This window comes from Sinohyriopsis cumingii, chromosome 17 (assembly GCF_028554795.1).
Source record: "Sinohyriopsis cumingii isolate HCF-2022 chromosome 17, ASM2855479v2, whole genome shotgun sequence".
NCBI classification, from domain to species: Eukaryota; Metazoa; Mollusca; class Bivalvia; order Unionida; family Unionidae; genus Sinohyriopsis; species Sinohyriopsis cumingii.
Window position 1 is genome coordinate 100,659,579 of NC_142977.1, and position 144,179 is coordinate 100,803,757.

Here is a 144,179-nt window from a genome sequence, read left to right on the forward strand (position 1 = left end):
TCAGGTTATTTTATTAAAAATATTAGGTTATTGTTTAAACGAGGCAATTCCTTTTATGTTAACATTATACTTGCTTATGGCACGTATTGTTACAGCACCCGTTGTTCTTGCATTGAACGCTTTTCGCTCTTTCAAATGCAAAACCGTGTCCATTTTTAGTGAGATCCCATTAATCTTCATATGACCCTGACCTTTCATAAGAGCTGGTCGACCATGTTGTCTATGCAAAATGCAATAAGTAAAGAATGTAGATTGGCTTGTACAGCCTGCCATATACTTTCTTTGGCAAAAGTGGTGAGTGTTGAGGTACGATTACATTGTTTTAACTTCCAATGGGCAATTTTATTCAGGGGATTGCAAATGTTGATAGGAAATCATCGGGTAAGCGGGTGGTAGCTTTTAATTATTATGGTGTAAGGCGTTGGCATATTTACAGATGTTTACAAAATTCCAGATTAGTAGGTGTGATCGTTTATATCCAGTCAGATTGCAGAAAATTCGTTCGGTTCATAAAAGTTGGAATTATACATCTATCAATTTTAAAATAATTTAATTAAAATTAAAAACGTAACAGAGAAAAAGAAAAGTGTGTTTAACATTTTAGTCATTTTTAATACAATATTCGTTTTAAATCTTAAACCGAAATACACTTCGATCAGTCGATATGCGTATGAATATGCAGTTTTATCTGTTAAGCGCGTGTCTGTCATTGTCGGATGCGGGAGGTCGTGGGTTCGATCCCCGGCCGAGTCATACCAAAGACTTACAAAAACGGTACTAACAGCTGCCTCGCTTGGCGCTCAGCATTAAGAGGTTAGTGTTAGGACTGGTCGGCCCGGTGTCATGATAATGTGACTGGGTGGGACATCATGCTACATGTCTGCGGCATGATGCCCCAGTGCTAGACATCACTATAAACTGCCACATTGCAGACATCGTAGCGATATGACTGAAAAATTGTTAAAGCTACGTTAAAAATTCAAATCACATCACATCACACGTCAGTCATTGTCACTAAGATCAGTGTCAATAACATTAATTATTCAGCGCGTATAGGCAGCAGACGCATATATGCGATTTACAGTTATTGAGCAGTTGTCAAATCATGCATCGTGAAACGTTCCAGGCTGACAGCGGTTTAACTATTTCTGCCTCAATATGCTTTTCTATGCTATATTTTGAGACCGAGAGCACTCGTCATAGTCTTAGCCTTTCTATTTGCGAAAAGATATGAATATTCTCCTAAATAACTGTTGAAATGATCCAAACGGTATTTTTAATACTGCGTCTCTAACGTTTGTTGCTGACATTGCCTAATATCACGTTCGTTCGTTTGCTTCTTTGAAAGTATCGTTTCTGACTAAGTTAACTCGTCCACATCGTTCACTTCATCATCTATATTTTCAAATGGACGAAACAGCTGCTTTAGTTCATTCACAAACAAATTTAATCAACCAAATGTTTTAGGCACACATGTTGTGAACGTGCGTGTCGTAAAATACTGCACGATTCTGACCATCTATCAATGTGTGTGTGTGTGTGTGTGTGTGTGTGTGCCTGTGTCGTCAGAAAAGCGATATCTATATTTTATTGGTATTATTTGTTTATTTTTCCTAATGATTATATGTTATATACGTTTGTATTTTGTACTACATCAAGTTAACTATGTACCTGACCACGGACATTTATTTTACAAACAACGAACTACATACCTAATACTTTTCTGCGGTTGTGGATTAAATATTCAGATCATTATTAATGGAGGTAAACATTTTTATTTGAATCTGAGATTAGACGTCGTCTTTCACTTGGAAATTCCTAAACTTGTTCACAACTTTGAATGCTTGAGAGAGTAGGCTGATCAACATCCGGGGCCTATTACTGTGTCTTATATTTTTATATAATGTTGTTTGTTTGAGAAATTACACAGTCTTGCTTTAACATCTTGAAGCAGAATCAGCCTTATTGTTGTGTTCAGTGTTTCATTTCGATAGATTTATTTATTCAAAGTATTATTCGCTGGAAATACAAAGTGCTTATCAATAATATTCTCTGGCAGAGACATAACTTTGGAGTTATAGTGAATTCAAACAAGTACATGTTTGGATTATATTATTGTGATACATCAAAATACTTTTAGCACATCATCACAATCCAGGCCACGGTAAAGTAACACATTGGTGACTAGGGACACATCAACACATTGAATGTCAGAATTTATTTGGTATAACGCTTGAATTAAATTGTAACTGCTTACATTTGGAATTTTGATAGAACTTGTATGACTAACTGGTATTTAATTCACAATACTATAAGTTCTTTGTAAATTTTCACTCTGCATTCTAGGAAAAAAATCTATTTGTTGAACTTTACCAAATTTGTTGGTTTTCGCTCTTTATGTTACTTAATCTAAGACCATAACGTCCAAACAAAAGAGTATTTACAAGGGCTACAAGCACTGGGCAGTTGCGAAGTTTTATTTCAGCAATGCAATAAGCATGCGCCGTTGAATGAGTATCGTTCTATAGTCTATGTTTATCTAGGTGGAACCGTTACCTTCTGGCGTTCTGTCCATTCGTGTTCGGACATTTAGTTTCAGGACCAAAATTAGTCTATGTTAGACTGGTTGCCATCTGTAAGGTGTGTAACTGCTAATGAATACGCCTTTGCAGATATAAACTCGATGGTTATGGTGTGTTGTTGTGATTTGGATTTTTAACGTAGCTTTAACAATCTTTTCAGTCACATCGCTACAATGTATGCAGTGGGGCAGTTTATAGTGATGTCTAGCACTGGGACATAATACCGCAGGCATGTACATGATGTCCCACCCAGTCACATTATCCTGACACCAGGCCTACCAGTCCTAACACTAACCTCTTAATGCTGAGCGCCAAGCGAGTCAGCTGCTATTACCATTTGTATAAGTCTTTGTTATGACTCGGCCAGGGATCGTACCCACGACATCCCACATCCGAGGCGGACGCTCTAACCACTAGGCCACCGGAGCGGTTGAAACTTGTGATTACGGTAATTCCATGCTGAACACAAGACGTTATGTATCGAACGCTAATGCTGCTGAAGCTAACATAGAAAACAGGTGCTTTTAATGTTCGTCCCAAGTAAAGCATTATTCTGTGTATGTGTGTGTGTATTTTCCTGTTTTCAAGTGATCGTTGCAGTGATCAAATCATTTTCTTTTTCTTTTGTTTGAATAGGAAACCGTTACCAACCTAAATCCTCCTTGAAATGAAGAAAGAACAAGTCTCGAAGTTATATGTGGGTGAATTGTTGAATTTTTATGAAATTTGTTCACTCCAGCAACATTCTTACCTGTATTGTATACATTACTGTGGTTGTAATAAATTTATATTGTTACGCAACGAAATATTCAGAGTATCTCTGATTCTTAGATCATTCATTCATTTTACATCTGTATAATGGCAGTGACAAACACTAGGTAGATTTTCAAAAGTTGAATCTTTAATATTTCCATAATTATACTTTTTTTTTATTTCCATACTTTCTTTACGTGTTCCATAAAATGGTGAATTAATGTAATGCAACAATAAAACTGATGATATGACCGTTTAAACTATCAGAAATTTTCAAGCAGTCTCAGTCTCTGTCTGTTTTCTTGTCACGAGGGTGAATCTTTTATGTGATTATTCACGTCAGTTCTGTGCAGACAATTTTTGCATACATACATACATACATACATTCATACATACATACATACATACATACATACATACATACATACATACATATGCAGTAAACAATGAACCATACACAATGTTCCTAAACCTCATATTTAAAAAATTTTAAATCCCTCTTTAAAGACCTGGCTTTCAAGTGAATTGTGTAATTGCTTTATGTATAAATCCATGTAAAGAACAAAAGTTCCTGCTGCATGTGTAGTGATTTAATTCTTAACCATGTCGATTTGTTTTATATTGATTACCTCCCCTTTTTGAGGTGCAATAAAGGTCGATATTTTTGATTATACGACATGTTCGGAGTTTTAGTTTGTAATTCTATTGTTTTGCTGATAACGTTCATTTTTATGTGGTTCCGCTTGTAGCATTTAGTTCTGTAGTTTTATTTATAATATTTAGTTCTATAGTTCTGCTTATAGTTTTAAGTACTCTGGCTTTGCTTATAGCTTTTACGTTCTCTGATTTTGCTTATAGCTTTAAGTACTCTGATTTTGCTTATAGCTTTAAGCACTCTGATTTTGCTTATAGCTTTAAGTACTCTGGTTTTGCTTATAGCTTTACGTTCTCTGGCTTTGCTTATAGCTTGAAGTTCTGTGGCTTTGCTTATAGACTTACGTTCTCTGGTTTTGCTTATAGCGTAACGTTCTCTGGCTTTGCTTATAGCTTAAAGTACTCTGGTTTTGCTTATAGCTTTACGTTCTCTGGCTTTGCTTATAGCGTAACGTTCCCTGGTTTTGCTTATGGCGTAACGTTCTCTGGCTTTGCTTATAGCTTTACGTTCTCTGGCTTTGCTTATAGCTTGAAGTTCTCTGGTTTTGCTTATAGATTTACGTTCTCTGGTTTTGCTTATAGATTTACGTTCTCTGGTTTTGCTTGTAGCTAGAAGTTCTCTGACTTTGCTTATAACTTTACGTTCTCTGATTTTGCTAATAGCTTTAGGTTCTGATGTTTTATTTATAATTTTAATTTCTCTAGTTTTGCTTATAGCTTGAAGTTCTGTGGTTTTCCTTATAGTTTTAACTTCTCTGGTTTTGCTTATAGCTTTGAGTTCTGTGGCTCTGCTTATAGCTTTAAGTTCTATGGTTTTGCTTAGATCTTGAAGTCCTGTATTTTGCTCAGAGCATTTAGTTATGTGATTTTACTCGTAGCTTCCAGTTTTGTGGTTTTGCTTAGAACATTTAGTTTTTTGGTTTGCATATAGCCTTTAGCTTTGTGGGTTTGCATATAGCTTTTAGTTCAGTGCATTTTCTTGTAGCTCGAAGCTGCTTTTGATTTATATTTATTTTCTCACATATGTTTTCCTGTATATATTGACACTTGCTCTTAATTGTCGTGTCTGATGATATATTTTTCTAATGAATTGACCCTAATCAATTGCACGTATATGTATTTTATTTTAAGACATGTCAATGAATATTTAATTTTTACGTATGTAAAACCTTTTTTAATGTGTATTTATTTACCATCACGTGTCTATACGTAACGCGTTACCACATTAATCATATTTGTTTGTATCCTTCCGTCTTGTCAACTGAGCACTCTGGCTGAACAATTTCGCACATTTCAAATATGAACGGTAGGAAGAGTTCTTGCTTCTGGGGGTTTCGGGTTTTGGACATAAACCTGTCTTTAAAATGTTGATCCTCAGTTGTCTATAACTCGACACTAGTTTGTATGAGGTAAATCAGAACGTTGAAGTGCTAGGTTTGATATGTCACTAGTATGTATCGTCAAATGTAATGTTGAATCAGATACCAAACATTTAATTGGAGGGCCGGCAAAGAATTTTCTCATCAACAACTACATTCTGTTTTCTTTTATATCAAGATTTTCTAAGGAAAGTAATGTTTAAAGTTTTTTTCTACAAATTAGGTAAAGAGTATTTTTCGTCATTAAAAAAATTATAATATTTAGTTTAGTCTCCCGAAAATCCGCCCCCACTCCCAGAAAACAAATGGTCGGTCACTAAACCTACTTGGTAAACATTTCACCATATGTTTCACATTTGTATCTTTTTTCACTTGAATGTGTTTTTGCGTGCCTTGTGAAATAGTTCATGGTAAACAATTTAATCACCCATATCACGTTTGCATGGTTTATCATTAGATAATATCGTCCTCTCCATTGTCAAAATAAATTGCACCGTAAACAATGTACTACGTTTCTTTTTTGTATTGTTTGTAACCTAAATGTTTCTTCATGTGTTTTATCGAAATTCAATCTCACCAGTACGACAGATTTGGGGTAATAAATAGGATTATTTTATATATATGACAAATGTTTAAGAGACATAATTGTAAAAGCGACTTTAACTTCAAGACGACATATAACTACAAGGATCACGACGACAATCAAGACGCAAACGTAGGAGTGCCTACTGTCGAGAAGCCAAGCATTCTAACATATCCTCGAATAAGACTAAAGTTTGTTTCATGCGGAACAAAACGAACTTAATGAATCGAGAAGCCAAACAACTATATGTTGACACATCAACACAAAGGATTAGATTTAGCACTATATCTACTAAACATTGATTGTCAGTCTGTACACATTCTATTCCATACCTTCATCACAACGGTTTACATTAATCATTGAAAAAGTGGACCAAGTAGAGCACAATGTATTAGATGAAATAAATTTTAATCAACCAGACGCTTGACGAAGTAAACAATGTTCTCAAAAGCCTCCCTCTTGATAAGGCTTTGGTCCCGATGGTGTAAATAACTATATTGTGCATGACGTGGCCAATAAACTCTCACATCCACTTTGTTCACATTTTGATCAATCTCTTACAGGAATCACCTTTCTAAACTCTTGGAAAGAAGCAATTTATTGACCAATTAAAAGGAAGGGTGACAAATATGTTGTGTCTCATTACAGCCGATAATTCTTTGGTTTTGAAAAACTCGTTTATAAACAAGTATTTATTTATTTCCTAGAAGAAAAAAAAACAGTTATACCGTTCCATTCTGGCTTTATTTTGGGCGATTCTAATAGTAAATAAATTCATATATCTCTCTGTTACGTTTTGCCAAAAGAAGATTACGGCAAGGTAAATGCTGCTGTGTTTTGCAATATAAGTTTAGGGTATATAAATGCATAGCACAAGGGACTCGTCCATTAATTAACATCCATTGGTATCACAGAAAACCCTTTGAAATGGTTTTCTAGTTGTGTAGAAAGAAACAAGAAACAACGAGAAATATTTCAGGGGTGTTTTCAGAGTGAAGATGCATAATAGCTGGTATGCCATAAGGATCCGTTTTGGCCCTTTCTTTTTATAAACATTCATTAAGTCAGACAGGTTATGCACTCCAATATAAGTTTATTTGCAGATGATATAAACCTATTTCTTGTTTCTTATTTCAGGCACCTCCTGCTACCAATAGTTGTCCTTGTAAAACGTCGCACAATGGCAACTCCCTACTGCTGACAAACCTCAGACATCACATACTCTCTGGTATCCACAAGTCGCCCCAACAAGATGACTAAAAAACCTGGCGCACCAACTCACTCCCACACAAAAAACCACCTCGTCGGATCCAGACCATGTCAGGATATACTGCTGCTCACATGTATAAACTCAGGTAATATTACAACTGAAAAGCTTCTTTGAACCTAAGCTCTTCCTCCAGTATTTTCACAATCAACAGTCTTTTGTTACGTGTTTAGGCTCAAATAAACAGTAACACAAGCAAGATTGAAACCAACAAGATTTGAAAAATAAAATAATTTATTTCCCTAGATAAATTTGGTAAAAAAGAAAAAATATGAACTTACGGTTTTAAGAATCAGATTCAAAAATAATCCGTGAATAATCCACGAAGAAAAGTTTAGTAGTCCTAATAATAAAATGTTCTAATGATTTCAAGTTCGTGTCCCGACGAAGAATCCAAGATTGAAGACGATGACGTATGCTATAATCTGTAGTTTTGAAATCTACAGTTCCATGTAGAAACAAGAAATATCACTCCGGTTTTGGAAATCCAAATAAAAAAATTAAAAAGCTGTATTTGCTCAGGAATTTCATATGTGCACATGTATTTTCCAGGAAAAGAGAATTAATCCTTTTTGCATCCATGTAATTTGAAATAACTCCAAACAGCAAAACATACAACTTCCAGTTTAAGAGCCCAACTACTACTGAAAATATCTCTCCAAAACAAAGGTTATATCGTATTCTAAAACGCATAAAGGGTTCACGTGATCATGTTCCAGAACCTCGTCGAAATTATGTACTTGTTAAAGATCACATACACCAGAGTGGCCCTGACGAAAACCAATAATTTTCTCCAAGAAATAAAATTTTTAAACATTGTTTACATCTTAAACACGTATTCCCTTCATGACTTCGACAACAACCAATCCTTATAAAATAAAAATAGAACTTATTTACGTGGTTGCTTCTAATTTTGAATTAAGGTCAGGATCTAGATCAACACCTGGTGTTTACTAAAACAGTCAAGGTCAAACTCTTTTTCTGGAAAATGTGTGTGTGTGACTTAGATTTTTAACGTAGGTTTAACAATTTTTTATCATATCGCTACGATGTCTGCAGTGTGTCAGTTTATAGTGATGTCTAGCACTGGGGTATCATCCCGCAGACACGTATCATGATGTCTCACCCAGTCACATTATCCTGACACCAGGCCTACCAGTCCTAACACTAACTCTTAATGCTGAGCGTCAAGCGAGGCAGCTATTAGTACCATTTTTGTAAGTCTTTGTTATGACTCGGAAGGTGATTGAACCCACGACCTCCCGCATCCTTTTTCTGGAAAAAGTATCATCCTCAGTGAATAAATTTACATTACAATAGCATGTAATGAAAAATTTTAAAAAGATATAGCTGACAAACAAACAATTAAATTGAAATAAATATATATTAAATTAGATATAATTAAATCAAATATACATAACAACAGTCATGATGTTACTACTGAAGGTGATTGCAAAAGAGAGCTTCACGCGCTTGCGGTTATCCAAGCCTAACAATTATGTCGTACTGAGGCGGAACCATGGAGCCTTACGGTAGAGAGCACATTCCTACCGCTCCGGTGGCCTAGTGGTTAGAGCGTCCGCCTCGGATGCGGGAGGTCGTGGGTTCGATCCCCGGCCGAGTCATACCAGAGACTTTAAAAATGGTACTAACAGCTGCCTCGCTTGGCGTTCAGCATTAAGAGGTAAGTGTTAGGACTGGTCGGCCTGGTGTCAGGATAATGTGACTGGGTGGGACATCATGCTACATGTCTGCGGCATGATGCCCCAGTGCTAGACATCACTATAAACTGCCACATTGCAGACATCGTAGCGATATGACTGAAGAATTGTTAAAGCTACGTTAAAAATCAAAATCACATCACATCACACCCTAATATCAAATAGACGATTACAAATCTTGAAGGATATACAGTATCACCTATCCCAAAGCACAAACAAACCAGTTCTAAATACAACATTCCGATGCTCCATCTATTAATGCTTCTAATTAATTTTCGTGTACTTTTAGTATTCTTTAAGAGATTCCCAATAAGCATTGATCTTTGCAAGTTGATTATTCAGTCTAAGCGTAATGAAAACGTAATAGACTATTACAGATGTTATGCAGATACCCAATAATTTTCAAAGTAACCTGTAGGAAAATCTTGGCAACAAGCAGGTCTCAAACAGGTCAAAACGCAGGCTCGCCGTGCTTAACGAATACGAAAACTCACAACAAAATTCGTTCTGGACCCGCGGCGCTCAACACTAAAAAGCGTACAGATCTATTGTCGTTTTCAGAGCACAAAAGCTGACGCTGTATCTTCACATCTACACCACTGCCAAAGCGCTAATTCTACAGCGATATAATGCCGTTGAAAAGCAGTTAAACAGTCACTACTTAAAATGTCACATGTGACCATTACAGCTATCTCTGAAGGCAGAATCTTATGCCGAAAGAATTTTTTGCGAATGATTTCAATCAGGTGTTTAAAAATCCATGGTGTTATTTGGAACTGCTGCTCTGAAAGCACACAAACCGATTCTAATTTAGCAAAATCGTGCTCAAAGCAACAAAACAAACAATTTCCTAAACAATGCTCTTGGAAGTTAACGCTGCACATGATCGATTCCAGGAATTTTCCCAGAAAAAAAAAAAAACACTAAAAGGCATCTGCAATCACGTGCTGATATCAGAAATAGTTAACATAATTTCAAAATGTACAACAACCGTAATGCATAGAGCAGTCAGCATTATCCCTGCAGCTTTATCAATTGTACCCGTTAGACAGCAATGGGCCGTACTGAGCCCAACCATTCAATAGCTCCGTGGATACAGAAGTCGCCCTTACTTGTTGTTTTCTCTATAACCGGTCAGTTAATTTAATAAATAGATAAATAAATAAATAAATAAATAAATAAATAAATAAATAAATAAACCCAAGACTACACTAAAAATAGCGCGGTTTAAATTCAGACAAAAGCCTTGTAGTATCCAACGTTCAGTTTACTAGGTTTTCTAATCAGAGATTGAATAGGCCACGGCTCCTTGTTACACTCATTGCTACAGTTCTCATGTTCTTTACTTTTAAAAAGTGGCGTTCGCTCCCTCGTGCCACAAGCTTTGCTCTTTCAGACTTTCTTTGCTCTTTCACTTCCTCTCCCTTCTTAGTCTTAAAACATCCATCATTTCACTGGTAGTGACTGTTGGTAGGTTCATGTTAACTTTCAGGTCATACCAAGCAGGGTTTCAATTGACTGACGTTAACAATATGAGTTGTCTTATATCATTTGTTGCGATAGGGTTAGTTACGTCCGTTATTTTTGTTAACAATGCGTTATGGTCTAGTTCACTTGGCGTTCAGCTTAGGTGGTTTCCCATTCTTTCTCAGAGTATGGTCTAAGCTAAGATAGATTATATATCTTGAGATAATATTTACCCTTCTGATGCCGAATTGTGGTGCCTCATTTCTTTCGCGCTTCCACGTTGGCAGCTCGCATTGTCTTCCAATATTCTGATGTGAATTGCGACAGATTCTCCTTTGGCAACCAAAATATCCCTAGGAAGATTCACTTCTGGAAACAGCATAAGCCTGTCCTAGGTAAATCCAGAGAAAGCATATTCCGATGCACGATAGACCATGCTATTATGAGGACGGTAATGGTCCCCGTCTTCTGGTATATCTTCAACGTATGCCGCTAGCGCCTTACACAAAGTTCGCTTGCATCGTTCCACCATCTCATTGCATTGCGGATGATATGGAGACGTTTGCGTCTTCTTAATTCCTAACAAAACACAACATTCTTTAAATATAGCTCTTTCAAACTGTCGGTCTTGATCAGACAGTAACATATAAGTCACGCCAAATATGCAAATAAAATTGTCAAGCAAAGCTCTTGCAAGTTCGGTGGCCTCAATGTTAGGTAAAGGCACCGCCTACATCCAAATGGCAAAATGATCTCCAATCACAAATATGTAAGTGTTTCCCTCCTCCGCCTTTGTAAGAGGTCCAAAAATAATGAAGGACATGAATTGCTTCCCCAGGCGCTATTCCCTTAAGTTTCGCTCGGTGCTACTGGTTGGGTCCTTGTGCTGAGCGAAAACGGACCATGTCGAACATCATTCGTCATACCAGGCCAGTAGTAAAGTTGAGTTACTTTATTAAGACTTCCCTCCACCAGATGTACGGTACGACGATGAAAGTTTTAAATGATTTTCGAAAACTCTCAAGAGCATCGCATGGAGCATTTCCAGTTCCGTGTATGACCCTACAAAGCCTTGATTTCACCACTGTCGCTAGATACTTCTTCTCAATGTGGGCCAGGCCTAGCCAAAACACCCTAGACAAAGTAATGTCTGTATCTTGTATCTGCACCTCTACAAAATGAACACCACTGTTCAGCCATATTGCGGTATGTTTGCAACGGCATTTGCAACCTTGGCAGGGCAAGAGTCTTCAGCGATCGGCAATAACATGGCGAGTCCCAGGAAGCTGCTGTACCAGCTAGTCAATTGTCCCTCTGGCTCCTTGCAGTTCACAAACGACCGCAGACTACTGTTACCGGGCACACACTTTTATTTTCTTTCGTAAAAATAGGTCTTGAAATACCGAAAAAGTACGACAGCCAACAACTCACAATGAGTGATACAATACAGACGTTCCGCCTTGTCCAGGCACTGATTAGTGTAATTTACCAGCCTTTTTCCATCAATTTAATGGAAAGATCCACTCCTATTGCTTTGCCACTTGCATTTGTGAAGGACAATTAAAGTCGGATACTGATGTCAGCGCTTTAGCTAACTCTCCGAATGCCACATAATGCTCATTTGGCCAGCGGAAAACGGCATCCTTTTTCGTAAACAGTTTCAAGAAAGCCACATTTTCAGTCATGTGCCCTAAGTATCGCCGAAGATGACTACAAACCCGAGGAATATCCGTATCGCAGCTAAAAATGTATGACCAAGAGCGAACATTTTCTGGGTTTCAGTTTCAAGCCAGTTCTTTGAAGACATGTAAAGACCATTGCTTGTCTCTCAAGCAACTGATCGAAGGTGCGTCCTAAAACTACCACGTTCTCGAGATTGATGAAGCAAAAGGCACGTTGCAGCCAGGTAAGGACAGCTTTCATCTGACTATTAAACGTACCGGGCGCATTGCACAATCCAAACGACATCACTTTGTATTCCTGCACACCTATTCAAATTACCAATGCCATCTTAGGTCGGTCAGCATTCTCGATTCCTATCTGCCAGCACCTAGACATCACATTCAATTTCGAAAGTTAGCTCGCTACAGCGAATTAGACTACCATTAATTCCAGTAAGAGGGTATGAATCTTTGTCGATAACCGAATTCAGTCTTCACAAACTCTTATTCTCAGCTAGTTTGGCTACCTGAGCAGCCTAAGGGATCACTGATGGTTTTATGACTCTCTTCTTCAACACATCATCCAATATGTGTTAGTCTCATGCCGGACATGGGACGGAAATTTTCTGGGTGGGACTCGGATCGGTACGGCATTTCTTGTGTTGACAGAGTTTTCATCAACTTTATTATACCCAGTTCATGATCTTGAGCTAAAACTGTGGATAATTAGCTCATCTGTGTACTGAGGGCAGCTGTTTGATGTCAAATGGCTATGTGATCCCTTAAATAATACAGACACATGTGAAGATTGACTGGAACACTTGACATTTTGTGTCAGTATTGATGCACTGGCTTGAGCGCACCAAACACCAGCCCGCAACTTTGTTGTATCTTTAGTCGGATGCAATGAATATATTTGCACCGTTCACTGTCCTTTTGACTCGCGCGACGACTATTTTCGTTTCATAACGAAACGGTGATAGAGGCTCTAGTAACAACTTTGTTCACAACATCTCACATTCAACATTCGGCATCCATCCTCGCATGATAACTTCCCTCTACCGGGACCATTATATTCTCAGTCAAAATAATACTATGAAAATCGTAAAATTTAGGACAGCTTAAATTTCTAGAACGCCCTACACACTCTCTCTTGAGCTTCATATAGGATTTATAGAAGACAAAACTTTGAACATTTTCAAAGTGGTAATCTAATGTAATATTACGTTCCAATGATGCATAATTATAATACCGCTAAATAATTTAAAACGAATTGCGGCCTACTTTTATTTCTTCTTACTGCACATTGGTAAAAGTATCGGGATATTGAAAATAGTACAGGGATGGTAGTTTTGTTTGAAATAAAGGAGAGTAGGGAAATTACATAGGGTTATTTCACAGTATTTGAGATTTTAGTTACAAGACCATTTTCACTGTGTCATAATTACCTCCCTTGTGAAAGCTATTTGCCATCATTTGGGTCAACCTGAATCTTTGACATTATTTAAAGGAATGGAATTTGTCACATACTGGTAAAACGAGATATAGCTATAAATAAATGGTTTATTTTGCATATAATATTGGTTATTTACCAAATTATTCTCTTTTTTCAATACACAAAGATGTCTTGAAATAATTCAATTTTTAATGGAAATGATGATCCCAATACATCTGGTAAGGAAGATGACCCAAAAGATGGTTACAGTAATTTAAAGGGAAGTCATTATAAAAAGTCTATGACATCATGTCCAAAGTATCTACTTATAATAAGATAATAGGGTAGCAAGGGACTATGTAAGGTGTTTATTATTTATAAGGGTTATAAATTCTATTTGTGTTATAAACCTTCTTTTACACCCACCCTGTGTGAATGAAATGGCAGTGTGTTTAAAATAGGAGGGTATGAGAGGGTAGGGTAGGGAAGGGTATGGGAGGGTAGGGTAGGGTAGGGTAGGGAGACTATACAGAGACTAGAGGCTTGAAATTATTCGCAAGGGGATCCTTGAGCAGTAGTGAAATAGGGAAGGGAATAAAATTATATTTATTATACACCTTTTACATCCATCCCTGTGTGGTCAGTAAATGAATAAACATTTGTCACCCAAAATGCATTTTAAAAGAACGTGTGGTTTTATTATTACATATCTTGTTCTAGACCAGAGAATCGCCTAATCCTCCCTCTTCACCTATTGATGTTTACGTGAGTGGGCCTTATTAAAAAGTGTCGATTTTTGAAAATCAAACTGTTTTACTTGTTTTTTTTAATTAAAAAAAATTTTCAGCTCTCTCTCTCTATCGGTTCTCACTCTCTCGATCGATCGACTGATCGACCGCTTCGGTGGCCTAGTGGTTAGAGCATCCGACTCGGATGCGGTAGGTCTCGGGTTCGAACCCCGGTCGAGTCATACCAAAGACTTACAAAAATGATACTAACAGCTGCCTCGCTGTGCACTCAGGAGTAAGAGGTTAGTGTTAGGACTGGTCGACCTGGTGTCAGGATAATGTGACTGGGTGGGACATCATGATACACGTCTGTCTGCGGCATCATGACCCAGTGCTAAACATCACTATAAAGTGCCACACTGCAGACATCGTAGCGATATGACTGAAAATTTTTGTTTAAAACTACGTTGAAAATTCCAAATCTCTCTCTCTCTCTCTCTCTCAAATCATGTTAAGTAGAAATATTTGTAGTGTGTGTGTGTGTGTGTGTGTGTGTGTGTGTATAGGATGCTGATATATTTACTCAGTGACCGAGGGTAATTTTGTGCCATGTTGTCAAGAAACTGTTTCTCGTATTCTCATTAGTTGCATGCAAATTACGGATATTGATTAATATGTAGAATGTTTTCATTCAAGCTTATTAGACAAGGATAGAATTTTCAATGTAGCACTCTTTAATGAAACAAAAATCCTTATTTTGCCGTCATTAGATGTAAAATTTAATTATAAAGGTTGACCAGGCCCCGGTTTGATGAAATTACTAAAATGTCTCCTCAGATTGATATTTTACGTTGTGTTGCTTATCATACTTCAGGTAACAGCAATAATTGAGAGAGAGAGAGAGAGAGAGAGAGAGAGAGAGCATATGCAACGTTACTTCATCACTCTTCAGTTTTAAAATTGAACACGTGGAAACCTAAATATTCTTGAAACGAGAGTTGAGGAATTCCATACATTACAGGACATGCTCAAAATTCCTGAGAGATAACGCAAGACTGATTCAAGGAAAGTTTAAGATTTATATGAATGCATATTAATCACATCCCTGCTTAATATTGTAGAAAATCACAGTTAATAGCAGCCAAAAAAATCCGAAGGATCTTGAAAAATCTCAATTTGAACAGGAATTTTTTGGAGAAATTTGGTGAGAATTGGGCCAGTTTCTTTTTATGTTCACTTTAGTATGAACCGCAAAAACTCTTTGCAAATGTAAGTATGATTTTACGAATCGTTCGGTTTGCACAGTGGTTTTTCGATTCGTATTTCAATGATAGTACGAAAAATAAACGGTTCGGTCTTTATATTCAATACCTTTTCTCTTAATCATGTAAGAAAACAGGTACAGACCTTTGCTTCTATTAATAATTTACGAGTATTGTTGTTTTTGGGGGGTGGGTTGTAGCTGTTTGTTTTATATATTTTAATTTGGTACTTACAATGAGTTATCAACCCCTTATAAGAATAGTCACCGACGCAAGAGCCAAAATCAAAGTCAGCATTTGTTTTACCTTCGACAGTCGTTTGCCTTAATAACAATGCGACAGGATTTGCTAAATATGTATAAATATATTTATAAAATAGTGTTTTAGATACACAGGATAAGCGCAACAAACGAACGGATTAACTTTAAATTTGGTAGAAGCTTTAGCAAAGACTTCCTGTGGCGATTTAACCAATCAGAACACTGCAAAGTCATATAGCAAGTCTCGGACACACGGTACTAATTGTATGGAAAAATGGGTACCAGTCGGGAAATGGACGAAGATAAAATAGAGTATATATGGGTTAGGCTGACCAGGATTGGTTGATAATGTAAGTTATGTTTTAGGAAAAAGAATCTTTTGAGAGCTTGTCTTAGGTATAAGTGGAAAAAAAATAGAGCCATTGTTTTATTGATGGAATTTCAGTCCTTTAACAGTCTTGAGTTTGGAACACTGAAATTAGTACCTGACAGTTTGGTGCGGAATTGAAAGCACAATGTTTCAAACACATGTAACTCCCTAAAATGCCGCGGCACGTATCTTTTTCTCTACAAAGAAGCTGTCATCAAGGATGTATATAAAACTGATAAATATAGGTTTGATCATGAGCACACAGGAATTTAAAGTTATCGATTTTTTAATATCGTGGTGTTTGCAGAGGTTTACTATGGGAACTAAATTAATACCGTGAGTCCTTTCGTGAACCAGTACACCGATTAACAGGATTCATTCTACCCTCGAGGGAAAAGATATTAACAAAAGCAAAAGCTATTTAATTACCCTTTAATGTTCTAGGCGCGGGCGCAGAACGAAAATAATTCATGAAAACAGCAGAAAATATGATCTTGCCTTGGATCATATCACTCTTCGATTAATTTTTTTATAATTAGTTTTCCACGTGAATCCTGAAAGTTATTAGCGGCTGAACTTTAATGATTAAATATATTAGCAAAATTGTTTAAGTATCGATTTTAATTCTCATTGCAACCATACAACCATAATCAAACCGAAAATAAATGACGATCAAAATTTGGCTGCAGCATTTGTTACCCAGACAAATTACAAGCTTAACAAGGCCACGCAAATGAAATAACGTTTGAATGCAGAAATAAACAAAATTTTGAACCAAAATTCCTTATATTCAAAATTCAAGTCGATATAATATGTTGTTTAATGATGATATGTTCTGAAGTCTGTTGGAGACGATCGTGCTTTCATGTTGTAACAGTATCTCCTACCCAGCAGTGTTCACTATAACAATCCGCGCAAGAAAAGTGTTTAAAAAAATTACAAATCATTTCATTTCCGCATGAAAACGGTCATTAATTTGACAAAATGCAAAATTTGAAGCATTATATATATAATTCTTTAGCGATTGTTTTGCGGGTTGGCTAGAAATCATAGCGTTAACTATACACACATACACAATTTCTGTCTCTGTCTGTCTGTCTGTCTGTCTGTATGTCTCTCTCTCTCTCTCTCTCTCTCTCTCTCTCAGAACGTTGTAAATACAGTTTCCTATATATACAAATGTCGCAATTACAAAACGGTAATTTTTTGGAAGCCTTGCCCTTGGACCCAAAATTGGTAGGCTTCGTTCTTGCCCATCCTGTCCAGAAAGTTTGATAAAGGTATGCGAATGAGTACCCAAATCAGAACGGTTCCTTTTTACTTTCCTAACCCATGTCCAATACATCTGCAGTACATAATGCTTGGTTCCTATATCCTAAGTGGGTGGGGTGGTGTGTATTTTCAAGTAATTATGAAGATTTAAAGTAGTAATTTGCCTTACGGAAACTGAACCTTATCCATTTGCCATTTGCTACTTTGGCAACTGCTGGTGTTGGGTGCTATTTGAGCACCAAACTTGATCCCATTTTATTTATTAATTCATCATTTCTAGATATTACGTAAATAACACAGATTCTTAATTGAAAAAGTTGTATATTGTGTCAAGTTTTACCGATTTGTATTCAAACTGAAAAATTCAAAGAGATTTGGTAAAATTAGAAGTCTTCCAACAAATTTTCGATTCAATTTCTCAACTACAATGAATTGTCAAGCTTTTATAAACCATTTCATGATCCTGACTTTTCACCCCAAAATTGAGAGGCTTCTTGCTAACCCGAAATACAAGTGAACCACAAGGTTTGGGAACTGTAGAAGGTGAATAACTTGTGCAAAAATTACATTTATAACCGACAGATTGATGGATATGATGAAAGAATAATCTCGCTATAGGCACATAAAATCTATTTAGTTACGTGAACAAGCTTAACCTAAGCCAGTAAGATATAAAATGTGGGTCACAGTGACCTTTTATTGAAAGGGTGTAGTACTAATAGAGATGCACAAAAACAGAAAATGAACAACGCGTTAAATACAATAGCTTTATTGAGAATGTACGACCAAGGAACAGGCATGTACACAGTCTAAGCCCCCTTCCCAGGGGGAAGGTGCTGTGAGACCGACTCAGAACTGTTGCCTGGGACCTATGAAGAAATAACAGTGTGGATATATATATATATATATATATATATATATATATATATATATATATATATATATATATATATATATATATGTATGTATGTATGTATGTATGTATGTATGTGTGTGTGTGTGTGGTTTAAAGTGTGGAGACTTGAATGCCAGCGGCAGTACCACATAGAAGACAGAATCGAACTCTAAAATTAGCAAGTCCAGTTCACCAACAATATGGACAATGCGGCCCAGTCATCTCATTATGCGGCCAGCTTCCATGTAGGCAGTCCATTTCAAAATATGCGTTTTAATTAATATGCATAGTTAGTGACAAGGAACTGATCATGCTCACGCAGCCAGCAACTTTAAGCATTTCATCTTGTGGGTACCTAACCCAAAAAGGTTCGATGCCAAGGATGTAGGTCGTTACAAGCACAACATACGTGTTAAGTGTTCTAACTTAAGTTACAACAGTGAATGAATATGTAATGTTTTTTGAATAATATATGTAACATGGTCTAGGAAAGTGAGGTATATGTGAAAGCAGAGAATGACTATATTCAATAAGTATGAAAAGTATGATGTCACTTCCACCAGTATTTGCCTGTGGTATGATTCGGTCAAGGTTCGAACCTGCTACCTCCGCATCCGAGGTGGATGCTGTAACCACTTAGGCCACAAGAACAGTCCAAGGCTTGAGGGTACTTATCTTATGTCAACACACCAACATAAAAGCAGAGTCTTTCATCTTTGACTTGAATGCCTGTGATTAGTACACTTTCCCATTGGTCAGTGGAGAAAATAGGCATAAGCAAATAAATTAAGTGACAGTTGATTTTGTTGGCTACCTTTAGCTAAAGAAATATGGCAAGTAAAAAGAATCAAGCCAATCACAGTTGTTGTTATATACTATATTGGCTTGCAGGGTAATGACCAAACAAAATTCCAATGTAGAGAGTATACATTTACCTTTACAATTTAGACACCGGAATAATAGTATCGGATTAATGATAATATGGACCCATAATGATGCAAACTCAGATAAACATAAAATAAAGACATATTTATGTCAGAGGTTGCCAACTACTTGAAATATGATGGGCAACAAGACACCAAGTCTGGTTACCCAACACTTCTGATGGGCACTTTCCCATTGGTCAGTGGATAAAATAGGCATTAGGACACCAAGACTGATTACCCAACAATACGATGGGAAACAAGACACCAAATCTGGTTACCCAACAATACCATTATAGGCTTGAAGACTGATTTATCAACCTACAAAACACCATCAAAAGAGAAGAGCACGTATCATTACCTTTCTTTGTTGACCTGAAACATTTAATACACGTGTCAACATATGCAACACTTTCATTAGCAGGACTGGGTGAGTTACAATACATGCATGCCAAGTTTGTCTATGTATATGACAAAAGTTCCTGAATAAGTTATCAGGCCACCAGTAAAATCTGCCAGGCAAGCAGTTATTAGAAGCTGGACAAACATAGATTTAACCAAAACAATTCTACCACTACTGCTTTATATATTAGAGTCTGTTGCTACTTGACCTTGAAAAACAGGTCACTGTGATGTACTTTTGCCAACAGTTGCAACCTTGCAGAACATACTGTTTAGAGATAACTTGATTGGACTGGTCTCAGTGGTCACATGGAATTTTGCAAATGTGATACAACACAGTCTCTTGATTCTATGATCACTGGATGAAGCTCAATACAATGAGTTCTGAAAACTAATTGGAGTCGCACCCATTTATGTACTTTTCCCCGACAACTACACTCGTATGGAAATTAAGCACTTGAATTTCTCTAAAGAAAACTATAATAAAACTGACTGGAGCAGCTGCAGGATGTGCATCACACTCACAATCCAAAAATCGTCGGTTTGACAACTGCTCACGATATAACAGGGTGGGCTGCTTCAGTGTGTCTTTGGGAAAGGCACTTAGATCCCATTTCCGCAGGATATGGCCAATAATGTATTGAAAGTGTCATTAAAAACCTTCAACAACCAACATTAATTTTATCTCGAGGGTTTGATACACATTTTAGCATTTTAAACCAATCATTAAACGTGCAGTTTTGCATTCAAACGTTAAAGCGGTGTTTTCCAAACTTAAAACATTTGCGTCCCTTATGGAACATCGGTCTTATCAGCGTAGCCTTTCTCCAAGTGACACAGTGGTTTCTTTTAGTGCAAAATTTTAAGTGACCTGTTTTCTGCCACATACCCCTAAAACCTCTTAACGTACCACTGGTAGTACAAGTGCCACACTACAGAAACACTGCATTACAGTAGCTATAATAATAGGCTACATGTATACAGCATCCAGTACATGTATTGAATGTTTTAATAAAACTAGTTTGTGCCAACAAAAGCATTGCGTGACTCTACTTTAAATAGTGCATAATTCTATTAATCCAATGTCAGGATTCATTTTTTTATTTTAATTCTCCAGCGAGTAGAGAGTAGTAGTAGTTGTAGGGTTTAATTACGTCAGCACAATATGGACTATATGGTGCCAATTCATAGCTCTAGAGACAACACATGGATAAAAACAAGCATACCAATTGTCAACGTGATGTGGGTTTCGCTTATTCCTGCTGACAGTCTTATCAGTTTGGATTGTTATGTGTATTTAATTTGCATTGTGCGATTAACCTTTATCCATACTTGAGGGTAGGAGTTATTACTTGGAGGCAAACATGTTTAAATATGTTGAGTTCAATGTCTATTTCTTTATAGAAATTTAGAATCACGTTCACTTCAAAATGTTTCATTTCATATTTTAACATTAGTCTTTGTGGAATAAATTTTAGTTGTGTTCAGTTCAGGTGATGTATTTATTTAAATTATTCATTGGAATTACAAAGTGTTCATTGATTTAGGACTAAGCAACAACTTTGGGATTATTGTGAATTTATTTGATGACATTTTGGATTATATCATTGCGATGCATCAGTACAATTGGAAAATAACCACATTCAAGACAACTGGCACATCAGCACATTCACTATTGTAATTCATTCAGAAACACTGGAATTCTTGATAGAGTACTCTGTATTTTAAGGCTGTGACAGAACATTTGAGGACCACTCCAGTGACCTAGCGGTTAGGGCATCCGCCCCGGATGCGGGAGGTCGTGGGTTTGAACCCCGGCCAAGTCATACCAAAGACTTCTAAAAATGGTACTAACAGCTGCCTCAGCATTCAGAGATTAGTGTTAGGATTGGTCGGCCTTGTGTCAGGATAATGTGACCAAGGGGGACATCATGCTATATGTCTGTGGCATGATGCCCCAGTGCTAGACATCATTTTAAACTGCCATAATGCAGAAATTGTAGCGATATGACTGGAAAATTGTTAAAGCTACGTTAAAAATTTAAATCACACACACACAGAACATTTGAGGCTATTTGGGATTAAGTTAATTATACAGCAAATCCTTTTAAAATTTTCACTTTGTATTCTAGGGAAAAAACTATCTGCTGAATTTGACAGAACTTGATGTTTTCACCCTTTTCTGTTGCTTAGTTTAAGACAATAGAATTGAAACAGGATTTACAGATACATTTATGGATGAAAAGACCACATGATGAGAATGATGATGATGATGATAGATATCATCAATAAATAAAATCATTACAACCAAGTCAAGATTAAAGTTAAAATACCCTAGATGAACCAGTTTTATTTCAAATACCATATGTACTTTTAAGTCGAGTTCAGCTGCAAATTGCACAGACTAAGATCTGCTGTTGCATGTTGACCAGGCGGATCTGGGTCTTTGCAGCTTATTAGGACTATTCAGTAGAACAAACAAACTCAGACCCTGATTTGCCTGCGCATTATGCAGTAGAGGATCAGGGTCTATGTTGCTTGCAGTTGGATTAAACTTATGAGTACAGATAGTAACAACTTATGAGTGCAGATAGTAACAATGTATGAGTACAGATAGTAACGATGTAACAATGTATGAGTACAGATAGTAAAAACTAATTAGTACAGATAGTAACAACTTATGAGTACAGATAGTAATTATGTATGAGTACAGATAGTAACAACGTATGAGTACAGATAGTAACAACTTATGAGTACTGATAGTAACAACTTATGAGTACAGATAGTAACAATGTACAAGTACAGGTAGTAACAATGCAAGAGTACAGATAGTAACAATGTATGAGTACAGATAGTAACAACTTATGAGTACATAGAGTAACAACTTATGAGTACAGATAGTAACAACTTATGAGCACAGAGAGTAACAACTTTTGAGTACAGATAATAACAACTTATGAGTACTGATAGTAACAACTTAGTACAGATAGTAACAACTTATGAGTACAGATAGTAACAATGTATGAGTACAGATAGTAACAATGTATGAGTACAGATAGTAACAACTTATGAGTACAGACAGTAACAACTGCATAAAACAAATATAATTAATAACTCAAAGATTCAAGAAGACAACAGTTTATACAAAATATTTTTATTCTGAAACATGCTCAAAACTTTTCTCAAAGATTTAAAATCTATAATGAATGATTCAGTCAATAACAAGGTAGAGAACAAACACTGTCTTGGGTATGAGTTAATCATGAGAGGGTAACATTTATCAGGAAAGTAACTGGTCACGTATTGGACATGTATGTTGTATAACATTACATCTCTGATCCTGCAATTAGTACTACAGGCAATCAAGAAGAGCATCTTGCTATTTTCCTGTCACTATAGATGTTTCACACTGGAAAAACGTAGATGATCGTGTGACGTGTTTTCAAATACTTATGAGCTGTATTCTCTGTCACAATTTGTCTTTGAAATCCTAGTGAAATATTCCAGACATTGGTCAGATGTGTTCCTTTTAATTACAAGTACACTGCAAAGGGAACCGAAATAAGAATAACTACAGTACTTCTATTACAAAATTCTTGCATTATATGCTTCTAAATGACATGTAAAAGACAAATTCACTTTTACTTTATTTCTTACCCTCTTTACTTAAGATTATAAATGAGAAGAAGAAAAAAATACATTTTATATGTCAAAAAAAGAAGAGAAAAATCCCTTTAAGTTCTAACCACCTAAATTGTTCAAGGCTTTTATTATTTTATATAAAGTTGATGATCAGAATACTTTTCAGATGATCAAAATAATTTTTCTGAGTTCCATATGCAACCTTTTGTTCTTTTCTTGTAAGTGGGTCACCTCTAAAAGGAGATGCGATATGGATACTCTGGATGCTCAGTCATTCTGTAAAGTTTAAAGAAAGACATGATTAATTGTATTAAAACAATATCGTGTTAATTATAAAAATTATATACACCTGTATCTCTTCAAAACTACTTGCATTTTTTGTGCCATACATACGAGTCAAAAATATTCCATATAAAGTTTTTAAAGTTATGCCTGTGAAACCAACACCACTTTGAAGAAACTATTTGATAAGAAATCTCGTGATTTAGGATATAAAATCCTACACTCTGTAACATATTCTTGCTCACAGGCAGAGAAGTTGTAAGGCCTCCTTTCTCCGTACAAACTACAAAATATGGTACAAATCAAGACTGAAATTTAAAATATTATTGTCTGTATCTAAATAATGTAACAACAATTTTTAAAGGAAATTTCTTGATAGGATTAAAGGCCATTAACAAATAAGATGCACATGCATGTTGCCAAGGGCAACAATATCACCCCATGAAGTCTGCCCAATGCGCTGACTACGTTGCTGTGTGTGTGTGTGTGTGTTGGCAAACATTTGTTTATCTCTTTCCAAAGAAGAAATGACACAAAAAACAATTTCAACTCTTCTTCTGTACTGAAATTTATGTTCCTTTTTTTTTTAAAAACTTGTTCACAGATGACCCTATTTAAAAACATTTCACTCCATTTAATACTTCAGCACACACTGTACAATTTCCATTGCAATTTGGTGCCCAATCCAAATTCCATCCCTTAGTCTTGCCCTACACTTTCAGTATTCTTGCTAAGCCACTGAATTACAAGTACACATTGAAACTATCTGTTGCCGATCCTTTCATATGTAGTGGCAAACATCTTTGTTTTCTGTTTCCGATAATTACACATGCCAAACAAACATATTGTTATCTGTTGTCTGTACTTGCACATGCAATGCAAACATCCTTGTTTTCTGTTGCCTATACTTGGCACATACAAGGCAACATCCCTGCTTTTTGTCGCAAATACTTACACATGCAGGGCAAATATCCTTGTTTTCCATTGCCAATACTTACACATGCAGGGCAAACATCCTTGTTTTCCATTGCCAATACTTACACATGCAGGGCAAACATCCTTGTTTTCCATTGCCAATATGTACACATGCAGGGCAAACATCCTTGTTTTCCATTGCCAATACTTACACATGCAGGGCAAACATCCTTGTTTTCCATTGCCAATACTTACACATGCAGGGCAACATCCTTGCTTTTTGCTGTGAACACTTACAATGCTGTGGGCAAACATCCTTGCTTTCTGTTGTGAATACTTGCACATGCCAGTCAAAAATCCTTGTTTTCTGTTGCTTATTACACATGCAGGGCAAACATCCTTGTTTTCCATTGCCAATACTTACACATACAGGGCAAACATCCTTGTTTTCCATTGCCAATACTTACACATGCAGGGCAAACATCCTTGTTTTCCATTGCCAATACTTACACATGCAGGGCAACATCCTTGCTTTTTGCTGTGAACACTTACAATGCTGTGGGCAAACATCCTTGCTTTCTGTTGTGAATACTTGCACATGCCAGTCAAAAATCCTTGTTTTCTGTTGCTTATTACACATGCAGGGCAAACATCCTTGTTTTCCATTGCCAATACTTACACATGCAGGGCAAACATCCTTGTTTTCCATTGCCAATACTTACACATGCAGGGCAAACATGCTTGTTTTCCATTGCCAGTACTTACACATGCAGGGCAAACATCCTTGTTTTCCATTGCCAATGCTTACACATGCAGGGCAAACATCCTTGTTATCTGCTGTCTCTACTTGCACATGCAACGCAACATCCTTGCTTTTCATTGCAAATACTTACACATGCAGGGCAAACATCCTTGTTTTCTGTTGCCTATACTTGGCACATGCAGGGTAACATCCTTGCTTTTTGTTGCAATACATACACATGCTGGGCAAACGTTGTTGTTTTCTGCTGCTTACGCTTATCATTCCAGGTAAATATCCTTGTTATCTGTTGCCTATACTTGCACATGCAGGGCAGATATCCTTGCTTTCTGTTGTGAATACTTACACATGCCAGTCAAAAATCCTTGTTTTATGTTGCTTATTACACATGCAGGGCAAACATCCTTGTTTTCTGCTACTTAAACTTACACATGCAGGGCAAATATCCTTGTATTTTGCTACTTATACTTACACGTGCAGGGCATATATCCTTGTTTTCCACTGCCAATACTTACACATGAAGGGCAAACATCCTTGTTTTCTGTTGCCAATACTTACACATGCTGGGCAAACATCCTTGCTTTTTGCTGTGAATACTTACAATGCTGTGGGCAAACATCCTTGTTTTCTGCTACTTATACTTACACATGCCAGGCAAATATCCTTGTTATCTGTTGCCTGTACATGCATATGAAGGGCAAACATAATTGCTTTTTATTATGAATACTTACAAAAAAAAGGCAAACATCTTTGTTTTCTGTTGCCAATACTTACACATGCAGGGCAAACATCCTTGTTTTCTGATCAAGAGACACAATTGCCTTCATGTCCTCATCAGTCAGTTGAAAATCAAATATCTGAGACATTTAAGAAATAAAAATAATACAATAAATATGAATCAACAGATATTTCTAGGACATAGGCTGTATTTATACATGACTGAGTCATTCTTAGCAGGTGTAACTGTTTGACAAGTGAAGTTTTGTAACATCAGCTATACAAAAACATTAGAAACTTATATGGGGCTATACTTAGTTGTTATTTTGTAATTTCTTCTAACAAAAAAAATGCTTCAGGGTAATTTGAATTAATACAGTTAGCAGTCAAGTAAGAATGATGACCTAATGCAGGTGCTATCGGGCATACATTTTCCTGAGCACTAAAATGGACTTGGAACTCACACGCTGTCACTTTTCCACCTGTCCAATGTCCAGAGCAAAACTTGTATAATAATTCCTATATTACCTCTACCTCTTGAAATTTAAAGAAGACAGCAGATTACATCTACCTGGTACAACATGTCGGAAGTATATCTACTATATATACTCATGTACAAGTCCAACTGCAAACAACATAGACCCTGGTCTGCCATTGCACAATACACTGTCAAATCAGGGTATATATTGTTTGTAACACTCCTAACAAACTGCAGCAACCCAAATCTGCTTGCACATTATGCAGATCTGGATCTGTGCAGTTTGCAGATGGACTCGACTTTAACGCAAGTATAGACGGTATTTAGAATTGCTTCTAAAATCAGGGTGTAGCATGCATATGTTGATGATAAAAGGTTCATACCTTGAAATTCTCTTCAATTCTTGATGATGTAACACTCTTGGGGATCACAAAGATTCCTCTTTGCACAAGATTACGCAGAAGAACCTGGAGTGAAAACAATCGGTAATAATGGATCAATTCACACATGACCAGTATGCTGGACAAACCTGTACGAAATAATTAGGTGGATTCCACCTGGAACTTAAGCAGACTGCAGGCGGAATCTGCCTAAAATGTTAAAAATCTGGTTAATACAAAGGCGGACATGGAAAATTTGAGAAATCAAAGATGAATCCATCTAGAGTCCGTCTAACTCTAAGATGGACTTCTTTCAAATTCCTGCTATAAATACATCTTTAGGCATAATTTTGGACTTAGTTGATTTTCCACCCACCATCTAGGTGGAATTAGGAACTTAGTCACTGACATCTATTATATGAAAGGAGGAATCTGGACTTAAGTTTATTTTCTAACCAACATCTAGGCGGAATGAAGAACTTAGTCATTTACATCAGTTAAATAAGGCATAATTAGGACTTGGCTTTTGTCTGTCTGTAAAGCTAAATGACTGAAAATATAGTGATATTTTGTGATTGTAATATCTGTGACTGACAGTTCAATAAAAATATCAATAAGATATAATAACATTTATTGTTTCTTTTTACAATTTGAATGATTTTCAGCAGCATTTATATTTCCTGTTTCTGATAGCTGTAATTTTATTGTTTATTTTGGGCACAATATATAACTTCTTTTCACAGCTTTCCATGTTAAATTTCTTTTTCAAATTTGTTGTTGTTGTTGTATTTTTGTTTAACTTCAATTGGATTTAACTGCCCTCAAACAAGTTTTCATCTTGTTTTCTGTTTTAAAACATAATTTCGCTTTTCTCCTGACCTGAATTTCCTCTATATAGACCCATTTTTTAATATCGTCTCCGAAACTTTTTTTTTTAAAAATGCTCCATCCGGTCCCATTCAACAATGAGCTTTCCGTTTATTGTTGAACAGATGATCGTTGTATAAAGCTTTCTGCTTGGTCAAAAAATTTTAACTGACCAATGAATCATCGCATAACAGAAACTGATGGGAAAGAGCATGTTTGCTAAACATGGCGATTCGAATTTTCGAGCGGGACGAGAGATTTAATAACCATTTGAAAAATGTGCGGCAATGAAAATACCCTGAACGCAAATTTGATGGGAACATAATTGATGAATCTGTATGAAAACTGAACGCCAGGACAAGCATTTTGTGCCATAAAGAGCTTTACAGTAGTGGCTAACGTGCTAAATAAGACAAGGAATTGAATCAGGAATCAGGATGATTTCGAAGTTATACAACTCCAAACTGATTAACTTTAAGGAGGGACAACGTGTAGATCACTGGTGGGAATTGTTGCCAGATATCCATGTCTATCAAAGATAGTCATATCTTTGCGGAATTTTCTTGGCTGAAAAGTAGAATCTACTTTCAATCTCGTGAGGCATTATTGTGTATATTATCAAAATATTCTATGTGTGTTAGAATTCAGTGTAAAATAAGAGTAATTATATCATGATAAACGTTTGTCATGGCTGCTTATGAAACAAGGACTAATTCAAGAGACCACAACAGCATCATAGTTTGTGCAGTCAAAAATCCAGTCTACAGTACAAGTGACATAAGGCAGGCTCCTAGCTTTTCTTCTTCTCATAATCAAATTGTCTCAAATGGATGCTTTTCTGTAATTTTGCATTATTTTCACGGCTGAATTTTTCAATGCAGATTAATATTTTATATATGTTTATGTGTTCACAGATGCCTGTGCATATGTTCCAGACTTGATACTTGGATTTTTAAAACCACTTAATTATTTAGTGTCAGATACTTCATATCATGTTGTATATACAGTATATGTTGTACATCACAGATAGAAGGCCTCAAGGTAGATTAGTTCTGTAACTAACTGAATTACCTTCTCTAAATAAAGTCATATATTATTATTATTATTTTTATTTTTATTTTTATTAACTCCCATTTCTCTTGCCTTGGATGTCATATAATTACAACAACAGTATAATTGTTTTCATGCACACTTAAATATCACCTTGGTTAATAAAGTCCTGTTTAATTCATATCCATTATTTCTTTGAAACCTGCTGAAATGTCTGAAACACTAAAAAAAACTTCAGTAAAATACTATATAATGATCAAAATTTTAGTGAAATGTTACAAAAGTTTTAGTCAATATTTTTGTGAAACCGCATACATATTTCAAAGAAATTTGAGTGAGACCTCAACATAATTTCAAAGAAAGTTTTGGTCAAAATATTTGTGAAATCTCACCAAACTTTAAAGTGAAATGAAAAATACTTAAGTGATGCCATGTTGGATTAGATTTTGTATGCAAGAAAGAAAATGGCATTGCCGCTTAGGACAAGAAAAACCTAAATCTTATTTGATAATGTCTGTCAAAATAAAATGATCCATTTTAAAAATTACTGTGAATATTTATCATTGATTCCCAATAATGCCTAAAAATCATTAGGCAGTTTAATATCTGAAGTATATTTTTTATGGTTTAGGCAGAAATTGCTTAAAAAATCCGTCTGAAATCCACCTTGACATTTTCATTATTGGATTGGGTTTCTGCAGGTATTTCCATCTAATTAGGCAGAAGTAAAGATTCCGCCTTGTAACAGTAATTTGCGTATTTCGAGCTATATTCCACCCTGAATCTGCCTAAAAGTGATAATAATGGGAATCTAGGCTAAATGAGCAGAATAAACAGATTCCGCCCAGTAGACGGAATAAACAAATTCCACCTAGTAGATGGAATAAACTAATTCCGTCTAGTAGGCGGAATAAACAAATAGACGGACTAATTTGCATATTTCGGGCTGTATTCCGCCCTGAATCCGCCCTGAACCCACCCAAAATTTATAATAAGTGGAATTTAGGCTTTAAGTGAAATCCGCTTTAAAATTCCACCTGGAATCTGGTTAAAGTCAGGGCGGAAGTTTTCGTACAGGCAGTCATTAAAAAGTGGATCGGTGTCAATCTATGAGCAAAGAAAGTGTGGTAGTGTTTGTGTACTTGCAACTCAAAATGCTTTATGCATAAACAATGTGCATCTTTAGACAAACTGGTATATAACAGAAAATATATTACCATTCCTATCAACAAGATGTATTTTCTGCAAACAATTCAATATTTTTCCTAACAGTGTGTTCTATACATGTCTTAAAATTGTAAAATTGCATCATGTAGAAAATTATTTGTGCATTCAGATTGATGAGGTGATTCATTCTATGCTATGTGTGCTACATCCTTTACTGTCATCATGAAGATCATAGTTCCTTTAACAATGGCATCTTTTAAAATGAGGCTGTATCCAAAGAGAGGCTATGTAAAAAAGAGGCTATATCCAAAGTGAGGCTGTATAAAAATAGAGGCTGTATCCAAAGAAAGGTCATATGGAACTGGGTCACAATTATTACTTCCAGTTCAGTACCCACGAATGTAGTTCTAGTCTATTTTTAGAACATTTTTTCCTCTCTCATTTTGGTGGTGATAGAAGAGTTTTATTTATGCATCTTTTTATAGGAATTTAAAGGTAATTGTTTATTCTTGATAATATGAGATCAGGGTGTTGCTGTCTGCGTGTATTTAAGCGACAGTGCACAGTGAGTAATAAGGTCTTGGTGATGATCCAGAAGTGAAATCTGTGTTCTGTTTACATGCTGCTCTGTTGACAGTCCAGCTCTCAAAAAAGAGCAGGTCAACCTTTGACAAGAACTTCACCGTGAAGTCAGCTTTGAAGGTATTTTAGATTAATATATGATTGTTATTGATTGTCACACAGTGGAAAGGTCAGTACTGAGAAACAAATGTAGAGAACATATAGTAAAATTAATTGTGTTCTATGTCCACATCCAAAATTCAGCTTTATCCAAAAGGAGGTTGTATCCAAAAAGAGGTTGTATCATAAATAGCATTTTAACATTAGGACCAAGATTTTCTGGCATTTGGTTTGAGAAATTCTATCCATTTTATGACATTGGAAAATTTATCAGTTTGGATGAACAAGAAGAAGAGTATACCAGATGTTTTGCAAATCAAAAACAGGTCTCACTCCATGTGTAGCAGTAATGAAAACTCAAATTACTCTCAATTCAGTGTCCCTCACAGCTACAACAACACATAATTTCATGTTTGCTGCAAACAGCAAAATCATCCATATACTGAGAGAATATGACTATCTTGTCCACAAAATTAAATTCCATCTAAAATTTCATTTTATTTTAAAACCATAAACAATATTACCAATGAAACAAAAAAAACGTATATTATTCTCTTTCAGCTTGTAATTCTGATCTAGCTGCATTACCTGTTATATTCACATGAAATTTCAATGGTTCCACATTTTTGGGATAGATTCCACAAAATCATTCATCTGTATCATTTGTGCAATGAGTAAATTTTCTATATCTCAGTAAAATCACAAGCTACGAGGGGTATTTAAAACGTTTTAATTTAAAACGGGTATTTAAAACATTTTGAATATTAGTGCACTATACAACAAAGTTTTTATTAGTTAACAATATGTCATGCATCCCCTCAAATTTATGCTCCATGCACCTCTACATAATTTCTCAGTCCGACTGTCCAATTATTAAATGCCATTTTGCATTTACTTTTTTTCCATGAACTTGCCTCATACACTGTAAAACTGCACATTTTGGCTGCATTACAGATTTCAAATCATCTGCCATTCAGGGAATCTCTGATAATTGGATTCAGCCAAAAATCACCTGGAACCAAATCCAAAAGTATATGCCAAAGTTTGGATGCTGTGCTCCTTCATAATGACAGATTTATGTGATGACGCATTGTCAAGAAATAGATCAATGTTTTGGAGTACAAGTGTGCAGAAGGGTTCTTCAGTAGTGTTTCCACAGCTTCTGGCAAAACTATGAAACTAAAAAATGTTCAGTGAAATGTCATAGACCGGTACGTGGATGACCGAACCTTTCTTACAGCAAAAAATAATGTATATAAAACTCTCTCGACAGTCTGACTACATCCAGTGATTTGTGATCTCTGCTTGTATATTTTTATCCAAACTTCATTACTTCCTCTTGAGCCTGTGACGATTGCATTCAAAACGTATTTGGTCATTCTTTTTGTATCTGGCAAGTAAATGTTTGGCAACCAGTCTGTTTTCGATCAGCCATCAATAAATGCAGGACCCATCTTATGCAAATCTTTCTTAAGCTTCAACAGATTAATAATGAAAATATCCTCCACTTTGTATTGGGCATCTTCATCAACTGACCAATCACAGACACAAGTCTTCCAGAAATATGTGAAATTAAATCCCCCTGAAATTGTTAAATGTTGGGAAACCATAAAATTAAATGACCTTTAAATAAAAGTTTGTAGTTATTTACAGAGAAATATGCATTAAGGCAATATTCCAACAGGCACTCACCTGAGCTGGTGTTTTATTGTATTTTTCAGCAATTTGACAAATGACTGGATCCTCTAACAGTACCTTGTGACTATCATCCTTCCTGTAAAAGTAACATTTTTGATACTGTAAATTGTTATGGAACGAAAAGACAAATTTTAGCTTGAGATTCATTTTACTCAAGCGAATTTTGGAACCCCTTGTATAATTTACTTCTTTTCACAAATGTAATAAAGAGACTCACTCTGTAGGGCTGAATGCGCAAGTTGTCAAAAAGTGGTCCAGAACTTTAAGCTCATTGTCAACACTAGTTACAATGAAAGTTTGATTTTATTTTCATTGAAATTTACATGAGAAATATCTGCATATGGTGGTTGTTGCTTTATTGCAAATGGTGGATATATTCATGATGTGGCAATTACATTCTAATCCCATTCTTTACCTACTGTTAACATTGTCTTCCCTGTTCAAGAAAACAGTGTGGAACTGCCCTACTTACAGGCTTTCTGGTCGCCCTGGAGATCCAAGGGAGGCATACGACGTTATCTTGATTCCCCTACTCTCACAAAATTTCTGCAACTCTTTTTGCTGCATGTAGGCATGGCATTCCACCTTTGGAATTGAAAAGTAGAAATTTTCTTAAAACATTCAACTATAAATTGCTGCTATTTTGTTTTCTCTCTCCAGTCTCGAAAAACATCCTCAGCAACCTGGAGAATTTTCAGCACATGTCAGTTATTGCTATGCTTTTATTGTTTGACATTTACACTTGCAACAAAAACTGCACAACTTCTGTTGGTGAAAAGATCAATATGTCATTGTAAATCTTTCTTTCTTGGATTCCTGAAGATGTCAGTGTACAATGAGAGATGAGTTAAACTCTTTCACCTGGAAGTGAAAGTGTCAAGTCACAACATCGTACAACTTCCAATATAACATACTTCCTTCAAGGAATGAGTTCATATGCATTATAAAATTATAATAAACATATCAAATTTCCTTATTGTCCAACTGAGAGGATGAATCATTGAACAATCTGTTGACACTTTGCTACAGATAGAAGAGTTCAGCCTGGGGTGTCAACAATGTATGGCAACCAAGCCAATTCATGGGCACTATTGATGCGACAACCTTGAAAATACATACCCAATAAATCTACCAGTCATTTATTGTACTGCTTGATTAAATAACTATTTTAATATATTCTACTGCATTATGATTTTTCATATTTCCTGTTAGTGAAAGTAGATAGTGAATGAAATAAAATTTCTTTCCTTGTCTTAAATATTCATTATCAGTAAATAAAGACTTTGATGTTCCTCCTGAATAAATGTCTAACTCTTCATGATCTGAATTTTTTTTGTTTTTTTGCTGTTAATGTGCTGTCATTCTGATTCTTAGCTCTTTTTTAGAATGAGTCATGATTAAGATATCCCATTTCAGTCATGTCAATGTATGTCAATGGCTGTCAATGTGCTGTCATTCTGATTCTTAGCTCTTCTTTAGAATGAGTCATGATTAAGATATCCCATTTCAGTCATGTCAATGTATGTCAATGGCTGTCAGTCATATTAATATAATTACAATCTGTGTCCTGTTAACTTTAAATATCTCACCATTGTCAAGTTTAATTACTTTTCTTCTATTATATCTGAACAAATTTTATACAAACTGTTTAGTTATCTAGATCCTATGTTTCAAAGAAGTAAAACTCTGACAAAGCAAGAAATTATTAAAATTTTTTGACTATCTCTGACAATGAAACCTTTTGTTTCAAAAACATTTCTCATTTTGTCACCACGATGAAGTAAAAGTTCAGATCATTATGTCCATACCATGATCGCGCCAAGAAGCCTTTCTTCAACAAAATCTTGATTGATGAGTAAATTACAGTGTTATTGGTGTGTGAATTATTACATGTAGCCTCATTTTGAAGTCCAAGGAAAAGTATATTTAAACAGAATGCTATGCTATACAAAGCAGTAAGTTAAAACATCGTACAGTCCTGGAAAGCTTTCAAAGACTTCAGCTTAAACATGGTTTGTACAGCCCTGGAGAATTTTCAAGACTTCAAAGACTTTTCAAGGCATATTTCTTATGAAAATTTAACTGACTCTGTCTGTTACTTTATTTTTCAATGCATAAAAAGAAACAATAGGAATAGAAAACATATTATGGTGCCACTTTTTAACAACAAAAGATACTCCACCTGATAATTGCCTGTGTCATGTATTTTGCTTCCTCTAATTAAATCCCATTTTATCTTTGATTCTTAATTTTTGGAAAATAAATCTGTTATTAATTTAAACTTAAAAAGTAATACATTTTCAGACAATTTACACACCCTGATATATGCCTTTTTGCATTTACGAGGTAAATCCTCGAATTCAAGAATTTTTCTTCATTGGTAACCAACCCATTGTAATGAAACATTCATCTACACCTATTTCCTATTTCTTCATATGATGGGGCCCCGAGTGGCCGAGTGGTCCAAAGCGCTCTCCGTTACTGATCACTGCCATCTCACCTCTGTCTGCGTGGGTTCGAGTCTAGGATTCGGCCAATGTGGGTATGTGAGAAAGCTTGCCAGTAGCTTCTCGTGGGTCGGTGGTTCTTCCCGGGGTTTTCTAGGGTTCTTCCTCCACCATTAATACTGGCCGCCATATATAGCCTATCGTGTGCTGAAAAATGGCGTTAAACCCCACAACAACAACAACATCTTCATATGACATGAATTCAAATACGATCAGAAATTGTTAAAATTTTACGAATGTAATGACAAATTTTAATTAAGCTCATTGTTGATTGTGAATGATACAATAAAACCCCACATTATGGTTTTCTTTGTGTGCTTGCAGCTTAAAAAGTTAATGATAAAGAATGCAAGATTCATGATATTAATGAAATGGTAGTCACTTCTTTTGCTCTGTGTGTGTGTGTGTGTGTGTGTATGTGTGTGTGTGTGTTTGTGTGTGCGTGATTTGGATTTTTAATGCAGGTTGAACAATTTGAGTCATATCACTACAGTGTCTGCAGTGTGGCAGTTTATAGTGATTTCTAGCACTGGGGCATCATGCCACAAATATGTAGCATGATGTCCCACCCAGTCACACTATCCTGACACCAGGCCATCCAGTCCTAACACTAACCCCTTAATGCTGAGTGCCTAGCAAGGCAGCTGTTAGTACCATTTTTATAAGTCTTTGGTATGACTCAGCTGGGGTTCAAACCCATGACCTCCCACATCCAGGGTGGATGCTCTAACCATTAGGCTACCGTGAGTGGTCTCTTTTGTTCTAGCATGTTTCAATATTCAGTATTCAATCCAACACACTTTTGTGAAAAAAGTGGTATATTTTTTAAGTATGAAAAAAAAGAATATTTCTAACAAAAAAGTGAAGCAGAATATAAACTCTGTTTCAATTAGTGCAATGTTTTGGGGGGAGGTTTTGTTTGTTTGTGTAAGTTGGAAATAGCAACTGTTAATGGATGATGTATGATGGGCTCAGAATATGCTTACTTAGCCTTATGGCCAGGGGAGTTAAAAATGACATATAAAAGTAGGTATAGTAGGTCTTTGTTTCATATAAGTAGGAAAATAGTCATAAAAAAGTTAGGAAACAGAAGAAGAAAAAAAAGACTGTTGAAAAGTCTAAATATCTTACCTGATTCATTACAGGCTTAATCTGTGAGTTCTCCAATATTCTTTCGATCTGGGCCGAGTTGAAATTTGACAAACCAATTGACCTAGTTTTACCCTGATCTACCAGTGCTTCCATTGCCTAAAAATAAAATAAAAACATTTTCTGGACATTGTCTATTAAAAAGTGAAACTTTTAAAACAGATTTTTAACATCAGGGTGTTCAGGAAATCTTAAAACAAGAAGGCGTTACCCAAACCTTAAAGCACATTTTCTACTAGTTATCTTGATCCCAAGGTCAAAAGGGCAAGTGAACATTACAAAAATGAATTACCTTACATTCGTAAAGGCTGACAAAGGGACAAGCAAGCACGTTGTGAAATTAGCCATCTTAGATTTATAATATTTCATCTAATGATTGAACAAAACCAACAAAACCCATCCAGGAGTTTAGGAAATACAAAGAAATTTTTAACAGCTGAAACCTTAATACAAATTTCCTGTCGCTGGACCTTGACAACAAGGATAAATAATGATTCATCTCAATTATGAATCAAAGAATATATAAATTACATTATTAGATGATTTATACAATAACTGAATCATGCACGTTTTTATTTTATTATGTCATTATATTGTATAGATACATGTACTTAACAGCTGTACATGTACTATATATTCAATAATGGTCGAAATTAATTAATACATCGATTTACTTGTGTTTACTTCTTTTTATAATAACATGCACTTGTACATACACATACTTGCTTGATGGTTTTGCCATAATAATGTAAAAAGTACAATGAATACAAACTGAATTAAATGCATTACAAGCTAATAAAATGCAGTCATTTTCATTAGTCTTCTAATACAACTGTTACAGATGCTAATGAGCCAATAATTGATGTCACTTTTTCAAACAAAATTAATCCCTATACTGTCCAAAGCTTAAATCAATCAATTTTATTTGTACACCCCTAAAGAAACAGTGTTACATGCAACTGGTAAACAACAAAAACACTTAACGACAAACTTAATTTATTAAATCTGTCAAAAGTGTGGATGATTTGACCCCAGCTAGTGTGTTTATTGAATTATTAACACCCTCACTGACGAATAGCAATAACAGACATTATTAATACAATTGCTGGTTACAATATGGTCACACTACTTCAAGTTTCATATGATTAATTTATAACTCTAATGTGCCACAAGAATCTGACCAAGCTTAGACTGATAAATTGACACACCTCCAAACCTGTGTAGGTGAATCTGTGTTTTCCAAATGACTGTATTTTCACACACAATTCTTTGAATTTTCATATTTTTGGTCAGATTATTTTCATATTATCAAGACAAGTTTTATAATTTTACACTTGTGTCCCTAATTTTTATATTCAGATCCAGAACAAGGATTTCTGGATTAAAAGAGCAAATCAACACTTAGGAATGACGCTGAACTATGGATAGCAAGGTTTCAGATCAACGAAGTTCTTCTTTATTAGATTACCAATTCCTGGGTAATTACTAATAGGTTACTAATAAATCCTATACTTCAGAAGCATCATTATATGACAAGGCACCTCAGATGCAGGAGGTTGTGGGTTTGATCCTTGGCTGAGTCATACCAAAGACATAAAAATGGTACTAAACGCTGCCTTGCTAGGCACTCAGGATTAAGAGGTTAATGTTAGGACTGGTTGGCCTGGTGCCAAGATGTGACTGGGTAGGACATCATGCTACATGTCTGCGGCATGATGCTCCAGTGCTGTGCTAGACATCACTATAAACTGCCACACTACATTGTAGTGATGTGACTGAAAAATTGTTAAAGCTACTTTAAAAATCAAAACCACACACACACATATACACACAGATGACTTGGCGTCATACATATGTGCCATGGTAGCTGAAGAAACCTATAAGGATCTGCACTAGGCAGGAAGTCATTTCAAATGGATAAGTCACTTTGATACTCAAAATCATATGATCACACTGTTACATAGGCAATTCTTAACAAAGAAGCACATTAAGTTTCCTTAATTTGTTTGGTTTTGAAAATGAATTCCAGTGCTCAGTTTAGCAAAGTGATGACCATGCAATCTTCAGTTGTATCAAGTGGACATACATACATACATACATACATACATACATACATACATACATACGTACATCACCTACATACATCACCTATATACATACATCACCTACATACATCACCTACATACATACATACATACATACATACATCATGTACATTACATACATCACCTACATACATATGTCACCTACATACACACATACATCACCTACAGACATACATACATCACCTACAGACATCACTTACATACATCACCTACATACATACATATATCATGTACATTACATACATCACCTACATACATACATCACCTACATACATACATACATCACCTACAGATATACATACATCACCTACAGATATACATGCATACATACATATACACAACTTACCGACCACTCGGGTGGTCTAGTGGCTAGAGCATCCGTCTTAGATGCGGGAGGTCATGGGTTCAAACCCCAGCCAAGTCATATCAGTGACTTATAAAAATGTTACTAGCAGCTGCCTTACTTGGTGCTCAGCATTAAGAGGTTAGTGGATGGGACATAATGCTACACGTCTGCAGCATGATGCCCCAGTACTAGACATCACTGCAAACGGTCACACTGCAGACATTGTAGCAATATGACTGAAAAAATTTGAAGCTATTTTAAAAATCCAAAACACACATACATACACAAACACACACATACACACTTTCTTCAAGTCAATGTGATCTTGATTGTTAAAAACCTTTTTAACTCCAAACAAAATATTGTCTAAGTTTACGTGCAAATCATTCGTTACATCTTGCACTGAGCTAATTTAAGTTAATGTGCTTAAATTGTTTTTCCTATGAGCCAGTGCTTTGTAACTATAACTCTCTTCTGTACCTCAAGGGCCCTAAAAGGGCTGAGTGGTCTACAGCAATCACCTTTATGGATCACTCACAACTTGCCTCAGTCTGCAGTTCAATTTTCTGTCAACTATCATGCACATTTGAGAATGCTTGCCAGTAGCTTCCCATGGGTCAATGGTTATTCCTGGGGTGTTACTGGGTTCTTCCTCCACCAAATATACTGGCTGTCATGCATAGTCTATTATGTGCTGAAAAATGGCAGTAAACCCTTTAAAACCACAAAACCAACACCAGCTCCTTCTGCCATTTGCAGGCCATGCACAAAGTCTGGTCAAAGTACAAGGTCTAAAGTTATTTACAGAAAACAAAGACAGAAATGCACATCTATGGATGAATGGATGCATGTACAGTACATGTATTAGAGTATAAAATGCTATACTTTACAGCAGGATTACAGAATGTTACATACACTCCAAGTCTGCACCAAGTCAGCATGCTCCACCTCCAACTTGCCATTTTCATCTCTCGGCAGAAGCTCACCATCTCCTCTGTTCTGTTTGAGAAAAGAAAAAGGTCTTGTAATAACAGACTACAAAAGATGATTTAACAAAAGTAAATCATTAGTAGTTAAACAAGTTATTGTATTTCTAATAAGCTCTAATTGCAAAATATTTCCTTCCACATTTTTCACATTAGAGTGCCTTCTCTAATATTAAATCTAAGGATTTTATGGTTATGTAGGTCCATCATTCAGAAGCCTATTTCAACTTTGGGCTTAGTCCAGATAACCTTGACAAACTTTAATTATCTAGTCCAGATAACCTTGACAAGCTTTAATTATCTAGTCCAGATAACCCTGACAAACTTTAATTATCTAGCCCAGATAACCTTGACAAGTTTTAATTATCTAGTCCATATAACCTTGACAAGCTTTAATTATCTAGTCCAGATAACCTTGACAATCTTTAATTATCTAGTCTAGATAAACCTGACAAACTTTAATTATCTAGCCCAGATAACCTTGACAAGTTTAATTATCTACTCCATATAACCTTGACAAGCTTTAATTATCTAGTCCAGATAACCCTGACAATCTTTAATTATCTAGTCCAGATAAACCTGACAAACTTTAATTATCTAGTCAAGATAACCTTGACAAGCTTTAATTATCTAGTCCAGATAACCTTGACAAGCTTTAATTATCTACTCCAGATAACCTTGACAAGCTTTAATTATCTAGTCCATATAACCTTGACAATCTTTAATTATCTTGTCCATATAACCTTGACAAGTTTTAATTATCAAGTACATATAACCTTGACAAGCTTTAATTATCTAGTCCATATAACCTTGACAAGTTTTAATTATCTAGTCCATATAACCTTGACAAGCTTTAATTATCTAGTCCAGATAACCTTGACAATCTTTAATTATCTAGTCCAGATAAACCTGACAAACTTTAATTATCTAGTCAAGATAACCTTGACAAGCTTTAATTATCTAGTCCTGATAACCTTGACAAGCTTTAATTATCTAGTTCATATAACATTGACAAGCTTTAATTACCTAGTCCAGATAAGGTGGACAAGCCTTAATTATCTAGCAGATCATTTAAAAGAGCAGTTGTGAAACAGCAATAGTACATTTGAAATAAGAGAATGATGACAACAAGGTGCATTAACAAGATTGTAACGGGATCTTTGTGTCATCTTGGCATGAAGATGGTAACAAGCTCTTGGTGTGATCTCAACCTGAACAAGGTGGTAACGGGCTCTTTTCTGGGCATAAACAAAATGCAACTCCAGGCTCTTGGTGTGGTCTCAGCCTGAACAAGGTGGTAACAGGCTCTTGTCTGGGCATGAACAAAATGGCAATCCAGACTCTTTATGTGGTCTCAGCCTGAACAAGGTGGTAACGGGCTCTTTTCTGGACATGAACAAAATGGCAATCCAGACTCTTTATGTGGTCTCAGCCTGAACAAGGTGATAACAGGTTTTTGGTGTGGTCTCAAAATGAATAAGGTGGCAACAGGCTCTTGGTGTGGTCTCAGCATCAAGGTGATAACAGGCATGAACAAGGTGGCAACAGGCTCTTGGTGTGTTCTTGGCATGAACAAAGTGGTAACAGGCTCTTGGCTTGGTCTCAACATGGAGAAGGTTAAAGTGGGGAAATTCTTCTTTTCAACTTGGGATCTTATTTAAATTCTCTCCAAGGATGACTTACAAAAAAAAAGGAGTTAGTAGCATATCTGACAGCTTCTTCAATTACGATTTTACTCTTTGACATGATCAGTTTGATTAACTCAACTCCTTTCCTTTCCTTACATTGTCATTTTCGTCTACTCAGCTATATTCCTTTCAGACTTTTGCTTCCACCCTCTCCAATCCCACTGAACATCCAACTTGATCTTCCCAACATTCTTTTTATAACAAGTAATACTTTATATACAAAATATTTGTTTGTGTAACAGATTTTGGAACAAAAAAAAAAAAATATATATATATATATATATGTATGAATATATATATATATATATATATATATATATATATATATATATATATATATATATATATATATATATATATATATATGTATATATATATATATATATATTCATCTTATGTCTTTCTTCAAGAGGCTTCTTGTACTTATATTTTGAAATATTTATTTGCCTATTTGTCTGGATAATAACTAATATACAAGTCGCATTACATATAAATACATCTGACAAATAACAGATCAGTACTTGAAAAGGCTTAAAAAGAAGATTTAAAAGGTATTTTCTTTTCTATTTGGTCCATATAAATTGTTGCCACTCAGGAAACCAGTCTTGGAAGACTGATGCTATGAGGAACCACCTGTCCTGAGAGATAATCATCTTAATGCAATGATTGATTATATAATGTTATGACCTGTCATGAGAGACCAACTGTCTGAAGTGACCATCTGTCTTTAGAGACCATCCATTTCAGGAGACCACCTGTATTGAGAGCCCATTCATAAATTTCATGTCAAGAGACCATCTGTCTTAAGAGGCCATTCATCTCAAGAGACCATCCTTTTTGAGAAACAATTCATCTCAACAGACCATCTGTCTCAAGAGACCTTGTGTCTTGGGAGACCATCTGTCTTGATAGACCACTACATTTTGGCAGACAGGATAGTCTTTAAAGACAGGCTTCTGCTGTTTCATGAAATTCATGAACATGTATTCATTTTATTCATAATACTTTGTATTCTAGAGAAATAAATTATTTGTTGAATTTTACTAAACTTTACTACAATTAATGATGTCATCCTTTGTACAAATAATCACAGGTCAAGCATGCTAATGGCTTACCTTGAGGCTACATGGTGTATGTATAACCAGCATGCTAATGGCTTACCTTGAGGCTGCACGGTGTATGTATAACCAGCATGCTAATGGCTTACCTTGAGGCTGCATGGTGTATGTATAACCAGCATGCTAATGGCTTACCTTGAGGCTGCACGGTGTATGTATAACCAGCATGCTAATGGCTTACCTTAAGGCTGCACGGTGTATGTATAACCAGCATGCTAATGGCTTACCTTAAGGCTGCATGGTGTATGTATAACCAGCAGGCTAATGGCTTACCATGAGGCTGCATGGTGTATGTATAACCAGCATGCTAATGGCTTACCTTGAGGCTGCATGGTGTACGTATAACCAGCATGCTAATGGCTTACCATGAGGCTACATGGTGTATGTATAACCAGCATGCTAATGGCTTACCTTGAGGCTGCATGGTGTATGTATAACCAGCATGCTAATGGCTTACCATGAGGCTACATGGTGTATGTATAACCAGCATGCTAATGGCTTACCATGAGGCTACATGGTGTATGTATAACCAGCATGCTAATGGCTTACCTTGAGGCTACATGGTGTATGTATAACCAGCATGCTAATGGCTTACCTTGAGGCTACATGGTGTATGTATAACCAGCATGCTAATGGCTTACCTTGAGGCTACATGGTGTATGTATAAGATACAGATCCACATAGTCTAGTCGAAGGTTCTTCAAGCTATCCTCAAGACTGGATTGCACATCTTTAGGATTCATGTGATGCCAAGGCAGCTGAGGAAATATATGTACACACAATTGTCAGTCCATGTTTGTGTGTTTGCCCATTTATTATCTTGTCGCTTTGTATGCGTCTTAGTCCGTTGGTCTATTTAAATAAATGGGTGGACTGATCATTTAAGAACACTTATACTCAAGTGTATCATCATCCATCCATCTATCCAGCGTCAGGTGAAAGACACTAATTTAACAAATATAAGGAGAGTTACATTGATAGATGGATATATAAACTTTGAGAATATTACTAACTTCCCAATTCCAGACTAATTATGGAAAATACTGATGTACTTTTTTGGCATGATACAAAATTAGGTCATCTCCATTATTAACACTAAAGAGGGTAATGATGAAGATTAGGTGAAAAGTCTATTCAAATCGTGAAATATAATACTGTCATGCATTTACTGATGAATAACAGAACTGATGAAATTTATATCCCAAATTTATAATTAGAATGTAATACTTTTAAATCTGATTAATTACTGTGCAACTCATTTTGTGACAACTATTTTTTAACTGTTCAAAGAATCTTCTGTCATTAAAATAACATCTGATTTTTAATAAGTTTCCTTAAATTGAGTATGATTTTCAAAAAGGAGCACACAAGTATGTTGACTGTGACCTAAATAAATACTGGTTGACTGTAACCAAGATATATACTGGTTGACTGACCTAGATAAATAATGGTTTTCTTTCTTTTTGCCTATTTTTATTTTGTATTGTGCATAAAAATGTAAAATTCTTATTTCTTGCTTTCACAATTTGTTCTTGGTAAATCAAAATATGGAGCCATGGTGGATCAGTGGCCAGTATGCTGGACGCGTGATCCAAGATCAGCTTAGGTCAGCTAACATGGTGTGTCCTTAAGCAAAACACTTTACCCCAACTGCCTTAGTATTAAATAAACAACTTGTGGAAACCCCATGTTGATATGGCTTTCCACTTTGGAGAAGTAACAATAACAAAATTTTCAAGATGGCTGCCATAGTGGACATATTGGATATCAGACTGGCACCATTTCCAGTTAGTATCAACTAGACATGTCAAGAAGTCTTCTGGCAAAACCACAATACTGACATGACCAGCCATCGAGGAGAAGTAGCCATTAAAAGACTTTAATAATGGCCTTTAGCAGCCATATTGGATATCAGATCAATAAAAATTTCATTTATAATCAGCAAGACATCAGAAGAAGTCTTTCATTGAAAGCCCCGTACTGATGTGACCATTTATTCAGGAGCAGTGACAAAATTTTCAAGATGGCCACTTGGGCAGCCATATTAGACATATATTTGGCACCATTTTCATTTAAGACCAAGTACACACCATATCTTTTGTGGAAACCCCATGTTGATGTGATCAGGTAGAGTAGTGATAACAAAATTATCAAGCTGTCCAGAAGTGGCAGTCTTATCAGACATTAGATCGACGCCATTTTCAAGTAGGTCTTTTTGCCACCATGTTTCCTTCAAATATAATCAAATTCTATTCACTGGTCTTGGAGAAGTAGCTTTTTTTTTTTTTTTTGAGTTACAGTGGTCAACTTTTGATGGTGGATCAGCAATATCTTTACCCTATTAGGTCTTCATGCCAGGATACTTTCGGTCTAGTCTGGTCAGTTTTGTTCAACAGTTTTAGAGTGAAACAAACATTCAAGTTATTTACCTATTTTTAGCAGTGGCAGCCATATTTGATTATACATTGTCATCACATGTAAAAAAAAAAAAAAAATCTGAAAGGCATCAGCTGTACAAATTGGAAATCCCTCTATACCAGGATGCTTTCTGTAAAATTTGGTTTCAGGCTTTTCAGCGGTATTTTTCAAGACACTTTTTTGTTTTAGTAACTGGAACAATATTTGTACACCGTTAGCGGTCTTCATCGCTGAGTGCTTTCTTATAGCCACTGTTACTTAAAATAGAAAAACCTTTAAACGATTTCTGTCAAACTTTGTATACAATTAGTTTATTAAGAATTCGTCAAACGGTTGATATATTTTCAGATGTGATAGCAATTCAGCATCAACTGTATGAATTGTAAAGGTTATCAACGCCATGTTTCCTATCAAGTTTGGTCAAATTCTATTCTGCGGTTTTGGAGATCAATCCATTTATTTTTATTACTAGAAATATCATTGATGGTGGATGACCAGCAGTTGAATAAATCCTTAAGGCCTTCATACCATGATGTTATCGGTCAGGTTTGATCAAATTACGTTTAACGTTTTGTAGAAGCCGCATAAAGGTTTTTCTGTTTTACGTAACAGTGGCCATATTTACTGGCCAATCAGCATAATCAGTATAAATTTCGACGTTTTTCACGCTAGGATCCTTTCTGTTCAAAATGACCAAATTCTGTACAATCTGAGCAGAATTTGTAAAACAACAAATGCTAATGCATAATGGACGGATTTTTTTTCTCCAGTTTGTAGTAAATGGGATAATTGTTTTAAAACTTGAAAGGTCCTCCTGCCAGAACAATATCCACAAAATATGATCGAATTCTGCCGAGCATTTTTGGAGCGTTTATTTTTTTGTTTGTTTTTTTTTTTTGTTTTGTTTTGTTTTGTTTTGTTGTTTTTTCTGTTTATTAATTTGAACTAATGGTTGCCAGATTTAGATGCTGGATCGGCACAGTTTGTAAAAATATAAACGCCATTAATATCCATACATCTACAAAATTTGGTCAAAATTAGTCAAGTTGTTTCTTATTTATATGTTTCGAACAGCAATTGTTAATGGACGAACGATCCACGATAACGAATGTGGCATACCAGTAGCTCGTACCGCCTTGCGGTTAGGTGAGCTAAGAAAAAATCTCATCGAATGATGACAACAGAAGAGATGAATTAGAGCAAAATAATGAACATTAAAAGCACATGAATTTTCTTCGTCATTACCATCCATTTATTTTCATGCCGACTTTCTTCCTACTGACCGCAAATTAAAAGTAATGATTTTTTTATGCGCAACATGTGTGGACACCCAGACCTAATAATTAACATGAAAATAAGTATTGCTTCTGAGTCACGTGACATAATACGTATTCAGAAACTTTCGACTCAAGAAGTACATTTACCGCTAAGGACAAAATATTATATACAGCTAAATAGTGACACTTTATATAGTTTACAAAAAATATTCATCTCGATTTACTTAGAAACATTAAGCTTCAAAAAGTATTTAAATTTACCAATCTCGCTACATTACAGATAATACGAAGATAGATATATCGATGACAGATACAGAAAAAATCATTACCTTCGTTGTTATGAACACATCTTCTCTTTTCAAATTTCCACTTTCAAAATACTCCTCCAACGCCTCACCTATTGCGGCTTCATTTTTGTAAATCCACGCCGTATCAATAGCACGGTAACCCAAATCTAGAGATATACGAACAGCGTCCTTGACCTTTTCCACCGGACTCTGCACGTATAAAACAAAAACAACACAACAATGCAAATGGCCCATAAATATTTGCATTGTAAACACAGTGAACTTTTCATATTACAAATAAAGTAATACACACATTTCCAGTTGCTGTGCAGTTTTTACTCCGTCTCTGATTAAAAGCCGTATGTGCGAACAAAGGTCAGGATTAACCGTATGTGCGAACAAAGGTCAGGATTAACCGTATGTGCGAACAAAGGTCAGGATTAAAGGTGCAACAATACGTCACAAACCGTATCGCGATATATTGCAATATATATCAAACCCTTACCACAACACAGTAATACTTACTAAAAATGATAAAATAATCACCGGAATATTTACTAGGCCTATTGGAAGAAAAAAAATTTGTAAGTGATGTTACCTTGTAATACTTCAAATGGTAGTCAAATCAACATACACAATTAACATAAAAATGAAGCAAGTCTACTGAAAGCAGTTAAATCATCATCAAATAAAAATCTCACCACGATTTCTAGTCTCTGTTTTAATATAAAATTCACATGATGATTTTTCTAACACTCTCAACGCTTAAACTATCATTTTTTATTTTTAAACAAGACGCTAAAATAAGTCATTGCATAATTTTCTCGAGGAAAATTAAAATATCGACAACGTCCGAACTCAAAGCAGCCCTCTGTGTGGAAACAATGTCTCCAGCTAAAGTAAAGACTCCCCCCGAGGGCACGAACTGCATAGCCTATTCCTGGCCACTTCTGCAAGTACTGCTGAGCTTTCCACAATTTCAAAGAACCCTCACCCAACATCATTAGAAATTTATTCCTGAACAAATCAACCTCAAACTTCATCGTGTGTGTGTGTGTGTGTGATTTGGATCTTTAACGTAGCTTTAACAATTCTGCAGTCATATCGCTGCAGTGTAGCATGATGTCCCACCCAGTCACATTATCCTGACACCAGGCAAACCAGTCCTAACACTATCCACTTCATGCTGAACGCCAAGCAAGGCAGATGTTAGTACCATTTTTTGTAATGCTTTGGTATGACTCGGCCGGAGATCGATCCCACGACCTCCCGCATCCGAGGCGGACTCTCTAGCCACTCGGCCACCGGAGCGGTAAACTTCATCTTGTTGTTGTTGTTGTTGTGGGGTTTAACGCCATTTTTCAGCACACAATAGGCTATACATGGCGGCCAGTATCAATGGTGGAGGAAGAACCCGGGAAAACTCCGAAAGATCCACCGACCCACGAGAAAACTTCATCTTGTGAAGTCGAGTTAGATGGTAGTTTTAATTGTTCGTTCCACCACTATAATGTACGTCAGTATTGCACTTCTTGTATACGGCAATACCTTCTTCAATTTCGCCACTGCTCTTCCTTTTCTTTAAACCGAAAAATTCCCACACAACACTTTTCTGCCTTGTTTTTTTTTTGTTCAGAATTCAAAATCCATTTTTTAAAACAAAAAAATCTGAAAAATAAAATTCAGACAAGCCTGTCAACTATCTCAAAAAATGTGTCAACGTTAATCGACAATTGGAGACAAGAAAAGGAAGTTAACGTGACGTAATTACTTGGCTCTGACCATGTATTTCACGTGGAAAATATCAGATGCGGCCGCTGTTTATTACATGTTTTGCTTTCTTTTCATTATCTGAAGCTAAAATATCACTCATTACAGCAGATATGAGGCCGATAAATCAGACCCACACCTGAAATGATATTTACTAGCGGTTTAGGGGCTGATATCGCATATTCATTAAAACCTGCAAAATTCCGCAGACACTCTTCTCTGCACACATCGATGTACATGTGTTTGGCAACTTGTAAATTCACATGCGATAACACAACCCTCTGTCCTGTGGCCATTTTGAAGTTCGCGCGTTAGAGGAATTTACATACTTTCGAACACGGACTCTTGAACACTGTTCATTTAGTATCATTATGAACAGGACATAAATATCTGAGGCAAAGATGAGTTTATAAATCATATTTATCTGGAAAAATGTCCCTTTGCCTTGACTTCTCACCCTACCCCCAATTAAACGTTATCCCCATAGTGGTATTGTGCATCAAGTTTTTTCATTCTCTTGCAATCTCGTCCTAAGCGTGCATCAAGGAGAAAAAGAAAATATGGTCCTTGACTTAAATTGGAAACATTCTGAGGAATATACATATTTGAAGGACATACTGCGGTACAGAAAATCGTATTGACGTATGTAATGCAAGAACAGGAAACATCAATATTCCACACACATTACACATACTATGGCGTCTTCAGATGAGGAGGGAGGCGGAATTTTGAAAATCCATTGTTTACAGTATCTACAGAACTGGTATTTCTTTTTGCAGCCTCCCCCCCCCCCAAAAAAAAAAAGAAGAAAAGAAACATTCCTACAGACGTACCCCTCTCCCTACTCAATGGTATTCCAACATCACAGCGATAGATTAAACCAGTTAGAACGAAATTTGCTTTACTCGATATAACACTTTAGTTTCTTGTTCCTAAGTCGAGCAAGAAAAAAAAAACACGTTCATTATGGTCACCATCTGGCCAATGTCTTGCGGCATTCTTAGGCCGCCGCTGACCCCCAAAAGATTTTAACTTCTGAGCAAAATTATCAAGATTTTTTTTAAAATTTGTTTTTCCTTGGGAGTGTAGTTTTGAGTAGTCGACTAGAAAATTAAGGCTACGACTTCACAACCGAGGCGAGGGCTTCGTGACATCGCACATTGTTCTATATGCTATCAAGGTACCTAATGTTTTTCCATATACCTCAATTCTAATGTTTTTTTAAATAAATATACTTTATATTCTACCTCAGCATTCATGTCATACACTGTCATAGAGAACTAAGCTAGACTGTCAATTTGACAAGGACAAAACCAGGTACTCCTGTGCATTTAAGAGATAACTCTGCTGGAACTAGACAGGGATAAGAGTTATCTAGTCACTACAGACAGTTTCAGCCATGTGTACCACATTTTAAAAAAAAATCATAAAAAATACATAATGCACCAATCACAGCTAGTGTTGTTCTTTATTTCTGAAAGCAATGTTCACTACACCTAAAGCTCCGCCCACCTGGACTTGCGCAATTGGTACCGTTATACCATATAGTCTCTGCCTATGTTCCTCCTCAGGTTGCATCTATGGGGTCGTCCATTAATTATGTCAACAAAATAGGGGGGAAGGGGTTTTAAGAAGTTTGACAATTGTTGACATGGGGGAGAGGAGAGTTCAAGATAAATTGACGTCAACAATGTTATTTTTTACAACAAATTTAATAAATCAAAAAACGGGAAATTAGTCGGTGCGTTGGTATGGCACACACTCGCTCGCCCGTCAACAGCCCACCAGTTTAATCCTAAACCGGTTGTGCTCTTGCCAAGGAAGTCATAGCCTTGCATCATCATATTTTGTTTTTATTTGCAAAATCTGTCACGTCTATGTTACTTCACAAGTTATGTTGAAGAAGCATGTTCAACAGCACCGACAACGCGATCTTAGGCCTAGGCAATTACCACATGCTCCTCAACCGCAAAGAATTCGGCCAATACGAGTGGCTGCCAAAAAACAGAGAGAGCTGATGGCAATTATTGCTCATGGAGAGATGTTAAGCGCAGAATGGTTAGATGAAGATGATGTTGACTTGTCGGGTGTATCGGTTCCACAAGAAATTAATGAATCAGCCACTATGCCCATTATAACAATTGAGGAACATTTTGGCTTCCCCATGGGAAGATGATAGAAGCTAGAATATAAACTCTCGATTTTTTCATGAATTCAAAGTGTTATAGTCAATTTGAAATCTGTTAAACAAGTAAAAAAATGTATTAAAATTTATTTGTAGACCTTTTTAATTTCCATAATTCTATTTTAGCATAAAAGTCCGCCGTATAAAATATTGTTAGTTTGGGGGGGGGGTAACATTTTATTAGGGGGGTCACTGAAAGTTTGACAGTTGTTGACAAGGGGGGGGGGGGTAAAAAATTGCCTAAAAATTGTTGACATAATTAATGGACGTCCCCTATAGAAAATACATTAAATAATGGATATTTTTACCCGAATAAATAAATATAAGACAAAAACTGAAACTAAAGCTGACGGTATACTACACCGCCAGAAAGAACATTATGAGTCATGCAGTTATCTCCCCTGATTAGTCTTGCCCTTATGTTCTGCAACTATAAATCTATACTGTATTCAATTGTTGCTTTGTCAGAATGATGCTGAATTTAAAATGGATCTTTGTAAATTGATTCTTCTCGTTTCGGAATATAGCTGTCAAACCTAAAATGTTTCAGGTTTCAATGGGTTTCATTAGTATACTACTATTATTATTATTATTCCGCAACCGATCACTTCCATTTGTGTATATGGTATGGAGGATTACTTTCAATAAAACGTATCCTCAGAAATTGACGAGTTTGACAACCGAAGTTCTCCTGTGAGCATGAGCAAATTTAAAAAGGAAATGTTGACACTTTTTTATTTAGTTCAAACTACAAAAAAAAGACATATCAGAACGAATTCAATCACTAGAAAAGAGTAAAGCGGCTGCGTGTTCACAATTATTTTGTTGCACTCTTTAACATAAATATCACAGCGATAGATAATAGTGTCCGCCAAACAGGCGTCAGAGCTTTTGAATAATAAACAAAATTGTACAGTGGATTGGCAGACAACAAAGACAGTTTACTTAGCCTCAATAACGGGCAATAACGCAGAGTGGTATCGCTGCATGTAGTCGAGGTCACTGTCAGCTGGTCATTTAACACATCGTAATTAATTTATTCTATTTTCAATGCACGTAGTCAGCTGAAACAGGGCTATCGCTACATTGTAATTTCATATTTTAACGAAACCAATAAAACTTATCGAGACTGACCTAGAACAAGAGGCCGAAGTGGGTATAAAGTCCATCAAATGTCTGCCGTCTGCCAATGCAAAAGTAGTTTGCGAAGAAATCTGCGTGAGTAAGGAGCTTTATGTATAATATTTCTTTCAATAATGCTGATTGCATATTTTGTGAGATCAATTGTTTCAGAGTTTCTCTAGGTTTGTGTGCTTCATCTATAGTTGATGGTACAACATCATTTGTCCAGTACTAAAGGACCTCGACGCCAGGGCACTTTGCATTAGAGTTGGTCAAATGTGGTCCAGGATTGCTTTCCTTTTCAGACAAGATTGTGTAGATGTTTTCTATTTTTAAATATGGCAACCACTATTGATATCCAATTTCATAACTATGTTCTATTTTTAGTAACTGCACCCATATTTGATGCCTGATTGACATTATATATATATTGTTACACGCACACGGGTATTTACTTGACCGAGCGGTTGTCAAACCCTGGCGCGATTCTCGCTAGAAGTCATAAGTTTCCCCGACTTTCCAAAGACTTCCATACAACCTCAGTTGTAAATCAGAAAGCCCGACGTGTCCATTCTATACCTAAATTTTCCTCTAATTAATGCAAGACCACAGATAAACCAAACTGTCAACTATCCATCAACCGTACATCTGCGTGTTTTGGCTTCATTATGTTTCCGTACCACCAACCGTTCACGCCTTAGAACATATACGAGTACTCCCTAACAATGGGAACTATTTTTAACTCCGCCACCTTAGGCCAGTCAATGTATGCTTTCCAGGCACATTTCGCCGTTATAACTGCACCATATTCGCCCGTATGGCGACATAAACGGTCTCTGCCAAGTCCCTTTTTATTTATGCCCTTGTGTAATTTACCGGTTTAATACCGTAAGTGCTGTCCTTGCAGTCACGCTACCAATGTATACCACTAGATTTTAATATGTACTATTTTACGACAGGGACAGTCATTCGGTTCTGGTCGGAATTCACTACTAGTGAACCAGGACATCATGGAAACACACTAACACTTCACTCCGTGACGTTTGCTCCTATTGATTAGCTCATTAGTTCGGGCCAGGAATATTTCCATGGCGCCAAATTCCAATAATCAAACAAGTAATCACACAAATCTAAGAATTGCTTAAAACGGGGCACTACAACCACGTGCACATACTCTAAATTTACTACAATATATATATATATATATATATATATATATATATATATATATATATATATATATATATATATCTTAAAGGCATTCGCGCGAGAACAATGTGTGCAAAATGTGGTCAAAATCTGTTAAACGTATTGTAAAAGAACTTATTGAAGGCTTTTAATAATAGTAGTCATTTTTTTAAAAGCAGATTCAGACCACTTCAGCTGTTTCTGTGGTTCAAATAAATGCTTTGCATGTATGTCGACGCAGTAATTTACAGAAAAAGCATACATCTAGATTCCCTGAATTGCATTCGCAAAACAGAAACCAAAATAGATTCGGACTACCTCGGCTTTTCCAACGATCGAATTAATGGTATGATTGACAAAGAAATCGTGAATGAAACATTAGTTCAATGCATTTGCAACTTTTCGCTCAATCCTTCGCTAGATAATAGCCGAAATGGACCAAATAACAGCTCCCGACATACATTCGGGTTTTTGGGGGTATACTCAGCGGGTCTGACATCGAATTTGGTTAAAATCTCGTCAGTGGAATTTAAAAGTTGTTACAATATTTTATATGTTATTGTAACAGCGCAATATTGGATGACGGTTCGACATTCATTGAATAAATCTGAAAGGACTTCATAGTAGAATACTATACGTAAATATTACGTGCGTAGTGATCAAGGAGTAAAGCTGTAAATAACAACTGTGAGCAAAGAACACTCGCTGAATTCTGCAAATTACGGAACGGTTTTATGGTCCATACCCGCGCATGGTAAGCCATTGGGGCCAAACAAAAGCTTATCGATCGCTTGACTATGTTACCATAACTCGAGAATTTGCTGTTTAATTACGTTATCGCGGTAACGTAATATAATTCTTCATTACAAGCAATCGAGTTCTGCACTTTGAGAAATCGAAATTCACATTTCGCGTAATCCAGTTAACAGGCTCGCTAACAAAGCCAAACTATGCATGGTTAGGCATTTAGATCTAAAAACTCGGTGACGCGCACTAGCGAGAGTCAACCAGTAGAAACGTTTCAAACACATGAGCGCTATAACTCAAGTAACTGAACTATCCGTTACACGCAATCCAGGACTCCACTTAGCATAATCGAACTAGCTGACGGGCGAACAGGGCTACAAAGTGAGTATATTCCGCGTTTTCGAAATTGAAATGCGAATAATCATAAAATATTTAACAGGAATGCGCGTTCTCGAGGTTTTAGTACGCTGTAGCAACTGCTACTAGTGGTGTGGTATTACGAGGTTGTACCTTCTTACAAGGTGTCCGCTTTTTTTGTTTATCGTTATCTAGAGTTTGATCGCCCTCGGTATTGATGCCCGGATCGAGTAAATTTTAAAATAAAGTGTGAAATTATAGATGGAATAAATAGAGATCTGAGCAGATATATAGAACAGAATAACACGAACCGCCCGTACATGGAAAAACAAAAATTTAATCAATTAAATAAACAACCGGGATAACAAATTACATTAGTAAGATTCATTTCTTTTTTAAATAAATCTTTCACCGAATTTCAAACACAAATATATTTATATAAATAGCCGATCTGTTTTAAATGATAGAATTAGTTTATAATATAATCGGGTGAACGATCGAAGTCATTGTCTTGTACAACTTCATAACCTGCTAATTCCGGTCCGCTCCAACTTCACTATGGTGGTTGTTCCAGGTCCTTTCGCTTTATCAATTTTCCAACCTCCCTACTGTCTCGCCTCTTTTCTGCCCTCAAACTTTGTATGGGTACGTGGATACGTCAGTCAGTGGATACTTCAGTGGATACGTCCGTGAATATGTCCGTGGAGCTATTTCCCCTTACAAAATAAACAGAGACAACCTAAATATTCTGTCAGCTGTCCTACTGGGAACAGATCATTACTCCCCTCTCGTTATGCCAGATATCGTTCTATCGGAATTCCAACAGACCAAAGGTTGTCTGGTCAAGCTAAACATGGCAGACCATAAACAAACCCCGTTTCACAAGATTAATGTACTTCCTAATAGCTATATCATCTCTGATTCCCATTAACAGTACACGAGACATAACGGTTCCGTTCTCGTTTCAGTTACACAAATGAATAAATGAAATTCATTATATGGCTTAACTACGTTTTTTTTTTAAGCGAATACACACATTCAAGTCTTCATCATACGTGAAATCGTCTAAGATCGGTGAATTCACACGGATTCTCGAAACTCATATCAACTAAAGTCATGCATGAAATTCTTCGATTCCTATAACAATCAAGACGACAAATTCAAACAATTCGTCAAACTTATATAAAGAAGACTATTGTTCGAATTCAGATATCTGAACTCACCACAGTTATACGCATATCAAGAATACTGATCTATGGATTTAAACAAATAAATTCATGCAATTATGAAAAATTAAATTCAAGCAAATCATTATATTGCTATCAACGAACTACGTGAAAATGACGCAAGTACCTTGTGCTTTCAAGCTCTGCTCGCTTCTACTGCCAAAATTGTGTCCGTTGATTTTCCAGACATCCGGTCCCTTAAGACCAATGTTTTACGAGAGAATTTCTTCCAATTACGAGAGAATTTCTTCCAAATTCAGTCTCGGAGTCCCTTATGTATTTACTCTTGCAGGAAAATTGCAGACTGACAAGATTTCTGTCGATGAGGCAATTTGACCCCACGAAAATTTCGTGTGGGACCCCGCCCATTTTTTAGCGTAACCAATCAGGATTAAATATGTTTACCGCCTTTTATAATTAGGCGCCAAAACTGAGGTCAGCATAACTTATAGAATTCCAAACAACAGATCTGGAAAATTTCAAATCGTATAGTTCCGATAAAAAATCGATAGTACCCTTGCCTTTTCAAGTCGCCTAACGGTTAAGTAAACGAAGGCTTAATTAAGAATCACTTCCTCTCCCGACACAGACATTAGAGATAATTGCAGTATAGTGATTTAACAAGCACCTGTCTCCATAAATCTAATTAATTGTTCTCTGGCCCAAACTGTTGTTCCCTTCTTAGATCGACAGAAATTTGCATCCTTACATACGCGATCTCGAGACACAAAATATAAAGTTAGTTTTAATCGTAAGATCTCTATATAGATCGTATATTCAACCCTGAAAGATGTGAATCTCTCTTCGTACGGGTGAATGGGTTATGCAAAGCTCAATTTTGCGCATAATGAAGATCAAAATTATCTTCTCACTGACTCTTTCGAGTTCATATAATTGAGACTCGAGTTAGCCGATATGATCTTAATGGCTTGCCATTAACGTGAAAACATTTAGTGTTCTCGAAGATCGAGTATTTGATCTCGCGACAGGCAATCATATACGTGGTTTATGATCATGTATATGAGACATATCAATTAGCATTCTCGAGGCAAAATATGCCATATCGTAACTGCAGATCGCCAAGCAAGTCTTTATTACTATATCTCATATCCGAGACCTGAAATCGATTATTTCTGACAAGAATGGGTCAATCGCTATCTAAGACGCGATCTGGAGATAAATCATTCGATTCAACGAAATAGTTCTCTGACTGGCCCTCTCTCTATCGTGCATTCGAGCTCGAGAACTAACATTATTACTTGATAAGGCGAGTCAAACGACTTTTGATTCACTCGAGATCGCGTACTGGAGCTTCGAATAAATTAATTCAAGCTTCGAAAACGCGAAATGTTGATGGCATACCATGTAGTTCGATTACTCGAAGCAGAATCAGTTCAATCTTGCGCAATCCAGAACTCATTTGCATGTAATGGTGATCTCAGTTTCAAGCATTACAGAAATCACTTCATTAAAAACTATTCTCATTGACTCTCGTAAGTTCACGTAATTAAACCTCGAAGCGTTGCATTCTATGGCCAAAATGGCTTGCCATACCCTCAGTAGTCATGGTGACCACTTCTATAGTTAAATGTCTAATGGGAATTAAAAAGATTTCTCGAATCAAACAGAATGATGCTGAACTACAATACAAATAAAACTTGCATAGCGTATATTCAGGTTCTGACTTTTCCAACAGAAAAACGAATTCCGAAGGGATTAACACAGTGTATTATCGTAAAGAGGGGTGGGGTTATACATATATGACGAAATAAGGTTTCTCTTTGTTATGTTCTGGTAATGCATTTTTTACACTTCATATTGCTGCACACTGGAATACGAGTCTTTAATTAATCTAAAACAGTAACGTAACATAACGTACTTCGTCATATGTCGTCATACGTGTACAACACGAGTCAAAAAGTTTCCGTGAGAGATCAAAATAAAATCCGTATATATCTGGTGATATTTTCACGATCTACATAATCAATAAATTTTAAATGAGCTGCTGGAATATACGCAAAGATCAGTATACAAGCATCATCCAGTTTGCGAGTCGACCACTTAACACAACGTGCTCTCTCTCTCTCTCTCTCTCTCTCTCTCTCTATATATATATATAAAATCTGTCAATCCATCTAAATTGTAATTCGGCACCATATGTGCACAAGTCAAAATCACACCGATAGTCATCAGATATAGTTATTTACCCATGAAGATGTTATCTATACGCGAAGTAAACTCAAGTTTCTAAAAAAAAAAAGGACCTAACTGTCGAAATGTACAAATCCTTCTAAAAAACATTTCGCGTTTTATCGGTGCTGTATACATTTGTTTTGGACAAATAGCTTCATCCAATGATGCATATATATAATTCCATTCATCCTTCTATCTCTATCATCCATCCATGGTTATATAGATAGATATTGACTACATCCCTTGACGAATGAAACTTTAATCGCTCTTTTAAAAGATTTTATATTCTGATATGCTATATCGCTGGGTCGATAGATGTAACACAGAGGGCGTACAATTTTAAATATACATGCAGTCAAAAAAAATTGAAGAAATTATCAATATTTTCTGTATTAAAATAAATGAAGGTCAAAGCCTGCATGCCGAGCTTGTGATTCAAGCCTTGCTTAAATACTAAACAAAATCATAACCAGCTGACGACGACAACGTTGGAAAAGTAACTGCTGTCACGTGCCCTCAACAAAAAATAGGAGTGTGCAAATATTTTACCCACCTGCCATGTACCGAGTCCGATAACAGGCATTTTAACCCCATTGCTGAGTGTGAATGTTGGAGTCTCCATGTCGACCTCACGTGAGTTATCAACTGTTTACAGCGGTTTCCTTCCTGTGTGCGAAGGAAGTCGTGAAACGCTATACTAGGTTATATTTATACATCGACTTGTATGGTGTCTGCAGCAAAATCTTCGTGCAACCCATGACACCCTATGTGGCGAGCTGTATAAAGACGCCAATAGTACTGACAACAGCAATAATAATAATACTATATTAACAATAATAATAATAATAATAATAATAATAATACTGACAACAACAACAACAACAACAACAATAATAATAATAATAATAATAAATAAATAAATAAATAGCAACAGCAAGAACCAGAATGTTAGCTATAGGTGACCATAACCTTTGCTACCCTCTTTTTGACATTACATTCTCTGATTTGCCTCACGTTCATGTACATTGTGATGCGCGGACTTGATATGCGTGACCTCATTATTTCAAGTAGTCATAGAAACCATGACATAAGGTGACAGACGGACATGTAAAGGTGGGTATCGTATAGATCAAATTGAGACAGACAGACCCTACTACCAAAAAATATATTATGATTAGTCTTTAATCAGGTGGCGGTCAACTGTAGCTGTAATCTTCATTATATATATATATATATATATATATATATATATATATATATATATATATATATATATATATATATATATATATATATATATATATATATATTAGGTGGGTGTGCGGGCGGGATTTCATGATACATAGTATCCAACGTTCATAACTCAGTCGGATTACATGCAGGATATTTGTTTTCAAACCGCTTTTAAAAACACAAAATTTAAGGCATTTACCTGCGCTTGAAATTAGGAAATGTACATTTTACGTGATTAATTTGTAATGAATAAATATTGCTTTACGATAACTTTCTGTTTTTATGCTTCTTTTACAAGTAACGATTTTTTGTCTCTGTAACTGTGGCTTGTAATACCACTAATCTCTTTACCTCTGCCATGGTAATGGGGGTGGGGGGAGTAAAGATTTTACAAATCACTGATATCTCATTTCTGTCCGCATGGGTTCAAGTTTGTGATCGGTCAAGATGAGAGTGTCAGAAAGCTTGCCAGTAGCTTCCCCAAGTTTGGTGGTGCTTACCCGGGTTCTTTCTCCACCAGATATACCGGCCAAGTGCTAAAAAATGATGTTAGAGCGAACAAAACTATTCCATCTGTCCATATTATGTTTCAGTCGTTGATTTCTTTTACCCCTCCGAACGGAATCACATAATAGAACCACTCATTTGGCACTGCGGATAGCGAGTAGTATATTGAATGATAGTACTGGACCCCTTGTTGAATGCTTTAACCAGTCTTTCAATTTCTATCACAGTTGCTTTTTACGGAACTACCTCTGGTTTCTTCGCATTCGCTAAAATCACATCTGTTTTGAAGCAAACTTACATGACGCACGTGTTTCAATACACTATTACAGGTAGTACACATTTATAGAAAGAGGTGAGAAAATCAAAATTAAAATAAAACCTTTATCATACTCTCAAGAGTACGGTCGGTGGACAACGAACCCTGCACACTCGTGTACTGTTTGACAAAAATTGCATGGAGATATTTTCAGGAAAAGAAACAATGTAATCAGTGTTCCTAATGATAACCTAGTTTTTAATCTACGTTCTTCATGTGTATTGTATTTGTTTTTATTACAGAACATTCTGCTTGTTAGTTCTTTTTGGGTTGTTTTTGTTGTAGGGTTTAACGCCATTTTCAGCACAGGATAGGCTATACATGCTGGCCAGCGTAAATGGTAAAGAAAGAACCCGAGAAAATCCCGGAAAGAACCACCAACCCAAGAGAAGCTACTGACAAGCTTTCTCACATAACCACATTAACCGAACCCGAGACTCGAACCCATGCAGACGGGGGTGAGATGGCAGTGATCCTTAACGGTGAACGCTTAAGACCACTCGGGGCCCCGTTTTGGCACATTGATTAAATTTACAATGTTTTGATCTTCAGATCTGATTCTGCTCCTCAAGAATCCCAACACTGTCAATTCAGCTTAGCAATGTTTCACCCAAAACTTAACATCACATCCGTATTTGTAAAAGGAACTTTTTTTAAAACAAAAAATCCCAAAATATATGCATGCTCTGAATATTTTACAGTAAATGCATCTAAATGTCAAGCACGGCATAACAAAACTAAATTAACTTACGACAGTGTTTCCCTTTACGCATATTTGTGCGTCAGGAACGCACACTGGAGAAAATTGACGCACACATTTTGTTGCCGTGCGTTTTTTTTTTTTGTTTTTTTTTTTGTTTTTTTTTTTGTTGACGCAAAGGGTTTGCATAATGAGATAAGGATTTATTTAATAGCCAATACTTTGGATGAGGGATGGCATCGTGTATATTTCGAGCATAGGTATAGTCTGGTTCCCTGTTTCGTATGCTGACTGCGTTGCACATCGCTATATGGAGCATACGAAACAAGGAACCAGACTAGCATAAGCAATGTTATGACAGAGTAGCTTCCTCTAATCTCACGAGCTCTCACGCGATTTCCATCGAGCTCAGCAAGATGTCATCCAGATGTTTAACCTCAATGCTTGTTGCACTAAAATGTCATCTCAAGATTAAAACGGCGTGCATTAAGAATCATTAGACAAGAAAGTGAAAGAAGCAGAACAAAAAGAGTAACTGTGGATCTAACTTTAATGAAAAATGGAGAAAATAACTCCCTTGACTGGAATACAGCCCATCCATTGGGACTACCTGTTTAACTTCTGATTGCGTGATTGCGAAGACTGCAAAAGTGAATAGTCCTTTCGTGACAGGGTTTAAGAATTTTTAAAAATCTGCCCTTGTTTGCCACAAGATATCTGGAGAACACATTATCACCCAAGACGTTCACAACAAAGAAATTGGTAAACTTGAAGAGACAAATGCGTTATTTGGATTACAAAGTCAGGGGGTCATAGCAGATTTTGTTGGTTTTTAATTTTGCTGCATGCAATACAAGAAAGATCTAAAAGTTCAAGAGTAACTTAATAAAGAGAAGATGAATCATTAGCCTCTTCGATTTTTGGATAAATGTGTTTTAGGACGAAGTATAACGAAACCGATGATAGTACACATTCTATGACAGACAGTAAATTAACTGTCATTTGGTTAAAAAGATTTATTTGGCTTTTTGTATTGGCTTATATGTAATGTGTTGGTCTATAATATTGATACAAAGAGATTATAAGGAGTGTTAAAAGTACGTCTTTAAACCAAAAGAACATTGAACTAATAAAATTATTCTTAGAATGGACAATGCATTTGTGTGTTAATTGTGCGTGTTGGTTTATTTGTGGTTTATCTGTATTTTGAGAGAGAGAGAGAGAGAGAGAGAATGTTGTGCAAGTTGCAATATCCTATTTCGAGCTGAAACAATTTGTCAGTTCATTTTTGACCGCCACACAAATCACTCTCAGGTAAATATTTACTATTTAATGTATTCCGTTGTTTGTACCAGCAGATAAATAAATAAAAAAATGTTAGATTTTGTGAAGTATTCTCTCTGCTCGGAGGAAAAGAAAACAACAGGTAATTGATGTTTCGACTCTATGGTCACAAACTAAGTAACAGAAAGAAGCAAACCCAACAAGCTTTGTAAAACTTAACAAATAATTTAAAAGTTATAAATGAAATTGTGAGAGGAGGTTACAGTAAGAAGTGAGTCCAAAATAATCATGACAGAGTTCTATGAAAATCCAAATGAATGAAAAGTTTCGCAATAATTTCAAGACCGAAAACGTACTGGTCCGCCAAAAAACGTGAAGTTGTCAAAATGGCGTCGTCCAGAACTCCTTTGAATAATTCACAATAGTTCCAAGAGAATAGTATAGTCCCAAAAAAATGAGCACCTTCTATTTCCACTGAACAATCCAAACAAATGTTTTTTCTTCTCTCGAATAATATCTAAGCACAACATAAAACACCTCTGCAAACTTATAACGGGAAAACAAGATTATTCAGTTTTCTCCTTATATATATATATATATATATATATATATATATACCTTCTGCTACGACTATATATCACAACATACTATACATGACAGATCGTACTACTCAATTTATCTCGAACTTGCCTCATCGTGTGACCTCGTCCAACCAATGGGAAGTTACTGAATTCTTCTAGAACCGTCCAAACCCCATCCGCCAAACAGAAATTAACCCAAAGTCGTCATTAAGTCTTAGTATAAAGATTATTATTAGTAATTGTCCAGACATACGTAAGCATCTATTTATAGATCCTATGTAAGTTTAAGTTCTTAACCCATGTTACGTAGGTAAAAGCTAACTAAAGATGAACTATACCATTTACAGCCATGAATACATATTACAAAATTCATTGACCAGGAGTTACAAAAATATAGATATAATACATAACACTGATGTCCATTACATTGCCATCAGATAAATCTAATCTCGATTCTTAAATACTGAAATCCGTAGACAACCTGTTCACAATTTTTACAATCTGATTAAAATTAGATATTCACTATCCTGGATGAAGATCGGACAGCGACCGCGTATAGTCATGTTTTGGTGATTTTTTAGTTAGCCACTGGAAATGGAGCTTTCAGAAATTTGAAAGTGAATCAAATCGATAGGCACTCACTGATGATCTTTAGCTATACTGCTCAGTCTCCCAAACGCGATGATACAAGACATCATCTAATTGGCTGATAAAATTAGCAGTTATGGTAATAACATATGTCACCAGAACATAACCCTTAAGTGGTCGCCGTTAGATCTTCACGTAGGACAGTGGAGATCTAATTTTAATCAGATTGGACCAGTTTACATACCCGAGTTGTTATGGTGCGATAACTTGCTATCAGGACAACATAAATATGTTATCAGTTTTATATAATCATGTCAACACATTACAATCGATAACTCCCCTTGTTGAAGTACAAGTGTCGTCTTCATCATTTATGCTCTTAAAATATCATGTTGTGACCTTGGTAGACATCGCCCAGTCAAGAAACAGTACAATGCAGTCAACCGGGAAGTCAAGAAGAGCATGAAAAAAGCAAAAGATAACTGGATCGAAGAACAGTTGAAAGACACTGAGGAAAACTTGAAAATGAACGACAGCAGGAAAGCATACCAACTGGTCCAAGTTCTGACAAGCACAAAACAACGGCGGGTAACCTCCTTACAGGACAAAGCCGGAAATTGCCTCACAGAAGGAAAAGATAATCTGGAAAGATGGACAGATTACTGCGCAGAACTACAACCACCAAGCCACAATAGATCCAGAGGTACTGAACGTCCCTCCACCAACTAACAACGACAGTCGCCTTATCCCACGTGAAAATGCAGAACTGATCAAAGTTGGGGGAAGCAATGATTAGCGCCCTCACAAACAGCCGCCACAAGATCTGACAAACAGGAGTATGGCCATCGCGTGGACCCAATCACTGATCATCATCCTCCCCAAGAAAGGCAACATGCAACAGTGTCAAAACCACCGTACAATCAGTCTTATAAGCCATCCAAGCAAAGTCATGTTGAGGATACTGCTGAACAGACTAAAGCCACAGGCTGAATAGATCATTGCCGAGGAGCAGGCAGGTTTCAGAGCAGGGAGCAGCACAACAGAGGAGATCTTCAACCTCAGGATATTGTGTGAGAAGTACCTCCAACACCAGCAAGATCTGTACCACGTCTTCGTGGATATCAAGAAGGCATTTGACAAGGTAGGGCATGCAGCCTTGTGGGCGACCATGAGACTGTTCAACATCAATGCGAACCTCATCATAGTAATAGAGCACCTCTATGACAAGGCCACCATTGCAGTATACTACAACGGCAGCATATGGGACTGGTTCAGAACGACATTCAGAGTCAGACAATGATGTATGCTCTCTCCCACACTAAACATCTTTCTGGAGAGAATCATGGCTGACACGCTTGAAAAGCATGAAGGGGCGGTCAGCATCGGAGGCAGAAGAGTCAACAACTTACAATTTGCCGACGACATTGATTGACTAGCAGGAGATGAGGAAGAATTATCCTAGAGAGCCCCGACAAAACCTCTGCTGCCTACAGCATGGAACTCAGTGTAGATAATACCTAAATGATGACCAACAATACCAACGGCATCATCTCTTACATCAGGGTCCAAGGTACGAAGCTAAAAACAGTCCACAGCTTCAAGAATTTGGGGGCAACTATAACAGATGAAGGATTGAAGCCTGAAGTACTCTCCAGGATTGCACAGACAACAGCAGCGCTGACAAAACTGAAGCCCATCTGGAAGGACAAGAACATCGCACTCAGTCCATATGTCAGACTGATGTACTCACTGGTGATCTCCATATTTCTATGTGCCTGCGAATCACGAACCACAACAGCTGACTTAGAGAAAAGGATACAGGCCACAGAGATGAGTTATTTCCGAAAAATCCACGGCATCACACACAAAGACCATGTCACCAATGAAGAAATACGACAAAGGATCAGACAAGCCATTGGGCCTCACGAAGACCTCCTGATCACAGTGAAAAACACGTAAACTGCAGTGGTATGGGCAGGTCTCACGATCATCAGGACTTGCCAAGACACTACTTCGAGGCACTGTACAAGGAAGAAGAAAGAGAGGCAGGCAAAGAAAGAGGTGGGAAGATAACATTCGAGTGGACAGGGTTGACACTGACGACTCACTGAGAAAGACGGAAAATCGAGAGGAATGGAGGAAGCTGGTTGTTCGGTCTTGTGCGGTGCCTCAAAGGTCTACCAGACTATGGGACTGATGATGATGATGATGATGATCATGCTCATGAATAGTAGCGTATTAAATATCATAATGTTCAACAGCAACTTTAACGTACTGTTAATATTACTTCGATATGGTTGGGTTGAAACGAGACGAGAGTATTCATATGGAAAAACGTCCTTCGTCGAAAATTTATAGAGACGTAATATCAAGTCGACTGTTAAGCTTCTAAAGGTCAGTTTTTACTCTGCTTTTTTGGTCAATACTCCTTTAATTGGGCTACATGAAGTTATTAGACGTCGCGATGAGAGTATAGCTAATAGCACCGCATCACTGGCATCGTTAGTATATTTTTGGACAGAAACCATCAACACGCTACTCCGTGATTCGCCGTTTCTCGGTGATTTCGCCTTAGTGATTCGCGATGGCATTGCTTCAAAACAATACCATGAATGTCCACGTGGAACGTTTGCAGTTTTCCAGTTTCGTCTTGGAAAATTACAAGCTTGCCGTGGGTCATGATTAAGAACAACCCTGCTTGTACACTCCACTTTAGTGGCAGACCAGGTCATACCGATATCAGCTCCGTGTTGGATTACTATGACTACGCGTCAAAAAATATCATCCGGCAATACGTGTACTATCAGGCCTAGTTTCTAAGTGATGACGTAAAATCAGTAAGCGTTTACGCGGGTGTGGGTGGTGAATGCTCAAGTGCATGCAATGTTTCAACAGAAATATGTCCATATATGGGGTTTTCTATCCGAGTTTGTAACGGTAGCATTGTAATGTAAGCCAACAGCAAATCTGTGTATGGCATCACGATGACACGGTAATGCAGTTTGGTCTTATCATGGTAAAACTCGTACATCAATAGCTTGGAAAGATCTAGTACCGTCGCGTCAACGTGATTGCTTTTCCGTTTGGACATGGACCGCATCATTGGCTCATCATGTAAATTATTGGTGTGGAGATAGATGTTGTAATTGTTTGGGGAAACTGAATCATATCCATCAACAAACGGATTATTAGAAGGAGCCTAACGATAGATCGCCCTTTAAATCACGACACGGATTCCTCGTTCGATAAACAGGCATTGATCAACATCTGAATATATTCTGATGTAATTCTCTAATATAATATTTTCAGACGAAAGGAAACAGTCTCTATTCGGGATGTGCTTGTCGATGTGTATTTCTTTGAGATTATAAGCATGCTGCTGATTTTAAATTCGTGCATGATAATATAACATACGTATTTGGTCAGTGTCATTTACATCAGTTTAAATTTGCTACCCCAGATGATCAATAGTGTGCCAAAAGACAAGTTAAAAGACTCAGAGGTTGTTTCAAACAAAGGTAATCTCAAACATTAATGCATGGTTCATACACATAAGACAAGTTAAAAAGCTCAGAGGTTGTTTCAAAGAAGGTAATCTCAAACATTAATGCATGGTTCATACACATAATTGACAGCAACCGTACATTATCAGATTTGACTTCAATTTTCATGAACAACCAAACTAAGCTCAACGATTCATTCCTCAACTAAAATGAACATTATTTTCCATGACTGTGATTCAAACCAGCAATGTCTTGATCAAGAGTATGACTCGATTAGTCAGCAAAGAACTCTAAACAAGTGAAAGAATTCATGCTTCAACTTAACAGCGCAGGTAAAGACCTGTGTGATAAACACCTACCATATTTGTTAATGTGAAAAATGAAGCAGCTTAGCCATTTTAAGTTACTGTTCCATAGCCTATTATGTCCATATCTCATTTTATCATAATGTTCCATTCATATTAACAATCAAATACAGTATGCTGGATCATTATCAATAAGACCATCTCTTGTATAAGACAAGACATGGTTGATGCCTCGATACTCAATTTCTTGCTCTAGTCAAGAAATCACTATTTCCTCCTTGAGAATTAATGATCCATAGAAATAGGCTTTTTTATTCATTTTGCATTTTATACAAAAGATGGTACTGCAATTCAATACTGCATTGTACAGCAGCACTTGCTTGTGCACAGTGATTGTTCAACTAGCTTGCTGGACAGTGTATATCAATATGCCTAGCAGTAGCTGGATTGATCTATGGCACCTCCTAAAAACTTCATGCAGATTACACTTGGGTGCATAGACTGTGTAAACAATTCCAATAATAGAGATAGGATTGTTCACCATGTGAGTGTTGATGCAAATCATGATCACTGGCATATACATGTAAGTCACAATCTCAGAGATGTGATTAGGATAATAGCGGTTGCTTGGTTACTGATCTAGGTCAAAGCCTTGTATACCACATGACTTTTGCCTTGTGTAATGCTGTATTGGGGTACCTTGTGATTACATGTATTTAATAACTGAAATCCAAACTCTCTATTATCATACTACTTCTGGTGCTCATAAATGATGCATTCAGACAGAGGGATTACATGTCTTCATGTGTGATGAGGGGACAAAATCATCAGGTATAGAAGGCTTTGACCTAGATCAATAACTGAAATCCAAAATCTCTATTATCATACTACTTCTGGTGCTCATAAATGATGCATTCAAATTGGTATAAATTTTTGGATATTTGAAAATTAAACTTCAGTCATAATAAACAGGACCTCTTTTTTCCTTTGAAGCAATCATGATCATGCACCTTTAGTTTTCAATTCCATATTAGATATTTGACAAACTTGTTGTCACCTCTGTCTGCGTGGGTTCGAGTCTCAGATTCAGCCAATCTGGGTATGTGAGAAAGCTTGCCAGTAGCTTCTCTTGGGTCGGTGGTTCTTTCCGGGGTTTTCCCGGGTTCTTCCTCCACCATTAATACTGGCCACCATGTATAGCCTATCTTGTGCTGAAAAATGGCGTTAAACCCTACAACAACAAACTTGTTGAATAAAACACTTTTGTCCTTTTCATTTTCCAATTTGTGATTATAATCTAGAGATATCCTAAGAGTGTACGTAATGATACAGATGTTCTTGATCCTCTTCATTAAAGATAATTAATACATATCACCATGGTTTTTCTCTTTCTTTACCACTTACTTGTACAGGTCTGATCTAATATATTTAATATGTTATAGCCATACCCATTATATATATATATACATACTCTATTTTACCTGAAACTAATCATTGCATCTGCTTAAACTGCATTTTGATGGATGGTATTTATGATAATACTGTGATGTATTTAAAACTGAATCAACTGCAAAGAAGCATTTACTTTCATTGTTTTGTATGTTCAATGAAGCTTTTTGTTTTTCACCTACCCCTAATTTGTTAATACTATATAGGATATTACCTTAAGCAGTTTGAACTAGTCATTGTCCATTATGCATGGTGGAAAACATAAAATACCGAGCTGTGACCTTGAGCTTGACGATGGGCCTCCAATGTACTGGACACCTTCCCAGTAATGATGTATAAATAGTACAAGTTCCAACTATTAATATCAAAGGGCCTAAAAAAAGTTATAGAGTGGAAGTGAAAGTGTGGAATAAGGATGAATGGATGGGAGAACAAACACAAATGCTGGGGAAAATAAAATGATGGTACATCAGCCACAGCAGCATCATTTGTTTCAACATTTTCAAGGTCTTTATAAATGACAGGATGCTTACTGTCAAACTTGGTCTAATTCTGTTGAGCATTTTTTTTGTGGTTAAAGTTGTTTAAGTGTTTTTCTAGATGAGTAATGGCATCCATATTTTATGGTAGAGTATTATTTACAATCCTTTATGCCAGGTTGCATTATGTCATATTTGGTCAAATATGAACAAGTGGTTTTTGAGAAATTGCCTCAAGGTTTTACTACCTTCAGTAATCAGCGTAATTTTGTATAAAGGTTCAAAGCCCTCCATGTCAGGATGATTTCTGTCAAAGTGCTTCACGTCAGGATGATTTCTGTCAAAGACCTTCAAATCAGAATGTTTTTTTGTTTAAAGCCCTTCATGTCAGGATGATTTCTGTCAAAGACCTTCAAGTCAGGATGGTTTTTGGTAAAGCCCTTCATGTGAGGAATGTTTCTGGTAAGCCCTTTATGTCAGGATGATTTCTGTCAATGACCTTCAAGTCAGAATGGTTTCTGTTAAAGCCCATCATGTCAGGATGATTTCTGTCAAAGACCTTCAAGTCAGGATGAAAACCAAAAGTGAAAGAGCAAACTTTTTATTCTAGAACCCAATTTCCTGTCCTGAATACCAGACCATTAGATGCACAATATGTGCTAACAAATATTTCAAATTTTTAGCTCACTTCTACAAAGTACTGTATACACTTACTTATCAGTCGAATCCAGCTGCAAACTGCACATATTCAGATCTGCTGTTGCATAATGCACTGGCAGATCTGGGTCTGTGCAGTTTATTAGGAGTAATCAGTAGAACAAACAACATAGATCTTGATCTGCAGGTGCATTATGCTATGGCAGATCACAGGATCTTTGTAGTATGACATGACTTAATAAGTGAATACATATGGTACAGGAAAGCTAATGTACAACATCCAGCATCTGCATCGATGTCTGCACATATAAAGTATATACAGTAAAATGATTATCTGGACCCAATGGAGGACATTTTTGTCCAGATAAATGGTTGTCTGGATAAATGAATTTGGGTCCAGAGGAGGAGCTGGAAATAATAGAGGTTTTTGTATAAAATGTGTCTGATAATCATACATTTATATATATATATATATATATATATATATATATATATATATATATATATATATAGTAAAACCTATCTTGAAAGACCACTGCTATGTGAGACCACTTGTCTTGAAAGACCACCTTCTCAATGCACACATTTATAGATTATGTAGCATTGTGACCTGCTATGAGAGACCACCTGTCTTGAGAGACCATATTTTTTTTGCAAAAGATGTGGTCTTTCAAGACAGGTTCTACTGTATATAATTTGTTAAATATTAATATTATGTACACATTATATAATTAAGCAGAAACAATTCAAATAGTATTAAGAAACCTTAAACACTAAAATTCAGACCAAAGTGTGGACGTAACATCAGTGTGTAGTCTTGTGGCAGACAAGTGCCAAAGAGCTTCAGTCAAGGCAAACTTGGCTGATATGGCTTGTATTCACACCTGTGTCAGTATAAAACTAAATCTGATCATCTATAAAATCCCCTTGAACACTGATCGACAGATGCCTTTGACCAGACCAATCTGGGTCTTTAATTGATATCTGATCAGCTTGGAATTTTTGCACAACAGATTATAATTTTCCTCTGTGTGAGTGTGTGATTTGAATTTTAAACGTAGCTTTAACAATGTTTCAGTCATATCGCTATGATGTCTCCAGTGTGGCAGTTTATAGTGATGTCTGTGAGTGTGTGTGTGTGTGTGTTTGGGATTTGGATTTTTAACGTAGCTTTAACAATTTTTCAGTCATATCGCTTTGATGTCTGCAGTGTTGCAGTTTGTAGTGATGTCTAGCACTGGGGCATCTTAATGCAGACATTTAGCATCATGTCCCACTCAGTCATATTATTATAACACCAGGCTGGCTAGTCCTGACATTAACCTCTTAATACTTACTGTGATGTATATTTGATTTAGTTATATCTGATTTAATATATATTTATTTCAATGTAATTGTTTGTTTGTCAGTTTTAAAAAATTTTTCATTACATGCTATTGTAATGTAAATTTATTCACTGGAGACACTTTTTCCAGAAAATAGTTTGACCTTGACTGTTCATTTTGTAAACACCAGGTGTTGATCTAGATCTTGACCTTGATTCAAAATTAGTAACAACCACATAAATAAGTTCTATTTTTATTTTAAAATGATTGGTTGTTGTCAAGGTCATGATGGGACTACGTGTTTATAATGTAAACAATTTTTGTTAATTTTATTTCTTAGAGTAAAATGATTGGTTTTTGTCAGGGCCACACTGGGTGTACATGATCTTAAACAAATACATAATTTTGACAAGGTTTTGGAACATGATCATGTGACCCCCTTTTTGCATTTTAGAATATGATATAACCTTTGTTTTGGAGATATATTCTCAGTATTAGTTTGGCTCTTACGCTGGATGTTGTATGTTGTGCTGTTTGGAGTTATTTCAAATTACTTGGATTCAAAAGGATTCTTTTTTTTCCCTGGAAAATATGTGTGTACATATGAAATTGTTGAACAATGACAGCTTTTATAAAAGTTCAGTCAGATTTCCAAAACCAAAGTGATATGTCTTGTTTCTACAAGGAACTGAAGATTTCAACACTACAGATTACAGCATATGTAATCGTGTTCCATCTTGGATTCTTTGTCGGCACACAAGCTTAAAATCATTAGAACATTTTGTTATTAGGACTTCAAAAATTGTATTTGTGGATTATTCTTGGATTATTTTTGGATTTGATTCTTAAAACCTTCATATTTTTCATTTTTACAGAATTTTCCAGGAAATAAATTATTGTATTTTTCAAAGCTTGTTGTTTTCACTCTTTCTTGTGTTACTGTTTATTCGAGCTTAAACATGAAACATAAGATTAGTGCCTAGCGAGACAGCTGTAAGTACCATTTTCATAAGTCTTCCATATAACTCTGCTGGGGTTCGAACCCATGATCTCCCACATCTTTGGTGGATGCTCTAACCACTAGGCCACAAAACTAATGACAATCAAGTGAAAGAATAAACATCCTCTCTTGGCATATACCTCTCTCTTAATCAGTTATTTTTACTTTAATTTAGTTATTCAAAATACCACAGCAATTATAACAGAACAATATTATATTTTATTGTGCTTCTTTCTGACTTAGGTTGCTCTGTTTGATATAGACGTATGTCCATATGATGCCATGCAAGACTATACATTATATATTTGGGTTTATAACATTTCTGCATAACAATATCTATATGGTGCTGATGAGAAGTTTTAAAATTGCAAATAGGAAGAATTGCAACCAAAACTAAAAGGAAGATAAACCCTTCCAAATGCATGTCAGCATAAAATACACATCAACATAAAATACACTGAGAAAAAAAAGAATAAAGGTAAAAATGTAAACATTGTGAAATGAAAATAAATTACAAAAATTAAGGTAAAAAGTAGAAATCTTTTTGACAGAAATTAAGCATTAAGATTTTGTTGTAAAATGGGACTTAACTGGAGTTGGTGATGAATGGTAAAAAATGTCACTGTAATTCAGTCAAATAGCTGAACAATACTATAAAGTTAGCGCTCTCCAAAAGAGATATTAAAATGTGTCTGGTACAAAATATTGTATAACGTCTGGTACAAAATACTGTATAACATCTGGTACAAAATATTGTGTTCCTGTTAAATATACTCAACAACAATGTCAGTTTTGAGTTAATAACTAATGTTGAGAAAATATATATTTTCCTGTTAAAAACTGTCACCATTTGAAAGTTGTCTTAAACTGTATTAATGTAACAATAAAAAGAAAAATGATTTAGGAGATAACATATCAACCATAATTTCAACACAGAAAATTCACAATAATAGTGGTAAATGTCCAACTTCAATGAGTCAAAACACAATCATTTAAAATAATGTTAGTAGTTTTTGTTATAAAAAACTAGTAGGGGCCTTGAACTATTTTAATTTATCCCAAATTGTAATCAATACAGATTTTGGTAATCAGGAGTTAACATTCTGTTACATCCATTTTATCTGAATCATGTCGTTATTGTTTTGGGACATTATTAACATATTACGCCCATCCACCATAGTGTCATCACTGATGTCATTAGGCCACAGAACTATTCACCTTTATTTTTAGGGTGCATCAACTTCCATCCATTTTGTGGCTGCAACAATGCTGCCAGGAGTTTTAAAGCCCTAGCAAAGCATGTTGTTTGTTCTACTGATTATTCCTGACAAACTGAATAGACTTGGATCTGTTAGCACATTATGCAACAGCAGATCTGGGTCTGTGCAGTTGGATGCAACTCACATGTGAGTATATACGGTAAAAACTAACAAAATTGTTTATTTCCTTGCAGAATTATGAAACTATTACCCCCAGAAAATAAATAATTGCAGTGTTTGATAAAATTTTCAAGATCTGTAAAGGTAACTTTTGTAAAATTGAAGAAAATAAACACAATTCTTAAATACAGCCTAAACTTGTTTGCAAGTCATGTTTAACTGCAAACATAGACCCTGGTCTACCATCACACAATGCACTGCCAAATTGGGGTCTATGGCACATCAACATGAGTGCTGTGGCAACTGGTTTAAGTGCCTTCTCCAAGGACACGCCTGATCAGCCATCCTAGGCTGATCCGATCATAGGATTAAAAGCTTCACCCTCTTCGACATGAGGCTGGCATGCAAAAAAGTCAGCAACCATGGTACCTGCTTCCATTAGAAGCTTCTTATGACATGAGGGAGGCTCAATGAGCCTGATCTATATTTCCAAAATTGCAGGCAGTTTTGGTGGGCTTTCCTCGCTAAAAAAAAGAACAACGCTCGTAGTCATGGCGTTTTTCTTTTCATTCATGTTGATAAACTGCAATGAAGATAAATGTATAAAAAGATCTAGTTGTATTAGAAGTGTATTTCCATCGGTGATATCTTAATTGGTAAGAGTTGTTCAAGTCTAAAAATGTTAAAAAGAACTGTTAGCCCTCAGTTCTGAAAATTTGATGGTCTCTTTATAGGAAAGGAAGTAGAGTTGAACTGTATATGTAAAATTACTCTCATTTTCTCTGCATACTAGTTCATGACAAGAAATTGTTTTGATAAAGCAACAAAGTGGCCTTATTTCCTTGGAGAACTAAAATTCTTCAAATCCGATTATTTTTCAGTCTGGCCTTCTCAGCAGGTAAAAAGATGAAAATGCTAGACAAACCAGAGGAATATGGCAATATATAATTAGCTAATTAGAGAAGTATCAAGATCTTTAAGTGATTTATTCAATCACCTGTTTCTGAATATTGGTAAAACATTAGTTTAAATTCAACATGAACTTTCTCAGTTTATATAACCTAACTGTTTTCTAGAAATAGTATGTATTATGAAAATTATTATAAATTTGGAAAATATGGTGTTGGGAATATTAGAGGGACTGGATTTATGGATTACTGATAGCTGTTTCCATGTTTTTTATCAACTACCTCCAACCCAGTAATAATAATAATAATAATAATAATTCCTCTCTTCCACAGTCTTTCTGATCATATTTCTTACTGGTATTATTAACATTATTAAGTCAAGGTACAGTAAACTATTTGATCCTGATAAAGCTCTTTAATTTATTATAAACTTCCTATATGGGCTAATGTACTCAAGCAAAGAGACTTGCAACTATATTTCTAACCATGTTTTTTTAAATCAGAATAATACAGAAATATATTTTAAAAATTCTGTTAAAAACTTAATTCAGCTAAGGTAACTCATTTGGTAGAGCACTGCTTTTATAATCCAAGGGTTGGAGGTTCAATACCCACCCAGACCAGCCCAATTGTCTGCTTCCATGTCCCCATGAAAACAGTTACTAGAAGCACAAAAATATGCTCAAAAACCGAAATACTCGATTACTAAGTATTTACATCTTTTGGAGGTATGTGTTGGTGTTGTGCCCAATATTATGAATTGTAATTGTTTCAATAATAATAATAATAATAATAATAATAATTAAAAATAAAAACAAACTTTGATTTAAGTGATTTTGATAGGAATTATTTACTTTTTTTTACCAATTTCTGGTACATTCCTTGTAATGACATCAAGCGGTTGTACTTGATTTTACTTGAATCAACAGATATGACAAACTGCGGATCAGTCAGAACTTACAATATAAGAGTGAGATTATAATTCTGAGAATCCAGAATGAGTATTTACATATTTTCAGTGGAAATATAATATACTTATATGTTTTAAAGTAAATAAAGATGTGATAGACACACAACATGAGATACAAGCTGTCCAATCAAGTATGACCCAGTGAATTCATTATACAAATGGAGCTATATATAGATAAATATAAATAATTCACAATAAAAATCACTAAAATCAAATTTTGTTTTTCATCATTATTCAAACACATAGAAATTATAATAAATTTATGTTCATACAAAATAAGTGTATTTCAGTTTTTGAGTTAATTTTTGTGTTTCTTGTAATCCTCAGGAAAGTGCACTTAGCTCCCATTTCCTTGGCATAATGTAACCAATAACGTTAAAACTGCCATTAAAACCAACAAAAACAAGAAAAACACAATCAATTGCTTGAATTTCCTTTTTGTAACATTTTTAGCCTTGTAATGTCGATGCCTGGAATGGAACTTTCTGCCGTTTGGTTTTGCAGGTTCTTTAATTTAATAATGAGAATTAATCTTGAAGTACTCTGACATATTTTATTCCATGGAATAATTCTAAATCAGAAAATGAACTCTATTTTTTATGGATAGTTCTCAAAAAGAAAGGGAGATAACTTTTCTAGTGTGTTTATTATGATGAGTCTTTTAGCCAAAATACAATTTAACAGCACACAGTGCAGATTTTATGTTTAACACAACACATGTATTTGTAGATACATTTATTATTTGACTCAACAAAGAGTGTTTTTCAATACATACATAGTACATCACACCAAACTGGCTATTAGGTTATGGATATTCAAACATGTCTGCCAATAATAAATACACCAATAATAAATATGATCCTTAAGATAACCCACCATTCTATCAAAACCAACAATAAAATGGTTGAGATTAAACACAAAATATAACATAAAATACACAAATTCAAATGCCGAATATAAATGAAATATCGAACTGATCAAATTTTGATCGATTCAAACGCACACTATACATTGATCTAGAAAAATTATTTCATACAACTCCAGTCCACAATCTCTTTCCAGCCTTTGGGAACCCAATGAAAGAGCCAGATCTAATAGGGGATACCATATGGAAATTCTGGGTGCTCTTCTAACCTGTGAAGAAAAATAACAAATACATTACAAAACATCCACAGCAAAGTTGTCTTTTGCACATTCTAAGGCATCATTGTCTCTCTCTCCCTCCATCCATCCCCATTCTACTTTTATGCTACCAAACCCAAACTCCAGGGACAATTGCGCCAATTTAAAACAGGTTCTTTTCAACTGGTGTGGGATAAGGAATTTCCACTCAAGGGTCAACTGGTGTGGGATGGGAAATTTACAACCAAGGGTCAACTTGTGTGAGATAGGAAATCACTCAAGGTTTAATTGGTGTGGGATGGAAAAATCCCAATCAAGGCTCAACTTGACTGACACAAGGAAGTCCCACTCAAGGGTCAACTGGTGTGGGATGGGGAAATCCCACTCAAGGCTCAACTTGACTGACATAAAGAAATCCCACTCAAGGGACAACTGGTGTTGGATTGGGAATTCCCACTGATGGGTCAACTGGTTTGGGATAAATCCCACTGAAAGTGTCAAAATTTGTTGATATGAACTGGGCTTGACTGAGTTCTTGCCCACAAAATCTGACCCAAACATTGTCATTTCCCTATTTCACATCAACATACATGATGGATTATTTTTCTCCCATTTCTGTATCCTAGGGTGTGGTTAACTCATAATACTGGATAAATTACAAGATGCTACAATGTAATGAACATCCACTACACCAAAGCACGATGATGTCAATTTCATAAAATGCACTCATCCAAGATTAAATACTTATAAATCAGTGAAGAATTTTGCTTCATACATGATACCTAGCTGAGTTGCTGGCACAAAATTCTGATCCTGGGAGTGGAATTTTCCACCTAATACAAGTGCATAATAAGGCAATATTTTTCTCACATTCCTGAATGAAAAACAAAGATCCAAGTTAAAACTGAGAAATATCACTTAGGCAACATTAACAGCAAAACAACCACTGCGAATTTCATACTTTAAGAGAAAGCATAAAAAGTTAGTTTTATACAAGCAAATTCAGTGTCAACTTTGAAAGACATCTGAACAAATACCAGACTGGCACCCCATTTTCATTTAGAACAAAATAGACATCATACGTCTTTTAGTGAAAACCCCATACTGATAAGACCATCCATTCAATAACAAGATTTTCCAGACGGCTACTTAGCAATATACTCATTTAAGAATGAATACACATATTAAGTCTTCTGGTAAAAACCCTCATGTCAATATGACCAAGCTATTACAAGTAGTGATAACAAAAGTTTCAAGATGGCTGCCATATTGGCCATACTGGCTGCTAGACTGGCACCATTTTCATTTAGGACCAACTAGATATCATAGAAAGGTTGTTTTTTTAATGTGTGTCAGGTTTCATGGCAATCCTCCAGATAGTTTAGGAGGAGTAGCACTAATAAAAACTTGTCATTTGACAGACAAAAGACCTAAACTCTTCTCATCAATTATCAGTAGAGTTAAAAATAAAAGACAAGAAAAAGACCATTGTTGGCATTGCCAGCTTGCAGCTTTCTTATGTCTAAATGGTGTAGTACCCTTTATGGTGCATTTGTGTATCATGTTTATTTCTCTGTATAGGCAAATTCAGTATCAAAATAAACTCAAATGAAAAAAGGATAACACTGGTCATTGTAACATGAAACATGGGTCACAATGACCTAGATTTTACTAAAGATTGTAGTAGTCTTCATAACAGTTACTGTATGTACCAAGTTCCAAGATTTTTTACTTCTTGCAATAATGTCTAACAAAGTGAACTAAATGCAAAGGTTTATGTATTTTCACTCGAGTGTGAAATACAGGAATAGGTCTTACCGACCTTGTCTAAACAAGTGACTGTAGAAAATTATGCATTTATATACCAAATTACATACATGCAAGACTATGTGACAAGCTAATACACAAATCTTAATCCATAAAAATGAGTTGTAACAACCTATAAGGGGTAATTATTGCTTAGCAGAATGACCAAAATAAGTCCAAAAGTGTTTCCTTGTGGAAAGATAAACTGACAGATATGTACACATTCATGGAGCCTCAGGTGGGTGAGTGGTCCAAGATGCTCACCTCTACAGATGACTGACATGTCACCACAGTCCACGTGGGTTTGAGACTTGGGCTCAGCCAATGTGGGTATGTGAGAAATCTTGCCAGCAGCAACCTGTGGGTTGGTGGTTCTTCCTTGAGATTTCCCTGGGTTTCTTCCTCCACCAGATATACTTGTACAATACATAGCCTATCATGGGCTGAAAAATGGCATTAAACCAACTACAACAATGACAACATTCTTCATATTCTCTTACATAAATTATTTGCTACATAGAAGAAAAACAGTAAAACCCTGAAACTCTGGTCTCCCTCTAAAGGCAACCCCTTCTCCAGCAGGAAAGTGGCCCACACTGCACCATAACTGGTAAATAACTCGGCTATCTTGCGATTTACTATCCAATTTTATCCCTATGCCATCCAACTCTGAGGTCACATCTGTATTTTTAAGAGCAACAAATTAGTTCCAAACATGTGGCCCCATTACTTTGTTAATTTACATGACTTACTGAGGTCAATCTAATATATTCTTGCAAGTAATTTTAAAAAAGTGTATTAATATGTGTTTTTTGCAAAGTGTAAAATTGACAGAGCTTACTGGAGGACTTCAATTTAAATCTTCATTTTCGGAGGTCACATGCATGTTATGGACTCGTGTCATAAAAATGAAATAAATATGAATAGTTACTGTTATAGGACCCTCAGTCTTTTCATTTTGTTGAACTGCTTTCAGTTTTCTTTCTACACTGAGAATGATTTTGCGTAAATGTATTACTTCAATAACTCCTTCATTTTAACATAGCCACTAACTTGCAAACCTGCTTATAATGTAGAGACAGATGTGGATACCATTTTTTTTATAGAAAAGGAAAAAACAAAGGTTCCGCTTGATATATTGCAAATTTTATTGCTGAAAAAAGTGAAAAGTGTATGTCAAGTTGGAATCTGCATCCTTAAATTCAGATTTTAAAAAGCACTAATATTTGTCAATAAATACCACAATATATGATAAACTATCAATCAATGAAAATATTGGGAAATGCCAAATTGTATCAGCACTAACAAATAAATAAATGCTAATTAAAGAAGTCTTGTCAAGTGAAATTCCTGTTTAAGTTTTATGTTTTTATTCAGTTTAACTTTAATCGTAAAAAATGTGACATGCCCTCTTTTATTCAAATGTGAAACAAGGCAACCATTGATCATAATGATGACAGCAAGCACTCCCGTAAGAACCTAAATAAGTGTTTACTCAGCTGCCATGCTGGTTTTTTGTTTGTTTCTTTTTTGGCAACTGCTGCGAATTTAATTTAATTGACTGATTATTTATCTCAGTCAGTTACAATACAGGAATGGTGCAGACATCACAGTAAAATCTGTGGTTTAAGCTCAGCCTAAATCCTTATAAAAATCGTACACTGCAGACAATCACAGGATTTTGCTTTAGCCCTATACGTGGATTGCTCTTCAAGATCTGCAATAAAGCATTTGAAAAAAAACTTGCAAGTTCTAATAAAATGCAAAATTCAAGCCTCTTCCCTTTCTTCTAGGTCAGTTTTATTGATGATCTGGATGTATTGCTTTTAGACAATTCAACCACTGGGTGTGGACTGTTTTTATTACCACAAACAATACTGAATTGTATGCAGTCTTCGTCAATCATTGAAATGATATGACAGAACATTTTTTAAAGCTACATTACAAATCCAAATCACACACACACACACACACACACACACACTGACCTTAAAAGAGAAGCAACTCCAACTTCACTGCAATACAAGTTTGTGATTACTGCATGTCAACTTGATCTATCACAAATTTTTGGAGTTTACTTTACTTCATATATGTTATTGCTGTTATGAGTTTAATGCCAATTTTCAGCACAGAATAGGCTGTAGTATATTTAGTGGATGAAGAACCAAGCAGAACCCCAGGAAGAACTACCAAGGAACAGGATGCTAGAGGCAAGGTTTTTCACATACACACATTAATCCAAGCCTGAGACTTGAACACATGAGGATAGAGGTGAAGTATCAGTGATTAGTAAAGGTGAGTGCATTAGACCATTCTGCCACCCAAGGCCCCTTGAGTGTCCTTTTTATGCAGGTTTTATTTGAAGTACATACTGCATGAGATATAACTTTACTTACATTTTCAATGAAAACATTCTCTGTTTTCTATCCAGGGATGCCATTGCCTTCATTTCTTCATCTGTCAGTTGGAAGTCAAAAATCTGAAATGATTTCATGTAAATAAAAGGAATATTTTTCTAAAACGTCACATGCAACTTTCCATGTGAGATTAATACCCGGTCTGTCTGTCTGTGTGGAAAATCTGTGTCTTAGCTAATGAGTCTGTTTTTAAACAATAAGACACCTGCTTAATTTAAGTCCATAAAATATGTACAGTCCCTTAAATGAGCTGATGCTCTACTGGCTGAAAAGAACCTATGACCAAGCAGAAACAAAAAGTCTTCTGATGTGACCATCCATTCTGAATGAGTAGTTAAAATAAGATTTTTAAGATGGCCACTGTGGCAGCCATACTGGTTGTCTGAGTGGAAGGAGTAGCAATAACACACTAGATCATCCCACAAGTCTTTCTGTTCTATGACCAGGGGTAGCACTAAAAATTATGTATGAATCTTTTTCTTAACTTCAGTAATTACCTATATAAGGACATCTGCCCATGAAGGATAAAATAGGAACCCTGTTCTTAACTTTAGTAATTGCCTATAAAAGGACATCTGCCCATGAAAGATAAAACAGGAACCCTGTTCTTAACTTTAGTAATTGCCTATAAAAGGACATCTGCCCATGAAAGATAAAACAGGAACCCTGTTCTTAACTTCAGTAATTACCTATAAAATGATTTCTGCCCATGAAAAACAAAACACGAACCCTGTTCTTAACTTCAGCAGTTAACTCATAGATATAGCACACCTGTCTATAAAGGGCATAACTACTGTACATTTTTTTGTGGCTATCAATTTTCATAGTTTTTCAAAAATGACAATTTGGGAAGTACATAAATTTGCTGACTGTGAACTACAAAGTTCCACTTTTTTGTTTTCACTACATCTAGAAGAGACTGTACATGAATCTCAGAATGGTAGAGCATTCAGCTTGCCAGGCAAGGCCAATGGGTTCAATACCCAATCAGGCCAACATGGGTTGGCTGCCCCAGTGGCCATGGGAAAGGCATAAAAGCTCCTATTTCTTCAGCATATAGCCAATAATGTATTAAAAAGTGCTGATACATCAACCAAACTTCGAAGGGCATTTAAATTCATGGTTTTGAAAACAGTCAATCTTTACATTTTTGTCTAACACAGCTCACCATAATCCAGACATAAAATATTTCTGAATAACTTCAAAATATATCATATCGTCTCTTGACCCTCTCTAAAAAGTTCTTGTCATGCCCATAGGTGGCAGCTGAAGCATCCACGAGTCTTCTCCAATCCTGAGGTCTGCTGTTTTAGAATGTCAAATAGAACTGAATGAGCTCCTTTTATATGGAGCATCTCCATGTCTCTTTTGGGCATCCTCTACCGCACTTCTGTTGTGGTGCATTTATCTATATTAATTCATAAGACACGTCCATGATATCTCCATGTGTGTTGTTTTACCTTTTCTAACAGAGGCATTGCATTGCATGTTTACATCAGTTCATCATTCCACATCATGTTGGACAACAAAATTCTTATAAAATTCATTAAAATTTCATCCATGCTAAATGTCTGAAAAACTGAATTTCAAGTATACATGATTTTATTTTGGCTCATTGCATATAAATGTAACAAATGCCTTTAAGAACTTCCATTTTACTCTTCTTTAAACTTAATTATTTTAAACTTATGGAAATGTTACCTGTGAATTCTCCACAATTCTAGCTGGTGTGACACTCTTGGGGATAACAAATATACCCCTCTGTACCATATTGCGCAGGAGAACCTGCAAAAAGTATCAAAGGTATTCAACACTGATGCATAATGCAAGATTACTGTTCTCACGTTTCTAATTAAAAATTGCAGGATGAAGTCAAAACTGTGTTTTGTTAAATACTGATGTAACTTTAAAACAGTAAAACGCCCACTGAAAATTTCCTCATCTTAAGACAGTGAAAAATGTTAGGTTTACACTGTAAAACTTGGTGTCAACTTTAAAATCAGATTTAAGCACACATCAGCATTCACAGTGTAGGTTGATGCGCATGTCAATAGGTTTTTTTAATTAAAAATCCAACCTTGTAACTACAATTAAATGTGAAAGAAAAATTAATGAACAGATATTTACCTTTCATAAATAATATTGAAAACAGACACCCTCAAATAAAGTGGCCCCTGGCTATAATGACCCTCAAATAAAATGGCCCTGACTATAGTGACCCTCAAATAAAGTGGCCCCTGACGAAAGAGACCCTCCATATCCACTGCCTCTCTTACAACATGAGATTCTAGATGCTGCATTTGCTTTTGTACATGTACATTCCAACACCCTGTGATGCATGCAAATATTCTAAGATTCACACTGATTTTGGAAACAATGCTCACCTACAACCCCAAAGGCAGAATGGCCAGCAGTCAGAAAGAAAACTACACTATCATACGAGTTGAAACTACTTTCAAATTCATTCTTCTGCTTCATTTTTCAAATACAGTGCTGACGTATTTTGCCATAGGAGCAACATGTTTGAAAGTTGTTGTTGTTGTTGTTGGGTTTAACGCCATTTTTCAGCAGACGATAGGCTATGAATGGCAGCCAGTATTAATGGTGGAGGAAGAACCCGGGAAGAACCACTGACCCATGAGAAGTTACTGGCAAGCTTTCTCACATACCTACATTGGCCAAATCCTAGACTCAAACCCACGTAGACAGAGGTGAGATGACAGTGATCCGTAACGGAGAGCGCTTTAGACCACTCTGCCACTTGGGGCCCCATGTTTGAAAGAAACAGTTTACATATTATTCTTGAAACAAATTGTGTTTATGACAGTCTTGCATCGTGAGTGAGCACCGAGGACATTCTCCTACCACAAACTACCAATGTCCCCTTTAAAGTCAATATATCCCCATAGCTTGAAATTACAGGGGGGCATAAATAACCCCTTGACAGGACAAAAAATGTGCAATGCTATTATGGTTAACATTATTTGTCTTACATTTCAATCAAAATGTTGGGTACTGAGCAAGGTGTGTGGTGTATATTCATGACTATTAATGGCAACAATCATCAATAGTCAAAATATTAGGTAGTTAATTTTTGTACATAGGTATAATATTCTATTTTAAGATATTAAGAGTATAGATTGTGTAGGTTCTATAATAGTTGTTGATGTAAGTGTTTAAAACCAATAATAATAATAATACAGTGTGACCCTGCTATAACACGGTAGCTGGGAGCGGTAAATGTGGGTGGTAAAATACGTGCTTCGTTGGCACAGTTACCATTTTGAATTGATGCATATTAAATGAGAAATACACCTGTAGTGAAAACAGAGAAGACATAATATAATAGTTTACTTTATTTAGAGAACCATGAATTGGTACATATACGTGAATCCTGTTTATATATAAATGTATAACATGAATAGAGTATCAACACCGTGTACTCACCTGTGAACCTCATCATATACATTGAATCCAAAATACAAGTGATTCCATTGAAAATATGCACACGCAGCTTTAAAATATTCATTAATTTTGTAACATGTCTGCTTTTTAAATCCATTGTTTTCACACTTAATTGATTTGCAGCTTAAGCTTGGTGTTTCCACACTTAATTGATTTGCTGATCAAGTCCATTGTTTCCACACTTAAATGAATTGCTGCTTAAGACTGGTATTTCCACACTTAATTGATTTGCTGCTGTCTATTGTTTCCACATTTAATTGATTTGCTGCTTAAGCCCAGTGTTTCCACACTTAATTGATTTGCTGCTTAAGTCCGGTGTTTCCACACTTAATTTATTTACTGCTTAATTCTAGAGTTTCCGCGCTTAATTGATTTGCTGAAAACAAAATGACAACCTCCATAATCTGAAAATGAATCTTTCTTACACCATGATTCCATTTCATGTCCTTTGCCATCTTGTAGCATTTTCAGTTACCTGAGAGCAAGTCACACTAATTGTGTACCTCTTATACTTTATAACCTGCTCCCTTTCATCTAAAGGTATATAAAACATAATCTTCTGGATGTATAATAATTTGTCACCCCCAACACTCTAAATAAACTGAATCTGATTTGATTTTTTAGTGTAAAAGGATTATATTAAATGTTACCTGGTTTTATGCACATCCAGCAAGATTAATGCTTTACATGCCACATAGAAACGGTTATAAGGCCTTGAAAATTAGCAACATGAAATATTGGTAACTGATGTTAATGCAGTGCAGTTTTAATGCCGACATTGCAACTTTTAGTGTTCATATTATGGCTGATATTCCCTCAGATTCCTTCTCTGGGAAATACAATGATTCAAAAAAACTTCAGTTCACCTTCTTCCTAAACCATATGCATCATGTCACATGGAACTTGTACACGGATTGGAAAACAGGAATCTTGGTAGAACTGGAGAGCAAATCTTTCCTTTTGCTAAAAACTACAGAGTGGAGATATACTGAGTCAAAACAGAGCCCTCTCATTATACGGTTAGCAAACCTACTTTTTTTTTAAAGTTTAAAAAGACTGGCATAGCAGGGAGGCTAACAAAACAGTAAGAACAAGCAGGAAATGTAGGAAAAACTAGGGTTGCTGGAAAGACTGAATGACATAAACTGGTAATATGTTGACAACGTTTACATTGACCATCATTTAAATGAAGTCCAAGGTTTTCTAAGGTGGAACTTGTTGATAGCCATTGATATGTAAATTCTATCAAGTAAACAACTTTATTCAGGAACATGATTGCCTGTCAAACCTGGTTGTGGGAAGGGAGAGTCTTTATTATTTGTTTTTCTGGAAAACAACTGCGGCAAAGCTCTTACATGATGTTTTCTTATTACTTGCAGATGGATTCTGATGCAAAGGGACTGCAAAGGATACATGTGGTTCTGACCATCAAGTCTTTGCAAAATATTTGCTGCAGGTATCTGCAGCAAATGATTTCTTGTCTTTACATACTCACCATTGCAAAGTGCTTACAAAATAGTTGCAGCATACCATTCCAAATTCCATAAACTAAAGAATATGTGCAGCAAATATTAGCAGAAAAGCTTTAAGAAAACACTATGATTCATTTTACAAAGGAATCAAGTTTATTCTACAAACACCACACTTTATATGTAGGATAGTCCCTAACAAAGATATGCTAAAATATGCTAATTCAGGCATAGGCATCTTCCACCAGGGTGCAGACCAGATAAGTGATTTTTGTAAACCCACATCCTGTGATGTAAATTAATAGACAAAACCAGGTCAAGGCCAGTAGATCCACTCCTAAGCTAGTTCAACTACATGTACTCCATTTTCCTAATGCCATCAGCTTAATCCTCAGTGTGTGTGTGTGTGTGTGTGATTTGGATTTTTAACGTAGCTTTAACAATTTTTCAGTCATATCACTACGATGTCTGCAGTGTGGCAGTTTAAAGTGACTTTAGACTGATTCTGAAACAAAGAAACTACTTGTCTGTGCCTTAGCCATTGTGTTATGGTCAGATTCGCAGTTATTTCAGAGAAAACCTTGCCATGGTGGCAAGAAAATCTGTTTGTTATGCCATAAGCCATTGATGTCAATGGTAGGCTAAGGCTTCGAGACCAGAAACCCAACATTATAACATATCAGTGCTACTACCCCAGACAGTTTTCAAAGAGACCACTGATATCCAATCAGAACTAAGATAGTCAAATTTTGGGGTGGGATTTTTCACACAGCAGGACATTATTCTGTTACATTCATTGTGAAGGAATCAGTGCACATTTGGACGTAGAAAGAGTAGGTCATAGAGAAGCTGGGGGACTGCACTCTGAGTGCAAACTAGGCACTCGTAAAAGAGCTGGAAAGGAGTTCTAGGAACTTCAGACAAGATTTGGAACACAGGCTTCTGAAGAAGCATTCCAGGTGGGATAGGATGCCTTCCAAAGATTAGATAGAAGACAAGAAGTGGAGGGCTGAGAGTAATGGCAGTAAAGCAAACACAAGGAGCAGGAGATGAAAACATGTGTACCAGAAGCCCCGACAAGCAGGGCCAGGAGAACGTAAACAAGGGTATAAGAAGTACCGACAAGGAGGGCAGGGAGAATGGAAACAAGGGTACCAGAAGTACTGACAAAGGAATACAAGGTGGAAGTTACAGATGAGTAACACAGAAGGGACACGGGAAGGAAACATTCTCACCTTTAATTTCGCGTGATGAAATAACTGACAATTTGAGTAGGTCTTGTATTGATTGGAAGCATTTGTATTGAAGAATTATCCTATAATTGTTGGATACTATGATATAGTTTATTAAATTGTTATACCTTTCACCTTATTATTTTTATATTTTTTACACCTAGACCGTTGGCCTTGCTGACTGGGGTTCAGAGCTTTTAAACTTTTAATTATCTGCCCTTCTCCAGTGTTAGCTATATTTCTGTAGGGGGCACATGACACTTATAAAATCTTTTTTAAACATATCTACTTGTATAACTTAGCAACAGATACTAGTATTCTAGTAAGAGATTGATTATCATTTTTTGACGTTACTGTTTGATGCCACCTTCATTATGATCCAGTATGAAATGTAAGAACATGTTTAAACAAAATTGTTTCATTCCTTCAAAGACCTGTAAACATTTAAAAATTTTTATAAACATAACAGCCTTGGCTTCTTAGTGTTTTAATTTTTCTGATTGATATTAACAGTTTTCTGTAATAGATCAAAGTAAATATACAAGAAATAATACCTTCCATCATTTTGTTTGATTAAAATAACCTGCAGATAAGTGATGATAAAAAAGGTAACATGAGCTTAGTAGCAGCATGAACTTAGTATAAAAAAAATGAGTTTTTTAGTAGGAGATGTAGAATTACCTGTGCTGGGGTTTTCTTGTGCTTTTTAGCAATCTGACAGGTGACAGGATCCTCCAAAGCATTTGCATGCTCACCTTCAACTGTCCTATAAAAAAAATTAAAATTTTTTAAAAGAAAAAATATAATATGTACATTGGTGATTAGTAGATGAAATAAATTTATATCCCCTCCCCCAAAATAGACTGAATTAACTGAATTCACAAAATGTTCATGGTGTCGAATACAGGATTTACTGCATTTCATCAGATACAAGATTTAAGAGATGCAGTAGCTCATTGGTTACCAATTCCAGACTCACAAACAAAAGGGAGGAAGTTAGAATCTTACCATCTGATCCATGTGGGTTGACTACCATGATGTGTCTGTGGCAATGTACTTAACTTCAACTGTTTCAGCATAAAAAAATGTCTTTCTGTGGCGTTAACACCCAACCAAACCAAACCAAACCAAGCCAAGCCAAACCAAACCAGTATATATTTTAGGACAAAAGTAACATCTGAAAGATACATGCAATGATGAAGTAGTACGTACACCTGGCTACCTAGATAAGTTGGGATACTCTCCCATCACCTCCAAACCCTCCTGCAAAGTATGTGATGGATGTATGGACAAAAATTGTTAAAGTCTACATCATGCACGTAACTTTTTATGGTGGGGAAGTCATTGCAATGTCTCACACCATGCTAGCAATCGATATCATCTCCTGATGAAGTCTCGGAAACATCTCATTTCATCCAAGACTTCAAACATGTCTCCTTGCTCTGGATGCTTTTCCTCAACACAGTTGACCAGATGACATCTGACCATCAAACAAACACTACAGGTTAAGGATGATGAACACTTTTATGCAAGCAAGATATGTCCTTGTATGCATCCTCGTTAGCTTTGAATTTCTTGCACTTACTGGATTTCATTGTCACTCACTTTTTAATTGAAACTGACAAGAACTAAAATTCAGAAAGAAACAACTAAAAATGTGTTTACCAATCACATTAACAACACTAGAAAAAGCAAAAATACATGCAGTGAGCACAACTATTCAATAACAGGCACCAATGATACTGTGTAGAACCCCAAAGTCAGATTAAATGAAGTCAATGACTGCAAAGAATATTAAATATTGATCAGTGTGTGTATGATTTGGATTTTTAATGAAGGTTTAACAAATTTCCAGTCACATCGCTATTATATCTGCAGTGTGGCAGTTTATAGTAATGTCTAGCACTGAGACATCATGCCGCATACATGTAGCATAATGTCCCACCCAGCCACATTATCCTAACACCAAGCCGACCAATCCTAACACTAACCTCTTAATGCTGAGCGCCAAGTGAGGCAGTTGTTAGTACCATTTTTGTAATAAATCTTTGCTATGACTTGGCCTGGGTTTGAACCCACGATCTGCTGCATCTGAGATGCATGCTCTAACCACTATACCAACAGAACGGTAAATATTGATCAAAATTTAAAAATAATAACTGCATTGTGAAGCAAGTACATTTGCAAAACTGGTATACATCCAGTATCCACCTGTCAGTGGCAAGGTGACATGTACGAATTTCTTCCTTTGCCTACCTGTTATTCAGATTGAAAAGACTTAACTTTTCATTATTTTTGGAGAGCTGGATTCAGGAGGTAGTGGACTATATTTTTTAACATTATTCTGATCAAAGCATGTATTCAAAGAAGAAACTGTCCTTGGAAAATGCATGGAAAAGGCTGGAAACAACACAAAATGTCACAAGATCTGCATGGAATCTGTTGCATTGTCCAAGGACAGCATCAACTTTATCCATGGAAAAATGGTTGGACATCCTGAACTTGAGTCTATTTTTATACAAATTTTGACTTAATATTTTTCTGAGGCTGCAAAGGAAAAAGACTGGAAAATAGTGATGCCATATCCAAAGACCTCAATGCAAAATAATGCATGGGACAATAAAGAAAGTCATGAGAGCATCTCAGCTATTGAGTTTACATATAACAGTGGACAGGCGGAGAAGAAGATGGACATTTTCTTTTCTTCTGTGCATTTTTGAACTGAAACAAATATGATAGAAAATAGTCCAACTTATTTTTACAGAAAGAGGTGTGACATAAGGGTACTATGCAGTTAAAGTTAGGTCGCATCATCTGGTGAGTATGGTTCGAATTAACATTTTAGACAGCAGCAGGTAACTGTTCCTGTTAGATAATTTATGGATGTCAAATTCACAAGACCCATATTTTAGTTACTTGAAATTTTCTAAAAAGCAGATAAAGTTACACAGCATTTGATGGCAATTCTATCTTGAATGAATGTACATTTTTGCAATTTTATGACTACAACTACTAGTAAAGCATGCCTTATTAAGGGCCCAACTCTCAACGATTTGCTTGTTGGGGCCTTAAACAGAATTTCATTTGGAAAACCAAATGTTGCTGATCGGCGATCAGCAGCGATAACTCTTCTAAATCATGATGTGGAATGCCAGAAGTCTAATTAATTTAATGTCTCATCAATGAAAAGGTACATAGCACATATATGGCTTTGAGACAATAAGACACCAAACTGCATCAAATTATGTTGAATGATTCCCAAGTTTTGCTTGTTACAAGGATCAACTTTAGTGGTGATGTAATATTGATGGACAAAGGCCAATAACTCCAACAAAATTGTACCTAAAAAGATAAATCATTAAAACGGCACCTAGAAGTTCCACTAATAGAGAGCATCCAATTATTTTTATAGGTTGGAGAGATTGGTTGGACAAAGGGAGTCATTAATAAGTATGAAAGATTTAGAGTTATGTCCCCTGGTTCACAGTTCCTGAATTAGTCAAAGAAGGGGGTCTGGAGTCACGAGCTGGAGGCAGATGGTCAACAATGATACAATTTCAAATGAGATAATATACTGGTCTGCAAAAAAGCATGGGGATTCATGATGGCATAATCTCTGTAATTATTATTATCATTAATATTAATATTATTATTATTATTATTATTATTATTATTATCTTGTTTCAGTGCCCTTGAAGATATCTGCATGGATTTTACCTTATCTTATATTGAACCACTTCCAATGATTTTTGGTCTATAAAATTTAAATGTGTGTGTGATTTTGATTTTTAGCCTGGCTTTAATAATTTTTCAGTCATATCGCTACGATGTGTGCAGTGTGGCATATTTTAGTGATGTCTAGCACTGGGGTATCACGCCACAGACATGTAACATGATATTACACCTAGTCACACTAGGTCTAGACCAACCAGTCCTAACACTAACCTATTAATGCTGAGTGCCTAGTGAGGCAGCTATTAGTACCATTTTTAAGTTTTTGGTATGTGTCCCGTTTGATAAGCCCCAGCTATAAAGTCATGTGTAAGCTATAATCTACTGTCTTGGAAATATTACTGCAGCCATGTGTTTGATGTCTAAAGGTTGCTACAGCTAGTGTTAAACTCTTACACAATATTACTGTGACCAGCCAGAGACAGAAAACTTGAGTTGGTGAAGGTAGCTGCTCGCATCATTTGACAAAGGCTTGCCATATCAATCCTATGTGTTACAGTTTAGTCCTAAGATCAGAGGGAAGCCCGCTGGGTGAATGAGGCGTGTTCTTATCCGTACCCATATTGACAGACAGTTAGAGGGACAGTGTCCACTAATTTTGATTAAATCAGTTCACAATGATATCCAATCGGAATTGAGATAGAGGGTATGATTACAATTCAGGCCAAATTATAACTTTCATAACTCCTAAACGAAGTTAGTTTCACCTGGGAAGATTGCTAAGCAATAGGGTTACTCCGAGAGAGTAACTCATAATTTGGCAGTAAAACTTAGGCAGATTCTAAGGAAAGACAAAGCTTTGTAAAGGTGAGTAGGTTATTTGCTAGACTTTTGCAGAACATTATGTCATCCTAGTTGTAGTTATTTTTTGTAGTATGTATACTTAATTACTAAGATCGTTTAAATTGTAGAATTACCTTTGTAGTGTTTCATTTACATGTGTATCTGAGTATTATGTAGAGAATTATGTAGATTGTTAACTTGTGGTCAGAATTAATTGTATAATTTGCTATTAGGTTATTTCATAGTACACTAGTGCATTTATTAATGTGTTATGTTAGAATATACACATACTTGAAATGTGAATTTGAAACATGGCTGAAGTATGTAAGATTAGTTACTATGGATGTATGCATATATCGGAGCATGGATATTTGAATGTTTGTGTACTTTGTATGAGTTGAAAGATAAAGAAATGCATCTGATTATGACGATATTGTTTAGTATGACAGGATTAGAAACATGTATTAATGTGAGATGTGTGTATAAGAAGTAATTCATACCGTGCTGTATTATGACATTTGTTTTACCATACAAGAATGTATGGGTATCTCAATGTGAATGAATGCGTGACCGAAGAAATTTTATAGCCATTATCTGATGATAGGCTGTGTGCAGTGTGAGATGAGAGGGCTACGGAAAAATATTGTACCGTCCTTGTGTTTTCACAGGAAGCTTTTTAGGGGCCACAGAACTTTGGGTTCGATTGAATCCAGAGTTTTCAAGAGTTGGAACCGCAAGTGAGACTAACTGAAACAGTTGAAGTCGACAGAAGTCTAGTTGGTGGAGAGAAGGTGGAGGAGGAGTAAAGAAGTCTGGAGGAGAAAGTGGAGGAGGAGAAGGAGTATATAGAAGTTGAGGATGAGGAGAAGGAATTTGAAGAAAGTAAGGGAGGAAGAGGAGAAGGAATTGGAAGAAATAGGAGAAAGAAGAATTCCACACATAAGTAAAATACAAGGACATGTGGAAATCGATCTCACACTGCTAATCAAGTGATGCAGGAGGCTATTAAAGGGTCGAGTGGAATGATTGTAATTGGGAATTTGAATCATATGATTTTTGACTTGTTATTGTTATTTATTGAACTTCAACCTTTTTGTATATTTAACCATCTAACTTTTGGTATTGCTGACTGGGGGCTCGGAGCTTTACATCCATCTTTCACTAATTTAAATTCCAACCAAAATCGAACCTGGGTGGGATTTTTATAATAGTTTAAATAAAATATTGGGAGCACCCAAACCATAACAGCCCTCACAGTACGACTCAGCCTGGGTTCGAACTGGCAACCGCCCACATCCGAGGCAGATGCTCTTACCACTAGGCGACTGAAGTGGTCCAAAAATTTTAATTACATTCTTGCAATCCCTATAGTCATCATCATCATTATCATCATCATCATCATCATCATTTACTGCAATATTTTTCTATATATAAGTTGTAAACTTATTCACTTACAAAAATGCTGGTCGTCCGGGTGATCCAAGAGTTGAATAGGAAGTCAGCTTTATCCCTCTTTCCTCACAGAATTTCTGTAGCTCTTTTTGCTGCAGGTATATGTGGCATTCCACCTAATATAAGTAGATATAAACCAAGCTGTTTGAGTTTTTGTCTAATACTGGCACAATAACTCTCCCATTCTACTACATCACATATTAAGACTGGATGAGGTATAAATAAGGCTCCTGCAAATTGTAAGAGGTGACTAATGGAGGTATCCCATTATACCCAAGGACATATTCCATGATGTTCCAGATGAGGACTTGGACTGTTTAAAACAGAATCATTCATACCCCCCAAAAAATTAAATATGGCATCTATATAGAAGGTGGCACAATCTAAAGACTATCACACTCTCATAATATCCAACTGACATTAAAGACAAAAAAAAAATAGTGTACCAAGAAAAAAAATAGTGCACCAAGATCCCAATCACTAAGATAACCTTAAAACCAATTGCTGTATCCATGACAGATTGCAGAAGAAGGAAGTCATTATTTCATACCTTTCCATCATCATAACTGTCAAAACAGATATTAATATCAGTTGAGGTTTTCATCTCTATCACCATAATAAATATCAAAATAGCTATGACTGTTGGTGGAGACTGGTCATCTTTAAATAAAGGTAAAAAAAGAAGGCAGTTGATTCAGATATCATGTGCAATTTCTGGGCCTGTCTTCTTTGTGCTGGCCAAAATCTTGTAATGACAATGATGAGAGGTTTCATTGTCTGTAAACAAACCAGCAGGAAAATAAGAAAATGGCTGTATGTGATAAATGGTTGTTGTACCTTGAAGGAAAATAAGAAAATGACTATGTGATAAATGGTTGCTGTACCTTGAAGGAAAATAAGAATATGGCTGTATGTGATAAATGGTTGCTGTACCTTGAAAATATGAATTTGGCTGTATGTGATAAATGGTTGATGTACTTTCAAGGAAAATAAGAAATTAGCTGTATGTAATAAATGGCTGCTGTACTTTGAATGAAAATATGAATTTGGCTGTATGAATTAAATGACTGCTGTGCTTTAAAGGAAAATAAGAAACTGGCTGTATGTGATAATAGGTTTCTTTACTTTGAATGAGAAAAGAAACTGGCTGTATGTGATAATAGGTCTCTGTACTCTGAAGGAAAAAGAGAAACCGGCTGTATGCTACAATGGGTTTCTGTACTTTGAGGAAAACAACATTGGCTGTAATATAGTGATGTTTTGCTGTACTATGGAAAAAATAAGAAATTGTCTGTATGTGACAATATGTTGCTGTACTACGGAAAAAATAAGAAACTGTCTGTATGTGACAATATGTTGCTGCACTACAGAAAAAATAAGAAATTGGCTGTATGCGACAGTATGTTGCTGTACTACAGAAAAAATAAGAAACTGGCAAATGTGATGATAGGTTGCTGTGCTATGTAGGTCAGTAAAGGACAGTCCCTTGAAGTAGCTGATGTTCTACTGATGTAAAAGAATTTCCAATATAAATCCAGGACAGGATCATTCCTTCTTTTTAAGTGCTGAAATCATCTCATGTTTTTGGGTTACCCATGTCATGACCATACATTCATGAGGAGTAGCTATAACAAGATTTTCAAGATGGCCACCATAATTGCCATATTGGATGTCAGACTGGCACAATATTTATTTAGGACCAACTAGATATCCTAAGTTTGCTGGTGAAAAGCCCATGTCAATATGACCTTACATTCTGGAGGAATAGCAAACACAAGAATTTCAAGTTATTCTGCCAAGAATTATCTTTTCTTATTTTTATTTGCGGGAATTCAGAATTCATTGTACGAGTTCTCACTTGATTGGCTGAACTGAAAGACAGGTTGCTGTACTATGGAAGAAAATAAAAAAATGTCTGGGTAATATGTACATAGGTTGTTATACAATGGAGAGGCTGCTGTACTAAGGAGGACAATAAGACAAGGTTGGATTAATATGATATAGGTTGCTGTACAATGAAGCTGAACTGTTCATACATACAATGGAACCTGTTTTACGAGACCACACATGGGAGACTCATAAAGATGTCACTGGAGAAAGTTCATCTATCAAATACACTGAAAAGGTACAAAATCAAATGTTCAAGTCTTTAAAAACAGGTGGTCACTGAAAAAGGTAAGTCTTGAGCATAGGCTGACATGTATTCATTTCTTAAGTGATGGTTTTTCTCTCTCTATTTCGCTCTCACTTTCTCACGAACTTCTTGACTACAAAAGCCTTTAAGTTCAAAACCTTATGATATGGAAAAGATAACTAAAATTATAATTATGGCAGAAATCACATTTTAAATACAAGACTTAACTGTTACTTTCATTTATAGTGATTGCTCATAATTTCAATTCCATGTAATAACATTGGTCTTGCCTTCAATATTAAAATGGATATTTACTTGCCTGTGTGTACAGTCATGTCTTACCTGGTTTGTCACAGGTTTTATTCGTGCATTTTTCAAAATCCTCTCAACCTGCTTCGAGTTGAAATTGGACACACCAATTGATTTAGCTTTTCCCTCATCCACAAGCTCTTCAAGTAACTAAAAATATTCAAATCTAATTCAATAAAATAGTAAGTATCATTATCATAAAACCTAACTCTATAACCATTTAATTAGATGGTAGAATTATGATTTTGTGTGTGTGTGTGCATGTGTATGTGTGCACAGTGAATGTGATTTTCTCCTTCAACTGCATATCCCAAACCAGAGCTCTAAACTTTGGAATGGCAATAAGATAAATATGACTCTGTAAAAAGGATTTTTTTTATAGAAAATTATGTTTCTCAGAAAGTATTTGCCTGATCTAAATAACATAAGTAGGAAATTATTTCTGAATTCAGACCTCCCTGATTGATGAAAAAATGTCTTTCCATCTATGGATCATACAGACAAAAGGAAGAAGCTGTTACAGATTAACTCTCCTTGTTTCCACCAGTTTAAGCCTGAGCAAAACCTATAACAGGATGATTGCATTTGAAAGAAAGGGCACGAGGAATTTAAAATAATTGATCGACAATTATTTCCTGAGACACAAGTTGCTAAACAATTTCCAGTCTCTGTCGAATACATTACCTGATAACAAAAACATTAGGAGAACAGGTAAAAAGAGGTGGAATATCTGAGCATTCAACCGCAAGCCAATGTCACCCTGTAGATACAAAATGACTGTTCCACTGAACCTCTAACTCAAAGTTAGCACAACTGAAGAATATGCATTGATACACATGAGAAGGCAATCCCTGTGGGATCCTGCACCAGGCTATTACTTTACATGCACGTTTCCCGGACAAATCCAGTGAAAGTTGCAAGGTCATGGGTGGGGTAGCGGTTCTGTTGTAATGAGACATATTTACTGTCTGGACAGCTCTCAGTGGTCCAACAAGATTGGACTCTCTCCTTGGTGAGGCATTGTTACATAATTAGAAAGTGAAATAAGTAGACTGAGCATTCCAGTCAACTCACTGCACTATGTCTTGAATTCATACTATATATTTAAGGCCAAACTTGTGGAAATGGTGAGCTAAACGTCCACAGTAAAATAGACTGCCAATGAATTCCTGAAATTTACCACTAAAATGAATAAAGTCTGAGTGTCCAAATTTACTAACTGCATTTTCTCCCTTGACTTGGGCTCAATTTACTGATTTAGAATTATGTGACATCATTCATGTAGGAGATGACCATCCATTATAAAAGATGTTATAAACTGTCATTTCAAGTCAAAATAAAATGGAGGGGGGGTTGTGCTGAATAATACAAATTGTGATCATAAAGTGTTGAAATGGCAATTAGTTTCCTTTTCTAATTTCTAATGGGAGAAGGGTGCAGACAATATGGATTCTGATTGCAGCATGTATGAAGACTTATGCATGAATTACTTGTTCTTAATTTTTGTTCAAAAATAAGAGACGCAATCAGATGATCACAAATTACCCTTACAAATGCTGAAAAAGAATTTAGATAAATCATTTGTCAATCATCTGGGAAGAGAGAAAAAAATGGTGAAAAAGCAGTCATCCCATCACATAGAGTACAGAAACACATACTGAAAACATATCTTAATTTTTATCTTTGTTTCATCAAGTAATCTTGGAGAAGTAACAGCAGCAAACATTACACAGTTCATGGCAAAAGAAGGTAGAGATAAGAGGTGATGTTTCAAAATGAGAGGAGTGTCTCCCCATTTACCATCTCAAAGAACTGCAGTTTATTTTCAAAAACTGTAAGTCTGTCAATTCAACCAGATATCTGATGTATTTATTTTATCTTTGTGATTTATACAATAGCAAGTTTAAAAAATACACTCTAAAAACCCAAGATTGTTGAGAAGTGGGTGGGGCAGGTGGTCTAAAGTGCTTGCCATTTAAGCTGATTTTTTTTTCTCCCTCACTATAAATAACCATATTGTCTGTAACAGAGATGCCAAACTCCTCCCCTCCCCTCAATGTAAGAGTAATTATTGCTATTATAAGTGGCAAAAAAGCATAACGTGGGCATAAAAAGTGTAATCTATACATTACATGCCAGAATTACAACATGTCTGAAAACGATACATTTACTTTTGCTACTAATCTGGTTCTGTACTGGTCCAAAGACTTGTCACAAAGGGAAAAATCCGTTTGGATTAAAACCAGCATACAAACACAACATATACTGAAAATTATTTATATTCAGCACTCACTTTAACTAGTCTACATAATTATGTAACTTTCACTGAATAATCATGAACTGGAATTCTGCAATGAGCATGATCATGTGCTCAGAGTTCTGTAATATATTACTCTTACATGCTTTTTTTAAAGTTTATAAAACAGTGTTGATTTGTCCTTTCTCATTAACTAACAGGTTTTTAAGTTTGAAAAGATCCCTCTGCTCAAACATTTTCCGTCATATAACATCCACAACTCACACTGTAAAGTATTTCACTTAATATCTGGCACCATTTTTGTTTAAACATACAGACTGATAACTACTACACTATCTTATCAATAAAATGAATCTGTGAGGAATAGTTCACTGCTAAAGAAACCTGTCTGTTTTCTTGGAAATGGGTCATGTACAATGGCTATAAATGGTAAACAAAGTACTCTTATACTATTCTTAAGTAGCAGTCATCTTTTCAAGAATTATCTCAAGTTCATATGAGCTGAATTAAAGATATGACAATGAAAATGAAAAAAAAAAATATTTTTTGATATTTATTTTGTTTTTAACATACATAAGAAGCGCAATCCACATACAGGTCAGATTAAAGTGTAATTTAGTGCAAAAAGTGTAATGATTACACCAAAAGCATAATGGTTGGCATGATTACACCAAAGGCATAATGGTTGGCATGTATATTGTAGACAGCACACAAGTTATTTAATTTTCTATAACTTCTAACAGGCCACTGTTCATTTCTTAACCTACTGCAAATTCCCTACACTATAGTCTCCATGTCAGTGAGGTTTCTGTTCAAGTGACATATCACTTCCATGAACACACTTTTGTAATGGTTACACTTTTAAATGCAATAATTTGCAAAGTATGTCATGGAATTGTATAGGAACACTGAATATGGGCTTTTAAATATGGAGATTAGAAAATAATTTCATACATGAACCACCATACTTGACCTTTAAGTCATAAAGAAAATGTTCCAGATCCCAGAAAAATTCTAGTCTGGCAAAAATTACAGCTCTTTTATGAACATACCTTCCAGACTTGCACAAGATCATGGTGCACAATCATCAACTTTCCATTTTCATCCACTGGAAATATAGAACCATCTCCTTTGTCCTGAAAAGAAAGAAATACATGTAATGTCCACAATGCAAAAACAGTTGATGAAGCATGAAATATGGGTCACAGTGACCCTCATTTCAGAACAGCTGAAAATGCACCCTCACCAAATGTCAAGATTCCAGGCCTAAAAGTGTTGTGCCGAAGGTAAATGCCTTATAAACCCAGACTGCTCTGGTGGCTGAGTGGATGTGGGAAGTCACGGGTTCGAACCCAGACCAAACCATACCAAAGACTTATTTTAAAAAATGGTACATAACGCTGCCTTGCTAGGAACTCAGCATTAAGAGGTAAGTGTTAGGTCTGGTCGGCCTCAAGTCAGGATAATGTGACTGGGTGGGACATCATGCTACATGTCTGCGGCATGATGCCCCAGTGCTAGACATCATCATAAACTGCCACACTGCAGACACTGTAGCGATATGACTTTCAAACTTGTTAAAGTTACATTAAAAATCCAAATTTCATAAACACACACCTAATAAAAATAGGTGGCTATGACTTAAATACACGAGCTAAACATAACACTGTAAAAAGTGAAATTTGATTTTTTTTTTTTACCTGCTGTTCCCTGGCCCTCCTGGCCAGAAGAAAGGTGGTAGGTCAAGAGGAATCTGGACTATCATTTGGGTGTTCAAAGCAGTTTCAAGGTCTCATGGTCAACAATTCAATGACATGTTTCAGAATATAGATTTAGAATTCCTTAGCGTAGGAAGTTAAAGAGGCTTATTAGTTAGCTTGCCGGACTCACGAGAGAAAGGAAGCAGGTTCAAATCCTACCACTGGACCAGCCTGGGTCTGCTACCCTGTTGTGTTCTTAGGCAAGGCACTTTACTCCAATTTCCTTGGCACTAATTAAGCAACTTGAGTTGCTGTGACATAAGGCACTGCTAATTTTTTAAAAATTATGGCATATAGAAAATTTGGAGCATGCATATTTTGGGATCAAGTAGGGTACTAGCATTTGGTTATTTTATCAATAGTGACAAAATCATTGATACCAAAGTGATGTTGAAAAAGTGGGTCAGATAAATGTCACAACATCAAAATAGTACTTTAAACATCACCCTTTTATTGCAAACTTTAAAAACAGTTATAATACTGAGAGGCACAAATATTTATCAAATCAAAAGTAAACATTTCCTATTATTAGCATATGAGAAATTGGACTTCTCTCCCCGATTAAATTTTCTAGTTTTACACGCATTACAGCAAACGAATTAACACTGACCCTCTCTATTTCCTTCCTTATTTTCTTTCCTTTTTTGAGTCTACACACTTTAGTTCATTCTGTATCAAGACTACTATTTTTTTATATACAAGTTCTTGAAACAAAAAGAAAGAAAAAAAAAGACTAAAACCCAATGCCTTGTCTAGGACTCATAACCTTCATTAATCAATGAGCTCATACCAATTTACAATTTTTGCCTTCAGACAAGACTGGATAGAGCATCACAACTGACTGACACACTACAGTTGATCATATTGAACAAATCAAAAGGATGCACAAAGCTGCAGCTGTCTGTATACCATATACCATCAGTGTGTATACCACATACCATCAGTCTGTATACCACATACAATCCTACTAACACGTAATATCTTGTCTGTATACAACATACGATCTGTCAGTATACCATATACCATCCATCTGTATACCACATACTATCTGTCTGTATACCACACACCATTAGTCTGATTACCAGACACCATTCATCCATATATCACATACCATCAGTCAGAATACCACATACCATCCAATTACCACATACAAAAAGTCTGTATGCAACATACCATCCATTTATCATATCCCATCAGTCTGCATACCACATACCATCCATCCATATACTGCATGCTATCAGTCTGTATACCACATACCATCCATGTACCACATACCATCGGAGGCCTCAAGTAGCCAAGTGGTCTAAAGCGCTCTCTGTTACAGATCACTGCCATCTCACCTATGTCTGCATGGGTTCGAGTCTCGGATTCAGCCAATGTGGGTATGCGAGAAAGCTTGCCAGTAGCTTCTCGTGGGTCGGTGGTTCTTTCCGGTGTTTTCCAGAGTTCTTCCTCCACCATTAATACTGGGCGCCTTGTACAGCCTATCTTGTGCTGAAAAATGGTGTTAAACCCTACAACAACAACAACAACAACCACATACCATCAGCCGGTATACCACATATAATGAGGGACCAGAGTGCCTGAGTGGTCTAAAGCGCTCACCGTTATGGATCACTGACATCTCACCTCTGTCTGAGAGGGTTAAAGTCTCTGGCACAGCCAATGTGAGTATGTGAGAAAGCTACTCATGGGTCAGTGGTTCTTTACCGGGTTTTCCCAGGTTCTTCCTCTACCATTTATACTGGCTGCCATAGATAGCGTATCTTGTGCAGAAAAATGGCTTTAAACCCTAAAACAACAACAACAACATACCATGAGTATATATACCACATAATATCTGTCCACTCTGGGCCCCGAGAGGTCGAGTGGTCTAAAGCACTCTCCGTTACAGATCACCTCTGTCTGCGTGGGTTCAAGTCTCGGATTCGGCCAATGTGGGTATGTGAGAAAGCTTGTCAGTAGCTTCTCATGGGTCGGTGGTTCTTTCCAGGGTTTTCCCGGGTTCTTCCTCCACCATTAATACTGGCTGCCATGCATAGCCTATCATGTGCTGAGAAATGGCGTTAAACCCTACAACAACAACAATAACCACATACCCCCAGTCTGTATGCTAGTTTTTACTACATACTATCCATCTATTTATCACACACCATAAGCCTGTATACCACATACCATCTGTCCATATACCACATATCAGTCTGTATACCACATACCATCCATGTACTACATACCATCAGTCTGAATACCACATAATATCCATCTATTTATCACACACCAATCTGTATATCTGTATATCACAAACCATCAGTCCATTTATCACATACCATTAGTCTGTATACCACATACCATCTGTCCATTTACCACATACTATCAGTCTGTATACCACATACCATCTGTCTGTATAACACATACCATCTGTCCATTTACCACATACTATCAGTCTGTATACCACATACCATCTGTCTGTATAACACATACCATCTGTCTGTATAATACATACCATCTGTTTGTAAAACACATACCATCTATCTGTATGCCACATACCATTAGCTCAAATACCTCATGGCACATAATGCTGGTCTAATGAATGTGATAAAGTGCATGTACTACATGTTCAATAGCATCAAAGTGCACACAAGTTTTGTTGAAAACAATAAAGGTGTTATTCAGTCGAATGTTAGAAAGCATCTTCGCTAGCCAAGGTTCCAATAGAACCATATTTAAACCTTGGTGTATTGAGCAGATATTTCTGTGCTTCGGGTCTGTGAATTTCATTGGATGCAGCAGAAAGCCACTGCATCCAATCAAAATTAAGTTGTTCAGTTGTGAACACAGATAAAACATGATAGAGACAAGATGAGCACACAACTTGAATGGCCTTATAAATAAGCAATTTTCAAATGCTGGTCCCTGCTTGTGCAAAAAACTTCCACTCAAATTCACCTATAATGACTTCTCTCTAGTACGTAGTCATACTTTTGATGTTAAACTTAAAAAGTATCCTTTTTAAGTCAATTGCCTCCACCATTTCTGGCCGATGTACAATACACCAATGTTACATGCTATTGGCTAGTTGGCATTATATACTAAGGGAGGCAACTCATGAAATCCAATATATGTTGCTGGGACAAAGCACTAAAATATGTTTGATCCACCAGGGTGTAGAAAGGGTTATCATGTCAGAACCTTGGCTAGCGAAGATGGCTAAAGATTGCAAACTGGTATTCAACATGTACTGTTAGTCCAATGAATGTAATAAAATGCATATACTAAATGTTTAATTGCAACAAAGTGCATACCAGTTTTGTTGAAAACTAAAAAGTTATTATCATCTCGATCGAATGCAAAAAAGTACAAACTGGCATTTAATGTGTACTAATCATTTCAACAAAACATTTTATTTCTCACTATGTATGTTTTTTAATAACTATATTTCAAGGTTTTTAATCAATCAGAAACATAGGATGACCTTCAAGTACTAACCTTCAGACTCATTGGTGCATGAACGAGGTAGAGGTCTACAAACTGCAGCTTCAGACTCTTCAAGCTTTCGTCCAAACTGGCCTTCACCATTTGTGGATCCATATGTATCATTGGCAGCTAAACAAAGACAACAAATATTTGGTCTATAGTACTGTGTGTTTGTGTTTGTGCTCATGCATATACATGTATGTGTGTGTGTGCATGCATCTGTGCATGTCTGTATGTATTTGTATGTACATATGCATGCATGCATGTATGTATGTATGTATGTATGTATGTAAACAGTCATGTATATGGTGTCTCAACTACTCCAGCTGACCTGACCAAAGTGAAATGTGTTACAACAAACAGAAATTTCCTTCAGAGATCCTTTGTTGACAAATGATTCTGTTTGTATTTAATATTCTATTAATTGAAAGGACAGTTACTCTCTGAATTACCATTTGTTATAAAAAATATTATGCTGACCAAATTGTGCAATATTGGTTCAACTCACATCTGGAACTATGTTTTACATGCAAGAACTGAAAGATGCAGCATCTGAGCCAGAATTAAATAAGTTTTTCGTCTATCTAGACTTTTCTTCTCTATATAAAAACGTGATAACGGAATCTCAAATGGGCAATGATTTAATAATGAAATTATGTAATTCACTGAATATTGTCAATTTACTTCATAAACTCATTACTTAATCATTGGGATCTCCTGTATATTTTATTTGCCTGTGAACTAAAGCTATTTTTCATAAAATGATGAAAAAAGGATAATCTCGGATGAGAAATAAGAGTTGCATCTCTTTTCATTAGGGTCAGGGGGCATTCAGTATTTAAAACTTCTCTGCAGGCAAAGTTGTTACCCACAATAGACACATCAAGTTTCTTTTCATTCTCTATTCATCACAGGCCAACACCAAGGGCCCACAGACATGGTGTTTGCAGCTTGTCAACTCCAGGTTAAATGCCAATCTGTACCTGACATTCCTTTGCCTGACAAAAGCCTCCGACACAGTCAGCCATGAAAGCCTCTGAAAGATCTGGCAAAATTTGGTTGCCCAGAGAAATTCATCACGATGGTTTTGCAGTTCTATGATGGCATGCTCACTCAGGTTGTGGATGACAGCAAGTCATCTGAACCAGTTTTAGTTACAAATGGAGTCAAGCAGGGCTGTGCATTGGTCCCAACCCTCTTCAGTATCAAGTGGTCTATCATGCTTAATGATGCCTTCCATGACTATAAAACTGGGATCAATAAAAGATACTGGACTATAGTCTGACTCTACATCCCTGTTTGTTTGTACACCCCTACCGATTTCAAAAACGAGAACATTTAATGTCATAAAAAGTGCACAGAACTAAGTCAATTGAATCACTGATTTATAATTTCTAACCTGACTGTGACCAGAATGGCACTAATCCTGGCAAACCCATGCACCATTTCATGCTGAACAGACTTTCCATACTAACACGGTGCCATACTGCGTACACTATTGGCTAGTTTATTTCCATCAGATAACATAATGACGTAGTTCATCCTGTTCGGCAATGCTGAATAATTGTGTAAATTACATAACGTTGAGAGTTTGTAATTATATCCCTCTTCAGACATGAACATAGAAATTAAACCACTTGTTAAATCCACATGAAAAGCGTAGTTACCATTTTCCTTTGCTTGATTCGACATTGTAAATATCGGAAGCAGACGACTTATGTATGTACATCTGTAGTCGTGATACACCCCTTTGCTGAAAATGGACATGTCCAGAAACTGAAAATGGATCCGAGCATGTTCGTCTATTGCACTGAAATCTTCAGTTAAGCATGAAACGTGCATAAGATGATTGTGTTAGGGCCACTCTGCTCAGAGTCAGGTTAGAAACTATAAATCAATGAATAAATTGACTAAGTTCCTTGCACTTTTTATCACATTAAATGTTTCCTATATTTAAATCGGTGGGGGGGGGGGGTAAAAACAAATGGGTTTGTACTATCAGACTATAATAACAATGTCTTCAATCTGAGAAGACCAAAAGCAAAGAAGAAATTACAGAAAGTGACAGTTCCTCTTTGCTGATGACTGTTCCCTGAATTCCGGATCTGAGTCTGACACGTAACTGAGTATGGATCGTTTCTTTTCGGCTTGTGACAATTTTAATCTCATAATTAGTACAAAGAAGACAAAAGTGATGCACCAACCTGCACCAGGAAAGCCTTACACAGAGCCTACCATCACAGTAAGTGGCCAAACCCTCATGGTGGAGGACAAATTCATCTATCTAGGTGTCACATGCAGTCTGCATCGATTATGAAACCAATGTCAGAATTGCTCAAGCTTGTGCGGCCTTTGATTGACTACATGCAAAATGAATGTGAGCAGAAAGCAATCAGTCTATAAGCAAACTCAACATATACAAAGCTACTCTGAATCTGACCCTGCTGTATGCTTGTGAAAACTGGACGGTACACCAACGTCATTCCAAAATGCTGAATCATTTTCATATGGGCTAAGGAAATTCAAGCACTTTCCAAGGACATTTTAGTGACAAAATACTAAGAAATATTTTTTGTTCAATTATGCCTAGGTAAAGACGCTGTAGCTCAAAGGGCTTTGGGGCATGGGGGAAGAGGCAGATTGAGCTTGGGAGTTACCTCCCTTATTTGTCAGTGTTTATAACCCCTCCTTGACTTTTTCATGTGTAAGCAAAGTATTTTCTAAGTTCCTTTCAACTGTTGATATTTTGTTTCTGCATGTTTTCATATTTCACATTTCTAGTGATTTCATTGGATCTTTTGTAATTTTTCTTGATATTTGCAACAGTAAATGAATGTTTTCACAAAAAAAACGCAATAGTTTTGAAACTGAAGATTTTTCTTAGACTACCAAAACTTTAAAAGCACTTTTCCGTACACTTTGGGGTAGACAGCAAATAAAAACAATTTTCAAAGTAACCACATAATTCAAGCACTTTTCTAGATTAAATATTAAATATTACAAATCTGGTTGTGCAATAATTATTTTATATATAGTTATGACTCGCATCTGTGAGATCACCCTTATGAAAGGACACCTGTCTTATATGGCCACTTTTGTGCTGCAGATAGGGTGACCTCATGGGGAGACCACTGTACCTTAGTTGTAATGAAGACATCATTCCTCTTCAACTTTCCACTTTTAAAGTATTCTTCTAAAACTTCTCCAATGGCAGCCTCATTCTTGTAGTTCCATGCCGTGTCAATGTGACGATAACCATTGTCCAGAGCAGTACGGACTGCATCTTTTACCTGGTCAGGGGTACTCTGTGTAATTTAAAGTAGAATAAAGGCATGTTATGTGCAAATTTTTTAAATATAAAATGGTTTTGCAAAATCTCATTTTAAAACATGATTTAACATGAATACATTTCAGGTTTCAAGAAAGCAACAAAAACAACTGGATCCCCTGAAGGTTGCTGACGCTCTACTGTACAATCCAAAAAGTTCTAGAAATTCAAGATAATACCAATACCGTTTCTTCTTGAAACCATCAATGACAAAATTTTTACAATTAACTATAGTGTTGGCCATATTGGTTGTAATATTGGTGCACTTTTCATTGAGGTCAAATCAGATATGATGAGAAAAATCTGTTGAAAGACCCATGTCAGGATGACCATCCCATCTGGAAAATCAGTGACAACTTTTTTAATATATTCATCGTAGCAGCCATACTGACTGTCTGCAGGGCACCATTTTTAGTAAGGACCAACGAGACATCAAGAAGTCATCTGATGGAAACCCCATGCCAATATGACTTTCCGTTCATGAGGAGTTGTAATAACAAGATTTTCAAGGCTGGACATCAGATCGGCACCAGTTTGACTGAGGACCAGTCTTTTAGTGAAAATCCCACAAGTCCATCAATTCATGAGGAGTAAAAATGTTTTTTTTTTAATTGGTTATCACTATTTTCATTTAGGACCAATTAGACATCCTAACAAGTCTTCTGGTGATAACACAAAGTCAATATGACTGAGTTCAGAAGAAACAGTGATAAGATGATAGCCATATTGAATGTCCAAGCTGCACCGTTTTCATTCAGGACCAATAAGACCTTGGGATAAATGTTCATGTAAAGTTTCATGGCAATCTTCTGAGTAGTTTAGGAGAAGTAGCAATAAAAAATACGCCTAACAGATGGATAACAGACAATTGGCAGCAAGACATCTAAATAAGCTCTTCTTATCTATGACCAGCTGAGCTAAAAAAAATACTCATTTTCTTCATTAAATACATCACCTGATCACACTGACATTAGGATTACTCTCTGTTACCTCCCTGAAAAGTGAACAATAAACCCCCAGCATTCAGTCTATGTTACTTACATAGATGGAGGGAAGTAATTCTTTTAGGTTGTTGTTGTTGTTGTTGTTGTGGGGTTTAACGCCATTTTTCAGCACATGATAGGCTATGCATGGCGGCCAGTTTTAATGGTGGACGAAGAACCCGGGAAAACCCCAGAAAGAACCATTGACCCGCAAGAAGCTACTGGCAAGCTTTCTCACATACCCATATTGGCCAAATCCTAGACTCGAAACCCAAACTGACAGAGGTGAGATGGCAGTGATCCGTAACGGATAGCGCTTTAGACAACTCTCTCCTTTATACCTACTAATGGGCCACCAGTATACCAGATAAAACCAGCTTCAACTTTAGCTTTCTACTGTCAACAGTGACATTCCTTAATGTAAATTTATACATGGTTTCAACCATCCACTTTAAATTTTCTTTTCAGTGCTATATTAAGCTGATGGGGCCTGAAAAGTCTAAGGTGCTCAAACCTGTACAGATCACTTCCATCTCACCTCTGCTTGCATTGTTTCAAGTCTTGGCGTGACTAATGTGGGTATGAGAGAAAGCTTGCCAGTAGCTTCCTGTTGGTTGGTGGTTTTTCCAAGGGTTTTCCTGGGTTCTTCAACCACCAAATATACTAGCCCAAGATGCACCTCCAGCCTTCACTATGATATTAAAAACAGTGCTACGTTGACTGTGACAGCAAATACAACTAATCTCATGACATGCAATTCCAATCGAGCACTACAATCAAACAGGTTAAAGAGTTATACGGTTCATTACAACCTGAACCAGAAATACAGTGGGTTTGTGCATACAACTTACTGTTAAACTCAGTTTGTCTAGTATGGGAGTTCCCATCTTTGACTTTGTTTTATCCTTACTGGGGATGAGTGAATTGCGATACTGATTTGGTGCTTGAAACTAGATTATAGGTGTCATTACTCACAAACAAGTTTAAGATCTGCTTGGAATGAATAATAACTCTCTAACCTGTATGAATGTAGTGATTTCATTTCATATATATATATATATATATATATATATATATATATATATATATATATATATATATAACCATTCATCCATCTACCCAACCTATCTACTTACCCAGCAACCTATCTACCTACATGCTGAATCTATTCAACCCTGCCTGAGCCCTTTTGGTTCCCTAGCAATTTCAGCCATAATATTTAGGCCAACACCAAGTTTTCAGATCACAATAAAACTGGTCTTGAAACATCACTGTTCTAGAAGACCACCTGTCAGGAAAGAACATATTTTTCATGCACAGATTAACTGTTTTATGTCATGTGATGACCTCCCATGAAATACCACCTGTCTTTTGAAGCCATCATTGACAGAAGGGGTGGGGGGTGGGGGGGTAAATGACAGGTTAAACTGAATATATTTTCGGCTCATTAAAGCCAAACTTTGTAGGTCTGGGGATGTTAAATAGACACGGTGCAACCTCCTCCTTGTTGAAGGGGAGACTAATGGAGGAAGGAGTTGCAGTGACTCAGTGGCTAGCAGGCCAGACCTACAACTGGAAGGGTGCAGGTTCAAATCCTAGCATTGGATCAGCCCAGCTGATCTACTGTGGTGTGTCCATGGCAGGGCACTTTATTCCATTTGCCTCAGCGCTGACGAAAACCCACATCTGGTGTTGTGTCATAAAACACAAAACCAAAACCCAACCCCGACAAAATGTATGGTTCATTAAGAGTCCATTTAAACAAATTCACTGCATCCACAAATCTCTCTGTCCATCCATCCAGCCATCCAACATGTTTTTGCATGAGACCCACCTGCCACGTTCCAAGCCCAAGTACAGGCATATGTATGCCATTGTTCAGAACAAATGTCTCCATCTCTATGACCAGTAGAATGAACTTCTTTAAGTAAATCAGCAAAGGCAGGGACAACTGAAAAAGATAAATAATTAAATTGTATGTTTTCAAAAGTTTCCCACAAACATTTCTGCTCAGGTCAATCAACTCTGGACACCTCTGGAGCAATGAGTTACCTAACTTTGATACAACAGCAATTACTTCCACTTTGTTTTTAAAAGTAAGTAGGTGGATACAAATAAATGTGAGATTGTGCAAATACTAGACATGTTCTAGACTACATCCTCAAAATAGTACCATTCTTAGTGATCAAATAATCTTTATTTGAGAAAATCTGTTCTCATTTAAAGAAACAACAAAAATTATCAGACAACTATTGAGGAGCTTTTATCAAAGATAAGACAAGGTGTATCAGGGTAGCAGTTTATTATTGTGGAGAGTGAGAAAGGTTTGGGTGGGGTGAGGGAAAGTTTGTAATTCCAATGAATAATTTAAATAATAATTCTTCTCAAATTATGAGGTGGGGTGGCGGAAACTATTCAAACTTACTTCAAGACAGCTTAAGATTCTTTAATTCCATGTGCATATTCTCCTTTCTTCTTTTTTTAAATATTCATCAAATCTTTGTCCAGAACAAAGTACAAATTTATTTTTCTTCTGACAAATTCAACTCAGGCTGCTATAATTAATGAGCTAAATAATTAATGAGCTAAATAATTCAATTTGCAATTTCACTAATCTGTTAAGTTAATATGAATTTAAAATAAAACATAATGTATGAAATAAATCAATGAACAAATAGATGAATACATGACGCAAATAGAATAAGTATAAAACGAACAAATTACCAAGAGAATAAAGAAGTGAACAATTTGATAATATGATCAAATAAAAAACATTAATTTTCACAAAATCACACTTTGTTTTCCATGCAGGCATTAGAAGTCTAGCAAAACCATAAAAAGAAAAAATAAAGTTGTTACATTAAAATCACAACAATGACCAATGTTACTGTATAATAAGTGTAAAACATTTTCATTAAAGGTACAATAAAGCAAATCTGTTCTTAGCATGTCACCCTCAGGTGTACAAAATAAACGTTCAACACAGCTGGTATTTGGCACCTTATCTTCCCAATTTTGACGACCTGAGACAGTAAAACACGCCTTCATTTTATTTTATCTTCATCATCTGTGTTTTATTCAAACTGTCTCATTGGGTGTTTATTTCATCTCTTTTTGACACTGTAATTTATAATAGCCAACAAAAAACCACTTATATATTTCGGTGTGGAGTTCATACATATAGAATTATCTCAATCATAGTATATTGCCAACAATAATCCGTATAATTATGTATCCTTCAGACATGCTATTGCCTGCAAATCTCTTTCTCTCTTTAAAAAAAATAAAAGCTTACTCACTCAGAAAGACCTTTGGTTTGCTGCAGGAAAATCTTTCATCTAACTTAACAAATGTGATCAATATTCCCAACACTGTTTAAATTTAGAACGAAAATAAAATCAAACAAACAGAGGTGAGAGCATAGGTAAGGGTGCAATGATTGCCTAGATTTGAAAGTATGTAAACCTGTATTCTATTTACAACTGATGTCCTTAAAGTTCACCTTATTACATGGAGATAAGCAGTAATCATTGCACTGATAACTGCTGAATGATAAGTGGCATCAATGATGTACATTACACAGAATTTTAATATTGTTACGCACATTGTACATATTTTTAATATCGTTATACACATTGTACAGAATTTTCATACCTTTACACATATTGTACAGAATTTTCATAACTTTACACAACCCAGAACTAAACTGCATTTGTTTCTGAGCTCATATGGTTTGTGGACATGGGGACTTCTTAATGACGTCTACCGGTGTTAGTAATTAAGAAAAAATGGTTTCTGATTCCTATAATAAAATTATTTTACTCATTGATTAAACATAAATTTTGAATAAGAAGTTTTAACTAATAATAATGAAATTAATATTTGAAATGTCCATAAGATAGCATGGCACTTATGTATTTAATCCTGCCCCATTTTCCACCTTAACAAACATTGGGTAAATTTTAATGTTATAATGCATACAAACTTTTAAAGCGATCTTGCTGGTATAAATGCTTTACGTTCAATATTAACTGTGTGATGTGTCTTTTCCTGCTCTGTGCATAATATTCACGTTACAGCTTCATTATGTGATCAAACCGTATTAACGAAAAAAATTAACACTGCATCTTCTCTATTGAAATGTAATTACCAAAATATTTTAATACCAGTGTTTTTCATTTATTTTGAAGAACTAGCTGAAATGAAAGTATGTAAAGCGAATTACATTGCTAGAATGGGTATTTTGATCACCATGCTCTTACTTTTTTTGCTGCCTCGATTTTGTTTTTTATTCACGTTACAGAACCAAGAATATACAATATCTGAATAAAACCATTACTGAGACATTATTTAATTCTTGTTCATCTCCTCAAGTTTCCACAAAATTCTACTCATAATACAAAAGTCAATGAGCACTTTTCAATTCCAATGAATAATCTAAATAAATAATTCCTCTCAAATTATATCTAAATACAACTGTAGCTGATTCCACGGATTGATCATAAACAAAAATGAATAATTGTTTACCAAGTCCAGTTTATATACATATCCACCTGACATAAGTTGCAATGGAATGTTCTATAAGACTTTCCACTAACCCTTGAACACAAATTCTAGTAAACATCTTGTTTAAAGTTGTAGTCCAATAAATCATCCCCCAAATCTGTCTTGATACTGATGGATGATATGTGGGTCTGATAATATAAACCTATTTATTAAAATGGGCAATTATGCAGCATGCAAATCTTTCCAGAACATACCTGTGTGCAGTTTAGACACTTACTGGTGTTTGGTAACAGTCATATCTAGTGTGAAATTCAAAACGGCAAAAGGACAGAGGTTTGTGTTATTCCACATGGATTTACAAGTCGCCAAACATATGATTTGATAAAGAAATAATATGTACATATTGCCAAAAGAACCCTTCAGCCTACGGTAGCTTAACAGTCAAGAGAAATATCAATACACATATAAAATATACATCAATGTCTGCAGGCAAAAGTGGCAACAGGTTTTTACATGTTTTAATGAATAGGCGATATGATCCCCTAAACTGACTGTCAATGTCATTATAGGTGTGGGACTGATTTATCAGCATAAATAAACTGTTACATCGTTTTTTGTATATTTACCATTGAAAGAGGGAGTCAGGACTTTATGTAATAAAAATCATGGAATTGTGATTCAAAATATATTTTTACTTAAATAACTTGAATTATGCTAAGTTGAAAAAAATCTACATGTAATCAATTATAAAGGGTAGGCATTTAGCTCTATTAGAATTTTGAAACAACACTTTTGGAGTGGTGTTCGAACACCATTGATAAAAATATTGAAAATATCAAAATCAAACATACTTTAGTTATACAACCCAAAATACTTCATTTCTGGCATTATGCTTTGTGTAAGTCTGCAAGGTGCAAAGTGTTTTTTCAGTAGTTACATTTAAAAAGAAAAACCAAAACCAAATCATTGTCTATCCCTACTATAAATGGTATAGCAATGAATGAAAGTGGTGGATTATTCAACACTGAATAGTGAATCCCATGGAGCTGTTGAAAACTGACCATAATGTGTGTAATTTTCCGCAAGTACCAATCATTTTCAACAGCTGCTGGTTTTAGTTTTCAACGTTGAATTTAAAGTTGGCCAAAATTTTCAACTGGGTCAAAATTCAATCGTACACCGGATGTTCGGGGACTCGAGCAGGAATTTGAAAAGTGACCAAATATTTAATCACAATATTTGTCGATTTTCCTATTGGCATGTTAAATTAAAGTCTAATCTTTCAAAATTATTATGATTTTTTAACATAAAAAAAACCTGCCAGGAATTCACTTCAATTACCTACAATGGAGCACACGCTGTGCCTATTCAGTGTCCTTTGGTAATTTTCTCCCTTAAAAGTATTACCTATCTATCCAGTAGAACAAACCACGTTTAAGTGTTTGTGTACGTAATGTGATACCCTATCCGGTTAAATTGTTTCGCCAGACACAATTGTGCACCAACAAGGGTAAACTATCAGCAAAAATTACTCATGCATTAACAACGTTTAGCGTTAAGAGAATAAAGGGAGATTACTCAGACGAGTGTCAGATGGCGTTGAAACTGTGTGTACAACTTTTCATATCATTATATCATGATATATATCAAAGTATCAAAATAAAAATTTAAAAGCTGTTGTTCTGACCGCTTTGTTGGCCTAGTGGTTAGAGCGTCCGCCTCGGATGCGGGAGATAGTGGGTTCGATCCCCGGCCGAGTCATAACAAAGACTTATAAAAATGATACTAACAGCTGCCTCGCTTGGCGCTCAGCATTAATAGGTTAGCGTTAGGACTGGTCGGCCTGGTGTCAGGATAATGTGAGTGGGTGGAACAACATGCTACATGTCTGCGGCATGATGCCCCAGTGCTAGACATCACTATAAATTGTCACACTGCAGACATCGTAGCGATATGATTTTTTTTTAAAAGCTACGTTAAAAATCGAAATCACACACACACACGGCAGACATCGTAGCGATATGACTGTTAGTAGAGTGGCCCTAACACCGTCATCATCTGCGCGTTTCGTGCTTAACGGAAGTTTTCCGTGTAATATACATATATTAGTGTGCACAATTATAGATGTACATATATATGTCGTCTGCTTCCAATATTTACAATGTCGAATGAAGCAAAAGAAAAGAATGACAACAACAATAATTCCAAACTCTCAACGTTATGGTAATTTACGGAATTATCCGGCAGTTACTGAATAGAATGAAATACAATATTATGTTGTCTAATGGAAATAAAGCCCATAGTGAACGCAGGATGACGCCGTATTAGTAATGGAAAGTCCGTTAAGCATAATAAGTGCAGTGGATACCAGTATTAGTACCACTCTGGTCACAGTCAGGTTAGAAATTATAAATAAAGGATTCAGTTGACTTAGTTCTGTGCACTTTTTGTCACATTAAACGTTTTTGTTATTTAAATCGGTATGGGGTAGTACAAATAAACGGGGATGTATAGTCAGACTAGACACGTGCACTATGTGCAGTAAAGAAAAGTGTGTGTGTGTGTGTGTGTGTGTGTGATTCGGATTTTTAACGTAGCTTTAACAAGTGGTGGCCTAAGTGGCTAGAGCGTCCGCCTCGGATACGGGAGGTCGCGGGTTCGAACACCGGATGAGTCATGCTAAAGAGTTATAAAATGGTATTAGCAGCTGTCTCGCTTGGCGTTCCGCATTCAGTGATTAGTTTTAGGACTGGTCGGCTTGGTGTCAGGATAATAGGACTGGGTGGGACATATTGCTACATTTTTGCGGCATGATGCCCCAGTGCTAGACACCTCTATAAACTACTACACTGCAGACCTCGTAGCGATACGACTGAAACGTTTTTCAAGTTACGTTAAAAATCTCTCTCTCTCTCTCTCTCTCTCTCTCTCTCTCTCACACACATACACACACACACACACACATTTGATGACTTTCCTTCTATCGAATACTATAAAAAGAATTTATGTCAGTCGAAGCGCATATAGTGGGTGACCCAGATTAACGTACTATGGGGTAACAAGTCTATTATTATTTACCTAACTTATGTATGATAGCACACACGTATTATAATAAACATGAATTGCCACTTCCTCAGGACTATTGACGTTTGCACTGGCTGAATATTTCCACAAAAACGAAAAAATATAATTATTAAATTGAACACACAAATGTAATTAAAGTTGAAATCCACGAATACCAACAGTAAAAATTTTAAAAATATAATTTGACTTCAAATGAATTTTAAATGCAATGTGGGCAAAGAAATATAAATATATTAAAGAATCTCTCAATAATAATAATAATAATAATAATAATAACATTATTATTAGTAGTAGTAGTAGTAGTAGTAGTAGTATATATTAAAATATTACTGATTTTAAAGAGTTCAACTCTTATTGTTTTCCTATTTATGTACAAAAAGTACGATCATAAGCAATGTTTTGACAATTTTGGTCCATAGTGGATACAACGGAATTAAATTCCAAGCGTAACCTTACGCTGCGAATATGATGCGGCCTAGTCCAATAAATCAATCCCCACCACCAAAAAAAAAAAAATTTGTGTTGATACTGATAGTAGATAATTGGGTATGATGTCACCTATTCATTAAAATGTGCAATTTTGCTGCATTGAAATCTGTCCGTAACAAACCTGCGCACACTTTCCACACATACCGGTCCAATTATAACTGAAAGCAGTGATATCAGCCCCAAAATCAAAAATCAATATCATCACGAAAGCGGGGCTGATTTATCGGCCTAGATACCCATGAATGTTGAATAAAATATCAGTATGAACATGACTATACCTTGCAAGAAAAATAATCTCAATTCTGAATCATCAAAACAACAAATTAACATAATGTGATATAGTATAAAGCATACATCGCCAGCATCTAAGTACCAATATGAAATACAAGGGGGGGGGGGTAGCTTTAGCAATTTTTCAGTCATATCGCTATGATGTCTGCCGTGTGGCAGTTTATAGGGCATCATGCCGCATATATTTAGCATCATGACCTACCCAGTCACATTATCGGGAAACCAGGCCCACGAGTCCTAAGACAAACCTCTTAATGCTAAGCGCCAAACTAGGCAGCTGCAAGTACCAATTCTTTAAGTCTCTGGCATGATTCAGCCGGGATTCGAACCCGCGACCTCCGGCATCCCAGGCAGAAGCTCTAACCACGGAGGCTACATCTGTGGTCGAAATAAAATTAAGAAATATTATTAATAACTAGTCGAAACCCATAGGTAGACGAAAGTTTTAAAAATTATTCCAATAATGCAGTGCTTGTGACCAATTATACATTTTTATGTTTTATCAATGTTTCTTTATTTCAACATTTTTAGTTAAACAATAAAAATATTGGATCTGTTTTGTTTATGTTATGGGTACCATTCGTTCCAACCTTTATGATAAATAGACAATCAATGCGAGGAATTTACAACAAAACTAATAAATGTGCTTTTAATTCAGTGGATATATGGATAACACTGAAATTAAAGTCTTTTTGATGGATGATACTGCAAGTAAAGTAAATCTGAAAGAAAGAGTCCGAAATTAGTGTGTGTGTGTGTGTGTGTGTGTTGGATTTTTAACTTAGCTTTAGTAATGTTTTAGTCATATCACTACGATGTCTGCAGTATGACAGTTTATAGTGATGCCTAGCACTGGTGCATCATGCCGCAGACATGTAGCATCATGTCCAACAAGTCACATTATCCTGGCCTCAAGCCGATTAGTCCTAATACATGTACTAACACAAAATACTTAAATTTCGGAAAATTAGAGGTGCTTAACAGTGTACGGGCATGCAAAATTCACGCAATACCTGCGTTTCGGGGATCATAACTTCAGCTTGGCGCAACGAAGAAAATTCAACGAAAGCTTGATGAAGTGAAAAATATAACAGGAGTAAAATAAACCATAACTTATAGCAGTGTGTCATCATGGACCAAAGTAGCAGCATGAGATAGAGGGTAGGGTGTGGAAGGGAATAACTGAAATTACTTACCTTGTCTCTTAGTATGCTAGACAGGATCTGGTGTCGAAACAGGTCCTACCTGTATTCTCTACACCGTTTAAATTTAGAATGGAAAAATCAAGCAAACATGGGTGATAAAATAGGTAAGGGTCAAGCAGTGCCTAGAATGTAAAAACTGTAGTCTTCTATTTACAACTGATGTTCTGAAAGTTAACCTTATTACCAGTTGAGATAAGCAGTGATTATTGCAGTAAATGAAGAGTAGTATCATCGATGTACATTATACAGAAATTTAATATTGTTACGCACATTCTACATAATTGTAATACCATTACACACATTGTACAGAATTTTCATATCTTTAGACGTATTGTACAGAATTTTCATATCTTTAAACAACCCAGAGCTGAATTTCATTTGTTTCAGACTTTATATGGTTTGTGGACATGGGGACTTCTTAATGACGTCTACCGGTTTTAGTAATGAAGAAAAAATGGTTTTTAATTCCTATAATAAAATTATTTTACTCATTGATTAAACATAAATTTGGAATAAGAAGTTTTGATAATAATGGAATTAATATTTGTAATGTCCAAAAGATAACACAGCACTATGTATTTAATCCCGCCCCTTTTTCCACCTTTACAAACATTGGGTAAATTGTAATGTTATAATGCAATTTATTTCTTATAGCAATCTTGCTGATGTAAATGCTTTATGTTCAATATTAACTGTGCGTGATGTGTCTTTTCCTGTGCATAATACTCACGTTACAGCTTCATTATGTGATCAGACCGTATTAATGAAAAAAATTAACACTGTACCTTCTCTATTGAAAGTAGCATCTGAATGTAATTACCGAAATATTTCAATACCAGTGTTTTTCATTTATTTGAAGAACTAGCTGAAATGAACGTATCTAAAGCGAATTACATTGCTAGAATGGGTATTTTGATCACTATGCTCTTACTTTATTCGCTGCCTCGAATTTGTTTTTTATTCAGGAATTTCATGGTTACACACATATGTTAAAAGATTCCTTCCCGTTGTACTGTATGTTTGTAACCCACAAATGACTGACCAATTCAGTCTAAACTCAAGAACTCTCTTATATGCTTCGAGACCTATTGTATTGACTACATAACATGTACACTGTCATAAGAAAAGCGTAGACCTGTACTGACCATCAAGTTTAGAGCTCCGTTTAACTTTTTCAAAGTCAAAGAACAACGGATGGTCAATATGTCCTAAATTATCATAATAATAAAATTATTATCAAAAACGTATAACATGTTATATATCAGAGACTAGATATATTCATGGACTGTTCTATTATTTGGTATTAATCCGTTTTGCTAATTTGTTTTATAGTAATAATAAAAAATTTATTATCTTTTTGTTCCTTTTTTTTTGTTGTGCAGACATATTTGGCCATTCTAGATGATTTTCTTTTATCATCATTATCAAATACAATCCAAAGCAAGTATACGTACACGAAACAAGTGAAAATTTAATAAACCGGAATACATGATGGACCGTGATGAGACAGAGTAAACAAGGGAAGACTAAGTGTCTTCAGTGCTTCATATACCATGCAAAAATTACCCCAAAACACGTCCGCTAAATGATAAAGCAATAAACGAAGTGGTTCATTCAATATTGAATAGTGAACACAACAGAGCCATTAAAATTTACGTAAGGTTAAGTTTCCAACAGGTTAATATGATTCATTTTCAAAAGCTGTTAGATTATGTTTTCAATGTCGAGTTTTAATTCGGTCATGGCGAAAAACTTGATTTAGTAGAATCTTGTATGTGGGGTGATACAGCAATACAATCAGGAGTGTGTATTTCAACATGGGTAGTATGGTCCATATAAACCACACGTGTTGTGTTTCTCTCCGTGTTCTTCTACATGTATACAGATTTAGTTGTCTCCTTATTTTGCATTTAATTTCATTTTCATATTTTAATTGGCTGATTGATAAATACCAGTCTATCTTTTACCGAGGTGGACAAGATATCAGTTCTAGTAGAAAACCATCAAAGGTGAAACCGTAAGAGGAAAAGGTAAAAATAATAATTCATTTAAACAGTGTAGCATATCTAGAGGCACAACGAATAATTTGCCATCGTGGCTTTCCAAAACAACCCAAAAAGGAAAACGAAAACAACGTCATCACTTAATATTTCCACTCTCACTCACACTAACTCTTACTTACCTTTTCCCTATTCTTATCGTGTGTGTGTGTGTGTGTGTGTGCGCGCGCGCGCGCCCCCTTTGGATTTGTAACGTAGCTTTAGCTTTAGCTACGATGTCTGCAGTATGACAGTTTATAGTGATACCTAGCCCTGGGGCATCAAAGCCTCCGACACGTAGCATCATGTCCCACCAGTCATATTATCTTGACACCAAGCCGATCAGTCCTAACACTATCCTCTTAATCAGAGCGCGAAGTGAGGCAGCCGTTAGTACCATTTTTATACGTCTTTGGTATGACTCGGCAGATATTCGAACCCGCGACCTCTCGCATCCGAGGCGGACGCTCTAACCATTAGGCCACCAGAGCGGTCATGAAATTAATGCCTTCTGCGTGTGAATAATAAAGCCAGAATGGGGCATGATGGAAGGAGAAGGGGGCTCAGAAATGTAAATTTCAAAAATCCTAGAATTGTGATTTAGATTTTAGAATATTCTTTTTTACTTCAGTAACTTAAAGGAATAAAGATAAGTTAAATAAGAAAATTTTCTACAAATAACAGATTACAGAGGAAGACATTTAACACTATCAGAATTTGGGGAAACGACTTTTTAAGTGATTTTGAAAACATCATAAACGAAAATGTTTAAAACTTGCCAAAGTCAACCAGAAAGACATACTAATCAAAATACTTAAATTTCGGCAAATTAAAGAAGCGTAACTTTGTCTGGGCTGGCAAACTTCACGCAATTCCTACGTTTTGGAGATCAAAACTTCAGCTTGGCGCAACGAAGAAAATTCAACGATGGTTTGATGAACTTTAACCATAACTTATAGCAGTGTGCATTCATGGACCAGAATAGCAGAATGAGACAGAGGGTAGGATGTTGAAGGGAATAACTGAAATTACTTACCTTGTCTCTTAGTATGCTAGACAGGGTCTAGTGTCATAACAGATCCTATCTGTATTCTATACACTGTATAAATTTAGAAACAAAAAATCATGCAATAAGGGGTGATGGCATAGGTAAGGGTCAAGGAGTGCCTAGACTGTAAAACTGTAGTCTTCTATTTATAACTGATGTTCTGAAAGTTAATCTTATTACCAGTTGAGATCAACTTATGTTCTGAAAGTTAACCTTATTACCAGTTGAGATAAGCAGTGATTATTGCAGTAAATGAAGAGTGGTATCATCGATGTACATTATACAGAAATTTAATATTGTTACGCGCATTATACATAATTTTAATATCGTTAAACACATTGCATATCATTTTAATATCGTTATACACATTGTACATAACTTTAATATCATTACACAAATTGAACAGAATTTTCATATCTTTACACGTATTGTACAGACTTTTCATATCTTTACACGTATTGTACAGAATCTTCATATCTTTACACAACCCAGAGCTGAATTTGATTTGTTTCAGAGTTAATATGGTTTGTGGACATGGGGACTTCTTAATGACGTCAACCGGTGTTAGTAATTAAGAAAAATGGTTTTTGATTCCTATAATAAAATTATTTTACTCATTGATTAAACATAAAGTTGGAATAAGAAGTTTTAATAATAATAGAATTAATATTTGTAATGTACAAAAGATAACGCAGCACTATGTATTTTATCCCGCCCCTTTTTCCACCTTTACAAACATTGGGTAAATTGTAATGTTATAATGCAATTTATTTCTTATAGCAATCTTGTTGATGTAAATGCTTTACGTTCAATATTAACTGTGTGTGATGTGTCTTTTCCTGCTCTGTGCGTAATACTCACGTTACAGCTTCATTATGTGATCAGACCGTATTAATGAAAAATTTACACTGTACCTTCTCTATTGAAAGCAGCGTCTGAATGTAATTACCGAAATATTTCAATACCAGTGTTTTTCATTTATTTGAAGAACTAGCTGAAATGAAAGTATGTAAAGCGAAATACATTGCTAGAATGGGTATTTTGATCACCATGCTCTTCCTTTATTTGCTGCCTCGAATTTGTTTTTTATTCAGGAATTCCATGGTTACACACATACGTTAAACGATTCCTTCCCGTTGTACTGTATGTTTGTAACCCACAAATGACTGACCAATTCAGTCTAAACTCAAGAGCTCTCTTATAAGCTTCGAGACCTATTGTTTTGCCTACATAACATATACACTGCCATAAGAAAAGCGTAGACCTGTACTGACCATCAAGTTTAGAGCTCCGTTTTATTTTTTCAACGTCAAAGAACAACAGATGATCAATATGTCCTTAATTGTCATGACAAAATTATTATCAACAACTTATATGTTATAAATCAGAGACTAGATATCTTCATGGAATGTTCCATTATTTGGTATTAAGCCGTTTTGCTAATTTGTTTTATAATATGTTGTTTTTCTTTTCCTTTTTCTTTCTTTCTTTTTTATAATTTTTTTTTTATTGTGCACACATTTCTGGCCATTGTAGATGTTTTTCTTCTATCATCTATATCAAATACAATCCAAAGCAATTATACATACACAAAACAAGTGAAAATTTATTAAACCGGAATAAATGATGGACCGTGATGAGACAGAGTAAACAAGGGAAGACTAAGTGTCTTCAGTGCTTCATATACCATGCAAAAATTACCCAGAATCACGTCCGCTAAATGATAAAGCAATAAATGAAGTGTTTCATTCAATATTGAATAGTGAATCTAACAGAGCCATTGAAATTTACCTGAAGTTGTTAAGTTTTCAACAGGTTAATATGATTCATTTTCAAAAGCTGTTAGGTTTTGTTTTCAATGACAAGTTTTAATTCGGTTATGGCGAAAAAATTGATTTAGCAGAATCTTGTATGTGGGGTCATAGGGTCATAAAGAAATACAATCAGGAGTGTGTATGGTAGTATGATGCACATAAACCACACGTGTTGTGTTTCTCTCCGTGTTCTTCTACATGTATACAGATTTAGTTGTCACCTTATTTTGCATATAATTTCATTTTGATATTTTATTTGGTTGATTGAAATCTATCATGCCATCTTTTATCGAGGTGGACAAGATATCATTTCTAGCAGAAAACCATCAAAGGTGAAACCATGAAAGGGAAAGGTAATAATAATAATAAATAATAATATTCATTTAAACAGTGTAGCAATGCTAGAGGTACAATGAATAATTTCCAAAACAACCTACAACAGAAAACAAAATCAAATTCATTACTTGATATTCCACTCTCCCCCACACTAAATCTTATTTACCTTTTCCCTATCCTTATCGTGTGCAAAGAGACACAGAAGAAATATCAGTAGAACTTCAAAACTTTATTCCTGCTCAACAAAATACTTTTTGCTACCATGATTAAACCATTCAATATTCGGATGTGGTAGGTCGCGGGTTCGAACCCAGGCTGAATCATACCAAAGACTTATGAAAACGGTACCAACAATTTCCTTTCGTTAGGCGCTCAGCATTAAGAGGTTAGTGTTGGGACTGGTCGGCCTGGTATCAGAATGACGTGACTGGGTGAGACATGATGCTACATGTCTGGGGCATGATGCCCCAGTGCTAGACATCAGTATAAACTGTCACACTGCAGTCATCATGGCGATATGACTGGATAATTGTTAAAGCCACTTTAAAAATCCATATCCACACATACTTCTCTAAATGAATTATTTGAAAATATTACATAAAATATCGGTATGAACAAGCCTGTAATTTCCAAGAAAAATAATCCAAACTCTATATTATCAATACACAAATGTCACATAATGTAGGCACACCCCCCCAAAAAAAACAAAACAATAGTCTTAAAATTAGGGTAGGTAGGTTTATTTTATTTTTAAACATTATATATATGATAATGATTGGGATAGATCATGCACTAAACTGTCCCAATTAGATGCACAAAATGTATTTCAGGAAAAAAAATTCCCCTTTTTTTAACCTGGGGTGAGAGGAAATAGTGCAGGGTCAGCAATGATCAGCCAACTGAAAATGGACATTTTTTTTTTTTTTTTTTTGCATTAAGTGTATATCTCCAACAATTAAGTGTCATCAGTAAATAACTTGTGAAATAATAATTAATACCTACTATGAATCAAGAGATACAAAACATTTTTTTTAATTACTTGAATAATGCAGTAATTGCGACTAATGATACATTTTTATGTCTTATTGGTGTTTTCTTATTTCAACATTTTCAGTTAATCAATCAAAATGTTTCATCTGTTTTGGTTATGCAGTAGAACCTATCTTGAAAAACCACCTCTTCTGCCAAAAAAGTATGGTCTCTCAAGACAGGTGGTCTCTCAAAACAGGTAATAACATTATATAATCAATAAATTTGTGCGATGAGAATAAGGTCTCTCAAGACAGGTGGTATCACATAACAGTGGTCTTTCGAGACAGGTTTTACTGTATTATGGTATCATTTGTTCCAGAATTTATATGCTACATAGGCATTCGATAGGAGGAATTTACCAATAAACTAATAAATGTGCTTTTAACTCATAGGATATATGGATAATACATTAAACTCTGTTTTGAGAGACCACTGCTATGAGACCACCTGTCTCATTAAACTCCTTTTAGTGGATGGTAGTGAAACTCTTTCCAAAAAGGATATAAATTAAATTAAAACGACTTTGAATGAATATGACTGAAATTAATGTTAAAGCCAAAAAAGAACACAATAAAGTGAAGTCCGATAAATCAGCCCCCAAACCTGTGTTGATACTGATGGATGATATGTGGGTCTGATAATATACAACTATTTATTAAAATGGGCAATTATGCAGCATGCAAATCTTTCCAGAACAGACATGTGTACAGTTTAGACACTTACTGGTGGTTGGTAACAGTCATAGCTAGTGTGAAATTCAAAATGGCAAAAAGATAGAGGGTTGTGTTATTCCACGTGGATTTACAAGTTGCCAAGCACATGATTTGATCTATAAATAGTATGTACATATCGCCAAAAGAACCCTTCACCCAACGGTAGCTTAACAGTCATAAGATACCAATATACGTATAAAATATACATCAGTGTCTGCAGACAAAAGTGGCAGCAGGTTTTTACAAGTCTGAATAAATAGGCAATATCGTCCCTTAAACTGCCTGTGAATATTTTTATAGGTGTGGGGCTGATGTGTCAGCGTAAATAAACTGGTATATCGTTTTTTGTATATTTACCATTGAAGGAGGAAGTCAGGACTTTATGTAATAAAAATCATGAAATTGTGATTCAGAATATTTTTTTAACTTAAATAACCTGAATTACGCTAAGTTGAAAAAATCTACATGTAACCGATTATAAAGGGTAGGCATTTAGCTTTATTAGAATTTTGAAACAACACTTTTGGAGTGGTGTTAGAACATCATTGATAAAAATATTGAAAATATCAAAATCAAACATACTTAAGTTATACAACCCAAAATACTTCATTTCTGGCATTCTGCCTTGTGTAAGTCTGCAAGGTGCAAAGTGTTTTTTCAGTAGTTACATTTAAAAAGGAAAAACAAAACCAAATCATTGTCTATCCCTACTATAAATGGTATAGCAATGAATGCAAGTGGTGGATTATTCAACATTGAATAGTGAACCCCATGGAGATGTTGAAAACTGACTATAATGTGTGTACATTTTTCCCACGTATCAATCATTTTCAATAGCTGTTGGTTTTAGTTTTCAGCGTTGAATTTAAACTTGGCCAAAATTTTCAACTGGATCAAAATTCAATCGTACACCGGAAGTTCGGGGACTCGAGCAGCAATTTGAAAAGTGACCAATTATTTCATCACAATATTTGTCGATTTTCCTATTTGCATGTTATATTAAAGTCTAATCTTTCAAAATTATTATAATTTTTGAATATCAAAAAAAAACTTGCCAGGAATTCACGTCTATTACCTACAATGGAGCACACGTGCCTTCTCAGTGTTCTTAGGTAATTTTCATCCTTAAAATTATTACCTCTCTATACAGTAGAACAATCCACGTTTAAGTTTATGTGTACGTAATGTGATACCCTATCCGGTTAAATTGTTCCGCCAGACACAATAGTGCACCAACATGGGTAAACTATCAGCAAAAATGACTCATGCATTAACAACGTTTAGCGTTACGAGAATAAAGGGAGATTACTTAGATGAGTGTTAGATGGCGTTGGAACTGTGTGTGTATAACTTTTCATAATTGTTATATCATGATATGTATTAAAGTATCAAAATAAAAATTTAAAGGCTGCTGTTGTGAATAAAACAAATACATCAGTAATTACACCAACCTGTTTGTTTGTACCCCCCAACTGATTTCAATAATGGAAACTTTAAATGTGATAAAAAGTACAAGGGACTTCGTCAATTCTGATATAAGTTTCCTCTGCCCCTTCCCACCCCGTTTTTGATATTTGGATATTTATGTTGGGGTGTAGGGTCAGAGTCCATTCCCTATCGAAAAGTTGTAATTCGCCTACACCATTTTGTGTTGGCATAGGGTAGCCGCTTACTAGCCGGCCTAGCAAACTATAACGACCTTTCATCGAGATATACCTGCATGAAATCGATAGGAATATGATTTATATTCTCAGAAATAGCAAACATAGCATTGATTATATCTTTAATCCGCTGACAGACGAGATGTAACTACAATGTTGATGAAATTTGACATGGAACTCGCCATTTGCATTCCGAGTCACATGATTACACAAATCTCGCAACCTACATGTCAATCACATCAGAGGTCCAATAGTCCTCTATAGTTAACCTATGCCGACACCAAATGGTGTCGGCGAATTCCAACTTTTCGATAGGCACTGGACTCTGGGCCTACACCCCATCATAAATGTCCAAATATCAAAAATGGGGTGGTAAGGGTCAGAGGTAACTTGGATTATTAGTATGATAGGAAGGGACTGGTGCAAGAACAAATCCTAGGCGTAATCTCAGTAAATTTTGTCACTTCATAAATTTGTTGTCCTTCATGCTATTGATTTATTCAACATTTACCTGCGAGCATTTACTCTGTGCCTTATCAGTATACTAAGGTAATCTTCTAACCTTGAAATTATTACCTACCTATGCAACAGAATAATCCACGTTTTCCGCCTAATGGTAGAGGTTCGTGGTATCAGCGGTATACCGCGGTATTTTTATTTTTTTTTTCTCAGTCGGTAATTTCCGTCAGTAAGGAATGTATGGAAATTCCTGAGGAACCTTCTTACGACTTTAATTAGTCTTTAAATTATATCACCTACTCTCACTGCAGTAATAAAATGTGTGTGTGTGCGCGCGTGTGTGTGTGTGTGTTGGATTTTAACATAGCTTTAAAAATTTCCAGTCACATCGCTACGATGTCTGCTGTGTGGCAGTTTATAGTGATGTCTAGCACTAGGGCATTCATACTGCAGACATGTAGCATCATGTCCCACCAAGTCACATTATCCTGACACCAGAATGACCAGTCCTAACACTAACCTCTTAACACAAGTCCTAACACTAACCTCTTAACGCTGAGCACCTAATGAGGCAGCTGCTAGTACCAATTTTGTAAGTCTATGGTAAGACTCGGTCGAGATTCGAACCCACGACCTCCCGCATCCGAGGCGGACGCTCTAACCACTGAGGCTACAGCAGCGGTCGAAATAAAATTAAGAAATATTATTAATAACTAGTCGAAACCCATAGGTAGACGAAAGTTTTAAAAATTACTCCAATAATGCAGTGCTTGTGACCAATTATACATTTTTATGTTTTATCAATGTGTCTTTATTTCAACATTTTTAGTTAAACACTTAAAATATTGTATCTGTTTTGTTTATGTTATGGGTACCTTTCGTTCCAACCTCTATACTAAATAGACATTCAATGCCAGGAATATACCACAAAACTAATAAATGTGCTTTTAATTCAATGGATATATGGATACTACTGAAATTAAAGACTTTTTGATGGATGATACTGAAATTAAAGTAATTCTGAAAGAAACAGTCCGAAATTAGTGTGTGTGTGTGTGTGTGTGTGTGTCGGATTTTTAACGTAGCTTTAGCACTGTTTTAGTAATATCGCTACGATGTCTGCACTATGACAGTTGAATGACAGAGCCATTGAAAACTTACCTGAAGTTATTATGTTTTTAACAGGTTAATATGATTCATTTGCAAAACTGTTAGGCTTTGTTTTCAATACCGAGTTTTAATTCGGTTATGGCGAAGAAATTGATTTAGCAGCATCTTGAATATGGGGTGATACAGCAATATAATCAAGAGTGTGTACTTCAGTATGGGTAGTATGGTCCATATAAACCACACGAGTTGTGTTTCTCTCCGTGTTCTTCTACATGTATACAGATTTAGTTGTCTCCTTATTTTGCATATAATTTCATTTTGATGTTTTAATTGGCTGATTGATACTTATCATGCCATCTTTTACCGAGGTGGACAAGATATCAGTTCTAGTAGAAAACCACCAAAGGTGAAACCATGAGAGGAAAAAGAAATAATAAAAATTCATTTAAACAGTGTAGCATAGCTAGAGGCACAATGAATAATTTCCTATTGTGGCCCTCCAAAACATCCCAACAAGGAAAGCGAAAACAAAGTCATCACTTGATATTTCCACTCGCACTCACACTAACTCTTATTTATCCTTTCCCTATCCTTTACGTGTGTGTGTGTGTGTGTGTGTGTGTGTGATTTGGATTTGTAACGTAGTTTTAGTAATGTTTTAGTCATATCGCTACGATGTTTGCAGTATGACAGTTTATAGTGATGCCTAGCACTGGAGCATCATGCCGCAGACATGTAGCTTCATGTCCCACCAGTCACTGTCACGTTGCCTGCCCACGATTACGTAAGTCAAGGACAAAGAAATTGGTTAGAAGCCATATATATATATATATATATATATATATATATATATATATATATATATATATATATATATATATGTTAGACCCGCGGTTATAGTGGTCCTGTTAGTAATTGTTACGACAGCCAGCTTTGTTGGGTGTCACAAATCACATGTGGACGTTGAAAGCATTGTTCAAGAACAAAGGACCCTTATTGGCGTCGTAATTCTCACCACGTTGACAGACGGTCGGAGCATCGTCTGCTAAGTTGAATAGAACAGGGTAGGATCGATATCCAATTGGAATTAAGAGAGGATGTGGTCACCATTTCAATCTGAATTTAACTGAGTAATATAGACTAGAAACTTCAGTACTTGTGAAACATCGTGCTGGAAAGTTAAAGCAATAACTCCGGGAAAGCCATTCGTAAATTGGCGGGAAAACTTAGGAAATTATAAGGAAAGACAAAGCTTCGTACAGGAAGCTTTTAGGGGACACACTTACAGTGTGGTTTAGTCCCGAGTCTCTAAGAGAGAGAGAGAATAGAGACTAGTGGAGAAGTCGATTGTGAATCGAAGGCTAGTCGGAGAGCAGAGTCAAGGAGGCAGAGGAAAAGGAGTCGAGGAGGAGGAATTGGAGAAGAAGCAGTCTAGGAGAAGGTGTTAGGAGGGAAGTCGGAAGGAGAGAAGAAATTGGTGGGATAGGAGAGATACAGATGAGCAGAAAACAAGGACAGGTGGAAAAGCGGTCTCACACTATAAATCAAAGGATGTAATAGGCTATCACTTGGTCGAGAGGAAGAAGAGTGATTGGGAAATTATTATCATTTGAATATTGAATTATATTAAATTGTTATTCTTCTGAATTTCACCTTTTGTGTTCTCAATAATGTAACTGTCGGCATTGCTGACTGGGGGTTCGGAGCCTTACCTCTCTATCTCACTAATTTCACTCCCTACAAAATCCAGCCCGGGGTGGGACATCTCTGGTAATTTAAATAACATATTGGGAGCACCCCTCCACAACCCTATCAAACGCCACAGTCACATTATTCTATCACCAAGCCGATCAGTCCTAACACCAACCTCTTAATCAGAGCGCGAAGCGAGGCAGCTGTTGGTGCCATTTTTATACGTCTTTGGTGTGGCTCGGCAGAGATTCGAACCCGCAACCTCCCGCATCCCGAGAGGACGCTCTAACCACGAAGCCACCAGAGAGGTCCCGAAATTAATGCCTTCTGCGTGTGAATAATGAAGCCAGAATGCGGCATAACAGAGTGTGACATTGTTTGTTATGAGTCTCTACACCATGATGGAAGGGAAATCGGGTTGGTGATAGGAATTTAAATTTTAATAACCCTTGAATTGTGATTTAGGATATTCTTTATTACTTCATTAACTTAAAGGAATGAAGATAAGTTAAATTTATATATATATATATATATATATATATATATATATATATATATATATATATATATATATATATATATATATACACACACACACACACAACAGTTAATAGAGGGAGATATCTAACACTATAAGAATTTGGGGAAACGACATTTTAAGTGATTTTGAAAACATCATAAACGAAAACATTTAAAACTTGCCAAAATCAACCAGAAAGTCATACTGCCCAAAATACTTAAATTTCGGCAAATTATAGAAACGTAACTTTGTCTGGGCAGGCAACTTCAGCTGGCGCAACGCAGAAAATTCAACGATAGCTTGATGAAATTCAAAATATCACAGGAGTAAAATGAACCATAGATTATTGCAGTGTGCCTTCTTGGGCCAGAATATCAGTATGATATCGAGGGTAGGGTGTGGAAGGGAATAAGTGGAAGTTACTCACCTTGTCTCTTAGTATGCTAGACAGGGTCTGGTGTCAAAACAGATCCTAGGCGTAATCTCAGTAAATTTTGTTACTTCGTAAATTTGTTGTCCTTCATGCTATTGATTTTTTCATAATTTTTCAGCATTTGCTCTGTGCTTTATCAGTATACTAAGGTAATCTTCTTCCCTTGAAATTGTTACCTACCTATGCAACAGAATAATCCACGTTTTCCGCCTAATGCTAGAGTTGCTTGGTATTACTGGTATACCGGTATAACGCGGTATTTTTTTTTTCCACTGTACTGGTAAGTCGGTAATCTTTAAATTCTATCACCTTCTATCACTGTAGTAAGAAAATGTGTGTGTGTGTGTGTTTTGGATTGTAACGCAGCTTCCAGTCATATCGTTACGATGTCTGCACTGTGGCAGTTTATAGTGATAAAGCCGCAGACATGTAACATGATGTCCCACTCAGTCACATTATGCTGACACCAGGCCGACCAGTCCTAACACAAACCTGCTGATGCTGAGCGCCAAATGAGGCAGCTGCTAGTACCATTTTTATAAGTGTTTGGTATCACTCGGCCAGGTTTCGAACCCGCGACCTCATGCATCCGATGCGAAGGCTCTAATTGCTTAGGCGACCGGAAGAGTCCTAAGAAATTGACTATATATATATATATATATATATATATATATATATATATATATATATATATATATATATATATATATATATATATATGTGTGTGTGTGTGTGTGTGTGTGTGTGTGAAAGGGCATATTTCTGGCGATCTATGAAGAAAACATTAGTTTGAGACCAGAGAACAATTAATTAGATTTATGGAGACAGGCGGCTTGTTAAGTCGCTATATTGCCTGAATTTCTAAATATCTGGTCGGTGACTGTGGTGATTTCTAATTACACTTTTGTTTATATAGCAGCCAGACAGACTATTAGGGACACGGTAAACTTCGATTTCATAGTGTAACTGTCAAACATTTAAAATTTCCATGAACCAGTAGTCGCAACGTAAAAGGTCAAATTGACCCCATATTTGGCGCCTAGTTATAAAAAGTCGGCAAATATATTTAATCCTGATTGGTTACGCTAAATAAGGGGGCGTGTTTCCCACACTAAATTTCCTAGTTTTAATATCGCCACATCAAAAATTTTAATCAGTCTAAGCTTTTCTGCAAGAGAAAAACAAGTGTAAAGAAGAGGCCGAGAGTAATTTGGGAGAAATTCTCTCGAAAAACTGTTGTCGAGAAAAACCGACGAACAAATTTGGCGGTAGAAGCGAGGAACGCTGAAAGGTCAAAGGTAGTTGTGACAATTCAATGTAATGTTTTGATGCCATATACAATGCTTTGCTGAATTTATTTACTTATATTTGCATGAATTTAATTTCTACATTCGTATATCAATTTGCTTTATGAAGTATAACTCTGTTGAGTGTATGCATAGGAAGTCGTACATTAATCTTCTTTAGATAAGTTTGACGAATTGTTTGAATTTTGTCGTCTTGTTTGCATAAGAGTTAGGTTCTAAGAATTTCATGCATTACATTAGTTAATATGATTAGGAGAATCTGTGTGAATTCACCGAATTTAGAAGATTTCATGTATGATTAAAAGAAGGTTGTATTGACTGAAATGACGTAGTAAACCATGTAATGTATCTCATTTATTCACGTGTGTAAATTGAGGCTGACTCGGAACCGTTATGCCTCGTGTGGTGTTTATGCGTGATGAATTAGCCATTAAACTAACTAGGGTCATTATAGGACATGTGGAGCCGACTGATAGCCTTCGCATCTGTTTAGCACCGATAGTAAGATCTGATAACGAGAGGGGATAGTGCAAGCCCCTGTATCATAAACAACAGAAAATTTAGATTGTCTCTATTTATATTTTTTGAAAGGGAGAAAATAGCTCCTGTGACGTATTATCTCTAGACGTATTCGGAAACGTATCCTGCGACGTATTAATTCTGAGACGTATCCTGTGCACAGAGTAAGGGCCGAAAGAGACAAGACCGACATAAGTCGAAGGAACAGCTACAGTGGAAATGGAGTGAACCGAAGGAACAGGTGATGCAATCGTACAAGGCATTGACTTCGATTGTTCACTCAATCCAATGATGAAATAAATCTATCAGGAAAACAGATCGGCTAATTTATATAAATATATTTGTGTTCTTTGTAATTCGGTGACAGTGTTATTTCTAGAAGCAGAGTATATTCCTGATGCAATGAATTCTCACAATTGTTTAATGTAATTGATTAAATTGTTGTTTACATGTACGGAGGCTCGTGTTGGTCTGTTCTATACCTCTGCTCAGATCTCTGTCTATTCCTCCCATAAGTTTCACCACTTATATTTATATTTACTCGAACCGGGCAATAATATCGAGGGCGGCCAACCTCTAGATAACGAGAACCGAATTAAGCGGAAACCCTTGAAAGAAGGTACAATCCACCAACCCACACCTCTTGCAAGAAGAGGGGACTTTGTGTAAGGTTTCTACAAAGTGGACCGTGGGTAGCGTCACCAGCGCTTACACCGATATTAAAAAGATTAATACTTCTTTTCTTCAACCTAACCTCACCCATTTTTTTTATTTAAAAAATGCTTTTTTTCTTTGTTGTTTTTGTATTTCATTTACGTTAATACAAACTCAACAATAGCTGTCATGACGCCAATTCTGGAAATCTAATGTGGCTTCTTCTCCTGAATGGATGGTCGTATCGACAACGATTTTTCACTTAAACAGTACAGCATTATTTAGCTTGTTCCGAATGACAATGGCTTTAATCCGACCTCCATCATGACATCATGTCTTTCTAGAAAATCTTGTTATCACTACTTCTCTTGCATGAATGGTGGACTTGACGTAGGGCTTTCACTAAATTGCTTTTAACAATAGATACTTGTTTCGGAATTAAAATTGGACAGATCTGATTACCGACCAATCCACTCTCTTGTGAAAGCTTTTTGAAAACCAGACCTAACTAATTTTGTGGTCAAGTCAAAGATCATTGCTTCCAGTTACGTATTTCATTGTACTTATAAACACCCTAACTTGTACATGTAACCATAAACTTTTACCACGTGTGTGTGTGTGTGTGTGTGTGTGTGTGTGTGCGTGTGTGTGTGTGTGTGTGTGCGCGCGAGCGTCATCAACGGCCTTCCTCATGTTTGTTTGAGCTAATTACTGTATAGTCAGCCCTCTTATGTCATCTGTTAAAGATACTTCAAGGACACCTGTCCTATTTCTTGAACTTGTTATCGTGTATGGCACACCTGAAACCTGTCTTTTTCTTAACTAGCTCACCCCGAAATCATACCAAGGTAATGAGTTCACACGCATGCGCAGATGATGTCAACATTCGGGCATGAGTACTTATTGGAGTCCTTTTACACTACCTATCGCTGCAAATGCTTAATATGGTTCGCGATTTTCAAAAAAATTTCAATTAATGAAGTAACCAACCCTACTATTTAATGGTTACGTCTGATAAACATAGTATATCTGCCAAGTCTATTCTATGGATCTAATTAGCGTTACATGCAGGTAATTAAGTCTGGCAGTTATGTTCAATGTTCTCACTACCTGGAGTGTGGCTTGCGAAATTCAGAACATTCGGGCACTTCAGATAAATCTAATATATATATATATATATATATATATATATATATATATATATATATATATATATATATATATATATATTACATTTGCGTAATCCTCGTTACCTGCAGATTACTATATATTATTTGAATATCGCGGCAGATATGAATTACCTAAGATAAATTATGTGTACTTAAATACTGTTAATTGAAACGCAAGCGAAATTCACAAAAGTTTCAGTAATAATCACCTCAGGGCAAGGCCGAATTAATGCCTTTGGGGCCCTGGGCACAGCCAACATATGGGCCCAAAGCTATCCTGCTTTGTCCGTAGATATGGTTGCAGTACTATTAACAACACTGCCTGTGAAATCAGACGATAATATACGGGGCCCCTTGAGCCTCGGGAGCCCTGGGTACGTTGCCCACTTTGCCCTATGGATAATCCGGCCCTGCCACAGGGCAGCAAAGTCGCGACTCACCTAAATAAAAACCAAATAACTGTACTGTACAATTATCTGGATACTGCGAGAAATAAGGACGACATTGCAGCCTGACTCAAACAAACGACATTGCAGCCGAACTCGAACAAACGATATTATAGCCTTACTCGAACAAACGATATTCCAGCCTGACTCGAACATAGCTAGGCTAGAAAAGTTATTCAAACTTTTAGAAGTTTATAGTATATACACCGTCGTTAGCTTGACTAAACAACACAGGTGCCGCATCTTGATTATCAACACCCACCAAAGGTCAACAGAAATACATTAATCAGCTACGATGCACACACTTAAAACAGAAGCAAAGGAAAGCTTTCTTTTCACTTTCGCAACAATGAACCAAAATGTGGATCTAAAGAATGATTATTTACTTTTTTTAAAATTCGTTGCATGTACGTATAGCGTTTTCAGTGGATAATACAATATACGGATTAGTATCAGGTAATATATAGACACCGGATAGATACGCAGTTTATTTAAGGTAGATAAAGTAAGTTTATCCGAGATAACTATATATTACCTGCATTATTTGGCGAGCAGTTATTAGCATATGCATCAAGTAATTCAAAATCTGAGAAGTAATTATGTAAATATGCATACTCTGCCAATTTTAATTATCCTGGGAAAATGTTAATAACATCCAGGTGAGATGGAGGTAATTGTAATATAAACTAGGTCATCTGATGTAACTTTATCTTCCGGAGTTTTGTGAGTCGCACTTTCCATAAGACTTACCTACCTTAAAATATATGTCCGCAAGCTTTCAAAACAGGGCAATTCATAGAAGATATAGTTCATTGGTTTTAAATTGTTTTTGACATGCATACCCAATACTGCATTAATCATACACGTTTTGCATTAAAATTCATTATTACAACCGATCCAAAAATTACTACGTAGACTCCTTCGGTTTGTGCATCAGTAATCGTAAATGCTGTCTCCTCTGCTCAAGCCAATCAGGGCCAGATCACGTCAAATGCTGAGGGGGGGGGGGTGGTTTCCAAAATTTCAAAAGGGCTACCATTTACCCAAAATGTGCACAATACCCAATAAATGTGCGCACGAATGAAACGATGGTCAAGTGACTGTACGCGCGCTCGTGTGTGTGTGTGTGTGTGTGTGTGTGTGTGTATTTTGGGTCTCTTTTAGCCAGGGTGGGGTGGGTGGGGGCCGACACCCTGGAAACCCCCTCCCCTGCATTACGCATTTGACTGGCCCTCAGATCGTAGGTCAAGGGTTAAATTGAACTAAAATCCTTCTTTTTTCCAACAGCTGCAAATGCTATGGCAGTATCGTAGATTTTTAGTGTAACAACTTCATTCCAAAATAAAACATAAGTTCTGTATTTCTATGTAAATTAAATTGTACCTTTACATTGGTCTAACAACTTCATTCCAAAATAAAACATAAGTTCTGTATTTCGATGTAAATTAAATTGTACCTTTACATTGGTCTAAGAAGGTGGCTACAACGTTGCCCAGTCTACCTCTCAAGAAGTGGGCAATGTGGTTGTCCAAATCAATAATGATAGGCAAGTACCTTTTTGTTAATGAACGAACGTACACATGACAAATATCAACAAAAATCTTCATACAGATTTTCATTATCGCATATCACATAAAAACTATTGTAACTAAGAATCGGAATAACCGTTCGTTACTTCAAATTTTAAAACTTGTAGTATTCAAATGAAGGAAATAATAACGATGAAGGAATTAAAAACAAACTCTCTCTCTCTCTCTCACACACACACACACACACACACACACACATAAGCAGCCGCTAATAAATGAAAATCGCATAAAAGTATGTAAATAAAATGATTGGTACATAATCAATGATATCACAATAAAGACATCCTTTAAGTTTATTGTCAATAACCGTTGAAATAGTGTTGCTTATGTTTTAATTGTAAGAGGGTTTGATATAAAACTGAAACTAATCTCCCCATAACCTCCGTTTGTTTTTGTTTAACAGCACACACACACACACACACACACACACGCCCACGCGTGTCCAAAATATAACATAAATAGAAAACTAACAGGGGATTACAATTAAAAACGTATCATTACACCCTTAGCAGCAGGGAAGGCGAACCGGCTCTAATTGGTTCACCTGTATTTTCGCAAAATACGACTTCCTGGGGGATCAAAAAAATCGTAATAAAAAAAATGCGCGATTATCAGGAGGCGTTGAGAGCGTCGCCCTCCCTGCTGCTCAATTAAATTTTTTTTATCAAGACCAACTCGATACCGTGTTCTAGGATCGTGTAAGTTTATTGTTATAAATCCGTGTGGGGTTATTTTAGCACGACTAAAGAAATTTCTAAACTTATTTATGTCCATATCACCACTACACCAGGTCTGATGAATATTTCGTAACGTGTGAGTATCAACTCCGTTAAAGACAGTAAGAATATTACAGTTATCCCTGATCACTTTAGGAATTTGTGTATACCGCTGGGTTACATAAATTACGTCTGTGTTTTTGTGTCTATCTCTGGAAAATATCCTGGCGGGATTTGATTGTTTATCCAACATTACATCATCGTAAACAACTAAATTGTTAATAAATCCATCAATATCATCAATACTTGGCGCTTCATTAAGATCAGTAATAAATTCAACAACATCGTCTCCGTTTTCATTTAACGATTTTGCCTTTTCATTAAAATCTTTTATTACATCATAGCATCGTTGATCGTCTACAGATGGAGCTACCAGATATAATTTATCCCACTTCATCCACTTCATTATCAAATTCAACAGTAATTGTGTTTTACCACTTCCAGATGGACCAATAATAATCATACGAACAGAATTTGGTAGCGCTGCGTGATGCTTAGCTCGTTCTCGTCGTTTTGTAGCAGAAAAGTCAGTGATCTCCATTAGAATAATATAAAATAAATATGGATTTATTGTATGTGAAATGCAGGGCGCGCACGCCAACAAGTGATCTAACAACCATTACAACAAAAAATAATAGATCTGCGGTTACGGGCAAGTGTGAACGATGCGGTACAAAGAAATTTAAATTTATCTCCACTGACAAGTCAGGTGAAAAACCAAAACCAAAGCCAAAACCAAAGCCAAAATCAAAGTCAAAACCAAAACCAAAGTCAAAACCAAAATCAAAACCAAAGCCAAAACCAAAGCCAAAGTCAAGTAAAAGAAAAAAGCAACACGGGGGTGACGTCGCAGCAAAATTAACAAAACTACCCGGGACTCCGTGGGCTAAATACCCAGGAGAAAAACATCTTCCAGGATATGATTACTGCGGCCCAGGAACCCGACTTAATATCAGACTTGACAACCAAGATCAACCAAAACCAGGTGAGTATCCGATAAACGCTATTGATAAGGCGTGTCATGCGCATGATGTAGCTTATAAAAGTATAGATCTGCAGCATAGACATCTCGCAGATGTGAAATTAATTCACGCGTTAAATTCCATCACTGATAAATCTCTCAAGGAAAAAATTAGCTATTTGGTTAATAAAATCCGCAATGAAAGGTAAATTAGCGTTAGGTGCTGGTAATTAATTATAATGGAGTCGATTTATTATTCCCCAAGAGGGTACTGGAGAGGTAGCGCAGCAATTAGTAAACTCGCTGAAGCAGCAAAAGTTACGCGAGATACTGCTAAAAATTGGTTATCCAAACAGGCAATATGGCAAATTTACCAACCACCGCCTAAACAAATTCACTTTGCACATTTCAATGTCAGTGTTCTTAATGAAGTTCACCAGGCTGATATATTATTTCTGCCACATGATACTATTAAAATGCGAAGACGTCAAATTACATACAAGTACGCGTTAACTGTAGTTGATGTTGCAAGTAGACACAAAGATGCAGAACCGTTAACGACTAAAACAGCATCTGAGGTTGCTTCTGCTTTTGAACGAATTCATCAACGAGGTGGTCTACGATGGCCACAGCTCTTACAGGTTGATCCTGGCAAAGAATTTCAGGGTGCAGTATCATCGCTGATGAAGCAACATAATGTCAACATTAGACGAGGGCATACTGAAATTCACCGTGATCAGGCAATTGTTGAGCGATTTAATCGAATTCTTGCTGAGGGGTTATTTGGATATCAATACGCGAAGGAATTCATTCAGGACAAGAGATCACGAGAATGGGTCGCAAGATTACCAGGTCTGATAGCTGCATTAAATAATGAAATTACTCGAACAACCAACATGAAACCTATTAACGCAATTACCAAAAAAAATATACCCGTATAGCGACGTGATTTTTCAACACAACCAATACTGGGTGATGTCACTGTGAGATATTTATATGAACCAGGTGAACTTGACGGTGGCAAAAAAAGAGCGACTGATCCTATTTGGAGCATCACGACACATAAGATAATTGACATAACCAGATCTACTGGTAGACCAGCAATCTACAGACTGGATTCAACAGCTCCTCAACGTGGATTCACACGTGAACAACTACAAGTAATTCCCGAGGACACACAATTACCACCCAAATCACTTAACTAGCACCCCGACGTCGATTACATTCAAGACATGTCAGCATCACATTTTCGCGTTTATGTCCACGGCTGTTATCTTTTCTATCTACGGTAAATTGTCTTGGATTATTACTCGAATACTGCCACAACATTATACAATTACAGCTTGCACAATGATTATTCTGCTGTTGTTTCAGTGTCATGATAAATTCAACATCAAGGTCAAATTCTCGATTATTTTATTTGTCACTCTGTTTGTAACCAGCTAATTTTTTTCTTATTATATCATTGTTGTTTTCATTATTAATTTCATCAGCTATTGACTCATCCAAGACAATCCTTCGCAGTTGAGATATTCTTCTGACTCTGGACACAGCCAAGTAAGCTAAGTTTGACCACTCGATTCGATCATCAATGATCCAAACAACTGTATCAGAGATAGTCAGTCCTTGAGATGAATGAATCGTCATTGCGTATCCTAGCGTCCACGGAGATTTATCGGCGCGCAGTGCATCTTCAACAACAATGACATCAACTGTGACAATATCATTTAATACGAGACTCTGCTTCCCCCCCTGACTATTATGGTATATCAACATCGATATTCTCTAACCGAGAATCAACTGGTCTATAACACAATGGTACTGGTAGTGTTGAAAAATATTTCTTGTGTAATTGAAATAACTGCTGTTGAAGTGTGTCTCTGGCTATCTTTCTACTTGCCACTATCAAATCGTCTGGTTTCCACGTTTTCCAAAAGTCGTTCAAGGAAGTTTCTTAAATCACCTTGCGCATTATTTCACACTGAATTTTATTCGGTTGTAGTCTGATTAATGTTTTAAATTCCTTTAATTCTGCATCAAGAGATCTGTGATCATCAGTCACTACTTCGTAATAATCAACAAAATTCTTCAACCAATCGTGTGGAGATGGTCCAACAAACGGAGGTGGCTGACCGTGATCGCCGCACATAACTACTGCAGTATTTTTTGTTAATAACCAATCGAGAAATGTTTTTAATGTTTCTACCGGTACCATACATATTTCATCCCAAATTATAATTTGGAATATATTTTTCTCCCATTCGATCTGGACTCCACACACCACCGCTGTAACTCCAGCAACAATCGCAGTAACAATATGCGTTTCTTCATCAGCGGCAATCGCAGGCGTTTTTAATATAATCGCGAAAAAAATATCATCGTGCACGAGCACAAAATTGCACGATTATGTCATACAGCTGGAGTTAGCGCTGATAATACTACTCCGGTGGATGCAACTAACGCGGATACTGAGTATACTAACGCATCCAGGATGACTGCTCGTCGTTTATATTTGTTTTCTTTTAGGTTGTATTTGTCGATGAGGGTTTTTAACTCTGATTGCCATTCGCGTACTTGATCGTATCTATATTGTTGCGCATCTAATGTTGTCGTTGATGCTGTCACGGCCATTTATTATTTTACGCAGTAACCAATTGAGGTGTTTCAGCTACGAATTCCAAACACCACCAGTAAGATGTTGCATTTAATGTCTTATCGGCTGCTTCCAGTATAAATTCCTCTTCGGTTCCCTTATTTAATATAATAGTTACAATCCCGGAAATCTTGTCGGTGGAATGCCTCCAAAGATATGTTGTGAAAATCTCAAATTTTTCAGCACTGAACACAGACAGTCTATACACACCAGTAACTGTTGCGGTATATTTGATAGTTTTATTTAGTTTAGACCATGTTGCGAATCCAGATGATACCGTGTATACTATGTTAGTAAAATGCCCGGGGATAACTCCAGGTGGGATTTTAATCAAACTGGTTTTGTTAAGGAATCAGGAACCCCACTTACGATATCTTGCTGTGTTTGTTTGATCGTGTCAATGTTGGTTTTGATATCAGCAAGTTTTATGTCAACAGTCAACGGATCACCAAAGAATTCCTCTGAGGTTTCATTAATTTTTCTAAAGTTTCTACGAAGATTTGAAAACGCGTTTACGTGAACGTCATACTCGGCCCGCAGCGTGGATAATTTATTGTCTACGTTGTCGACGTATAATTTGTTTGCAGAATCTTTGTCGGATGTTGGATCCGCTAACACCAGTATTTTGTTTCCGTTCATGTTGAGTTCACCTGTCATTGTGTCACCGGTGTTTTTTAGGCGATTAGTCACACTTGCTGCGAGTTGATCTCTGATGGTTGTAAACGATATACTTGAGTCTCTGATTTTTCCGCTGTCAGTAAACACACGGATGTTATCCGGGGTAGCTCCAAGAACCCTGCGAACTATGTCATTCCATCTGATATTACTGGTTGTTAGCTTGCCATGTCGGTCCTGAAAAATAACAACCTCATATGGGTCTATCCTGGACAACGATAAAAGATTGTCGATTTCATCTTTGGTCGCATATTTTGATAAATCTACATCACCGCGTTTTTTTTATCTTTGCTTCGGTGAGAGATCTTCCGTAAATATCTACCATTATTCTTTAAGGATTGTTTAAAATGTTAAATCGGCCCGCGGTATACTCGTGTACAACTTTGTGAGGCGATTTGGTTGATTTTGATAACGCGTCAAGCACATTAATTACTTCACGGCCACATATTGGTGGATCGGTTAGTGTTTGTGTTTGTAGCGTTGAATACCAGACTGGAATGGGAATGTTTCGTGTGTATTTGAGGAATTCAACTGACGGTGCTAACCCATACGAATCGAAATAGATAATTCCACGTGGATCGAATGCGTAAGCAACCCAGTGAGTTCCTGTTATCGAGATTAATAATTCCAGTTTCTGGATTATTCGGTTGTTGTGGTAATTGATCTCGCATAAAGACGCCTCTGAAATTTTTTATTTTAAGTTGTTTAGCAGCATCGAGTAAATCAAAATTTGACATCGGTGTGTGTAATACTTCGTATTGTGTCAGCGGCATTTTGGGTACCATGAGGGTGATTTCCTGGAAGTCGTAGACCCGCTCCGTACTGTTCCGCTAGTAATTTTAGACGACCCGTTGGTTTTTGTGTCCGTGATGATCTTTTTTTTAAGCTCTCCTTGTATACAATTCCCTTTCCAGTTGCTTTCTTTAATGCCATTCCATCAGCGGTTGCAACAGCTCCTAACGCGGCTGCTTTTGCAACAGCTATCAGCGCTGGTATTGCTGCGATAAGTGGAAATATACCACCGGTTTTAGCCATATCCTTGATGGCTTTTGGAGCAAAATCAAGTGGAGTTCCAGTTTTCGCTTGCTTCGATGTATTGAAATGTTTAAGTTGGGTTTTAGTCAGCGATAACTTGTTTGGGCCGCCGCTAGCAATTTGATCTTGTTTTAGTGTTATCGTTGCCCCACATGCGCCTGCGTTTTTTGAATGTAATTTTTTCGCCTGACCAGGAGTCAGAGTGACATTAACGTGACTATATGACATTGTTATAATAAACGCGATTGATCTAATTGTCTACATGTTTTTTAAAACTACATGTTTTCCACTGGTGCATCAATAACTCTCATTCGGCCACCAACACCTTCAAGTATCATTGTTTTGTCACTGAGTATAACAGCAATTGCTCTGTAATTTTCAGCTGAATTTACCATAGCTCTGAAATGTATATCAACGTCAGATTGCTTAACTAAATCAAGAAGTTCCAACGAAAAGTAATAGATTGGATACAGCCTTGTAAAATCCAACTGTGATATTTGCAAACCAGTATATATGTTTTGATCGCGTCCCATAAATGTCATCAAGCGATGATATGCACGTGCTACTTGATTATTTTCAAAATTCAATGTTATATCCTCGGATGGTTCTTGATGCCCGTTTATTCTTAGAGATACTTCAGAGACGTTAAGATTGTCAAATACCATTGGATTTGCTTCTTGATTGTTTAATCGTGCAGCCAGTAGAAAAGCAGCAAAGATATGTCTCGGTGCAGAAACACCTTGCTGTGATGATATATGCCAAGCGAATAAACCGTTGACAGGATTTTGATTACTGTCGGTGGTTGTTGTTAACCACGACAATAATGATTTACCACCTTGATCCATAAAAGAAAGTAGACGCTGTTCTTCAGCGATTGATGGTGACATTACCGGCATCCATAACGCGAGTTTAAATAATATTACTTTACCCTCAGCAACGGCGGCTGGCCGCCAGATAGCATCATTATCATCACCTTTTCGATGAAGAACAACTGTGTGTTTGGCTCCAAAAATAACCTTTCTAACATTTCTGCAAAATCCAAAGATGTAGTGGAATTGCACATGAAAATCTTCTACGAACACCTTTTAACACTAATTTACGTGTAGCAAAACCAAATTTGTAATTTGGATTGGAATCATAAGGCATCAAAAAATCAGCAGCTGGTCTAGTTACCCCTCCAACAGGTTGTGGGTCAACCGCGGTATTTCGTGGCACCAGTATCCCACGAAACGGATTGGTATCAGGATGGTCAGAATTATCCTTAGCAAACATCATAGCCGGACCAGCTGATCTAGTATAATCGTCTGAATATCTTGCTAGACCTATAATCGTTGTAGCAACGTCAACATTGTCTTGGATAGTCTCAATTTCCCTTCCATCAGTCATATAGGTGGCACTTTTAAATAACGCCATGATACCATTATTAACAAATCCAACGATGACATCAGCTCCGTATTCAGTATTAAGGACGACGTTTGTTACAAGTTCACCTGTGACTTCAATAAACGCTTCAGCGGGAAAAAAATACCTACTTGTATCCTGATCTCGTAATTCAATTCGTCCACGTTGATTTGGCGATATTGCCTCATAAGAATAATCACGCACAGATTCGTCCTTGAGCATTGGTGTGTCTATGTCAAATGCGGGGTCAGATACACGTTTAAACATTTTATTATAACTTGTTATCTTCTAAAACGAAGACCACTTCCTGATATAAAACTTGTATTTTGTTCAACCCCTTGATTTATCAACTCTGTTAGTTTTTGATTTGCAGCTTGATTTATTACTTTGCTGACATCTGCAGGCATCACTTCGGTGCTTGGTAATTTGACCGGTTGTGGTTTAGACCTGCGTGTTAATCGTGCTAGTCTATCCTTGATTGCCAGGAACGCTTTACTGGCAACGTTACCAATAGCGCCGGGAGCTTTATCACGAACAACGACAATAGCTTTCATTGATAATTGTTTCGCGATTGGTATTGCTTTGGGGGCTATCCTTCTGAATAAACCATGAACAACATCACCAAGTCCATCTGCGTAAGTTGCTTTATAGTTTGGTAATCGCGAGTTTATTACCCTGACAGGTACGGGTCCACGATAAGTGTGTACGATCATTTTATATAATTATTCATTTATCTAACAACTAGTCACTGTGGTAGTCATCGATGAGCTCATCAATAAATTCTCGGTAGATACTAGTATCCATGATACCACCTTGAAATAATCGTCGACAAATATCAGCTGCTTCATTAATTATTTCTGGTGAGTTGTTTCCAGCTCGCTTTCCTCCTATGAGAGTAGTGAATGGGGGCACCCTACGTACAATGGGAATTAGCATTAAAAACCACCCTGGGCAAATCTACGTACAATGGAAATTTAACATGGCGAAAAATCGTGGGCCATTCTACGTACAAGGGGAATTAACATGGGAATAAATCGTGGGCCACTTTACGTACAAGGGGAATTTAACATGGGGAATAGAGTTTGGGCTTGTTTAGGGACAAGGGGAATTGAACATGGGATTTTATTTATTTTTTTTTTAAATTTTAAAAAAAGGGGTAGGCAATGGAAAGGCTATCTCTTTTCGAGAAATATGGCTGGCCCTGAAAAGGGCCTTTGGGTTTATGTTAATGTATTCATTAACATAAAGGACACCGCATTGGTCTTCTTCTTGTCCTTAGGCTGCGTCTCACTGTTGGCCCGTAAATCAGCACTCTTTTGAGGCATCCTTGTCTTTCTACGTAGATCCTACGTATCCACACACTGGTGTTTGTCCTGTGGACAACGGTCCACTTGGATCGGACATACATGGGTATGTCCGTCCTGAACATCATGGAAGACACAAGCGTAGAAGATTGCACATCGGTCCACATCTTGAAGCGACGAGAACAGGTGAATCAATGCACTGAACTGCGCTTATTTATAGGCAGAGGTAGGATTGAAACGGATTGAGTTCATTCACCAATCCAAGCACGCGTTACAAAATTCAGTTACCCCGCATCCAATCCGAAGAGAGCAGTCTGTGACGTCAGTAGGTCTATATAGATTCGTTAGCGCTTGTGTGCAGTCAATCTATGCGACAGTGATTCAACATGACGGAAACTCAGAAAACGATCCATTGGGGTGCACCAACAGGGGAGACTGCCCAAGGGAACCCGGACTTACTTTCAGAAGAGATGAATTGGGATTTTGTGGATTTTCTCTCCTCGCAAGAATTTGTTCCGGAACCTTCGTTACCTTCTTCATTACCGCAAGTGGAGAATTTTAGACAGAGACAGAAAGAAGAATTGGAGAAATTTATACAACGACAAAAGGAAGCGGAACAGGCTTTTCTCCTACAGCAACAGCAGCAAGAAGAAGAGGTAAGAAAGAAACAACAGCAACAACAGCAAGAAGAAGTAGCAGCAAAGAAACAAGAGGGTGAAAATGAAACGGTCACGGTACTGTTGGACATTTTAGCGGAGTTAAGAAGTCTTAAACAAATGTATCAGACTTCTTTATTACGACCGAAGAGAATACGACCTTCCCGAGCCAAACATGTCAACCCTGTGACTAAGCCTACCGTACCACCCTTAGTGATTTCAACCCAATCATTATCATCATCAACATTACGCAGTCCAGAAGTAGGCCTTGGCCGTGGCAAAGGCTTAAGGCAGTTAAAATTGATTGCTTAAACTCACCCCTACACCATAAAGAAAAAAAGGCCCTTTTCAGGGCCACTCACATTTCTCGAAAAGAAATACAATTTCAATTTGCCAATAACTCAAAAAAAAACCACCCATTTTACCCCTATAGTACGTGTCTTTGTATGAGTGCGTGAGTGTAGCTTCTTATTTTAAAATCAAAACTCAAAGACTCTTACCTTATATCATTAATTTATTCTTTTATCCATTTTTTACAATCCAATTCACAATTCACAACACAACACTTTGATAAAAAGTTCATTGACTTCTTCTTTCTCCTTGTTTAGTCTCTCTGTTTTTTGAATTTCTTCACCGTCTTTTCCTCATTTTCTTCCCTTCTTCTTTTCTTCTTCTCCTGTTTCTTTGCCTCTTGTAAATAGAATTGTCTTTTTTCTTCCTCTTCTTCCTCTGAAGAATCCCTCTCTTCTTCCGAAGAATCCCTCTCTTCTTCTGA

The 144,179-nt window shown here is 36.2% G+C and overlaps 1 protein-coding gene across 1 annotated transcript; it reads right to left on the minus strand.

The window, feature by feature from the left end:
* Nucleotides 1–22,752: 22,752 nt before the first annotated feature.
* LOC149779548 (uncharacterized) lies at nt 22,753–107,778 on the minus strand. Its single transcript, XM_089938442.1, has 21 exons — nt 107,662–107,778; nt 104,654–104,821; nt 101,529–101,645; nt 97,335–97,418; nt 94,059–94,175; nt 91,586–91,698; nt 86,297–86,381; nt 81,151–81,234; nt 79,429–79,511; nt 76,002–76,100; nt 75,210–75,238; nt 57,474–57,565; nt 46,175–46,342; nt 42,792–42,908; nt 39,274–39,357; nt 35,890–36,006; nt 32,724–32,836; nt 32,246–32,327; nt 26,792–26,875; nt 25,988–26,070; nt 22,753–23,532 (listed from the first exon to the last, which is right to left on the minus strand). Exons 1-21 carry the CDS (start codon nt 107,722–107,724, stop codon nt 23,490–23,492), a joined length of 2,025 nt encoding a protein of 674 aa, XP_089794568.1. The 5' UTR covers nt 107,725–107,778; the 3' UTR covers nt 22,753–23,489.
* Between the last annotated feature and the right edge of the window lie 36,401 nt (nt 107,779–144,179).

Bases quoted from the DNA above. Each gene is read 5' to 3' on its own strand.
- LOC149779548 (XM_089938442.1), bottom strand. From the start codon at position 107,724: ATGGAGACATTTGTTCTGAACAATGGCATACATATGCCTGTACTTGGG. The intron at 57,566-75,209 runs GTATCCCCTATT...CGCTGTAAACAG, and splicing joins GCACCCAGAATTTCCATATG to TTGATAACTCACGTGAGGTC. The intron at 39,358-42,791 runs GTAAGCCATTAG...TTTCTCAAACAG, and splicing joins ATACACCATGTAGCCTCAAG to AACAGAGGAGATGGTGAGCT.